The sequence below is a fragment of the Carassius carassius genome, chromosome 37, assembly GCF_963082965.1.
Source record: "Carassius carassius chromosome 37, fCarCar2.1, whole genome shotgun sequence".
Lineage (NCBI taxonomy): Eukaryota > Metazoa > Chordata > Actinopteri > Cypriniformes > Cyprinidae > Carassius > Carassius carassius.
The window spans coordinates 2,716,689-2,837,867 of NC_081791.1; the positions used below are offsets into that span (position 1 = coordinate 2,716,689).

A 121,179-nucleotide genomic window follows, 5' to 3' on the forward strand; every position below is an offset into this window, starting at 1 on the left:
CCTGACACCATTCATGTGTGGGGTTGCTTCTCATCCAAGGGAGTGGGCTCACTCACAATTCTGCCCAAAAACACAGCCATGAATAAAGAATGGTACCAAAACACCCTCCAACAGCAACTTCTTCCAACAATCCAACAACAGTTTGGTGAAGAACAATGCATTTTCCAGCACGATGGAGCACCGTGCCATAAGGCAAAAGTGATAACTAAGTGGCTCGGGGGCCAGAATGTTGAAATTTTGGGTCCATGGCCTGGAAACTCCCCAGATCTTAATCCCATTGAGAACTTGTGGTCAATCCTCAAGAGGCGGGTGGACAAACAAAAACCCACTAATTCTGACAAACTCCCAGAAGTGATTATGAAAGAATGGGTTGCTATCAGTCAGGATTTGGCCCAGAAGTTGATTGAGAGCATGCCCAGTCGAATTGCAGAGGTCCTGAAAAAGAAGGGCCAACACTGTTAATACTGACTCTTTGCATAAATGTCATGTAATTGTCGATAAAAGCCTTTGAAACGTATGAAGTGCTTGTAATTATATTTCAGTACATCACAGAAACAACTGAAACAAAGATCTAAAAGCAGTTTAGCAGCAAACTTTTTGAAAACTAATATTTATGTAATTCTCAAAACTTTTGGCCACGACTTTATATATATATATATATATATATATATATATATATATATATATATATATATGTGTGTGTGTGTGTGTGTGTGTGTGTGTGTGTGTGTGTGTGTGTGTGTGTTTAGACACGTACCTTCTGTGAAGCTGACACTGCCAGCAGTGGGTACCTAACATTGGGAATGCACTGTCCCTAAAAAAAAGAATGTCATTTTTTTTAAGCAGGAGGCGGAGTTGCAGGCAAGATAATTGAAAAAATGACAAAAAGACTGTTTCTACATTATATTGACTTTCGTTTAGAAAATTAACTAATCTTACAGTTTTAAGTTGTCTCTCACAGACTATTTACTGTAAAGAACATGTAAGCCGTCATAACATCAACTTCAAGTATATGCTTTTTACAAAATTAAAGAAAAAAAAAGTGTTTCCTTTACCTGGACACTGCTGTCGCTTTGCGGAGTGTGCTGAAAATAACAATGATGTTGCATTATTGATAAACATTTCAAAAGGGGCAAGAGGAGTAGTAATACTGACCAGGTGGCTTTTTCCTAAATGGCCTTTGAGGAATAGGATTTCCATGCCCTTCTCTCTTCCTCCAATGGACCGGAGCAGGGTTTTCTTTCCTCTGTGCCTCATTCTACTCAATTTAACAAGATGTAAAATGCAACACTCCATATAGCCTAATGTGTAAATGAATGTTTTTGCAGGCTAATATTTATCAATATTTGAATTTTGACAGTCAATGTCAATGAAATAAATAGAACATACAATCTAATCTTTATAATTCATCTTGGATTATTGTTTGCTAGTATCTTTGCTGCAGGGTAGGCTACAAGATGTGAAGATGGGATTATGGAAGTAATAAACATTCAAAGCAACTGTAGCCTATGCCTTAGAGAAATATGTAGACATCCCACCACTGAAGATTTAAATACGGCTTTAGGCCAATTTATTTAATATCTGGCCTATTAGTCCTAATGTATTACTTGTAGGCTACTGCTTAAACCGGGAGAAGCAGTGCAATGAGCGAAGTTTTGAACAGAACGCTAGTCCGAAGCACCGTTCTGTCACCTGTTTCACAGTCTTTGTTGGCTGAACGACAAATATGACACAATAGCAAAGCATATTTAACCTATTCCTTGTAGACAGAGAGCATTCAATGCTACCCAACAGTCGTACGCTGATGCCAAGCGAAGTTAGCCATGAGCGTCCAAATACTGCAGTCGAGAAGGGTTTACTTCTGAGTTGGATTGGTTGAGTTGGTCCTTTTATTTATCTGGTAGCCTAAATGTTTCGTAAATTCTGTTTGGAGTTGCATTCTGTATAGAGGTGCATAAATGCCACTTAGGAACAGGAGGCAGCCTATGCAAACATTATATAGCAATTTGCTCTGGATTTCTTTTTTTATAATTTAAATGTTCAGTTTTTATGACATTATTTCCAAAGACTTTAGGGAGTAAAAAAAAAACTACCGCCTTCCAAATGTAAACAACTTCATCAGTTAACATAATCTATGTCTACATTCACATTTCCACTTACCCGAATCAGAATAGGTCAGCAGAAAATTCAGAGAGTCGAAGAACACTTCTGGTATAGACTGTGTCAGAGAAGTGACCTGTGACCTTTAATTATGGGATTCCGCTTTCAAAATCTGTAGAAATTCTTATATTCCTCAAATCAAGGCAAGTGAAATGATGATTTGGGAATCACCAAGAAAATAATATATATATATATATATATATATATATATATATATATATATATATATATATATTCAGTTTTTATTGTTAAAATTGTTTTATATTACCAAGAAAATTATATCTTTTTCTTGGTGATTCGCAAATATATGTAAACAAGAAATAACTAACTGCATTCTACAGTACATTGAAATTCAACCAAGCCATATAATAAATATATATATAAAACATTTCAGCCTATATATATATTATAGGGATGCACCGAATATTCGGCCACCGAAAATTTTCGGCCGAAAATGGCCAAAAAGTGCATTTTCGGTTTTCGGCCGAAACACTTTTATTACCGAAACAACACGGCCGAAATGTTATGATGACGCAAACAGAAACCGCGACCTGCACGTGCACCTGCATAGCGCAGACCACGAGCTCCCCGCGTCATTCACTTCACACCAGTGGGTCTTAATAGAGAACATTCTCTCTATTCTTATTCCTTTATTCGCAGCACTAAAGCGTCTCCTAACAAAGAGATTGAGACGGACCACGAAGTGAAAACAAAGAAAAGTACAGTCTTATAGAGTCTGTTAGCACACGTCTCACTGAGATCTTTTCGGATCCTCCGCACTTCATCGCGAATGTGCTTGATCCGCGTTATAAAGACCATTACTTGGACGCGGAAATATGGCAGAGCACACGAGAAATGCTCCAGGCCGCGCTGGATGCGGAGAAGTCTCAGGATCAGGAGACTGAGATCAGAGCGCAAAAAAAAAAGACTCGTCTCTGCATATATAATACACACACATATACATATACATGCATAATATCAGATTGTAGCCATATTTCTGCTAGATTTTTTGCTAGATTTCTGCTTTAATTTGATAAAAATGTTTATTTATGCCCTGGCCCTATTTAAATACACTCTCTCAAATATTTCTCAAATGTCAGGCAGATGACAAGCTCAACTGCTCAACAGCTAGATGGTTATCTGTTTGAAGTCCCCATCCCCAGAAGTGATAACAGTCTTGCCTACTGGAGAAGTAATGCACTTTCTAGTACTACAGAGAAAAATTTCAAATGCTCTTCACCTAAATGCACTTTTTATGAGAGAACAGTTAATTTTAAAACCTTTCTGCAGGCCAGTAGGCCTGTACATTATTATTTAATATACAGATGAGTGGGATTAAATTTTAGTTTGAATTTTATTTTATACTGTGCATTGTTGCAATGTGCTTAATAAATATTTGCATAATTTGTAATTATGCATTTTTATGTTTTTTTATAATTTATGTAATTGTAATTATCTTTGAAACTTTAATATTAATTTATGCAATTGCAATGTTTTAATTTTAGTAAAGTTAGTACACGGTCATAGCAATAAATGCAATGGTACTAATAATTGGGATAATTTCTTTCGGTGTTTCGGTTTCGGTTTTCTCTTTTTCGGTTTTCGGTTTCGGCCAAGAATTTTCATTTCGGTGCATCCCTAATATATTATATTATTATATATTATGTTTTTGAAAGAAGTTTCTACTGCTCATCAAGCCTGCATTTATTTGATCAAAAATACAGAAAAAAATGTAATATTGTGATATATTATTACAATTTAAAATAATTGTTTTTAAATTTATTATACTTTAAATTATCATTTATTTCTGTGATGCAAAGCTGAATTTTTAGGATCATTATCACATGATCCTTTAGAAATCATTCTATTATGATGATTCATTATCAAAGTTGGAAACAGTTCTGCTGCTTAATATTTTTTCAGAACATGTGATACTTTTTTAGGATAATTTGATGAATAAAAAGTAAAAAAAAAAAAAAAAGAAGCTATGTTTTTAAAATATAAATATTTTGTAATAACAATATACACTACTGGTCAGTAATTTGGGGTCAGTATTTTTTTTTTCTTTTTTTTTTTTTAAATAAAATCAATACTTTTATTCAGCAATGATGTATTAGAATTTTTTTTTTTTTTTTTGAAAAAATGCAGTTAAAAAGAACTGCAGAAAAAAAGCTATATATATATATATATATATATATATATATATATATATATATACAGTACAGACCAACAGTTTGGAAACATTACTATTTTTAATGTTTTTGATCCTAAATGATCCTAAAAATTCAGCTTTGCATCACAGAAATAAATTATAATTTAAAGTATAATAAATTTAAAAACAATTATTTTAAATTGTAATAATATATCACAATATTATACTTTTTTCTGTATTTTTGATCAAATAAATGCAGGCTTGATGAGCAGAAGAAACTTCTTTCAAAAACATTAAAAATAGTAATGTTTCCAAACTTTTGGTCTGTACTGTATATATATATATATATATATATATATATATATATATATATATATATATATATATATATATATATATATAGATACAGTACAGACCAAAAGTTTGGACACACCTTCTCATTCAAAGAGTTTTCTTTATTTTCATGACTATGAAAATTGTAGAGTCACACTGAAGGCATCAAGGGCTATTTGAGCAAGAAGGAGAGTGATGGGGTGCTGCGCCAGATGACCTGGCCTCCACAGTCACCGGACCTGAACCCAATCGAGATGGTTTAGGGGAGAGCTGGACCGCAGACAGAAGGCGAAAGGGCCAACAAGTGCTAAGCATCTCTCGGGGAATGCCTTCAAGACTGTTGGAAGACCATTTCAGGTGACTACCTCTTGAAGCTCATCAAGAGAAAGCCAAGAGTGTGCAAAGCAGTAATCAAAGCAAAAGGTGGCTACTTTGAAGAACCTAGAATATGACATATTTTCCGTTGTTTCACACTTTTTTGTTATGTATATAATTCCATATATAATTCAACATGTGTTAATTCATAGTTTTGATGCCTTCAGTGTGAATCTACAATTTTCATAGTCATGAAAATAAAGAAAACTCTTTGAATGAGAAGGCGTATCCAAACTTTTGGTCGGTACTGTATATGCTATAATTTTATATTTAGTTTTTATTGTTCAAAACTTTTTAGATTACCAAGAAAATTATATATTTTATATATATTTATATATATATAAATATATATATATATATATATATATATGAATTATTATTTAAATAAAAGCCAATTACGGAACAGTGTTGTTGCTCAGAGCGCCTTGTAATACGTGGAAAGGTTTGCACTGGAGTTGCTCTAAAGTCAAGTGCGCCTCTGACACACTCCAAAGTTTTATTTATTTTTTAAAACAACAAACTCCTCTGCGGCCTATTAAGGGATGATGGAGCCTATGTCACATATTGCAGTGTTTAATTAGGCCTACCAAGCTCATATCTAGGCTTATATAAAGTAAGCTATACTACAGGTTAATATAAAATGAAACATGTTGTCTGCAGGACTCTTCACCTTGCAGTTGCTGAAAGAGTCTGGTATCTCCGCACTTGGATTCATAAGTGAAGTCCACCTGCGTTCTTTAAAACGCATGTGGGTTGCATTGGAGATGTTTGAAAGCCATGAGCGTCTCTCTCACACAATAAAGCTCAATAATCTTATTGAGCTAGCCGGACGCTACACGTTCCGGGCAGATAGAACGGCAGATGACTCCGGCAAGACAATAGGTGGTGGATTGTGCATTTATGTCAACAAAGCTTGGTGTACAAACACTGTCATTGTTGGGAGACACTGCTCAGCTAACCTAGAGTTTCTCATGGTTAAATGTAGACCTTTTTATCTGCCACGGGAGTTCACTTCCACCATAATAACCGCAGTCTATATTCCACCGGATGCTAATGCCAAGCTTGCTTTGAACGAACTTCATGCAGCCATTAGTAAACAACAGACTGCTCACCCGGAGGCTGCTTTTATTGTCGCGGGTGATTTTAATCACTGCAAATTAAAGACAGTGCTCCCCAAATTTCACCAGCATGTTTCCTGCCACACCAGAGGAGAAAAAACTTTGGATCATGTTTACACAAACATTAATGGAGCTTACATCGCGACCCATTCCCCCACCTTGTACAGTCTGATCACCTTTCTTTGTTTCTCACCCCTAAGTATTCACCCCTCATTAACCGTGGGAAGCCATCAGTGAGGACCATCAAAGTGTGGCCAACTGGAGCAGACTCTTTACTTCAAGACAGGTTTCAACACACAAACTAGAGTATGTTTGCTTCTCAGGCTGCCTGTGGCTCTCACACGGACATTGATATCTACACCTCCTCTGTACTGGATCACATCAACACCACCATTGACAGTGTTACAACAGAAAAACAGATAAGGTAGAGGAACACTTTCCGACTCTGACCCCCGACACATGTGGCAGAGCATCCAGATCATCAGTGACTACAAGTCAAGCAACTCCACTCCAACAGTCACAGACGTCTCCTTCATTAATGAGCTAAATGACTTTTATGCTCGCTTCAACAGCGACAGCAAGAAGACGGCCACCAAAATTACACACTCAGCAGACCACCAACCCCTCAAAATCACCTTCACAGATGTTCACTCTGCATTGAGCCGAATCAACACACGCAAGGCTGCTGGCCCGGATGGCATTCCTGGACGTGTGCTTAGGGCATGTGCAGAGCAGCTTGCAGGGGTCTTCACAGACATTTTCAACCTGTCCCTCACCCAAGCAACTTTGCCAACATGTTTTAAGTCCACATCCATTGTGCCAGTACCGAAACACTCCTCCCCAATGTGCCTGAATGACTATCGCCCCGTAGCACTCACACCCATCATTATGAAGTGCTTTGAGCGACTGGTCCTAGCACACCTCAAAGACTGCCTCTTACCCACACTGGACCCACACCAATTTGCCTACCGCAGAAATAGGAGCACAGAGGAAGCAGTATACACAGTGCTGCACTCTGCACTCACACACCTGGAACATAACAACACGTATGTTAGGATGTTGTATGTTGACTTCAGTTCAGCATTTAACACCGTCATTCCCTCCAAGCTGACCACAAAACTTGGAGACCTGGACATTAACACCTCCCTCTGCAACTGGATTATGGACTTTCTAAACAACAGGCCTCAGCATGTTCGGTCAGGCCACACCCACTCCACCACATCACACTTAACACTGGCGTACCACAGGGCTGTGTGCTGAGCCCATTCCTTTACTCCCTTTACACCCACGACTGCAAGCCTGTGCATGGATCCAACTCCATCATTAAGTTTGCAGACGACACCACGGTGATTGGCCTCATCACAGACAACGATGAGACTGCCTACAGGGAAGAGGTACAGCACCTGGGCACATGGTGCGCTGACAATAACCTGCTCCTTAACACCAATAAGACTAAGGAGCTCATTGTGGACTTCAGGAAGAAGAAAGGAAGCACGCATGACCCCATCCACATTAACAGGATGGTTGTTGAACGTGTCTCCAGCTTCAAGTTCCTGGGAACCACCATTTTGGAGGAACTGTCCTGGGCCACAAACACCTCCAGCCTGGTCAAGAAGGCTCACCATCGCCTTTTCTTCATCAGGACACTGAAGAAGAACCAGCTGTCTTCATCCATCCTGGTGAACTTCTACCGGTGTGCGATTGAGAGCATCCTGACCAGTTGCATCATAGTCTGGTATGGAAATTGCTCAGTGGCTGACCGCAAGGCACTGCAGAGGGTGGTGAAAACGGCCCAACCCATAACAGGGACACCACTTCCTGCTCTTGAGGACATCCAGAGGAAACACTGTCTACGACAAGCTCACAGCATTCTCAAGGACTCCTCTCACCCTGACCATGGACTGTTTAACCTCCTGCCCTCTGGGAGGCGCTTCAGGAGCCACCGGACAAGGACCACAAGATTCAGGAACAGCTTTTTCCCTAAATCTGTCTCCTTGCTGAACTCTGTCCACTGACACCCCTCAACACCCCCCACACCACACACACAGACTCCTCCCCCTCTTCAACACTACATCTGACTGATTTATTTATTTATTTACAACAAGCAAAAAAACAGTAACTTGTTATTACTTGCACTACTGTCTGTTCATCCAGGAACACTGAATAATCCATTTGCACACTGAAATATTTTCTATGCACTTTACTGTCCATTGCAATAGTGTAATTATGTTCATATGTTCATAGTTCTGCCTATAGTGCACATACACTTTTACATAATCCACCTGTATAGTATGTTCATAGCACACATATCTGTATATCATGCTAGTAGTATTTAAAATCTGTAAATTATGTCTATAATACTTATCTGTATATTTATTGTACATATTGTAGACCTTGTATATTCTATACTTAATGCTTATTGCACTTCTGGTTAGATGCTAACTGCATTTTGTTGCCTTGTACCTTACATGTGTAGTGACAATAAAGTTGAATCTAATCTAATCTAATCTAATCTAATCTAAAGGCCAAGAAACATCTCTATAGGCTATTTGTCACGTTCGGGAACACAGGAGACGAGAGATCCAAGTGCAGTGTGAGATTTATTGGGTAATCCAAATCAGAGTCAAAACAAGCCAGGGTCATAACCAAACATCAGTCCAAAACAGAAACAAACAAACAAACAAACAGGAATAGGAACAGGAACTCGAAAACTAGGAGCGCGAGGAAACCAGGTGACGGAAAGTAAGGACTCCATGAAGACAATTGGAAACAGACCGGATTATATATATTAGGCAGGGTAATGACTATCAAGTGAAGACACGTGAGTGCAATTAACAGGAGTGCAATTACTGTGATGAAGGGACAAGGCTTAGTGGGAATTGTAGTGCCTGCGGTGAGGTGCCTATGGGGAAGTGAGACCACTAGTGGACACCCAGGGAAACAGAGACCAAACACTGTGACACTATTAAGAGATGAAAAGTTTTTTTTTTTTTTTCTATCTAGAATTTATCTTACTGTCACTCTCTGTTTTTTAAAGTGATAAAATATAACTTAATTCACACCATATTTCTGATATTATCGATCAATCTTATCAGATTAATTTTGATCGTTCACTTTTATTTTATATCCGTGAGTGCAGTACACCTGCATTGCATTAGCACTCGTTAGCTTGTCATTAGCGTTTTCATTCGAACCTATCGCTGTTTTCTTTTCTCCTCTCTCTCAGTCCAGTTTTTCACAAGTTCATCAAACAACTGTGGTAAGAATATTTCATCAAGCACGGTGAGTAATGGCTTCTCCTGCTATTGTTATTTGCACCTCTTGTCACATGTACAGTTTATTTATCTCTGTCGCAGATGAGGGATTCACATGTGATAAATGCAGGGAAATAGTTAGGCTGACAGAGAAGATTTCAGAATTAGAGACACGCATCCAAACTTTAATTGAGGACAGTAAGAATGTTAGGGCTCTAGATACAGCTTTGGATGCGTCTAGCTCAGGGATTCCTGTACATTGTTCGGTTCCGGCAACAGAGCCCCTGCAGCACGGCAACTGGGTGACAGTGAGGCAGCGTAGTCGTGGGTCAAAAAAACACTCTTCTGTTCCGATCAAAACATTAAACAGGTTCTCCCCACTCAGTGATGCACCCACTGAGAAACCTGATGAAAGTGCTCTTGTTATTGGTGATTCTATTGTACGGAATGTGAATATAGAGACCGGGAGCCAGAGCGCCTGACATATTTGCAAATTGCTGGCTAATGCTAAACGTAAATACAGTAAGATTGTTATTCATGCCGGTGCTAATGATGTTCGACTTCGCCAGTGGGAGATCACTAAAAATAACATTAAAGAGGTGTGTGAACTTGCAAGCACGATGTCAGACACTGTAATATGCTCAGTCAGTTTCATTTTTGGGGGTGTCGCTGTTGGACAGTGTTTTCTCTACTTCCTGTTGGCCTTGTGTAGCATTTTGTAGCTCTGTGTAGCTGTTTTTATTTTATTTTTTTCTCTAGAATCTTTATCTTACTATCACTCTCTGTTTTTTAAAGTGGTAAAATATAACTTAATTCACACCATATTTCTGATATTATCGATCAATCTTATCAGATTAACTTTGATCGTTCACTTTTATTTTATTTCCGTGAGTGCAGTACACCTGCAAAGCGTTAGCATTCGTTAGCTTGTCATTAGCGTCTTCATTCGAACCTATCGCTGTTTTCTTTTCTCCTCTCCCTCGCTCCAGTTTTTCACAAGTTCATCAAACAACCGCAGTAAGAATTTTCATCAAGCACGGTGAGTAATGGCTTCTCCTATCATTGTTTCTTGCACCTCTTGCCACATGTACAGTTTATCTATCTCTGTCGCTGATGAGGGATTCACATGTGATAAATGCAGGGAAATAGTTAGGCTGACAGAGAAGATTTCAGAATTAGAGACACGCATCCAAACTTTAATTGAGGATAGTAAAAATGTTAGGGCTCTAGATACGGCTTTGGATGCGTCTAGCTCAGGGATTCCTGTACATTGTTCGGTTCCGGAAACAATGAAAGTGCTCTAGTTATTGGTGATTCTATTGTACGGAACGTGAATATAGAGACACCAGCCACCATAGTCAAATGTTTACCGGGAGCCAGAGCGCCTGACATCTTGGCAAATTTAAAAGTGCTGGCTAATGCTAAACGTAAATACAGTAAGATTGTTATTCATGCCGGCGCTAATGATGTTCGACTTCGCCAGTCGGAGATCACTAAAAATAACATTAAAGAGGTGTGTGAACTTGCAAGCACGATGTCAGACACTGTAATATGCTCTGGTCCCCTCCCTGCTTACCGTGGTGATGAGATGCATAGCAGATTGTCATCACTCAATGGCTGGATGTCTAAGTGGTGCCCACAGAATAACATAGGTTTCATAGACAATTGGACGAGCTTTTGGGGCAGACCTGACCTGTTTAAAAGAGATGGTCTTCATCCCTCCTGGGGTGGCGCCACTCTTCTCTCTAGAAATATGGCAAATAGTCTTAGTGTTTATACTTGACTAACTGGGGCCCAGGTCAGGAAGCAGACAGACTGGCTAAACCGACCGTCTGCTAGCTGCCTCCCGTCACAGAGGTCAGTTAATTCTCAGCACATAGAGACTTTTTCACCTAGATATCACACTATAGAGACTGTGTCTGTTCCCCGAACTAGAAAAAACAAAAAACGTCCAAACCAGGTTAAGATTAACAATTTAATTGAGGTTCAACAAATAAAAAACAGAAGCAATATGGATAAACAAATGATAAAGCTTGGCTTATTGAATATCAGATCCCTTTCTACGAAAACACTTTTTGTAAATAATATGATCACTGATCATAATATAGATGTACTCTGTTTGACAGAAACCTGGCTAAAACCTGATGATTACATTATTTTAAATGAGTCCACCCCCCAAGATTACTGTTATAAACATGAGCCACGTCTAAAAGGCAAAGGTGGAGGTGTTGCTTCAGTTTATAACAACGTTTTCAGGATTTCTCAGAGGGCAGGCTACAAGTATAACTCGTTTGAAGTAATGGTACTTCATATAACATTATCCAAAGAAACAAATGTTAATGATAAATCCCCTGTTATGTTTGTACTGGCTACTGTATACAGGCCACCAGGGCACCATACAGACTTTATTAAAGAGTTTGGTGATTTTACATCTGAGTTAGTTCGGGCTGCAGATAAAGTTTTAATAGTTGGTGATTTTAATATCCATGTTGATAATGAAAACGATGCATTGGGATCAGCATTTATAGACATTCTGAACTCTATTGGTGTTAGACAACACGTTTCAGGACCTACTCATTGTCGAAATCATACTCTAGATTTAATACTGTCACATGGAATTGATGTTGATGGTGTTGAAATTATTCAGCCAAGTGATGATATCTCAGATCATTATTTAGTTCTTTGCAAAATTCATATAGCCAAAATTGTAAATTCTACTTCTTGTTACAAGTATGGAAGAACCATCATTTCTAACACAAAAGACTGCTTTTTAAGTTATCTTCCTGATGTATCCAAATTCCTTAGCATATCCAAAACTTCAGAACAATTTGATGATGTAACAGAAACTATGGACTCTCTCTTTTCTAGCACTTTAAATAAAGTTGCTCCTTTACACTTAAGGAAGGTTAAGGAAAACAGTTTGACACCATGGTATAATGAGCATACTCGCACCCTAAAGAGAGCAGCCCGAAAAATGGAGCGCAGCTGGAGGAAAACAAAACTAGAGGTATTTCGTATTGCTTGGCGGGAAAGTAACATATCCTACAGAAAAGCATTAAAAACTGCTAGATCCGATTACTTTTCTTCTCTTTTAGAAGAAAACAAACATAACCCCAGGTATTTATTCAATACAGTGGCTAAATTAACGAAAAATAAAGCCTCAACAAGTGTTGACATTTCCCAACACCACAGCAGTAATGAGTTTATGAACTACTTTACTTCTAAAATCGATACTATTAGAGATAAAATTGCAACCATTCAGCCGTCAGCTACAGTATCACATCAGACAGTGCACTATAGACCCCCTGAGGAACAGTTCCACTCATTCTCTACCATAGGAGAGGAAGAATTGTATAAACTTGTTAAATCATCTAAACCAACAACATGTATGTTAGACCCTATACCATCTAAGCTCCTGAAAGAGGTGCTTCCAGAAGTCATAGATCCTCTTTTGACTATTATTAATTCCTCATTGTCATTAGGACATGTCCCCAAAACCTTCAAACTGGCTGTTATTAAGCCTCTCATCAAAAAACCACAACTTGACCCCAAAGAACTAGTTAATTATAGACCAATCTCGAATCTCCCTTTTCTGTGCAAGATACTAGAAAAGGTGGTATCCACACAATTATATTCCTTCTTAGAGAAAAATGGTATATGTGAGGATTTCCAGTCAGGATTTAGACCGTATCATAGTACTGAGACTGCTCTTCTTAGAGTTACAAATGATCTGCTCTTATCATCTGATCGTGGGTGTATCTCTCTATTAGTTTTATTGGATCTTAGTGCTGCGTTTGACACAATTGACCACAACATTCTTTTGCATAGACTTGAATACTTTGTTGGCATCAGTGGAAGTGCATTAGCATGGTTTAAATCGTACTTATATGACCGCCATCAGTTCGTAGCAGTGAATGAAGATGTATCCTATCGATCACAAGTGCAGTATGGAGTACCTCAAGGCTCAGTACTAGGGCCGCTACTCTTCACGCTTTATATGTTACCCTTGGGAGATATCATCAGGAAACATGGTGTTAGCTTTCACTGTTATGCTGATGATACTCAGCTCTATATTTCTTCGCAGCCCGGTGAAACACACCAATTTGAAAAACTAATGGATTGCATAGTCGATATAAAAAACTGGATGACGAGTAATTTCTTACTGCTAAATTCTGAAAAAACAGAGGTGTTAATTATAGGACCTAAAAACTCTGCTTGTAATAACCTAGAACACTGTCTAAGACTTGATGGTTGCTCTGTCAATTCTTCGTCATCAGTTAGGAACCTAGGTGTGCTACTTGATCGCAATCTTTCCTTAGAAAGCCACGTTTCTAGCATTTGTAAAACTGCATTTTTCCATCTCAAAAATATATCTAACTTACGGCCTATGCTCTCAATGTCAAATGCAGAAATGTTAATCCATGCATTTATGACCTCAAGGTTAGATTATTGTAATGCTTTATTGGGTGGTTGTTCTGCACGCTTAGTAAACAAACTACAGCTAGTCCAAAATGCAGCAGCAAGAGTTCTTACTAGAACCAGGAAGTATGACCATATTAGCCCGGTCCTGTCAACACTGCACTGGCTCCCTATCAAGCATCGCATAGATTTTAAAATATTGCTTATTACTTATAAAGCCCTGAATGGTTTAGCACCTCAGTATTTGAATGAGCTCCTTTTACATTATAATCCTCTACGTCCGCTACGTTCTCAAAACTCAGGCAATTTGATAATACCTAGAATATCAAAATCAACTGCAGGCGGCAGATCCTTTTCCTATTTGGCGCCCAAACTCTGGAATAACCTACCTAACATTGTTCGGGAGGCAGACACACTCTTGCAGTTTAAATCTAGATTAAAGACCCATCTCTTTAACCTGGCATACACATAACATACTAATATGCTTTTATTATCCAAATCCGTTAAAGGATTTTTAGGCTGCATTAATTAGGTAAACCGGAACCGGAAACACTTCCCATAACAACCTATGTACTTGCTACATCATTAGAAGAATGGCATCTACGCTAATATTTGTCTGTTTCTCTCTTGTTCCGAGGTCACCGTGGCCACCAGATCCAGTCTGTGTCCAGATCAGAGGGTCACTGCAGTCACCCGGATCCAGTACGTATCCAGACCAGATGCTGGATCAGCACCTAGAAAGGACCTCTACATCCCTGAAAGACAGCGGAGACCAGGACAACTAGAGCCCCAGATACAGATCCCCTGTAAAGACCTTGTCTCAGAGGAGCACCAGGACAAGACCACAGGAAACAGATGATTCTTCTGCACAATCTGACTTTGCTGCAGCCTGGAATTGAACTACTGGTTTCGTCTGGTCAGAGGAGAACTGGCCCCCCAACTGAGCCTGGTTTCTCCCAAGGTTTTTTTCTCCATTCTGTCACCGATAGAGTTTCGGTTCCTTGCCGCTGTCGCCTCTGGCTTGCTTAGTTGGGGACACTTCATCTACAGCGATATCGTTGACTTGATTGCAAATAAATGGACAGACACTATTTAACTGAACAGAGATGACATAACTGAATCCAATGATGAACTGCCTTTAACTATCATCTTTGCATTATTGACACTGTTTTCCTAATGAATGTTGTTCAGTTGCTTTGACGCAATGTATTTTGTTTAAAGCGCTATATAAATAAAGGTGACATTGACATTGACATATAGAGACTGTGTCTGTTCCCCGAACTAGAAAATACAAAAAACGTCGAAACCAAGTTGAGATTAGCAATTTAATTGAGGTTCAACAAATAAAAAAACAGATGCAATACAGATAAACAAATAATAAAGCTTGGCTTATTTAATATCAGATCCCTTTCTACGAAAACACTTTTTGTAAATAATATGATCACTGATCATAACCTAGATGTGCTCTGTTTGACAGAAAACTGGCTAAAACCTGATGATTACATTATTTTAAATGAGTCCACCCCCCAAGATTACTGTTATAAACATGAGCCGCGTCTGAAAGGCAAAGGTGGAGGTGTTGCTTCAATTTATAACAATGTTTTCAGGATTTCTCAGAGGGCAGGCTTCAAGTATAACTCGTTTGAAGTAATGGTGCTTCATATAACATTATCCAGAGAAACAAATGTTAATGATAAATCCCGTTATGTTTGTACTGGCTACTGTATACAGACCACTAGGGCACCATACAGACTTTATTAAAGAGTTTGGTGATTTTACATCCGAGTTAGCTCTGGCTGCAGATAAAGTTTTAACAGTTGGTGATTTTATTATCCATGTTGATAATGAAAAAGATGCATTGGGATCAGCATTTATAGACATTCTTAACTCTATTGGGGTTAGACAACAAGTTTCAGGACCTGCTCATTGTCGAAATCATACTCTAGATTTAATACTGTCACATGGAATTGATGTTGATAGTGTTGAAATTATGCAGCCAAGTGATGATATCTCAGATCATTATTTAGTTTTGTGCAAACTTCATATAGCCAAAATTGTAAATTCTACTTCTTGTTACAGGTATGGAAGAACCATCACTTCTACCACAAAAGACTGCTTTTTAAGTTATCTTCCTGCTGTATCCAAATTCCTTAGCATATCCAAAACCTCAGAACAACTTGATGATGTAACAGAAACTATGGACTCTCTCTTTTCTAGCATTTTAAATACAGTTGCTCCTTTACGCTTAAGGAAGGTTAAGGAAACCAGTATGACACCACGGTATAATGAGCATACTCGCACCCTAAAGAGAGCAGCCCGAAAAATGGAGCGCAGCTGGAGGAAAACAAAACTAGAGGTATTTCGTATTGCTTGACAGGGAAGTTACCTATCCTACAGAAAAGCATTAAAAACTGCTAGATCCGATTACTTTTCTTCTCTTTTAGAAGAAAACAAACATAACCCCAGGTATTTATTCAACACAGTGGCTAAATTAACGAAAAATAAAGCCTCAACAAGTGTTGACATTTCCCAACATCACAGCAGTAATGACTTTATGAACTACTTTACTTCTAAAATCGATACTATTAGAGATAAAATTGTAACTATTCAGCCGTCAGCTACAGTATCGCATCAGACAGTGCACTATAGACCCCCTGAGGAACAGTTCCACTCATTCTCTACTATAGAAGAGGAAGAATTGTATAAACTTGTTAAATCATCTAAACCAACATGTATGTTAGACCCTATACATCCAGAAGTCATAGATCCTCTTCTGACTATTATTAATTCCTCATTGTCATTAGGATATGTCCCCAAAACCTTCAAACTGGCTGTTATTAAGCCTCTCATCAAAAAACCACAACTTGACCCCAAAGAACTAGTTAATTATAGACCAATCTCGAATCTCCCTTTTCTGTCCAAGATACTAGAAAAGGTGGTATCCTCACAATTATATTCCTTCTTAGAGAAAAAAGGTATATGTGAGGATTTCCAGTCAGTATTTAGACCGTATCATAGTTCTGAGACTGCTCTCCTTGGAGTTACAAATGATCTACTCTTATCATCTGATCATGGGGTGTATTTCTCTGTTAGTTTTATTGGATCTTAGTGCTGCGTTTGACACAATTGACCACAACATTCTTTTGCATAGACTTGAACACTTTGTTGGCATTAATGGAAGTGCATTAGCATGGTTTAAATCGTACTTATATGACCGCCATCAGTTCATAGCAGTGAATGAAGATGTATCATATCGATCACAAGTGCAGTATGGAGTACCTCAAGGCTCAGTACTACTGACCGCTACTCTTCACGCTTTATATGTTACCCTTGGGAGATATCATCAGGAAACATGGTGTTAGCTTTCGCTGTTATGCTGATGATACTCAGCTCTATATTTCTTCACGGCCCGGTGAAACACACCAATTTGAAAAACTAATGGAATGCATTGTCGATATAAAAAACTGGATGACGAGTAATTTCTTACTGCTAAATTCTGAAAAAACAGAGGTGTTAATTATAGGACCTAAAAACTCTGCATGTAATAACCTAGAACACTGTCTAAGACTTGATGGCTGCTCTGTCAATTCTTCGTCATCAGTTAGCAACCTAGGTGTGCTATTTGGTCGCAATCTTTCCTTAGAAATCCACGTTTCTAGCATTTGTAAAACTGCATTTTTCCATCTCAAAAATATATTTAACTTACGGCCTATGCATTTATGACCTCAAGGTTAGATAATTGTAATGCTTTATTGGGTGGTTGTTCTGCACGTTTGGTAAACAAACTACAGCTAGTCCAAAATGCAGCAGCAAGAGTTCATACTAGAACCAGGAAGTATGACCATATTAGCCCGGTCCTGTCAACACTGCACTGGCTCCCTATCAAACATCGTATAGATTTTAAAATATTGCTTATTACTTATAAAGCCCTGAAAGGTTTAGGACCTCAGTATTTGAATGAGCTCCTTTTACATTATAATCCTCTACGTCCGCTACGTTCTCAAAACTCAGGCAATTTGATAATACCTAGAATATCAAAATCAACTGCGGGCGGCAGATCCTTTTCCTATTTGGAGCCTAAACTCTGGAATAACCTACCTAACCTATGTGCCTGATTACCTGTGATTGAAGTCAGCTGGCCACGCATCACTATTTAGCAGATCGAAACTGGGCAGTCCCACGATAGGCAAATGCAAAACCAAGCGCCACTTTCAGCACGTATTTACCAGGGTAAGACACACACAATTTAAACCAAAAACTTTCCTAGCAATGACGATCACACAGTAGTCTAATGAGAAAACAAGACAAAACACTTACAAGCTGCTGTCCTTCTCTGTTGCTCGGCTGTTTCTTCTGACAAGCGCTTTCAAAACAGCTAATTAAGTACTTTCACTGGCTTTGGCCATGCCTCACTATTTAGGAGATCGAAACTGGGAAGTCGCGCGATAGGCAAACGCAAAACCAAGCGCCACTTTCAGCACGTATTTACCAGGGTAAGACACACACAATTTAAACCAAAAACTTTCCTAGCAATGACGATCACACAGTAGTCTACTGAGAAAACAAGAAAAACACTTACAAGCTGCTGTCCTTCTCTGTTGCTCGGCTGTACCCGACATGACATTCATGTTTAAGTAATGCTAGTGCATAATTTAAAACAAAAGCAAATTGTCTGCACTTTGTTGCTGAAAGCGTCAGATATCACGAACTTGAATTGGCTTGCAAAGTCCAATTGCATCCTGTTAAACGCCTGTGGGTTGCTTTGATGGTTTAAAGCAATAAGTGTCTCCCACACACAATAAAGGGTGTGTGTTGAATTCGGCCAATATACTCCTGCGGGCAATTAAGGGATGATGGAACTTATATTGTCATGTTTTTAGTTAGGATATCTAACACACATTCTTGCTAAAATTGAGTAGGCTACCACAGGCTAATTTAAAACTAAACTAAATTTTAGCCTACGCAAGCTACTGTTGCTGAAAACGTCTGATATCACGCACTTGGATTGGCTGGTAAAGTCCAAATGAGTCCTGTAACAGGTTTGTTGCTGGAAACGTCTGTTACGTGTAGTCAATGATGAGGTGAATTGATGACTGGCGAAGCCCTGAGCGTGTAATAACATTGCGGATGGTTTTACATTGAAGTTGGTTGAAAGCCATGTGTGTCATCTATGCGTAAAAGGGTGCTATATGCGTGGGCAGAAAATGCAGAAGGATGTGACAAAATGGCCTTATATGATGCCCTGAGATGAGGACGGGTTGACTATTTCAGCATTAGTGTTCTCAGAAAACTGTAAACTGATGAACCTGAGCATTGAAGCTCTAACTTAAGTTTGCGTGCATAGAACTTCCAACATGTTAAAAACTCTCTTTGTGCGTTGCGGGCGGGGTGACGTAACGACCAGGAAGCCATAGTATGGCGGATCAGCCGGAAGTATGGCGATGCGACGCAGCGTCTCGTTCCCTTGAGGAACCAGGGTTACATTTGCAACCTTTGGACGTTCCTCTTCAGGAACTCAAGCTGCGTCGAATGCTTTGGGGAACGATACGCCCATGCTGCCAGACTTTCTAAATCCCTGCCTAGTGTGTATCCGAAGAGCACAGCTAAGGCGAGAGAACAGAAGAGCCAGGAGTGGCTCACATGTCAAGATCGTAAAATCTGATGAACGTAAAGGGCGTGGACCATCCCGCAGCATTGCAGATGTCCAAGAGGGACACACCTGCTGAGAAGGCCTTTGAGGCTGCCATACCCCGAGTAGACTGAGCCTTGACTCCCAAAGGAGGGGGAAGACCAGAGGACTCATAGGATACATTGATAACCTCGACTATCCAACGACTTAGTGTCTGCTTAGAGGCAGGAAAACCCTTTTTAGGGGGACCATAGCAAAACAAGCACTTGGTTTGATTTTCTCCACAGGGCAGCTATGTGAACATATGCGTCCAGCGTTCGAACTGGACACATACAATATAGCTTTTCCTGGTCTGGCTCCCAAAAGAGAGGAGGGCAGAAGGCCTGCAGTACTATGGGTTGTGGCGTGACAAAGGGAACTTTAGTAACATAACCCGCTCGAGGGTTTAAAATTCTTTGGCCATACCAAGGGCAAAGTCTAGGTAGGTAGGTGCCACTGAGAGGGCCTGAAGATCTCCAACTCTCTTTAGAGAGGTAGTAACAGGGCAGTCTTAACAGTCGGATGTCTATCTGATATATCATGTATTGGCTCGAATGGAGCTTTACAAAGAGCCTCTAAAACCACAACCAAGTCCCAAGGGGGAACACGGGACCGTACTGGAGGCCTCAGCCTCAGTGCACAACGGAGGAAACGTGTAACTAGGGGGTGTCTATCCACTGACTGATCATTGAAAAGGACATGGTAAGCAGCAATGGCCACCACGTACACCTTTAAGGTGGAGTGAGTTAACCCCGCAGAGAGCCTAGCTTAGAGAAACTCCAGAACTGTACCAACTGGGCAGTTAACAGGGTCAAACTGGCGATCTCTGCACCATGAGGTGAAGAGTTTCCACCTCAGGACATACAGTGTCCTCGTAGAGGGAGCTCTGGATTGGAGGAGGGTCTCAACAACCTCGGTTGAGAGACTGGATGCTATGAGCTGTGCCCCCTCAGGGGACACACCCACAGTTTCCACAACTCCGGGTGAGGGTGGATTATCTTGCCCTGCTCCTGAGAGAGTAAATCTGTCCTGATCGTAATCTCCCATGGAGAGCCATCGAGGAGAGAAATCAGATTTGCGAACCATACCTGGCCAGAATGGGGCTACTAATACCATCCGCTCCCATCCCACCGTACTCTCGCCAGAACTCCCGAGAGCAGAGTGATAGGGGGAAATGTGTACAGACGAAGCCTCGGCCAGGTCTGTACCATAGCATCCAGTCCCAGAGGAGCTGGATGAACTAGAGAGAACCAGAGGGGATCTTGCAGTCCTGAGTCGCAAAGAGGTCCAAAAACTCTCCATATCAGCTTCACCACCTCGGGGTAAAGCTCCATTCCCCGTGCCTAAACCCCTGTCTTGACAGTATGTCTGCTCCCACATTCAATCTTCCAGGATTATACACTGCTCTGAGCAAGAGGAGATTGCCCTGGGCCCACAGAAGGATTTGGTGTACCAACTTGTACAAGGGGCGCAAATGCAGACCCCCTGGTGATTGATATAAGAGACCACCAATGTGATGTCACTGCGCACCAACACATGGTAACCTCTCAGGTCTGGAAGGAAATGTTTTAATGATTGATACACAGCTAGCATCTTGATAACAGCTAGCATCAGACAATTGATATGCCATGTCAGATGGCAACCACTCCAAAGACCGCTGGCAGGGTGGCCACTCATTACCACACCCCAACCAGTGAGGGAAGCATCTGTCACTAGCATTACACGGCAACAAAGAGTTCCCAGCACCAGGCCCTGATTCAAGAAACAAGGTCTCTTCCACATGTGGATCCCCCCGACCTTGATAGTTCACAGTGGATCCCCCCTCGGGGAAAAACCCTTGGACTTGAGCCACCACTGTCTCATGTACAGCAGGCCAAAAGGTATCACGTTGGACGCAGCTGCCATAAGACCTAATAGTCTCTGAAACTGTTTGTCAGTGAGTGACTGGCCTTCTTTGACTCTCTTGACTGACGTGAGGATTGACTCGATCCGAGCAAGAGACAGACGTGTCTGCAATGTGGTCGAATCCCAGATACGCCTAGATAGGTGGTTTTCTGAAATGGAGAAAGTACACTCTTCTTGGCATTTAGTCTCAAACCCAGCTCCCCCATGTGTGCAAGAACGACATCTTGATGTTGAACCGCCATGTGCTCTGATTGAGCTAAAATCAACCAATCGTCAATATAATTCAGAATGTGGAAGCCCTGCATACGCAGAGGAACCAGAGCCGCATCTACACATTTTGTGAACGTGCGGGGTGAGAGTGCAAGGCCGAAGGGAAGTACTCGATATTGGTAAGCTTTGCCCCCGAAAGCAAACCTCAGAAACTTCCTGTGTTGTGGAAGGATGGATATGTGGAAGTATGCATCTTTGAGATCTATAGTGACAAACCAGTCCTCGGATTTGACTTGAGCTACAACAGGCGTGATGGTGAGCATTTTGAAATTCAGTGACATAACTGAGCAGTTCTGCTGACGTAAGTCTAAGATTGGACAGAGCCCCCCATCCTTCTTTGGAACTATGAAACACCGGCTGCAAAACCTGGATTCCCTGTCTTGAGAAGGGACCACCCTAATTGCCTCCTTCCTTACTTTACAATGAGGTGGACTCCACTCTACACCAGTAGGTGACGTCCTCTTCAGTCATGACAGACACGTGTCAGGACTTCATGGCCGAGGACTTCCCCGCCTGAATACAGCCCCCAGAGCCGGCTTAGTCTGGGAAGTCCCTGGCCCAGAGTGTTGCTTCAGCCTCCGGTCCTGAAACGGGGAGCGTGGGCGGTAATGCTCTGTTTGTACGTGGAGGGTGATGCTCTCGCCCAGCAGTCCGTCCAGTACATCTTACTTCTCAAAATTAAATGAATGTCATTATATTCCTCAGAATTTAAAGGTGCCATCTGTCATGTCTGGCAAAAAAATCAAGTCATACTCCACATTCCATACCAGATGGGGGCAGTAAGCCTCAAAAAAAGTGAATTGGTCTACTCTAGAGTAACAAACAAGAAACGGCATAGTCTCTATGCTCCGCCCCTACCTTCACAACAACCCTACAGCCATAGCCGAAGCCTAAGAGGACGTTTTGCCTCCAGGGGAACGTTGGGTGATGTCAAGTGATTTTGAAACATGACATCTTCAAGCTACTCCCCTTCACCTTTACCAGTGAATATGTTCATATTCGTTTTGTTCATATTACATTTTGAGTTGTATATACACATTATTTGAATTAAATTAATTTGACAGACAGCATTCTGTCAACATCATTGGTCAACATCAGACAGCTGATGTTGACCAAGCTAGCGCCAACCAACGTAACCAGAGCTGCCAACTCTCAAGCATTTCCCGCCACACATCAATTTTCTCACGTACAGAAAAACCACGAAGCAAAGAGGACACGGAGACCAACAGACTAGTCAGAGCAGGTTAATTATGATATAAAAAAATGGGTAAGTTATAGCTAGCTAATTATCAAACGCAGCTACGGTTAGCCATCGCTTACATTAGCACGTTTCTCGAACAGCCTTCGATACATTTCTATGTTATAACTTCCGAAAATAAATACACAAACATATAAAACAAACTTCTAGCGAAATACTAACAGCATCTAACTTACCAATCCAAAAGAAATGTTGCAAGTTTGGTGTCGAACCTAATTTCTTTCAGGTCCATCAGTTGTCTCCAGCGATTGAAAGCAGTGCCGATGTTTACTCTTAGACGGTGGGCCGAGGGTCCGTATCTGCTTTACTTTTCGAAATGGATGATCCCCATGGAGGGAGAACCTGGATTTGTAAAGTTGGGACGGTTGTTTTATTATCAACGATATGAAAAGTGTTGCCACTCCCATTTGTTGCACATTTTCCCCAAAATCATAATGCACGAACCGTAAATATGCAGGCAAACGCGGTTGCCTACTATATTAGTTGAGCCAATAGCACGGCAAGATACTGACATGGGATTATTATTAACCAATCAGATGTATCTTATTTAGAACAGCTGGTACACGCACGGATTATTTAGATATCAGACAGGAGCAGCAGCAGCGCGTCGATATCGTCAAGGACATTCTTTGTGTGATTGTAAGGATTCATTTAATTAGAATATGATATCTATATAAAATGTTTATTTTGTACACTGTGTTGTCCAAACGTGTGTAAGCGTCTCGTTAGTGTCGTTTTTTAGTAGGGTTTCAGCTGGCGAACTAGTATTAGCCAGAGCCGTTGAGAATATCATATTTAACGGCTCTGGCAGTAACTAGCATCATGTGATTACATATTTGATTTGGTGTAAACATTCCATTCTCACGGTAAAACTTCGTCCAACTCGCATAGACTGCAGCTCCACTGTATGTTGGCGGATAATTACCTCAGACCGTTTTGCAAACGTTCGACAAAAACTCAAGGCAAACATGAACACGAACCTGTTGATGTTTAAGACATATATTTAATTATCAGTTACATCTGACATAACCTTAAAGTGTCAGTAATTCTAATATTCTAACCAATATTCAAACCGGAGAGCTAAGAGCTCTAATGTTAGTTAGAACTGTATGTAATAGAAAAAAGATTATAACTATCAAAACATAAACTGCATGTAAAAGAAATAGGATAAGTATAACTATCAAAGAACATAGGCTATCAAACAGAGCAGAGTTATAATATACATAAACATGTCATGCAAATTTACTTCTGCAGGAGTAGCAAACACCACTCCCCACATGTGTACAATCTTCAAGTGACTTATTGTCAGTTTACACACTGACAGAGGTTTGTACATGGCAGCTCATTCAGTTTACATGTGCGTCTACCCTTAACACAATTCGTTTTTTACACAAGCAGTGCACAAGTTCCAGTATGGCCTCTGAAGCTGGCGGAAAAGTCATCCAGTCCACTCCGTAGAAATCTCTTACCATCTTCCAGCCATGATTTACAGGAGGAGGAATGTCATGCACTCAAGACTCCTTCTGTGTACTGCAGCCTGATAGCCTGCCCGCCGGATGTGTTTTTTCTTTTATCTATTCTTTTTTGTTTTCTTTCTTTCTACCTATCTATCGAAATGTATTGCCTTAACTTTTGGGCTAGGCTTTTTCAAGCCAACTTAAGAGTTTGCCTACAAACTTCATCTAGTTTTTTGTACTAATCTTATATTGTTACTGCACACATCTGTATATGTTGTTCATACTGTATATCTATTCTGCTCTTATATATATTTTTAATTTGTATTACTGTAAAACATACTAAACTGTATACTACTGTCCATACTGCACTGTGCAGTACAGGTCAAAAGTTTGGAAACATTACTATTTTTAATGTTTTAAAAAATAAGTCTCTTCTGCTCATCAAGCCTGCATTTATTTGATCAAAAATACAGAAAAAACAGTAATATTGTGAAATATTAATACAACTAAAAATAATAGTTTTTTAATAGTTTTTAATAGTTTTTTAATTTGAATATACTTTCAAAAATAATTTATTCCTGTGATGCAAAGCTGAGTTTTCAGCATCATTACTCCAGCCTTCAGTGTCACATGTAACATCCAGTCTATCACATGATCATTTAGAAATCATCCTAATATTCTGATTTATTATGAGTGTTGGAAACAGTTCTGCTGTCTAATATATTTGATGAATAAAAGGTTAAAAAAGAACTGCATTTATTATTAAAAAAATGTTTTTTTAAATAATATAAATCTTCATTATTATCAATTTGACACATCCTTGCTGAATAAAAGTATTGATTTTATTTAAAAAAAGAAAGAAAAAATTACTGACCAGTGTTGTATATTGTTGTTTACTTTTTATTAATCAAAGTATCTTAAAGTATCACGTTATGAAAAAATATTAAGCAGCAGAACTGTTTCCAACTTTGATAATGAATCCTCATATTAGAATGATTTCTAAAGGATCATGTGATAATGATTTAAAAAATTCAGCTTTGCATCACAGAAATAAATGATAAAGTATAATAAATTGAAAATGTAATAATATATAACAATATTACTTTTTTTCTGTATTTTAAATCAAATAAAAGCAGGCTTGATGAGCAGAAGAAACTTTTTTCAAAAACATTAAAAATAGTAATGTTTCCAAACTTTTGACCTGTACTGTATGTCTAATACTGCACCGCCTGTCTATACAATATAACACCAACCTTCCTTTGCAGTTTCTTCAACTAATACTGCCTTCTCTTGTCCTTTGTTTCGTTTTATCTTCGTGATATTTGTGAAATGGCTGTAGCACTCCCTGTGGGAGCCAGTGTTGGCTGGTTTGACTAACTGGTTTGTAGGTTCCTGACTTCGTAACTTCTATGCCTTCTACTGCCTCTTCTGCAATGATACCTTATCTGCCCTCAAGGTCTTTCCACAGAAACACTGATTTAATAAATTTCTCCCAACTTATGTCTGCGAAGGGAATGGTGGGTCCACCACTTCCCTCAAATATATGCATACAGCACTTGTACAGCAAAACAGCACATGTTTTGCCATTTCATCCAAGTAAACATGGGCGGGAAAAAGAGTATTGTCTGTCTCGTTCTTTCATGACGTTGTGCTTCCAAGTTCCAAGCAAAATGTGTTAAATCAGAAGGGTGTATTAAATATTACAAAGAAATAACAGGACATCGTATGACAAAAGGTGGTTACATAAAATAAAAACAGTACAAATGGATAACGTTACCTCTACATTCTGATTTTGTGTCAAACTGTATATGTAGCAGAATTTGGTAAAATAGTTCTTATCTTAAATAGTACAATCTTAAATCCTGGGCGCGAAGCTAACTAGTGTGTTCACAAACGCGTCACCAGCACCGACACTTTCCTCGCACGCTATTGGATGAAGGCAACAAATACGTCATGCAGGTCGGACCCCGCACGTAGCTGCTTGCTCTATTCGCCGGGAAAATAACCTGAAAAAAGTTACCGATATTACAGTAATGGACAAAGTGTGTGAGTGGCAACAATTTTTATTTGCTTTGTTAAAAAGCGTAGCGGTTACATATAAAAAACTGGGTTATCCCTCAACATAGATCGTTTGAAAACACGAAATCTCCCCTCGGCCCACCGTCTATCTGGCTCGGCTCCTTTTCTTATCGGATTTGATAGCTGGTTTATAGCGCGGTTGTTTCCCTGTAGCGGGTGGTGGTCTCTTGCCAAGGGCTTCAGTCATCCTTCCGCTCTCTTCCCTGAACTGAAATGAAGTAGTGGGCTGTACTTTCCACACGATTGACATCAGGTTCAGGTACGCCCACAAGCCGTGCGAGTTAATCGTGTATTGCAGGTTGGCTGGTGGTTATGTTGCCCGCATACCGCCTCCCATGGCCGAAACTTGGCCGGGGCTAGTAATGCTAATGCTAATTAAGGTTGATATCTCTGCAGCACTATAACTTGACATTTTTTTTATGACATCATCGCCCTTATTTCTTCTCATTCTTTTGATGCGTGTAGGTCATTTTTTGGATATTTTTACCTCAATATTTGCACATGGCACCTTTAATGCAATCAAACAATCAGACAAGTAAACACGGTCTGGTTTGTGATACAATTCACATCGAAGTAATATATATAACTCCTCACAGTCAGATAAATACTGAACTTAATTCCTCAGAAATAAATGCAGCTAAAAAACCAGACAAGGATACACGGTCTGGCATGGAAAGATATATCTAACTTCTCATAGGCAGATGAATGGACAAATCGTCCGCATGTGATATCATACACAGCACGCATTGATCCCGGGCAGAGCACGCACAGACACAATCTGAAACGGCATCTGGATTCACCCTTCAGATCCCTAGTCTTAGCTTTGCTCTTTGACATACTATAGCTACTTAAAGGAGCTAATATTGACAAACGACAATAAATAAGACTGACAAGACAGACTGGCATGCGCACACAGAGCGCTTGCTGAAAGACAAGAAGCTGAAGCCAGCTGCGCGGCATGTGCTCTTATAGCTTCCTGGTCATTACGTCACACCGCCCCCCAAAGTTTCTATATCTTAAATCTGTTTAGACTGTTTAAAATACATAATGCTAGGAGCATTTCTTAAAATTTTTACCTTAAATGCTTAATTCCCTTAAAGGGATAGTTCACCCAAATAGCAAAGTTATGTCATTAATATCTTACCCTCATGTTATTCCAAACCCGTAAGACCTCCGTTTATCTTTGGAACACAGTTTAAGATATTTTAGATTTAGTCCGAGAGCTCTCAGTCTCTCTGTTACAGTTTAACTAGTTACCGTGTTATCTGGTGACCAACTTCCTGGTTTAGGTCTCCACTGCAGATGTGCTGGAATGACGGCAGCAGATTCGGAGATTCTGAAAGCACAAACTGACGTGATATTAAGTGTCTAATAAACGCAGACTTGCTCGATGCATGATTCTGATATTCTTGTAAAGATTACAAGTTATTAGTATGATCGCCCGTTTCGCGGCTGAAGTAAGTAGGATAAACGAAACACGCGCTAAAGACGGCGCACCGCAAGACAACAATCACAAACCACCGAGCTACCGATCTACACCGAATCAGCTCCAGATCTCTGGATTCAAGACAGGACTCCAGCTGGAGGAAAACAAAACTAGAGGTATTTCGTATTGCTTGGCGGGAAAGTAACCTATCCTATAGAAAAGCATTAAAAACTGCTAGATCCGATTACTTTTCTTCTCTTTTAGAAGAAAACAAACATAACCCCAGGTATTTATTCAATACAGTGGCTAAATTAACGAAAAATAAAGCCTCAACAAGTGTTGACATTTCCCAACACCACAGCAGTAATGACTTTATGAACTACTTTACTTCTAAAATCGATACTATTAGAGATAAAATTGCAACCATTCAGCCGTCAGCTACAGTATCGCATCAGACAGTGCACTATAGACCCCCTGAGGAACAGTTCCACTCATTCTCTACTATAGGAGAGGAAGAATTGTATAAACTTGTTAAATCATCTAAACCAACAACATGTTAGACCCTATACCATCTAAGCTCCTAAAAGAGGTGCTTCCTGAAGTCATAGATCCTCTTCTGACTATTATTAATTCCTCATTGTCATTAGGATATGTCCCCAAAACCTTCAAACTGGCTTTTATTAAGCCTCTCATCAAAAAACCACAACTTGACCCCAAAGAACTAGTTAATTATAGACCAATCTCGAATCTCCCTTTTCTGTCCAAGATACTAGAAAAGGTGGTATCCTCACAATTATATTCCTTCTTAGAGAAAAATGGTATATGTGAGGATTTCCAGTCAGTATTTAGACCGTATCATAGTTCTGAGACTGCTCTCCTTGGAGTTACAAATGATCTACTCTTATCATCTGATCATGGGGTGTATTTCTCTGTTAGTTTTATTGGATCTTAGTGCTGCGTTTGACACAATTGACCACAACATTCTTTTGCATAGACTTGAACACTTTGTTGGCATTAATGGAAGTGCATTAGCATGGTTAAAATCATACTTATATGACTGCCATCAGTTCGTAGCAGTGAATGAAGATGTATCATATCGATCACAAGTGCAGAATGGAGTACCTCAAGGCTAAGTACTAGGGCCGCTACTCTTCACGCTTTATATGTTACCCTTGGGAGATATCATCAGGAAACATGGTGTTAGCTTTCACTGTTATGCTGATGATACTCAGCTCTATATTTCTTCACGGCCCGGTGAAACATACCAATTTGAAAAACTAATGGAATGCATAGTCGATATAAAAAACTGGATGACGAGTAATTTCTTACTGCTAAATTCTGAAAAAAACAGATGTGTTAATTATAGGACCTAAAAGCATCGTATAGATTTTAAAATATTGCTTATTACTTATAAAGCCTTGAATGGTTTAGCACCTCAGTATTTGAATGAGCTCCTTTTACATTATAATCCTCTACGTCCGCTACGTTCTCAAAACTCAGGCAATTTGATAATACCTAGAATATCAAAATCAACTGCGGGTGGCAGATCCTTTTCCTATTTGGCGCCTAAACTCTGGAATAACCTACCTAACATTGTTCGGGAGGCAGACACACTCTTGCAGTTTAAATCTAGATTAAAGACCCATCTCTTTAACCTGGCTTACACATGACATACTAATATGCTTTTAACATCCAAATCCGTTAAAGGATTTTTAGGCTGCATTAATTAGGTAAACCGGAACCGGGAACACTTCACATAACACCCTATGTACTTGCTACATCATTAGAAGAATGGCATCTACGCTAATATTTGTCCGTTTCTCTCTTATTCCGAGGTCACCGTAGCCACCAGATCCAGTCTGTATCCAGATCAGAGGGTCACTGCAGTCACCCGGATCCAGTACGTATCCAGACCAGACGGATCAGCATCTAGAAAGGACCTCTACTGCCCTGAAAGACAGCAGAGACCAGGACAACTAGAGCCCCAGATACAGATCCCCTGTAAAGACCTTGTCTCAGAGGACCACCAGGACAAGACCACAGGAAACAGATGATTCTTCTGCACAATCTGACTTTGCTGCAGCCTGGAATTGAACTACTGGTTTCGTCTAGTCAGAGGAGAACTGGCCCCCCAACTGAGCCTGGTTTCTCCCAAGGTTTTTTTCTCCATTCTGTCACCGATGGCGTCACATGGTGCAGCTGCTGAAACAAGGAAATGTGACTGTGTTAACTTTTAACCTGTGTTTTCCTATTATGAAAATAAACCATAGCAGAACACTGACTACATTTTATGGTTTATGATGTTAAAGAATATTTCATGACGTCTCAGACAACTGTAAATTTGTACAGGTACAATAGCGTACGATAGCGTACGATAGCGTACGATAGGTACGATAGCGTTTAATTATAAACGCTATCGTTAACTCATATTTACCATAGTAAAAACATGGTACATTTCCTTTAGACACTGTTGTTTCATTACATGAATGTAACACCTTGCCTTTATTTTCTTGTAGCATTACTTTGGAAACGTGACTTGATTTGAATGAAGTGTAAACGTATAAGATTATGTTAGCTGAAATGCTGCGTATAAACATTATAAACGTGTTAACTTGTTAAAAAAAAAAAGCACAAATGTTTAGATTCAAGAATAAGCATTTAATATAGGGGGATATGATTTTGGCAGCATACATGATTTAAGATTCAATAATATACATTAAATATAGGGAAGTATCCAATACATATGGCATTCTATTGATATGCGCGATGTATAAGCTCAGGTATAAGAAGGTCTTCAAAGCTTTTCATTGTTATCAGCATAAGGGCAGAGTAATTTAGGCAGAGTTAACAAAACTCCTCAAATAGTTCTGCTTTCTAACAAACACATTCTGTTTCATGAAAAGGAATATTACAATAGAGAAAATTAGCCGTTTTTTTATTATTATTATTGTTTTACTGCAGTAAAACACACAAACAATAGGCCTAAAAGCAGAGCTAGACAGTCCAAGTTGTAAATCATACACTTTTATTTAAATACATGATCAGAGACATATACGCAATTAAATACACGATCAAACACCAATACACAAATTGCAATGTATTACCAGAGAATGCGTAATATGGTATTACTTACGACTGTCTGTTTTCGCAACTGGCGGCATCATATGATGTCATGCGCGTGCACGCAAGGGGAGTCAGATTCTGGCAGGGAGTCAGAATTCGGCACAACACCTGTAACACTCCCTCTGAGTTAAAACAAACCAATATCCCGGAGTAATTCATTTACTCAAACAGTCAGGTACACTGGCTGAACTGCTGTGAAGAGAGAACTGAAGATGAACACCGAGCCGAGCCAGATAATGAACAAAACATTGACTCGTTCACGAGTCAAGAACCGGTTGCATCGGTTTTCGGATCACCAGTACTTCTTTCTGACAGTTCGATTCAATAAACCGGTTGAAGAAAACGGTTCACCGGTTCTTTTGCGCTCGACGTAATGGCGTCATTGGCGGTGACTGCCCTGGATTAAAGGGATAGTTCACCCAAATAGCAAAATTATGTCATTAATAACTTACACTCATGTTGTTAACCCGTAAGACCTCCGTTTATCTTTGGAACACAGTTTAAGATATTTTAGATTTAGTTCGAAAGCTTTCTGTCCCATTGAAGCTGTGTGAATGGTACTGTCCATGTCCAGAAAGGTAAGAAAAACATCATCAATGTAGTCCATGTGACATCAGAGGGTCAGTCAGAATTTTTTGAATCATCGAAAATACATTTTGGTCCAAAAATAGCAAAAGCTACAACTTTATTCAGCATTGTCTTCTCTTCCGTGTCTGTTGTGAGAGAGAGTTCAAAACAAAGCAGTTTGTGATATCCGGTTCGCGAACGAATCATTCGATGTAACCGGATCTTTTTGAACCAGTTCACCAAAGCGAACGTGTTTCTCAATACAAAGTATGCTGATTTTGGACGTGCATCCTCAGTAGTGCGGACTTTGTGCATTCGACTCGGGAGTGTGATCTCCGTGACGACGTAAGTCCGATAATTCTGCAAACAGCAGCGTACTTGATAACTTCAGTCAGCTGACCATGGCTACTGCAATTTTCCTCTCTGTATATTTACAATAAAACGAAATAGGATATCAAATACCACTGCCTCCTTTCGTTTTCATTTAAACATAATAACAGCTGCATAAATGTACTTAGTTCAGGGATATGTGTATATATACAGCCATTACAATGAAACGAAATATTATATAAATTTGCCTTTTATTTTAATTTTAACATATAGATAAATTGAATACAGACCAAAATAACCTGTTAGATTTACCCAAAACAAATTAGGCTATATTTTATGTTTGACCACTAAAGAGACATCAAAGATAGCGGCACATATCAGAAGGTCTAGCCGAGGTGAGGCTGCTCTCGGCGGATACATAAGCACTGAGCTCCCGCTGATCGCGTGGAGCTCACCGTCTCCGAGATCGGCGAAACACATTTTTAAATAGGTGCTGTCTTTATAAATAAACCACAGATTTGAGTTTTAAACAACTACATTCTCGCCTGAAATACTTTTAAAATTACATTTCATGACACAATAACAGTAATATTTTGAAAATGATCCGAATAAATGGTGGTTGAACTCAACCAATGCTGCGTGAACTCAACCAATCAGGATGTTTAGCGCCCAAGTCCCGCCCCCGAAAGTTCAGGAACTTTGAAAAAGTACTACCTCGCCAGCAGGGACTTTCTGAGGGGCATTTTTTTACCCGGAACTTTATTTAGTTCCTGGTTCCTGTGGTGGAAACACACCGAGTACCAGGCCAAAGTCCCTAGTTCCTGAGTAAAGTTCCTGCGGTGGAAACGCGGCAGAAGATGAACGGCGAGCCAGATAACCAAAAATAGACCGACTCGTTCACGAGTCAAGAACCGTTTCTGTCAGACGCGTCCGATTCGAGAACCGTGGAGCTGATGATACTGCGCATGTGCGATTCAGCGTGAAGCAGACTGACACACAGAGCATCTGAACCGAACTGATTCTTTTGGTGATTGATTCTGAACTGATTCTGTGCTAGTGTTATGAGCGCGGGTAAACCGAAGGCTTGAATCAAGGCCAATCATCGCCAATGACGCCATTACATCGAGCGCAAAAGAACCGGTGAACCGTTTTCTTCAACCGGTTTATTGAATCGAACTGTCCGAAAGAACTACTGGTGATCCGAAAACCGATGCAACCGGTTCTTGACTCGTGAACGAGTCATTATATGGCTCGGCTCTGTGTTCATCTTCAGTTCTCTCTTCACAGCAATTCAGTCAGTATACTGTTTGAGTAAATGAATTACTCCAGGATATTGGTTTGTTTGAACTCAGAGGGAGTGTCAGCCACATTAAAAAGTTAACAGCTTAAGTCATTTGTGGATTAATGCGTATTGAAGACGCAAACCGTTTAAAACGATTCAATTCGATTTGGTGAACTGGTTCAAAAAGATCTGGTTACATCGAATGATTCGTTCGCGAACCGGATATCACAAACTCTTTTGTTTTGAACTCTCTCTCACACCAGACATGGAAGAGAAGACAATGCTGAATAAAGTCGTAGTTTTTGCTATTTTTGGACCAAAATGTATTTTCGATGCTTCAAAAAATTCTAACTGACCCTCTGATGTCACATGGACTACTTTGATGATGTTTTTCTTACCTTTCTGGACATGGACAGTATACCGTTCACACAGCTTCAATGGAGGGACTGAGAGCTCTCGGACTAAATCTAAAATATCTTAAACTGTGTTAAAAAGATAAACGGAGGTCTTACGGGTTTGGAACAACATGAGGGTAAGTTATTAATGACATAATTTTGCTATTTGGGTGAACTATACCTTTAACCTTTGTTATCCAAACCATCACTTGATTCAGCAAAAGCAGTCATAATTTTTAACCACCACCAAATCTTGTAATCATCTTATACCATGCCTAATGACCTGGATGAGTAAAAACTATGATATAGACATATTAGTTCAATATCATCTCAGCCTAATAAGAAATTTTCTCTCAAAATAATGCATGCAAAATCATTACATGGTCTCAGATGGTTCTTGAAAGCCCATTGCCATTAACTCTTTATAAATAAGCTCCATTTTCTCAGGGTGTGATCCCCTGGCATAGTTGCATAAAGTTGTGGATGCTTGTCACAACAAGCCTTCAGGGAATGTGGATGCTGGTGATTAGGTCTGGAGAAGCTCACATTTTTGAGGCAGATTGCTGTACTGCCTACAATTCCCCCCTTAATGATGCTCTATGCCTATCAAGCATCCGCTCAAGTCCACTACCATCTCACATATAACACCTCCTCTCTGGGCAGGTGCCCAGTGGCAGTCACTGCCTTAGCTTGTCCCCCGCTTGGCCAAAAGAGGATCTTACCCATCATTGAGAAATCACCCCATGCACACTGGTAACCGCTCTTTCCCGTTGCAACATACTCAACAATTTTCTTCCAGAATCCAGTATTTCCTGCATTTTAGGAAAGGTGCACTCAAGAACCATGACAGCCATTGATAGCTCCTACTAGTGTTAAAACTTTGAGACAGGTTAATCACACTAATATGTAATTTTATATCTTCAAACCATCATGCTGAGATTACTCAGTAATTTTAGAGGTCACACCCATCCATTCAGTGTAATGTTCTGCTACTTTTGTAGCCGGAGCCATCAGGCCCTGTATGATGGTGAAGACTAAAAATAAGACGGATAAGTTACTGTTAATAGAACAAATAGCAATACAACTGTTTAACTATTCAAAATTACCTTGTTATGACCTGCATTTCTTGTAGTGTCGTGGTGTGTGTGTGTGTGTACTTTCTCCTCCCTCTTACTCTCTCTGGTATCTGATAGGATGCCCGCTGATGGGGTGTACGCCATTGGTGGTGAAGACAAGGCGTGGTCTTTAAAAGGATGCTGCCGGCATTCACCGGGGTAATTCATTCATTTTCAATCTTGTGTACTGAGAACGTGGAGCAAAGGGGTCCTGCCGATTTGTTTCTTGTTTGGGTTATGTTTTGTGTTAGGAAGTTAGGGAAGTAAAATGTATTTTACTTTTGTTACTCGCTTAGGTTACTTTTTATTCTCTTTTTCTTTTTAGATTTGTTTTGTTAGTTATTTTGGCCTTTGGGACTACCCTGGAGAGATGCTCTTTGGTTTTTAATAAATCTAATTACTTATTCTCATTAACATCGTGTACCTATTTGATTATCGACCAGAGTGATTCGTACTTGGGATTTCATCGCCACAACCCAGTCTTATTATGCCCTGTTAAGAGTTTTTCCCACTACCCCTAGGCACAGGGCATAATAACCTCTATAGCTCAGGGTCTATATTATTATTTTAAAGACCTCATGTGTCTTTAACAATTGCTCCTAAATTGTTATTCATTATTTTTATAATCTCTTATTTCTTAAATGCATTGGGCAGTTGAACATTTAACTACCAATTGCTCTCTTAATGCATTCAATCTGAACTCAGATCTGTATCTGTATCATGTCCTTTAACATCTCAGTGCCTATGATTTGACTGAAACACTGTGTTTTTACTATAAATAGCTTATCACTTAAAACACAGGCTCACATAACAGCATTTTAGCATGAGAGAGATAACTCAGAGGGATTCAGGACTTGTAGCAATGCACTTTCATTCATTTTTTAACATAATTTCTTCATACTATCATTTTACTCTAGACCAGTTTAAAACTTGTCAGAAATGACATGCATTTTCAAGTGAACATCTTTATATTTGTATTTTTACTTTATTTTTGCAACTCAAAGTTTTCTCAAAGTTCTTTGCAGTCCTTGTCATTACTTTTACATCAATTTGTATTTATTCATTCACTTAATTCTGGCCATGGCTTTGGAATCTCAACAATAGTTTTAAATCTGTCAGGGGTTATCTGACCCAGGTATGTTACTTTGGGTTACTTTGAAAACCCTGTTTATGTTACTTGTTTACAACTTTATCATCTCATATGCAAACAATCATTTTATTTTCTCTCTTTTTTTATGAAGCTGCATGGCTACAATTTTGCAATTCAACAGTAAAATTACTCTTTTGCCCAAACATCCTTAAATATAGCAATTACAAATTTTCCACTCAGAACATGTCTCTGGTATTTTTACAGCTTGAGCCAGAGTCATGGTGAGGGCCAGCATGAGATAAAAACAACTGCTTTATTTCAGTCAAAGTAGTCTTATCTTTTAAAGCAAAACATAAGCGTCTATGTTTTTCCAAAATGCTCCTTCCAATTTGTGTGCCTACAGTCTTTTCACCAACCCACAATTCTGTTCAATATGCCTTGTCAGGACTTTCAACAATTATATAGGAACTAGATCTACAGATCTTATGATATAATTCTTTGTCATTTAAACCTTCTATTCACAAAGAATCAGATTAAATCATAACTCAGTTATTTCTGGGATTATTTTTTATAAATCGGCACATACTGTCACGATCATTAGATGGAGTGGCCATGAGCTTCAGTAGAGGGCACTCCAGTCAGGACCATTCCACCCATTCACCACCAGTTGTCACTTGGACACTAGCACCTCTCAAACTGTTGCACCACACCCGAACTACATTACCCATGTGTCACTGCATCACAATCACCCTGCCACACCTGCACCTCATTCATCAGCCAATTTCCTTGCCACACCTGCACCTCATTTACACACACACATAAAAGCAGCACACTCACTCTCACTCACTGCGAAGTCTTGTTTAGCCAGTCTGACATTTCCGAGCGTTTTCCCAGTGTTTGTTATTCCTGTGTTTTGACCTTTGGACTGTTTATTCCGACTCTGATTCTCTGCTGCCTGTCCCGATCTCTGCTTGTTTCTGGTTACGATTCTGGTTATCCCTGACACACCTGACGCCATTTCTGATCTCTGCCTGTATTACCATTCTGTTGAATAAATGCTGCATATGGATCCGAATGCCTCCCACTCCTTGTTGCAGAAGACTTCGCCATACCAGGATCCAGCAGCCCGGTATCCCCTTGTCACTGAGCTATCGGTTCCTGTTTCAATGTCAGCATATCACCAATCCAGCCTAACCACAGATCCAGTTGACCTGCTGTTAGATCTAAAGCAAGGAGATCGACCTATTGAGGACTATGTTCAACAGTTCTGTGAATTGGTTTATAGAGTTCCTCTGGACGATGAAGTCTTGTTTAAGGATCTATTCCGTTTTGGACTCAATGAACCAGTAAAATCATGGTTACCTAGAGGGGAGTTTAATTACAGCTTAAGGGACATAATGGACTTTGCACTCTTGTTATGTGGTTCTCCTTTCACTGTGGGAGAGGCAGAGGACTTTAAAGCCCCAAAACCGCTGCACAAGATGGCCGCCAGCCCAGCGCCGCAGCACAAGATGGCCGCCAGCCCAGCGCCCCTGCACAAGATGGCCGCCAGCCCAGCACCATTGCACAGGATGGCCGAATCTACACCTGTGTTGCCAGACAAGATGGCTGACTTAACGCCTGAGTCTTCCGTCAAAGTGCCACTGGCTCGCCATCATAGAGGGCGGAGGAGGAGGAGACGTATACCATTCCTCAAATCCCGGAGGACAGTTGACCCTCCAGAGTCGAGTCAGGCTCCAGTTGACCCTCCAGAGTCGAGTCAGGCTCCAGTTGACCCTCCAGAGTCGAGTCAGGCTCCAGTTGACCCTCCAGAGTCGAGTCAGGCTCCAGTTGACCCTCCAGAGTCGAGTCAGGCTCCAGTTGACCCTCCAGAGTCGAGTCAGGCTCCAGTTGACCCTCCAGAGTCGGGTCAGGCTCCAGTTGACCCTCCAGAGTCGAGTCAGGCTCCAGTTGACCCTCCAGAGTCGAGTCAGGCTCCAGTGAACTCTCCAGAGTCGAGTCAGGCTCCAGTGAACTCTCCAGAGTCGAGTCAGGCTCCAGTGAACTCTCCAGAGTCGAGTCAGGCTCCAGTGAACTCTCCAGAGTCGAGTCAGGCTCCAGTGAACTCTCCAGAGTCGAGTCAGGCTCCAGTGAACTCTCCAGAGTCGAGTCAGGTTCCGGTTGACCCTCCAGAGTCAAGTCGAGTCACCGGTGATCGTCAAGGACAGAGTCGAGTCACCGGTGATCGTCAAGGACAGAGTCGAGTCACCGGTGATCGTCAAGGACAGAGTCGAGTCACCGGTGATCGTCAAGGACAGAGTCGAGTCACCGGTGATCTTCAAGGACCGAGTCGAGTCACCGGTGATCTTCAAGGACCGAGTCGAGTCACCGGTGGTCTTCAAGGACCGAGTCGAGTCACCGGTGGTCTTCAAGGACCGAGTCGAGTCACCGGTGGTCTTCAAGGACCGAGTCGAGTCACTGGTGGTCTTCAAGGACCGAGTCGAGTCACTGGTGGTCTTCAAGGACCGAGTCGAGTCACTGGTGGTCTTCAAGGACCGAGTCGAGTCACTGGTGGTCTTCAAGGACCGAGCCGAGTCACTGGTGATCTTCAAGGACAGAGTCGAGTCACTGGTGATCTTCAAGGACAGAGTCGAGTCACTGGTGATCTTCAAGGACAGAGTCGAGTCACTGGTGATCTTCAAGGACAGAGTCGAGTCACTGGTGATCTTCAAGGACAGAGTCGAGTCACTGGTGATTTTTCAAGGACCGAGTCGAGTCACTGGTGATCTTCAAGGACCGAGTCAAGTCACAGTTGATCCTCAGGTACCGAGTCAAGTCACCAACGATTTTCATGAGCAAAGTCAAGTCATCAATGATCTTCATGAGCAAAGTCAAGTCACCATTAACCTCCGTGAACGAAGTCAAGTCACAGTTGATCTTCAAGAGCACAGTCAAGTCACCAAAGATCTTCATGAGCACAGTCAAGTCACAGTTGATCTTCATGAACCCAATCAAATCACAACAGATCTACCAGAGCCTTGTCACATCTCAGCCGAACCTCCAAAGCCTCGTCACATCTCAGAGCTCTCGTCCTATCCTGTCACGGCCAGGGAGGCCGTCAATGAGCTCTCATTAATTCCGGTCAGGGCTACGGAGACCATCCACCAACTCTCTGTCTGTCCTGTCATGGCCACGGAGGTCCTCCATGAACTCACCGCCTGCCCTGTAATGGCCACGGAGGCCAGCTACCATCTCATCACGGCCACGGAGGCCGCTATTAACCTTTTAATTTTCTCTGTTTCAGTCCCACCTGAGCAGACTTGCTGTCCTGTGCCATCGACTCCACTGTGGTGGTCCTCTGCTCCGCCCTGGTGGGCTTCTGTCCCGTCTGCTCGGCTGTGGTGGTCCTCTGCACCGCCCTGGTGGGCTTCTGTCCCGTCTTCTCAGCTGTCGTGGTCCTCTGCTCCGCCCTGGTGGGCTTCTGTCCCATCTTCTCGGCTGTGGTGGTCCTCTACTCCTCCCTGGTGGGCTCCAGCTCCACCTGCTCCACTCTGGTGGGCTCCCACGCCACCTGCTCTGCCTTGGTGGACCCTTGTTCCCGAGTTAGGCACATGGCGGGCTCCTGTTCCTGAGTTAAGCCCATGGCGGGCCCCTGTCTCCTATGTCAGGCCCAGGAGGGGCTCCTGTTTTCCTGAGTTAGGCCCAGGAAGGGCTCCAGTTATGCCTGCTCTGCCCCGGTCCCCGACCACGGCACTTCTTCATGGACCTGGCCCTCCATCCCTCCCCCTGTTCCGCCTCCGCTCCACCGCCCTCCTAGATTGTTTTGAGCATCTGGAAGCCGCTCCTTTGGGGGGGGTCACGATCATTAGATGGAGTGCCCATGAGCTTCAGTAGAGGGCACACCAGTCAGGACCATTCCACCCATTCACCACCAGTTGTCACTTGGACACTAGCACCTCTCAAACTGTTGCACCACACCCGAACTACATTACCCATGAGTCACTGCATCACAATCACCCTGCCACACCTGCACCTCATTCATCAGCCAATTTCCTTGCCACACCTGCACCTCATTTACACACACACATAAAAGCAGCACACTCACTCTCACTCACTGCGAAGTCTTGTTTAGCCAGTCTGACATTTCCGAGCGTTTTCCCAGTGTTTGTTATTCCTGTGTTTTGACCTTTGGACTGTTTATTCCGATTCTGATTCTCCGCTGCCTGTCCCGATCTCTGCTTGTTTCTGGTTACGATTCTGGTTATCCCTGACACACCTGACGCCATTTCTGATCTCTGCCTGTATTACCATTCTGTTGAATAAATGCTGCATATGGATCCGAAAGCCTCCGACTCCTCGTTACACATACATTAAGAAATTTTTATTTCTCTGGTTCTTTCTTTGTTTAAAGCCAATCAAGTTTTTGTTTTAAATTTCCAGTCAGAATCAAAGCTCAGACTGACCATTCCTTTAATTCAGAGAATATTTTTAAGTCAGAGCTTCAGAGCCAAACTGTTTACAGCATTTGCTCTCTTCTGTTTCATTATTTCTATCAGGGCTGAGCAAGTTACCTAATTTTTCAGCCATATTTCTATCATAAACCAAAAAGATATTGAGGCGACAATCTTATCAAAAACACTTGACTTCTGCGTGATGAAACTGCAAAGTATATTCCAGAATTTCCATATACTGGTCCAATCCAATTAGGGTCATGAAAATTAAATTTTAGCTCTTTCATGACTGTTCCTGATCCATCCCAGATCAATCAATCCTTTCCCTTAACCTATATATCTATCTGTATATGCGCATAAATTCTAACTATATATTTTTAACTTTAATTTTAGAGTATTCTGTTCCCTAACCACTGACCTGACCTATTCACTAAAGCTCAGGGTGCCCCTGTCTGTAATGCTGGGTGGTCGAAAGTTGGAAGAGCGATTTACGACTAGAACTCCAGTCTAACATCTTACATTCTTCTCTGTATTTCCTATACCTTTACCACGGCTCTCCCGGCCATACATGCACTTTGCCTTGGCTCTCTGTGCCTAACCAGCACTGCCCTTTATGGCTTCACATGCCCCTTTGCTCTCTGTGCCTAACCAGCACCACTTTCCAACCAGGCTACTTTCCGTAGAATTCAAAATCAACAACAATTATACCCTGACAGAGGATACAAATTGTGTCAATGCATAAGTCAACAAAATTCTGATTGGTTCCAAAACCTAGATAAACTCTCCAAAGACGTATATCTGATACACTGGACATTGGCAGTTGAACGTTTGTCTTGGGACTGTCTGAGCTTCTCCCTGTACCGACAGATACTAACACATATACACAGAAAACTTATCAGAGCTTCAAGACCCTTGCTAGAATTTTATCAGTATGGTTTGTTACACACACACACTATGAAGTCATCATCTTATAGTAGAAATACAGCATAAAGCAGGATTCTCTAATATCGTATCGTATCGTAATATTTAATATCGAGTCTATGCCTGTGTCTCCAGACAAGATGGCCGCCAGCCCAGCACCACTGCACAAGATGGCCGCCAGCCCAGCGCCACAGCACAAGATGGCCGCCCGGCGCCACTGCACAAGATGGTCGCCAGCGCAGCGCCACTGCACAAGATGGCCGCCAGCCCGTTGACTCAGTTCCCAGTTCTCACCTCAGCAAGTCTCTCTCGATTCCCACCACGGCTCAGCCTTTTCACAGCGGTTTTCTGGCCGCAGCGCAGTTGAGGCTGCCTCCTCTACTGGCACAGACCGCGTGTCGTAAATTTTTTTTTAATAACAAGGACGTGTAATAAACGGACTGACTGCAGAGGGTTAGTGGAATGCAGAGGTTTATTGAAACAGGTAATTAAGAGACAGTGGGAGAGATGCAAGTATGTGGATTCTTTGGTGAGAGGGTATGGAGATAGGTTGCGATAGATTAACAACAGTATATCTTGACCAGTGACCAGGGCTGCCAAATAGTTGAGATGAGGAGATACTCGCTGGAGAGAAGATAAGCAAAAGAGGTAAGTTAATGGAGTCAATGCAGGTAACTAGGACAGAGGAATGTTCCGCTCTGTAGCCATGAGAACTTGCTGAATGAGGTGTGTGCTTTTTATGTGCTTGGGAATTGATGATAAAATTGTGAACAGGTGCCGGTGATCAGTATTCAGGTGAGGGGGTGCGCTGTGATGAGCCTGACCGACTTGTGACAGTACCACGTCCTCCAGGGCCCGCTCCCTGATAGATTTTCCCACGAGGCACTGGCTCACCCAGAATCAGATCAATTGTTGGCAGTTGTGAGGCTTTGTGAGGGCAGAACATGTCACTAAATTCTTGATAGCAGGAGGGAATATCCACAGATCTCTACGGGACTCTCAATGGAGGTAGTATTAACGGGCAGGACCTCCGGAGGTGTTTTCGGTGGAGATGGCAGATTAGGGAAACAAATTTGGAAACACTGGTCACTCTACCGGAGGATTTTGACTGACGACCAGGAGATGATCGGATTATGTTGCACCAGCCAGGGAAGACCCAGAATGACATCCGCTGTAGAGCCCTCGAGAAGCAGGAAATTCATAGATTCTGTATGTAACAGGCCTATAGTCATCGTATCGTACCCACACTATACAAGACATGCCACCAATTTAATGATTTTCCAGTAATGGTGATTACTTGGTAGGTGGTTTCTGTAGCGGCGGTTGGTAAATTAAGCTGGCAGCAGAGGTCACCCGAGATGAAGTTCCCGGCTGACCCAGAGTCGAGGAGGGCGGTACCTGGAAGAGTGTTGGGGCAGCAGTAAGTTGAACAGTAGTGGTGAGTGGAATCATCTTAATGGGAGAAGGTTTAATGTAACTCACCGCTGGATGTGGAGGGCGAAGGGGACAGGCCAGGATGTGATGCCCACTCGAGCCGCAGTATAGGCACGGACCCTGGATCAGCCTTCTCTCCCACTCAGTCGGAGTTAGACGGTGGGTGTCGGTCTGCATAGGTTCAGGGTCAGACTCGGAACTCTGGGGTTCGGTCCGACGGTAACGTGTGGATGGTTGGGCTGGTGAACATTCCGGGAGGCAGGACTGAAGGCGATTGGAGCATCTGATGGCGAGCTGAATAAATCTTTCCAGACCATGTGAGTCGTCGTACGCGGCCAGCTGGAGGCGAAGCTTGGGTTCCAGGCAGGGGCGGACTGGCCATCGGGATCACCGGGACATTTCCCGGTGGCCTGATGGTCATTCTGGCCTGCCGGCTGCCACTGTGCAGTCGATCAGGCTGACGTGCTATAGGCTGTTATGCAACTGCGAATTAATTGACGGTCTTATGAATCTACGAATCAGGCGATCGCGGAGTGAAAATGACACCACCACATGACCAAACATCAGCGAAGCACTGCCCAATTGGCTATATCCAGAGGCAGGCTTTATCGCGCAAAAAAAATCAGGCTGGCTTAATCGCGCAAAAAAAAAGGGAGCGTAAATGCAAAGGAGGAGCAGAGACGGAACATATAAAAATGAGAAAAGCCCTGGCCACAGACGCAGCAAGTTGCTTCAAAATCCCAGCCATGTTCGCCAGTAAGGGAGCAGGTTGGTCAGAATTACATTTATATTTACTAGGGATGGGACGGTTCACTGAAAAAAAACGAACCGTTCATTTTAGCACACACTGTTCGGCACGCGCTGGGACCGCTATTCAACTTAAATCTGACAAAGCATCTGTAATATGATTTACTATAAATAACACGTAAAACAAACAGGGTTCAGCTAATATATGTTTCTGCTGATGGAAGCGCATTCTTCATTCCCAGACATTACAACATAAGCGATGAAAAAAAAAAAAAACCTCTACAAATCATTCACTCTTGTTCAATACTAACACTGTATCAGTGCATTCTCTTAAAGTGACCGTCTTTATATTAATCGAACAGCAACAACAAAGAAATCACTCACTGCTCTTGGTTAAAAAGCTTTTTTTACTTTAATAAAGAATAATCTTTAATTTATAGTCCAAATGCAATGCTGTTTTATATTTGATTACTTTAATTTCTATACCTAAAATTAATGCAAGACCTACCTAAAAAAAAACCTGAAAGTCAGTTTATTTTAATTTGTATCTTTACTCTATTGTATTTATTTGTGCTGTTGCTTGTAGTTAGAATATTCTTAATAATATGACAATATATATATATATATATATTTCTGAAAGGATAGTTTTTCCATAAACATAGCACATACAACTATACCGAAACCGTGACTCTAAAACCGTCAAACAAACCGAACTGTGAAAAAGTTGAACTGTTCCACCCTAATATTTACATAATCATTTGGCAGACGGACACTTTCTTTCAAAGCGACTTACAATAGATAAAATCTATTGAAAAAAAAATAAAAATAAAATAGAGCATCTTAATAACAAACTAGCACACTGTTTTACATATGGGGATACAGTATTTTTTTTGTGCCAAAATTGACCAGAAATTGATTTTCCATTTCTAGCCTACAATATGTAGCATAGTGTACAATGCTTATTTATTTTGAAGGTGACGAAGGAAGCAACAGTAGCACTAGTGCTGTTAGTGCTCCTGCTGTTGAACAAGAGAGGGTGGACAGTTAAGCTTTTGAGTCAGAGCAGGAACCTTCAGGTAAAGTTTAAGCTAATAGCAAAACTAAACATGCTCGCTATACTCTTAAAAATATGTGCTTTTATGATTTATAAGGTCATCAGTAGTAGGACTGTGATCATTGGAACATACAATTGATGGCTGCATAATTAATATAGATTACTGAAAGTGCTTATTTGCATAGAAACTCATTGTGCAGAGTGAGAGAGAGGGGGATTAAGGAAAGATGATAAAGACAGTGTATGCCTTGATACTTTGATTTATTTTTTAAGTATAACCCAATTCAAACAACTGAAAGAGCCAAAGAGTTTAGCAGTCTGGAGGACACATGAATTGGGTGGTGGTGACTGCAAGCAACAGAGGATGCCTGGGGTGGAGTCAAATTCCTGGCCTGATTTACTGTCCCAGTCCGCCACTGGTTCCAGGCCTTGACGAAATGCAGTTAGGAGGGATGCCTCATTCCAGCCACTGGCCGCAGCAAGGGTTCTGAATTATAGGGAATTAAATTGAATGGTCATTTCGCCCTGTTTAAGATTTTAAAGCTGCTCACCAATCGAAGAGTCGCCCTCCGTTGTGCCAAAAACCTCCCGGAAGTGAGCGATGAAGTTTTCCATTGACTGAGTGGCCGGACCAGCTTGCTTCCATATTGTCTCTGCCTATCGAAGAACGGGACCTGTGAGGGACGATATAATAAAGGCTATTTTTGACTGTTCATTGAGGTATAACTGAGGTTATGTCTCGATGGCAAGAGAACATTGGAGGAGAAACACGTTGCATTCCTCCACCGATCCTGAGTATGGCGCTGGTCTGACAACCGGGGTAGAGTACATGATCTGAGCAGGAGAAGCAGAAGTGGGGTGTTGTGGTGGATGAGCCCTTGCCGGAGAAAAAGGGGAAGTAGTGAGAGGAGTTAAAGGGATAGTTCAAATAGCAAAATTATGTCATTAATAACTTACCCTCATGTTGTTCCAAAGCCGTAAGACCTCCGTTTATCTTTGGAACACAGTTTAAGATATTTTAGATTTAGTCCGAGAGCTCTCAGTCCCTCCATTGAAGCTGTGTGTACGGTCTACTGTCCATGTCCAGAAAGGTAAGAAAAACATCATCAAAGTAGTCCATGTGACATCAGAGGGTCAGTTAGAATTCTTTGAAGCATCGAAAATACATTTTGGTCCAAAAATAGCAAAAACTACGACTTTATTCAGCATTGTCTTCTCTTCCGTGTCTGTTGTGAGAGAGAGTTCAAAACAAAGCAGTTTGTGATATCCGGTTCGCGAACGAATAATTTGATGTAACCAGATCTTTTTGAACCAGTTCACCAAATCGAACTGAATCGTTTTAAACGGTTCGCGTCTCCAATACACATTAATCCACAAATGACTTAAGCTGTTAACTTTTTTAATGTGGCTGACACTCCCTCTGAGTTCAAACAAACCAATATCCCGGAGTAATTCATTTACTCAAACAGTATACTGACTGAACTGCTGTGAAGAGAGAACTGAAGATGAACAGAGAAAGTTGGTTTATGCAATGTTAAGACTAAAGCTTGCCAACATGAAAGATGTTGTACCATATGAAAAGAAACGTTATTTGCAATGCAGAAAGAGAGATTTGAATGTGTTAGGAGTTTTATGCTCATTAAGTTAGACTGGAGTTTCTAAACATAAGACGGTTAGTTTAGTGCTTCTCCACAGATTTTAATGTGTTCTGAGTTTTATGCTCATGAAGTTATCATTTCTAAGCCCAAGAGTGCAACTTTAGTGCTTTTTTTTTAACAGTAAATCTATGTAACAGATTTGGATATGTTTAGAGTTTTATGCTCATTAAATTATGTTAGAGCTTTTAAGCACAAGAAGCTTTGTTTAATGCTTCTTAGAACTGTAACTCCCCAGCTAGGAATGTTATTCTTCTAAGAACATTACATATTCTGGGAATGTTTTTAGTGGCAAGGTTTATTTTTGTTCCCATGTTCTGCTAAAAGGTTTATTGATAACACTATTAGAACATTATCTCCTAACATTTGAATTAATATGTAAACAATAAGCTTCCCTTTGGGTATTGGAAGTGTACTCAAATGTTGCTCAAGTGTCAAATTTTGGTTGAATGTAAAAACCCAACCTTTGCCATTTTCAATAACTCCAAAAATAGCATTTCCAGTTTCACTTGTTATAAACTAGATTTACTTTGTTGCTGTCATACATTTACAAAAGTTCTTATTAAGATTAACAGAGGTTTAGACGTTGATGTTTATTTAAAATTTATAGTTTAGTTTGCTTTAGTTGTGCAATTTTATACACAATGTTTGTTTGTAGTCATAGCGGTCTGATTACCTGATTTCTTGCACATCATTTTTTTATGGCATCTCAATGGTTCTGTAGACTGAGACCCAGCTGACTTTTAATCAGATTATTGTAACGACTGGGTGAAGGAGTGGCAGGAAGCAAGTGCGAGTTAAACACAGTTTAATGAAGACAATGATACAAGACGACAAAAAGACACAAAGATGAAGCTGAGAGGAATACACTGTCCAGGATGGTGCAGGTGGGTGAAGTATCCGGATGGCGGAGATGAGTTGGCAGCAGGAGAGGGTAACACAGGAACTGTGGGGAAGCGAGCCGAAGGTAAGTGATGTTGCTTGTTGGTGATGTGCGTAGAGTGTCACGCTGTCTAGTCTCTGTTTCCCTGGGTGTCCACTAGTGGGCTCACTTCCCCTTAGGCAATTCACCATAGGCACTAGTTTTGACCTTGGCTGTGTTTGACAACGATTTGGATTACCCTATATTAAATAAATACCTGCTATTGGATCTCTCTCTCTCCCTGTGTTTCACTGGTCATGATCGTCACATAGAGTGGACAGGGTTCCGGGGAGACACGGACATCCAACGCAGAAACACACGAGAAAGCAAACATAGGTTACAAACATGAAACAACGCTCTCACAAACACAAGACGCTAAACAATCCAATATATAGGGATGAGTAATGAGTGACAGCTGTTGCTGATGACAATTAGCGGAGACGCCCACAAACTAATCAGTGCTGACGTGTAACACACAGACTTCACCCACATAGTGCAAAACCCTGAGATCACGGTTTACCAACTGTGACAATTATTCCAAAAACTAAAAGAAAAACTGGTTGCACTTTATTGCACTTTACCAACCGTGACAGTACCCCCCCTCTAAGAACGCCTCCTGGAGTTCCCAGAAGGGCCTACCTGCTGATTGTAATCATCAATAAGGGAGTGATTCAGTATGTCCCTAGCAGGTACCCAACTCCTCTCCTCCGGACCGTAACCTTCCCAGTCCACCAAGTACTGGTATCCTCGTCCCCTCCGTCTCGAGTCCAGAATACGATTCACCGAATAAGTTGGTTTCCCATCTATGAGACGCGGCGGTGGGGGAACCGGGGTAGGTGGATTAATACTTGGTTTTGGACACATGGAAGGCGGGATGAATTCTCCTGTACGCTGGAGGTAGTTTGAGGCGGACTGTCACCGGACTAATGATCTTGGTGACAGGAAATGGGGCAATACATTTGGGAGCTAATTTGTTAGAAACGGAGCGGAGAGGAATATTGTTGGTAGAAAGCCACACTCTTTGACCCACGACGTATACGGGAGTATCCGGATGTATCCGGATGGCGGAGATGAGTTGGCAGCAGGAGAGGGTGACACAGGAACTGCGGGGAAGCGAGCCGAAGGTAAGTGATGTTGCTTGTTGGTGATGTGCATAGAGTGGACGGGGTTCCGGGGAGACACGGACATCCAACGCAGAAACACACGAGAAAGCAAACATAGGTTACAAACATGAAACAACGCTCTCACAAACACAAGACGCTAGACAAGCCAATATATAGGGATGAGTAATGAGTGACAGATGTTGCTGATGACAATTAGCGGAGACGCCCACAAACTAATCAGTGCTGACGCGTAACACACAGACTTCACCCACAAAGTGCAAAACCCTGAGATCACGGTTTACCAACTGTGACAATTATTCCAAAAACTAAAAGAAAAACTGGTTGCACTTTATTTTAAAGTAGCCTACGTGTCCTTACATGTACTTACAGTGTACTTACAGTGTATTTATCTAAGAATGTTTTGGTAATAGAAGGTAACTACATGGGGTAGGGTTAGGGGTAGGTTCAGGGTTAGTACCTAGTTATTACATAATTATTGTAATTACTATAATAAGTACATAGTATGTACATGAGGAACAGGACTGGAAAAGTGCTACCAAAAACTTTCTGTAAGAATCTGTATATGAATCTCAAAACAGAGCATAAGGGGTGAAACACACAACAAGGATCTGGTGAAAATGTAAAGATTTAAAGTTTATTAAGAACAGTGAACAGTGAGTGATCAGAATCACAATTTATTGCCAGGTATGTTTACACATACAAGGAATTTGTTTTCATGACAGAAGCTTCGGCAGTGTAACATAATAATGGTGACAAAAGAAAAACACAGATTAATAAAATTACAAAAATATAGAACAAGTAAATAAGGAATAACAATATATAAATTGACAATTGTTGACAATATTACAATAGACAGTTTTGTATGTACAGGTATATTATGTGCAAATTTGAAGTGTAGACTAAGTGTGTGTGTTAAATAAATAAGTGTATGAGTGTATTAGTAGTGTTGTGTGTTCCATAGTTATTGTCAGTGTTTGTAAGATGGATTGCCTGGGGGAAGAAACTGTCCCCGTGTCTGGTCGTTCTGGTGCTCAGTGCTCTGTTGCGTCGACCCGATGGCAACAGTTCGAAAAAGAGACTGTGCTGGATTTGAGAGGTCCAGAGTGATTTTGCTAACCCTTTTGCTCACTCTGGATGAGTACAGTTCTTGGAGAGAAGGGAGGGTTGTACCTGTGAATTGCTCAGTAGTCTGGACTACCCTGTAGTCTTCTGAGGTCAGATTTGGTAGCTGAGCTGAACCAGACAGATATAAAAGTGCAGAGGATTGATTTAATCATGGCAGAGTAGAACTGTTTCACAGAGGTGGAAAGTAACGAATTACATTTACTCGCGTTACTGTAATTGAGTAGCTTTTTTGTGTACTTCTACTTTTTTAAGTATTTTTTTTAATCTGTAATTTTACTTTTACTTAAGTATATTTTGTTTGAAGTATTGTACTTCGCTACATTTTAAAACACATTAATTACTGAGTAAAAAAAAAAGTCAGTAAATAATGGGCAGGAGGGCAAACTGGCGCTAAAATCACAAGAAAGATGCAGACGGACAAAACAGGCGTTAGTGGTGCAGACACCGCTGAAAACGAAACCCCGTCATATTCTGAAGTTGAACTCAAGGAAATGAAGTGAACCCCTGGCCATATGTATGCTCTATTATGCTGTGTATGCTGTGCTTGCCTAGGGAGACCAAACTAGCAGTTTATAAAATCTCGACAAGACATCAACCCCACGTAAGCATATAGAGGTGAGCTAAATAATTGCGTCATTGCATTGGTGGTTAAAATGATGCTTTGACATTTTAGCAAGAGGTTTTGCACAAATTAGCCAAAAAGACTGGTGCGGAGTGTGCGATATATATTGTCTGCGATAATATCATAATTGTTGTTTTAATGATGTACGCGCGCATTTAGAGTGTTCTTTCACTGTGTGATTCAGTCTGTTGAAATGCATTTAGAATGAAATCAATCAAAATCATTTAGAATCAAAATCACACAAAGAATGCTGTCTTTTCCTCTAAAAATCATAATCACACACACACACACACACACACACACACACACACACACACATATATATATATATATATATATATATATATATATATATATATATATATATATATATATATATAGATCAGTGGGGATTTCTTTAAGACTGCAAGGGAAGCTCAGCTTCCCCTCTAATGTAAAAAAAACCCAACGGTCAAATATGTACTATTGTGTATTATGTATTGTGTTAATCAGCTACATGTCGGCTGACTCGATTTTCTTCTCATACATTCCCGTAGCGTCACAGTGCATTTCCCTGTTGAAGCCGAGCGTCCATTGACTTCAATGGGGCTGCTTTGAACAGTTTTTTTCAGTGCTCCGAAGCTAGACGGTCATTGGATAAATGCTGCGATTATGTCCCGCCCACGGACGCTCAGCGTCTCTGGAGGTGAATGAAGACTGGGCTTCCGCGTGATGATTGGAGGATCTGTCGATCTCCTTTTGACTGACAGCGGTCTGCACCATAAGAAGTCGGTGAAGCTGTTTCACGCTCAGTCCCATGATCGCGGATTTCTCAAGTGTATTCGAAAGACAAACTGCGGCAATATTTCTTGATATTTGTAAAATGCAGAACCACCACAAAATTAAATTGGTAACTAAGACAGATTGAAAATGTGCGCGCGCACACACACACACACACACACACACACACACACACACACACACACTATAGCCATCTAGTGGTTAAAGTGATTTATTACAATTTTTAAACTGAATTTCCCCAAAAATGGGCAAAAATCTTACATTAAACCTTATAAAATTATCCATGGTATCCCCATGTATGAAAGTTAGAAATCTGGGTCTTTTATGAAGTGAATTTTACCTGAAATGCTTTTTTCTTTTTTTGTAAAAAAAAAAGCCTATTTAAATAAATATTTATTTATTTATAGAAATGTAAAAGATTTAAATCCTCCAAAAACTGTACAAAGTTTAGTAAAAACATAAATGAACAGAGTAAAATTATATTTGTAAAAAATGTAAATATTTTACTATTACAAAATGAAATGTTATTGTCTGGGGTCAAAAAGACCCCGAGTGTCATTACAAATGAAGACCATCAGAGGGTTATAATGTAGGCCGAAAATGAGCTTCCCCTCTTTGAAAGACCAGCAGCCGCCACTGATATATATATATATATATATATATATATATATATATATATATATATATATATTTTTTTTTTTTTTTTTTTTTTTTTTTTACAACAGGACAGTAAACTAAGAGACTTGCGTTTTAGACACCATATTGCCATTGTTTTTGCTCTATTTCTACAACAAAAATTTATTCCAAACACAGCCACCAAAGCAAAATTTTGCATCTCTGAGCAACATGACAGTGTTTCGTTTCTGAATGAATCAACTGTTTAAATGATTTGGTTCAATCGCAATGACTCACTTATTAACAGTGACTAGCTGACACATACTGGCCATTTTAATTTCACATTTAAAGTATCTTTTGATTTTTTTTTTTTTTATAATTAAGTTTTTATAATTTCAAATGAGTATTCAACATTTTATGTCTGGCATATCAAAACATTATTCATGCATTTGTAACTGCAGGTTAAATGCATTCTTGTCCTGCACTAAACAGTGTAATACATCTAAATGTCACGTCCGATGAAGCTTCTGCATTTCCTCTGTATTGAAAAGATGAGTTTGTTGATACTGATTTGCCTGGTAACAGCCCAAATGTTTTATTATTCTAAATAACTGATTCCTTTAATTAAAAACAACTAGTTTGAGATTAATAGACCTATCCCAGGGGTGTCAGACTCAGTTCCTGGAGGGCCATAGCCCTGCAGAGTTTAGTTCTAACCCTGCTCCAGCACACATATCATGTAGTTTTCAAATAAACCTAAATGATTAGACTAGCTGGATCAGGTGTGTTTAATTAGGGTTAAATCTAAACTGTGCAGGACTGTGGCCCTCCAGGAACTGAGTTTGACACCCTTGGCCTGTCCCATTTTTGACTCCCTCCCACTGGTTAAAATGTAACTAAGTAATTTTTACTCTGAGTAAATTTTAAATGAGCTACTTTTTACTTTTACTTGAGTGGATTTTTTAGACTGGTACTTTTACTTGTACTTAAGTAAAATTTCATTAATGTAATGGTACTTTTACTTGAGTAGAATATTTTTGTACTCTTTCCACCTCTGCTGTTTCAGCACTGTTTGGTAGTTCCTAGAATAGCAAAGTCCACTAAAGGAGGTAGAGCTTTTTCACATTTGGCTCCCAAACTCTGGAATAGCCTTCCTGATAATGTTCGGGGTTCAAACACACTCTCTGTTTAAATCTTGATTAAAAACACATCTCTTTTGCCAAGTATTAGAATAATGCATCTCATAATTTGCGACTGCAGTTGTATCTGATCAAATGCGAATTCTTATTCTTTAGCTTGGGTTAAACTAATTATTTTTACTTTGTTGGAACAGCAGCTACGCTAATTATGTCTCTATTAGTTTCTTTGTTTTGCCACTGGATTTACAATCCAAAAGTTGAAGAAAGAGCCTTTATTTGTAACTACTTTCCACTATTGATATAAATGAAAATTTAAAAGACTCAGAAATGTGTTGGAATCATAGAGTTTTTTTTTTATACAGAATGAAGATACTCTCATATTTCTTCAAATATATGGCATTTTATTATTATTATTTATTTGTTTACGTGTCTTAGCCCACTTAATATTAGTTCATTTGCATGTATCACCATTATAGATGTGTATTTTGTTTCATTGTTTAAAAACACATACGCTTAGACTGAAGTCACTTCACACTCCAGTACAGTAGGAGGTGGAATGCACCTAAAAAGGCGGTATGCGATCCGCCGGAAAAAAAACCCACAGAAGAAGAATACGACGACATCTCGCGATGTGTTGTGTTTAAGGAACGACTGTCGCGCGCGCTGTAGCGGGTTTCTGTCTGCTTGTTTTACTATATTTATAACGAAAACACAATTATATATTAATAGTTTCATTTTATTTTTTTCTGCTTCGAAGTGCAGGATGTTCTAGAGAAAAATTAGTTTGTCGCTGTCTGTATTCGTCGTGTTCCGACTCAAGATTAATGTTAGCCCGCTCTCTTTTTTCATGCTAACGTTAGCAGTCGGCGTTTTGGCGATTTTATTTTTATCAAACTCTCCGGAATAAACAATTCATCATGGGCTACTTAAAGTTAATAGAGATAGAAAACTTCAAGTCTTACAAAGGCAGACAGATAATCGGGCCTTTCCACAAGTTTACAGCGATTATAGGGCCGAATGGATCAGGTAAGTGTCTTGGCTTATGATAATAACAACACTTTTAACAAACAAAATCGCTTTATTAAACACATTTAACGTTAGTCAGTTATGGTACCATTTTGATAGCTATATGACATTTTAAGAAATAGTAGGAACTGTAACGTTATATCTCAAGCATTATTGTGTAATTACACGAACTAGTAATAAGAATAAAGATAAGATACATTTATCAGGTAGTCCGAATATATTATACAAGAACTAAAACATCTAAAAGTAAACGATACTTAGTAGTAGATTAACACATTAGTAGATAGCAGCAGCTGTAATGTTTAAAATCAGATGCTCGTGATATGTAGCTTGTTTTCATTAGTCCTAAAACATGAAACTTTTTAAAGCACCGCTCGTCTGGAATTCTCTGGAATAGCCTTCCTGATAATGTTTGGGGTTCAGATACACACTCTCTGTTTAAATCTTGATTAAAAACACATCTCTTTTGCCAAGTATTAGAATAATGCATCTCATAATTTGCGACTGCAGTTGTATCTGATCAAATGCGAATTCTTATTCTTTAGCTTGGGTTAAACTAATTATTTCCACTTTGTTGGAACAGCAGCTACGCTAATTACGTCTCTATTAGTTTCTCTGTTTTGCCACTGGATTTACATCCAAAAGTTGAAGAAAGAGCCTTTATTTGTAACTACTTTCCACTATTGATATAAATGAAAATTTAAAAGGCTCAGAAATGTGTTGGAATCATATAGATTTTTTTTTTGATACAGAATGAAGATACTCCCATATTTCTTCAAATATATGGCGTTTTATTATTATTATTTATTTGTTTACGTGTCTTAGCCCACTTAATATTAGTTCAATATTAGTATTAAACATGAAACTTTTTAAAGCACCGCTCGTCTCCTCTGACGCTCAAGTGGGTATAACTGCAGGCCGGGGATCTCCAAAATTGGGTAGAACCTCCAAAATGGTGTGGGGCCTCCTTTCGCAAAAACTTTCACCATTGGCTGTAGCTTCAGCCAATTGTTACTGACTTAAAAAAAAAAAAAAAAAAACGTTATAAATTAAACATTGTTTCTAGTTCATCTAAAATAAAATATGCTATATAAATAAATATTCTCCATGACAGCAGAGCATAGACTTTTTAAAAACAGGAGCAGAGCCTAAAGCTTGTGGCCAGTGGTGTTTGGTCCCAAGTTTGAAACTCTGCTTCATTATGTAAACGGGAATCACTCAGGAGTCTTCCCAGCGTAGGGGGGAGATTTTACTCTATCGCTTTATTCCAAGCAACGGGGCCGCCCCGGGGCATGAAATTCGCAGGCTAGGACACAACAAATAAAAACTTAAGAATCAGCTGTGGGCACGGAGCTTGCGCTGAAGTAGTTTTGTCATGATACCAAAATTATTATTTCGATACCGATACCTAGTCAAGAATTTCGATTTTCGATACTTTTCCTGAAAAGGGAAAATAAACTCTCAAATATCATTGCTGTGCTTTATTTTAAAACCGGGACAACATTCTAATCCTATAACACACTAATAAATGAAAATATGAACAGCATAGATGTTAAACATTTGAACAAAATATGAAATATCAAAATATAAAAAATAATTTAGAGGAATGACATTCAAGGTAAAGAAAGAATAAATTTAGCAGCATTATCTCTGTTATCATAAGAAACATAAGAGTAATAAATTTATCTTGATTCTGAACTTTGAATAAAAATATGAAGAGCGATTATATTAAACAATGTTTAAATGTCAAAAGATAAATATCAATTTAAGCAATGGCATTCAAGTAAAAAAAAAAAAAAAAGCAAATAAAATTTAGCAGCAATATCTGAGATATTGTTACTTATTCTGTCAGCTGTGCAACCTTTTCTTTCAGAGGAGAAAACTTCAGCCAGTGAGCTTTAATGAGCGTCATCTTTAGTGAGCGTCATCTTTTTCTACCAGCCATGGACCGGCGGCCACAGTATCACTTATGCTTGCACATGCAGCCTAGTGATGTGCAGGTCGGTTTTTTTTCCAACCCGCGGGTCCCGCTTTTATGAAATTATTTGGCCCGCCCCAGCCCGCAAATAAAGTAAAATTTCTTTTCCCACCCCGACCCGCTCATCGGGGACATCACGGAAGATACGTTGCTACTTAGACCTTTGTATTGTAACCTTATCAAAGACCCTAATAAAATGTGAAAATATATATTCTAAATATTTAATATAGGTTATATGAAATTGCACTAGTGATGGTTCGTCCGTGAACAAATCTTTTAGGTGAACAAATCGTTCTCGTTCAGGTAATCCACTGACTCATATTTCTCGTTCACTGAAGTACCTCCCTCCACAGCAGCGAAAGTTTAGCGAGAATTTTGAACTTACTCTTTTTAACTGCAGAAACAAGTAAACACTAAACAGGCATTTTTTTTTAGCTAAACATGTTCACAGCCAATAAAAATTAGAAATGGCTGAAATGTTTGAAAACACTTGTACCCTACCCGATCGAATAAAATCCAGTCTTCATTCTGCTTGTGTGCGTTTGAGTCTTTTCAAATTGTGTGCGAGGAAAACCAACTTGTTAACGTTGGCCGGCAGCATTGCGCTCCTGGTTTTACTGATAATAAATCCAGCCTTGGAGAAAATTCTTTCTGATAATGTGGAAGTAGACGGGATGCTGAGAAATCTCTTTGCGGCCCTGGACAGCTTTGGGTATCTCTCCTCGTTCTTTTGCCACCATTCCAGTGGTCCTGTACTGCTTTTTGTAGTGTCCTTTAAATAAGTCCTCATCTCACTGTCCCCTGGCTGCTGCTCCTCTTCATCACTGGACAATAGCATCAACATCACTTGGTCTTTCTCTTTTTCTTGTCTTGAAGGGCCTGCAGTATCACGCTCCTCCACCAATTCACTGGCATCACCTACCTCCTGTACAGGCCAGGCAGCTAATCTCTCAGCCAGATTTTCCACCATAGTATACGCCTCATTCCTTTGCTCATCATCAGTGAAAAAAGAAAGCTTCTTAAAACATGGGTAAAGAATTGCAGCCTTGATATAAATACTGGTCTCCAAAAGACGGCCGTTAAGCTCCCATCGTCTTGTCAATCTCGTCTGTCAGCATAATCTTGAGGGTCTTAGTAACAGCGCTGTCGTCTTCATGTACCACCAAGTGTCGTTTCTTAATGTTCATAAGCATTGGAACAGTGGCAGACAGAGATGTGTTCATATCTTGTGACAAAAGCTCTGTCAGTTTGATCATTGGCTTGAGCACATTGACTATGTCCTCTGCCATTCTCCACTGGGATGTTGTGAGCTCTAGATCACGGTCGGACCGTTTGCTGACACTTGAATCCGTCAGCACAGCTGAAACTGCACCCCTTTGTTCTAACAGGCGATCGAGCATAAGATGGACAGAATTCCATCGAGTGGCAATGTCTTGCACAAGTTTATGCTCTGCAATATTCAGTTTTCTTTTGCCGCATTTCCACCGAAATTACCCGGAACATTTGTACCAGGAACGTTTTTCCCCCCAGCCCTTTTGCTTTCTGCGTTTCCACCGCAGTGTAAAGTACCGGGAAGATTAGGCAAATAGATTGGTGACGTTGGTCTGCGCGCGTTTCTCAATACAAAGTATGCTGATTTTGGACGTGCATCCTCGGTAGTTCAGACTTTGTGCATTCGACTCGGCCGCAACAACGCAAATCCGGTAATTCTGCAAACAGCAGCGTACTTGATAACATCATTCAGCTTGGCTTGGCTACTGCAATTTTCCTCACTGTATATAACAAAATAAAATAGGACATCAAATACCACTGCCTCCTTTCATTTTCATTTAAACATAATAATAGCATCAGAAACGTACTTAGTTCAGGGATATGTATACAGCCATTACAGTGAAAGAAATATTATATAAATTTGCCTTTTTTTTCATTTTAACATATAGATAAATTGAATACAGACCAAAGACAACCTGTTAGATTTACCCAAAACTATCTTATAAAGAGACATCAGAGCTAGCTTCACATATCAGAAGGTCTAGCCGAGGTGAGGCTGCTCTCGGTGGATACATGAGGACTGAGCTCCCGCTGATCGCTTGGAGCTCAGCGTCTCTGAGATCGGCGAAACACATTTTTAAATAGGCGCTGTCTTCATAAACAAACCACAGATTTGAGTTTTAAACAACTACATTCTCGCCTGAAATACTTTTAAAATTACATTTCATGACACAATAACAGTAATATTTTGAAGATTATCCGAAATAAATGGTGGTAGAACCAATGCTGCGTGAACTCAACCAATCAGGATGTTTAGCGCCCAAGTCCCGCCCCCTAAAGTTCCGGAACTTTGAAAAAGTACCACCTCGCCAGCAGGGACTTTCTGAGGGGCATTTTTTTTACCCGGAACTTTTAGTTCCTGGTTCCTGCGGTGGAAACACACCAAGTACCAGCCTAAAGTCCCTAGTTCCTGGGTTAAGTTCCTGTGGTGGAAAAGTGGCATTTGTTTTTCTCCAAGTGCTGTGGTGGCCTTTGCAGCAGCAACAGTGCGACAAACGGGATCTTTCTTACATGCGCGGTTAATGCACAATTGCAGCATATGCCCCACACAACGGACTCCCTGTACAGTTCCCCACGATGGGTCTTGGGCCAGTTGATTGGTGCATGCAACCATATTCGTTGCATTGTCATGGACAACAGAAATGATCTTAGTACCTGGAATGTCCCAATTAGAAATGAATTCTTTCAGTGTTTGTGAAATATGTTCTGCTGTATGACTTTCCTCCATTTTTTTTGTTGCCAACACAAACTTTTCACAGTCACCAGGCTTCAGTAATAAAGTGGGCTGTAACTGTAACATAAATGTAAATGAGTTGGATGGAAACCTGGCTATTGTCTGCATCAAACCATGCTTCCAAACAAATGTCATTCACCGTTCTAGGCAGCTCCAGGACAGCTGTCTCTCCGAGCACGGTGCTGTCTGTTGGCGAGTAACGTAGCCCTCAATCATTCGGCAGTGTGAGAGCTGCCAACTTCTCCACCCCATTTACAGAGTGAGATACTCTGACTACCTTTATCTCCCAGGACTGTTGTTGAATCTTCCAAAAGTTTTGGCTTGGCATCCTTCACATGCCACAGCAGCACTTTCCACCACACCAATAACACGGGGCTGCCCCCTGACGTGCCTGACTTTAAATTGGCATAATGAAATGCGCAAAAAGGCTAGGACCATTACAAATTTATTGGACAGGAAAACAAGTCGATCAACATTTTCGAGGTCCAGAGCAGAGCGTTTTTTTATTCACTATATGTCCAGCTGTTGAGAAGACGCGCTCCGATCGCACTGATGTCCCAGGGACACTCAGGTACAGCTGCGCAAGGTGGGTGTATTACTGCCAATTTTCCACTACAAAAGCTGGTCGCTGTCAGCTTGCAATGGTCCTTTTCATAACTCAGAATCTCCTGTAACTAGATGCGTCTACTGCGCCGCGAGACCTCCAGGCGCGCGTAAATGCGTCTTCACATTGACTTAACATTGAAATCATTCGCGCCAGACGCTCTATTCGCGTTTGGTGTGAACTAGGGCTTAAACGATTCCTCGAGTAACTCTATTACAACAAATGATCGAGGCAAATTCCTCTGCCTCGAAGCATCTTTTAATTTATTTTAAATCTCACGTCAGCTTCTTTCGCAATGATTTTTTTTAATGTGACACAACGCGTTTACGTCACCCACAAAGCGGATGGAGACACAATCGCTGAGTCTGAAATTGCATACTGCAAGGAGTCAGCAGTGTTTTGATTTGAGGGAAAACATAAAGAGAACGTTGTGGCGTGTGTCCATTGCAAGATAAAGTCAAAAGTCAAAGTCACCTTTATTTATATAGCGCTTTAAACAAAATACATTGCGTCAAAGCAACTGAACAACATTCATTAGGAAAACAGTGTCAATAATGAAAAAATGATAAAGGCAGTTCATTATTGAATTCAGTTATGTCATCTCTGTTCAATTAAATAGTGTCTGTGCATTTATTTGCAATCAAGTCAACGATATCGCTGTAGATTAAGTGTCCCCAACTAAGCAAGCCAGAGGCGACAGCGGCAAGGAACCGAAACTCCATCGGTGACAGAATGGAGAAAAAAACCTTGGGAGAAACCAGGCTCAGTTGGGGGGCCAGTTCTCCTCTGACCAGACGAAACCAGTAGTTCAATTCCAGGCTGCAGCAAAGTCAGATTGTGCAGAAGAATCATCTGTTTCCTGTGGTCTTGTCCTGGTGCTCCTTTGAGACAAGGTCTTTACAGGGGATCTGTATCTGGGGCTCTAGTTGTCCTGGTCTCCGCTGTCTTTCAGGGATGTAGAGGTCCTTTCTAGGTGCTGATCCAGCATCTGGTCTGGATACATACTGGATCCGGGTGACTGCAGTGACCCTCTGATCTGGACACAGACTGGATCTGGTGGCCACGGTGACCTCGGAACAAAAGAGAAACAGACAAATATTAGCGTAGATGCCATTCTTCTAATGATGTAGCAAGTACATAGGGTGTTATGGGAAGTGTTTCCGGTTCCGGTTTACCTAATTAATGCAGCCTAAAAATCCTTTAACGGATTTGGATAATAAAAGCATATTAGTATGTTATGTGTATGCCAGGTTAAAGAGATGGGTCTTTAATCTAGATTTAAACTGCAAGAGTGTGTCTGCCTCCCGAACAATGTTAGGTAGGCTATTCCAGAGTTTAGGCGCCAAATAGGAAAAGGATCTGCCGCCCGCAGTTGATTTTGATATTCTAGGTATTATCAAATTGCCTGAGTTTTGAGAACGTAGCGGACGTAGAGGATTATAATGTAAAAGAAGCTCATTCAAATACTGAGGTGCTAAACCATTCAGGGCTTTATAGGTAATAAGCAATATTTTAAAATCTATACGATGCTTGATAGGGAGCCAGTGCAGTGTTGACAGGACCGGGCTAATATGGTCATACTTCCTGGTTCTAGTAAGAACTCTTGCTGCTGCATTTTGGACTAGCTGTAGTTTGTTTACTAAGCGTGCAGAACAACCACCCAATAAAGAATTACAATAATCTAACCTTGAGGTCATAAAAGCATGGATTAACATTTCTGCATTTGACATTGAGAGCATAGGCCGTAATTTAGATATATTTTTGAGATGGAAAAATAGAGTTTGCATACCACAACTAGGGCCCTATGATTTCCGCGATGCAGAAAACGCGAAGGGAATCGCGGAATCCAGTCATAAAAACAGATTTTACAGTTTAACGCGGAATGGCACGGAATTTGCTAAATTTTGAACGAATGAATAAAAAATAGGTCATTGCACTTACATCAAATCACGATATGGACTAATATCTGTAAATATTAAGCCAGAACAGTCTATTTAAATATGAATCCTGCATGTTCTGCGTGTCTCTGTTAATGAACGGAGCAGAAGTGCGTCTTCCTTTATTAACACACACTGAAGCGCGCGACGCTCCGGTGATTTCAGCATCTGCTGTCTCACTAAATAAGGACGTGAACACATGAACAACATCTCCAGAACTGCTCTGACAGTCACTTCATGAGCGTTTGACCGTTTGATTTGAGTAAAACTAGCGTCACATCACATACACAGAACTGTAAAGGTACGTCAACCCGTCAAAATAAAAGTCCGGTTAAAGATTATTGTTCAGCAGAATGTACATAGCCTACTACTAAAAAAAAAAACATTATTTAATTTTTTTAAGGTTTAATCACACAACATTTCTTCCATGTTTTATTTTTAATAGAAAATCCCCTTTGTTTACCAAAAAGTTAAGTTAATTTTCAATAATTAAAAGATAATTAAATTAATGTTTTATGTGTTTACTGTGCATCTCAGAAAATGCTTTATTTAAAACCCCAACTGAATGGCACTTAAATGCACTTAATTCATCTGTCAACTTTGTCATTGTTCACAGTACAAGTACAGACAGAAAAACAATGGGTAATAATTAAATGTTTATTTTTGATGTATGCATTGCATTCTATGCATTTAAAAAATTAAAAAATAAAAATTCTAAAAAAGGAAACCCAGGAGTCTTATTTTCTCTTGCATAATTAATATTGCACTTTAAGCAAAAACACATTTTATCCGATTAATCGATGGAATTTTTGGTAGAATACTCGATTACTAAAATATTCGATAGCTACAGCCCTAGTGTGAACGCAGCATAAGAGTTCGCTTTCGACATCACTGGGTCTTATAGGCGCATAAAATTGCTGGTATTTTCTGTCTAGCTTTCTGTGCATACTGCACTTTCGGAATTCTTTCTTTTTCTGCTTGTTTGTAAGTTTTGTTACATCTAGATTTTTTTATAATTTTAAAATTAATAGTGTACATATTTGGTTAAAATCGATTCCCTATTTTCATTTTCAAACTTTTTTTGGTTGGTCTTAGGGGTGCACCGAAATTTCGGCCGCCGAAAATTTTCGGCCGAAATGGCATTATCGGTTTCGGGCCGAAATAAAAAAAACAGCCGAAAACGTAAACCGAAAATGAATGTCACCAGCCCCTCCCATCCGTGAGCAAGCGCTTAGGTTTCACTCACGGTCGAGCTGTAATCACGCATCTGCCTATCAAAGATTAAGCATGTCAAAGGGCTGTCACAATCAAAAAAAGCTTGTCACAAAAGCTGCACAATCGATCGGACCAACCAACACAAGTTTCGAAAACGAAAACAGGGAATCGATTTTAACGGCCTTCTCTCCGAGTGCGTCCAGCTCGTCACTATACGCTCGCAGCGAACTCGCGTCACACAGCAACTGCAGGTTCTGACACACACACACACACACACACACACAAAGCCTATTAGTGCATAATATCAATGTAGCCTTCAGTAATGTTTTTCATTGATGTTATGGCAGTCCAATTGCTGACTTGTGCGCGTCTTAAGCGCCCTCTTTATGTTCGCCCTAATGCCTGTTTAGTTGTCGGTGGATTTGCCTATATTTGGCGTTGAAAAACGGATCAACGCCAAATATAGGCAATTTACTAACGATTCAATGAACACTTTGCCTATGTCTCAAAAATCGAACAGGATTTTTTTTTCACAAAAGTGACAGCCCTATACGAGAGGACACCAAAGTTGCAATATGTAACATTTGTTCTGCAAAAATCTCAAATTGTGGATTTTTTTGCACAATTTTTAAAAAACTATTTTATTTGATGGAACAAAACTTGAAGAATAATTATTATTTATATTTATTGTAAAAAATATTTTATGTTTTATGTAGGCTAACTGTTAATAAAAGTTTGATTATTATATTGTGATTTTTCAATTCAGATCCATTAAATCCAAGCAATATATATATACGTTTTTAAAAGAAGCCATTTTCGGCTTCAGTTTCGGTTTCCGGCCAAGTGCATCCTAAATTTTCGGTTTCGGCGCAGAATTTTCATTTCGGTGCATCACTAGTTGGTCTGATCGATTGTGCAATCGATTTTCGACCTAAAAATTAAAGCCCTATCATGTATATTTGCTTATCTATGGTATTGAGAGAAAATAACAGACACACCGACACGCCGTCGGTGTATAAATGAGTGAGTGAATGGGTGAATGTGAGGCAATTTGTAAAGCGCTTTGGATGACCATGGGATCTGTTTAAAGAGCTATATAAATGCAGTCCATTTACCATTACCAGAATCTCACCTGTGTCTAGGCAACAACTTTCCACCTTCAGGCCGTTCACATATTGCGCCTAAAAACGCTAGGCACACCGCTTTGATTTTTTTCCCAAAACCTTCGGCCACTTGCGCTCCTGAGGCATCTGCTGTTGCTAAGCAACCATGACCTGCTCTCTCCACGAAGACGCGGAAATTTCAGCAATGGATGAATGGATTTGCAACACTAAAAATTGCTTGCAGTAGCTCTGCTACTAAATTAATTTAAAAATGGCAGTCCATATACAGCTATGATCAGCTGTTCCTTCATCTTGGCTGAGCTTTCAACGTTGTTACGGAAAAGGTGAGGAAGCTACATGACCTGCGGTGGTCTTGCGGCATTCTGAAAGTTGAGATGTTTTAACTCGATGCTGTGCGGACACGCCTGGAAAAAACAAGCGCGTCACCGCGTCACTTCCATTATGAGCGCGCATACCGCGTGCCAACATTTGAAATAACGAACTTCAGCGTGCAAAAAGACGCGATATGTGAACGGCCCCTAACTGTTTTCTTGCTTCACCCACACGTACAGTGAAGACAACATCAGAGACAGAGGCCGTTATCTCTAATCTCTATCCCACCTCAAAATATGAGTTAAAATTGGCACTAGAATGGGAATACTTTTTGTATAGAAAAGACAAATGCTTTTTTCATTTGTCCTTGAAGGAAGACACAGTTTGCAAAAACTGTGGTCGGAGAGCGGCTGCAAAATCAGGAAATGCATCGAATATGTTTACCTATTCAGAACATTATCATCCCATGCAGATACAGCTATATCTAGACTTGTGCCGGTATTCAGTAATGCGATATATCACAATAATGAATATGCACGATGTTGTTATCGTGGGCACTTCTAAATACCGTGAATAATTATATATTACAAATTATTCAGAATTTGGAATGCATTTAAAGAATACTATTCCCATCAACTGGTCAAAATGCACAGCACCGCTGTATGCTGCTTGAAAGACTCTGTGCGCTCTGATGTAAACAAGCACGCATGAGAAGCACATGGAGGAACACGTGAGAGACGTGATGAAATGAAAGCACATTCACTCTCTGACAGCAGATGGTGCTAAACTGCAGAAAAAGCAGTCCTTACCCTTGAAACACTACAAATAAACCAGCTGGACTACTTTCTGAAACATATTTAATCATTTTAAATATCCATTCAGATTTGTGTATTTGCTATGATGTTCATCACAGTGCCAAATACTTAAGTATTAAAGGGTTAGTTCACCCAGATAGCAAATTTATGTAATTAATAACTTTATCTTTGGAACACAGTTTAAGATATTTTAGATTTAGTCCGAGAGCTCAGTCCCTCCATTGAAGCTGTGTGAACGGTATACTGTCCATGTCCAGAAAGGTAAGAAAAACATCATCAAAGTAGTCCATGTGACATCATACTCTTTATTCCAAAAATAGCAAAAACGACGACTTTATTCAGCATTGTCTTCTCTTCCGTGTCTGTTGTGAGAGAGAGTTTAAAACAAAGCAGCTGGATATCCGGTTCGCGAACGAATCATTCAGTTCACCAAATCGAACTGAATCGTTTTAAATGGTTCGCATGTCTAATAGGCATTAATCCACAAATGACTTAAGCTGTTAACTTTTTTTTAATGTGGCTGACACTCCCTCTGAGTTCAAACAAACCAATATCCCGGAGTAATGCATGCACTCAAACAGTACACTGACTGAACTGCTGTGAAGAGAGAACTGAAGATGAACACCGAGCCGAGCCAGATAACGAACAATAGACTGACTCGTTCACGAGTGAAGAACCGGTTGCATCGGTTTTCAGATCACTAGTAGTTTTATCGGACAGTTCGATTCAATAAACCGGTTGAAGAAAACGGTTCACCGGTTCTTTTGCGCTCGACGTATAATGGCGTCATTGGCGATGATTGCCCTTGATTCAAGCCTTCGGTTTACCCACGCTCATAACACTAGCACAGAATCAGTTCAGAATCAATCACCAAAAGAATCAGTTCGGTTCAGACGCTCTGTGTGTCAGTCTGCTTCACGCTGAATCACACATGCGCAGTATCATCAGCTCCTCGGTTCACGAATCAGACGCGTCTGACAGAAACGGTTCTTGACTCGTGAATGAGTCAATGTTTTGTTTGTTATCTGGCTTGGCTCGGTGTTCATCTTCAGTTCTCTCTTCACAGCAGTTCAGTCAGTATACTGTTTGAGTACATGAATTACTCCGGGATATTTGTTTGTTTGAACTCAGAGGGAGTGTCAGCCACATTAAAAAAGTTAACAGCTTAAGTCATTTGTGGATTAATGCCTATTAGAGATGCGAACCGTTTAAAACGATTCAGTTCGATTTGGTGAACTGAATGATTCGTTCGCGAACCGGATATCCAGACTGCTTTGATTTGAACTCTCTCTCACAACAGACACGGAAGAGAAGACAATGCTGAATAAAGTCGTAGTTTTTGCTATTTTTGGACCAAAATGTATTTTCGATGCTTCAAAATATTCTAACTGACCCTCTGATGTCACATGGACTACTTTGATGATGTTTTTCTTACCTTTCTGGACATGGACAGTAGACCGTTCACACAGCTTCAATGGAGGGACTGAGCTCTCGGACTAAATCTAAAATATCTTAAACTGTGTTCCAAAGATAAACGGAGGTCTTACGGGTTTGAAACAACATGAGGGTAAGTTATTAATTACATACATTTGCTATCTGGGTGAACTTACCCTTTAAGTCTTAATAGGCTATTTTAATCTGGACTACAACATGACATAGAAACTGTTTGAAAGTGTTTAGATTTTTTTTTTCTTATTTTACATTTTACATTAGGGCTTCATTTTTAACATTAGTTAATTCATTAGTTAACATAAACTGCCAATGAAAAATTATTCTGAACATTCATTAATCTTAGGTATTCCAATATTTAATAACATGTTGATAAAATCTAAAGTTGCAACTATTATTTAATGAGCTAACATGAACTAAAACTTTTATTTTTTAACAAAGATGAATAACTTCTGTAGCAAATGTAGCTATTGCTCATTGTGTATCTTAATGGTGAACTAAATAGATCTTATTGTAAAGTAATACCTATGGGTCTTTTATAGTTCTTTTGCACTTTAATCGGTGCAAAACTTTTAACTTTATATATTTTTCTTTATTGCTTTATTGTATTTAAATGTTCAGTTATTTTTGTTATAAGAAAAACTGTTTTTTTTAACCAGGAAAATTTTAAACCGGCATATCCCTATCTATGTCCCATTTATAATTAAAGTTATGATTTCTGTGATGTGGAGTGAAGCACAGAATCCAGTCATGACAATGAATTTACAGTAGCTAGCTACCCTGCAGATGTCACAAAGTTATTAAACTAATAAATAATCAATGGTAACATTTTCCATTTCCTTGTTTTTAATTAATGAAATTTAAATAAACATGCTTTCAAACATTTGTTCCACCCCCCCCCCCCCAAAAAGACCCTGTTTTGATTGTTTAATATTGTATACCATGAAACCGTGGTATTTTCTGAGACCATTATCATACCGTGAAAATCTCATACCGTTACAACCCTACTTGTATCATTACACCCCATAGGTAGTAGCAGCCACATCACAATGTTAAAAGCAATGATCTTATCTGCCTCCATTTTTATAGTTATCCAGCATGATTTGATAATTTTTCAAGTTAAGGATTGTCAAGATTTTGTTCAGTGTTTTTTTTATTCTGTGCTGAATTACATCTGTCCGTAAGTGAGTTGTATTTTGAAATTTAAGCCTTTTGAGATTTTTTTTTTTAAAATGTTTTATCTAATGCAAACTCTCCATCCTAGGCAAATCAAATCTCATGGATGCTATCAGCTTTGTTCTGGCAGAGAAGACCAGTAACTTGCGTGTAAAGACACTGAAGGATTTGATTCATGGAGCTCCAGTGGGAAAACCTGCAGCTAACCGAGCATTTGTAACCATGGTGTACCAACAGGACAATGGACAGGAGCTTTCATTCTCCAGAATCATCATAGGTACTTCACACACTTTGGAAGCATTGCTGTGCTTTTACAATAATAAAGTTAGTAATCGGAACCTGGGTTGCATTATTATAATAATGAAAATAGTTTGTTTATACAGGTCCTTCTTAAAAAATTAGCATATTGTGATAGTTCATTATTTTCCATAATGTAATGATAAAAATTCAACTTTCATATATTTTAGATTAATTGCACACCAACTGAAATATTTCAGGTCTTTTATTGTTTTAATACTGATGATTTTGGCATACAGCTCATGAAAACCCAAAATGCCCGTCTCAAAAAATTAGCATATTTCATCCGACCAATAAAATAAAAGTGTTTTTAATACAAAAAAAGTCAACCTTCAAATAATTATGTTCAGTAATGCACTCAATACTTGGTCGGAAATCCTTTTGCAGAAATGACTGCTTCAATGCGGCGTGGCATGGAGGCAATCAGCCTGTGGCACTGCTGAGGTGTTATGGAGGCCCAGGATGCTTCGATAAAGGCCTTAAGCTCATCCAGAGTGTTGGGTCTTGCGTCTCTCAACTTTCTCTTCACAATATCCCACAGATTCTCTATGGGGTTCAGGTCAGGAGAGTTGGCAGGCCAATTGAGCACAGTAATACCATGGTCAGTAAACCATTTACCAGTGGTTTTGGCACTGTGAGCAGGTGCCAGGTCGTGCTGAAAAATGAAATCTTCATCTCCATAAAGCTTTTCAGCAGATGGAAGCATGAATTGCTCCAAAATCTCCTGATAGCTAGCTGCATTGACCCTGCCCTTGATGAAACACAGTGGACCAACACCAGCAGCTGACATGGCACCCCAGACCATCACTGACTGTGGGTACTTGACACTGGACTTCAGGTATTTTGGCATTTCCTTCTCCCCAGTCTTCCTCCAGACTCTGGCACCTTGATTTCCGAATGACATGCAAAATTTGTCCAAAAGCCCAGTGCTGCTTCTCTGTAGCCCAGGTCAGGTGCTTCTGCCGCTGTTTCTGGTTCAAAAGTGGCTTGACCTGGGGAATGCGGCACCTGTAGCCCATTTCCTGCACACGCCTGTGCACGGTGGCTCTGGATGTTTCTACTCCAGACTCCACTGCTTCCGCAGGTCCCCCAAGGTCTGCAATCGGTCTTTCTCCACAATCTTCCTCAGGGTCCGGTCACCACGGTGGTCGGTTGCTACCGCGGTTGTCTACTGCCACCGGCGGTAGTGCACGTGACGTCACAAACTCTATAGCAAGCATAATACAAAGTTTTGTATATGAGTGTAATAACTGTAATAGTTGCAAATTCTAAGTCTAATTAATTCTAAGTGGTAATTAACAAATTACCTCAAACACAGCGTTTCCTTTAGATTGGCAGATTTGAGCACAGGAAAATACAGTTAATGCATTCAGCAAATTAATTTAGTGTTGGGCGATGGATCTTGTTGGGAAAGCAAATACCGCATCACCGATCTGGAGTCATCTGCATTCATGTCACCCATCTGGCTGCTCAGGTTTGGTGAGGCTTTCTCCAAACTGGCCAAATACAAACGAGACAGCGATGAATAAACGATGGTAACAAGAAATATGGCAACGATTCCTATTTCAAAGAGAGCGCGTGCAGATGAGGAGTTAGTTATTGAGCTTGCTTGGTGGCAGAAAAGTAAACCAGACGTAACACAACCGCGTTGCGACAGGTTTAGTCTGTCTAATGTCTATACAGGACATATGAAATCTGTGTCAGTAGCCTACATCACAGACCGGACGGGGATTTAGAAGTGCTCAAATAAACACGAACTGACGAGTTAAATAGGATGTGTTAGATGAGTGAGACAGTGCTGGGCTGATTTCTAGACGTGCATACATATAAATATATACTGTATATAAAATATATTGCATGCACAGTTTAAGTCAGCTTTAATCACCTTTTTTGGTAATTCCATGAATTAACTGACCACGACACTGCTTGCACATAGTTTATTTCGCAGTTTGATATGAAAGGATACGCACAAAGTGCGCGCCGCCTTTGAGCACAGGACCGTCCGCGCTCGCTTAACTTGCACCTGATAATAAAGTGATATGGAGCGCGTGTCTGAAACGTCTCCTGTATATATATAATTTATTTATTTATTTTTATTTTTTTCAAACACCGCGCCACCAGCGGTTGTTAGTCCATGACTACCGTGGTGGTAAAAATCAGCCACCGTCACAGCCTTAGGGTTGACAATTCACATAACAACTGTAGGGCTACAGTCCATAGGTTTATGAGAGATTTAAATTTATTACATATATGGAGAGAGAGAAAACCGAATATTAGAGCTTATTCCTGTCATTCAGGTACTTTTAAGACATATACACTAGAATAGATTTTTTTCTTGTCTCTTCAGAATTGCAATCTAAAATTTCTGACTGCTCTTATGATAATATTGTGATCTCGGATCATGCACCATGCTGTTTGCTCTACAGAGATGATAAATTATTAAGAGATCCACCCAGATGGCATTTCCAACATAAATAGTTACAAGATGAAGACTTGGTGAAATATTTAGAAAAACAGATAGATGAGTACTTTCAAATTAATACTACACAAACTACTGCATGCGTTAAGTGGGAAGCTTTCAAGGCTTTCCTGAGAGGGCATATCATCAGTTATACAGGTTCTTAATCAAAAAAGACAAAGGAAACTAGACTACAGTTGAAAAATAGAATAAGAGCCCTTCAAACGAAAGTAAATAATTCTGAAAATAGTAGTTCCGTATTTTTCAGACTATAAGTTGCACATTAGTATAAGTCGCATCAGTCCAAAAATACTTGCACTGGACTATAAGTCGCATTTATTTAAAACCAAGAACCAAGAGAAAACATTACCGTCTACAGCCGTGAGAGAGCGCTCCTTGTTTTCAGTGTAGACTACAGGAGCACTGAGCAGCATAGAGCGCCCTTTCGCAGCTGTAGACGATAATGTTTTCTCTTGGTTCATTTCTCTTGGTTCATGTCAAATTAATTTAGATAAATAAGTCGCACCTGACTATAAGTCGCAGGACCAGCCAAACTATGAAAAGAAGTGCGACTTATAATCCGGAAAATACGGTAATTCACAATTGGAGAAATAATTATTATTATTGAGAGCTGAATATGATAAGCAGTCTGCTTTTAGAGCTGCCTCAAGTCTTCTACGCTTGAAACAGACATTTTATGAACAAGGTGATAGGGCTGGCAAATTGTTGGCATGGCAAATAAAGAGAGACGGAGAGAGAGAGAGCGCGCGAGAGAGACGGAGAGAGAGAGAGAGCGCGCGAGAGAGACGGAGAGAGAGAGAGCGCGCGAGAGAGACTGAGAGAGTGTGCGAGAGAGACAGAGAGCGCGAGGGAGATGGAGAGAGAGAGAGAGCGAGAGAGCGGGCGCGAGAGACTGAGAGAGAGAGAGAGCGCGCGAGAGAGACAGAGAGAGAGAGAGCGCGCGAGAGAGACGGAGAGAGAGAGAGAGCGCGCGAGAGAGACGGAGAGAGAGAGAGAGCGCGCGAGAGAGACGGAGAGAGTGTGCGAGAGAGACAGAGAGCGCGAGAGAGATGGAGAGAGAGAGAGAGCGGGCGAGAGAGACGGAGAGAGAGAGAGAGAGCGCGCGAGAGAGACGGAGAGAGAGAGAGCGCGCGCGCGCGAGAGAGACAGACAGAGAGAGAGAGAGAGAGAGAGCGCGCGAGAGAGACAGACAGACAGAGAGAGAGTGCGAGAGAGACAGAGACGGAGACAGAGAGAGAGCGCGCGCGAGAGAGACGGAGACAGAGAGAGAGCGCGCGCGAGAGACGGAGAGAAAGAGAGAGAGCGCGCGAGAGAGACGGAGAGAGAGAGAGAGCGCGCGAGAGAGACGGAGAGAGAGAGAGAGCGCGCGAGAGAGACGGAGAGAGAGAGAGAGAGAGCGCGCGAGAGAGACGGAGAGAGAGAGAGAGAGAGAGAGAGCGCGCGAGAGAGACGGAGAGAGAGAGAGAGAGCGCGCGAGAGAGAGAGACAGAGAGAGAGCGTGCGCGAGAGAGACAGAGACAGAGAGAGAGCGCGCGAGAGAGACAGAGAGAGACAGAGAGAGAGCGCGAGAGAGAGAGAGAGAGAGAGAGCGCGCGAGAGAGAGAGAGAGCGCGAGAGCGACAGACAGACAGACAGACAGACAGACAGACAGAGAGTACATTAGAAGTAACATCAATGTTTATAGAAATGTATATGGATTTATTTTGCATGTGTTTTTTTTTTCTTATGAATATATATGCATTTTTGTTTTGTTTGTTTCTATTCTGCTATGTACAATGCTTTGGCAATATGTACCTTTGTATGTCATGCCAATAAAGCAATATGAATTGAATTGAGAGAGAGAAAGAGACCGAGAGAGAGCGAGCCGTTTTAAAACAACACGAGCGCTGTCTTGCTCTCTCCCTCCCGCAGATGAATCAATTGACACGATGGTGTCGATGTTTAAATCATTTAAAATGAGAATGTAAGTGCGCTCACCCCATTTTTGTTTGTAAGAAAAAATATCGCAATATATATCGCAGAAAAATAAAATATCGCAATGTCATTTTTTTCCCCAATATCGTGCAGCCCTACTGTACACTGACTGAACTGCTGTGAAGAGTGAACTGAAGATGAACACCAAGCCAAGCCAGATAACGAACAAAAGATTGACTCGTTCACGAGTCAAGAACCGGTTGCATCGGTTTTGGATCACCAGTAGTTCTTTCGGACAGTTCGATTCAATAAACCGGTTGAAGAAAACGGTTCTTTTGCGCTCGACGTAATGGCATCATTGACGATGATTGCCTTTCATTCAAGCCTTCGGTTTACCCGCGCTCATAACATTAGCACAGAATCAGAGAAGTGTAAACGATGTAGAGGAACACTGGTTCACTGTATGTGGCATTGTACAAAAATTATACTCTTTTGTGAAGAAGAGACATTATTCAAAATATTATTTCCGAACAAATAATATTAGATCCAAAATTGTTTTTATTGGGCTTATATCCAGAGAAGCATAACTATACTAAAAATGAACGTACATTTATAGACCTTAGTCTGCTTAACGCCAAAGGATGTATAGCTTTATTTTGAAAAAAACATGTAGACCAAGAGGCACTTTATGGTTACGGCAGATGTTGTCTGCTCTGCCACTAGAGAGGATTACATATGTGTTAAGAGGCAAACAGGGACTTTTTGAGAATATCTGGAATACTTTTGTTGATTATGCCAAAGATTTGGATTTAACAGATGACAATGACTGGAAGAAATTGTCACTCCATTTGCGGGGCGGTTTGGGGTGGGTCATTAAAAACAACAAAAAAATCCATATGTTGTAGTGTTGGGCGATATGGTCATTTTTTCAAATCAGATCGACGATACACGATATTATCGTGCATGGGTGGAGCAAGAGAGAGACTCTTTGTTCTTGTCATAGCATAACTATTTGGTGTTTTAAACCGTGCAGGTGCCCGAGAGAGAGCATATGGAATCACCAATAATCTAAAAAAAATACTTTAAAACATACTGATAAACTAACGTTAAATATAAAAATACTGTATATAAAACAGCTAGTTCATATATAGTTGGATGCAACGGTCATATAGTGCATCCTATGACAAATCATTCAACTGTGAAAATCAATAGTAGATTTAATTTGAAGTCCAACAGTTTAACACTAATATTGGACATAAACGAACATGTTAAATAAAAGTATTCAAAAAAGGTAGGTTGATATATTTGGAAGAGTAAAGTTCAATTGAACTGATGTATCAGTCATACAGCGCTCGGGACCGTGTGCCTCATGACGAACCCGACGCACTGCCACAGAAACAAGAATGTTTCCGGGGTGGCGCGTCAGTCCCATCATGAGGCACGTGGTCCGGAGCATGTATGACCAAGGCATCAGTTCAACCGAACTCACTCCAAATATATGAACTTGCCTGTTTTTGAATACCTTATATTTAAGGCGTTCGTTTACGTCCATATTAGGTTTAAATCGTTGGACTTTAAATGAAATATACTATTGTATTTGCACCATTGACTGATTTTGCAGAATATTTAGACTGATAACTTCTGTGTGCAGATGCAAAAAATACAAATAAAATATTTGTCACAGGACAAGCGAGATGACAGTAGTGCCGACTACACGATCTAGCTGTTTTAAATATAGTATTTTATATTTAATGCCAGTTTATCAGTACGTCCGAAGGTATATTTTTCGATTATTGGTGATTCCATAGGCTCTTTTCGTGCACCTGCATGGTTAAAATGGCAAATAGTAAGCTCAGACAAGAATAAAGAATCTTTCTCTTACTCCACCCATGTACTCCACGATAACTCCACGATATGTACCATCGATCTCACGTGCCGACAATATGACGATTTGACAATGACCACATCGCTGATTCATGGCACCTGTTCGGGGTACACTGGCACAGGAAATCCAATTTATTTTTGCACGCTTAATTTTGAATACAATGACTGCACCAACATTTTCCTGACTCGTTATCGGAAGCAGCTCATTGGATTTGCTAAACAATTATTCAAGTAAGCCTCACAGCTAGGGCTGCACGATATTGGGAAAAAATGACATTGCGATATTTTATTTTTCTGCGATATATATTGCGATATTTTTTCTTACAAACAAAAATGGGGGGAGCACACTTACATTCTCATTTTAAATGATTTAAACATCGACACCACCTTATGCGCGAGGGAGAGAGAGCAAGACAGCGCTCGTGTTGTTTGAAAACGCCTCGGTCTCTCTCTCTCTCTCTCTCTCTCTCTCTCTCTCTCTCTCTCTCTCAATTCAATTCATATTGCTTTATTGGCATGACTTACAAAGGTACATATTGCCAAAGCATTGTACATAGCAGAATAGAAACAAACAAAACAAAAATACATATATATTTATAAGAAAAAAAAATTACATGCAAAATAAATCCATATACATTTCTATAAACATTGATGGTATTTCTAATGTACTCTCTCTGTCTGTCTCTCTGTCTGGCTCTCTCGCGCGCGCTCTCTCTGTCTGTCTCTCTCGTGCGCGCTCTCTCTCCCTGTCTCTCTCGTGCGCGCTCTCTCTCCCTGTCTCTCTCGCGCGCTCTCTCTCTCTCTGTCTCTCTCGCGCTCTCTCTCTCTCTCGCTCTCTCTGTCTCTCTCGCGCGCTCTCTCGGTCTCTCTCGCGCTCCCTCTCTCTCTGCCCTGTTAAACTTGCATGTGGTTTTCAGTCCTGTCAATTATAAACTTTCACTCTATGATGGTTAAGCTGTGCAATTAATCCGCGAATCACATTCGTCAAGGGCAGGGGAGTAGCTGGCCCGTACAGTTAATGAATAACGGATCAACTATGACAGCCTACATCGCACATCCTGCGATGTGACTATCGTGGATTCGTACATCGCGATATCGATGCTTAAACGACACATCGTGCAGCCCTACTCACAGCGTCTACCCTCGTAGACAACCAAATCATCCTTAGTATTGAACTTCCTGTCAGGCACTGAAAAAATAATTATTTCAGTCAGCGACACTCACCTATTGAACACCAACGAGTACATCGCAGCTAAAACTATTTTCCCTCCGATGGCAAGACGTACCCATCCAATACCGCAAATTAAAGCTTTTGCCGAACACCAACGGGTGCTTCGCAGATAAAACAATCTCAGTTTTTCCTCTGATGGCTGGAGAGAATACCCATCCGGTGTCGCAAATTGAAAAAATAAATAAATATTAAAAAAAACACCTGATGCCGGCCATAGCCTCCCGGCCAGATAACCCTACATTTTCTATCCTATGGACGGCGAGGCTTCTCTCTTCGATGTCAGGAGCTCGAGCTCCCATCGGATGCTGACGAGAGCCTCCCGGCCAGACAACCTCACCTTTTCCATTTTGCGGCCAGCAAGACTTACTCGTTCTTTGCCAGGAGCTCACACTCCCTTCGGACGTATGTGCACCCCCCGGCTACCTTTTTTGCCATTCTGTCTTACGTACGGAGAGGTTTACCCATCCAATGCATGGAGTCGGGGCTCCCATTGGATGTAGGTGAGAGCCTCCCGGCTAGACAACCTTACCTTTTCCGTATTTTGGCCAGCGAGGCTTACTCGTTCGTTGCCAGGAGCTCACACTCCCTTCGGACGTACGTGGACCCCCCGGCTACCTTTCTTGCCATTCTGTCTTACGTACGGAGAGGTTTACCCATCCAATGCATGGAGTCGGGGCTCCCATTGGATGTAGGTGAGAGCCTCCCGGCTAGACAACCTTACCTTTTCCGTCTTTTGTCCAGCGAGGCTTAACCATTCGATGCCGGGAGCTAAGCTCCTGTCGGACGAAGGTAAGAGCCTCCCAGCTAGACAACCTTTTCCGTCCTTCAGCCAGAGAGGTTTACCCGTTCGATTCCTGGAGCTAAGCTCCTATTGGACGTCGGTCAGAGCCTCCCGGCTAGACAACCTGACCTTTTCCATCCTTTGGCCAGCGAGGCTTACCCGTTCGATGCGAGTGCTCCCATCGGACGCTGGCGAGAGCCTCCTGGCCAGACAACCACTACCATTCCATGTGGTCTAGGTCGCAAAACCGATCTACCCAATAAGCAAGCCGTCCGATGCCACAAGTACCAAACACACAAACAAACCCTCCTTCCTTCCTATGGTTGTCAAGGCTTACCCGTCTCATGCTGTGAGTAGCATACCCCCATCAGACGTTGACGAGAGCCTCACGGCCACACAAACTTATCTTTTCCATCCTATGGCCTGCGAGGCTTACCCAGTTGTTTCCGGGAACAGGAAGTCCCCGTTGGATGCTGGCGAGAGCCTCCTGGCCACTTTTAGGTAACTTAATGTTACCTCTCACATCTGGAGAGGCTTACCCGTTCGTTGCGTCTGCTCCCTTCGGATGCCGGCAAGAGCCTCCCGGTTAGACAACCTTACTTTTTCCTTTTCTATGGTCAGCGAGGCTTTCCCGTTCGATGCGCATGCTCCCTTCGGACGCCGGCGAGAGCCTCCTGGACAGACAACCTTTACCTTTCCACTCTACGGTCGGCGAGACTTAACCCGTTCAATGCGTGTGCTCCCTTCGGACGTCGGTAAGAGTCTCTCGGCCACGCAACTTACCTTTCCATTTGACGGTAGGCGAGGCTTAACCGTCCGATGCTACGAGTCTCGACCTCTCGTCAAATCCTGCAAAAAAAAAAAAAAAAAAACCCTCTCAGCTATCCTCACATCTTTTAACCCTGCCTGGCGAGGCTTACCCGTTCGATGTTCTGAGTTTAATGCCCCATCGAATGCCGCGACAGTCCTCCCAGTCGGGTTTTCCTTTCCACTCTCCCCGTCCGGCGAGGCTTACCCGTCTGATGCGTGTGCTCCCTTCAGACGTCTGGATTTAGACTTCACCGGCTACAGGATCTAATCCTCATTTGCGCGCACGATCTCGCGTGTGTGTCGAGTTTGATAGATGAATTATAATAGGCCGCCTCATAACCTGCGGGTCGGGTTGGGGCGGGTAAGGAAATTTTACTTTATTTGCGGGGTGGGCCAAATAATTTCATAAAAACCCTGACCCGCGGATCACTAGTGTGCATGTAATACTTATGAGAGTTGTAGTATCACACTGCAATATGGCTTATTTCAGATGCCTTTTATAAACACCTTAATTATTCAACCCGCCAAAGTGGCTAGTTGGAGTCACTGTTACCCGCCATGAGCAAAATCAATTAATGTTAATGTCAAGCCCTGCTACCAGTCATTGCTTTGAATCTTTTAAGATGCTTTTAATAACTCTTTTTATAATAAAGCGATGGCACACTGCTTTTAAAGGAAAGAAACGGAAAGCGGCTCAGTTTATCTCAGTTGTCGTGTTTTCATAATCATTGGAAGTCAAAATCAAAACAATAAATAAAATTAGATGATAGCATAGGCCTATGCACAGTTGACATCTGTGATTGACTGCAATGTTCAGTTGATTAAAAACATGCCACAAGTAGGTACTTTTAGACCACAGGAGTAGACTATTTTCTGATTAATTGTTAAGATTGCTCTCTCTTTAAAAATTATTCATTTTCCTGCTTTCTGTTTATGTCTTGTGTAGGTTCCTCTTCAGAGTACCGCATCAATAATAAAGTGGTGGGTCTGTCTGAATACAGTGAAGAATTGGAGAAACTGGGAATCCTTATCAAGGCCAGAAACTTCCTGGTCTTTCAGGTTATTAGAGATGCTTCTTTATTAAAGTTTAAAATTTTAAAAAGATTTAAATTTTAAAGATAAATTGTAATTTCTGTGTGCCAAACTGAATTGATTATCTGTTTGTTTGGCAATCAGTTCTGTTTGATAAGGCTAGTGAAACAGAAATGATATGCTATAAAAAAAAATTCCCATTGCTGGTCAGATAATGGTGGGAGGTTAACATTTATAGGACTTGTGATTTTATTGTAAGATTAATAGACCCCCTAAAAAAGATGCAATGCATAAGCATAGCATACAGTCAGGTTTCCACTACGTGTTACGACTGCATGTTAAAACAGTATAGACTTATTTTTAAACAATCATATGCTCTCATGGGCCACATAGAATGATGTGGTGGGCCGGAAAACAGTGTTTTATGGTGCTTTTATCCCCTCCCCCCTAGGGTGCGGTTGAGTCAATTGCCATGAAGAACCCCAAAGAGAGAACTGCTCTGTTTGAAGAAATTTCTCGTTCTGGAGAGCTTGCTCAAGAGTATGACAGATGCAAGAAAGAAATGGTAAAGGCTGAGGAAGACACGCAGTTTAACTACCATCGCAAGAAAAACATCGCTGCTGAGCGAAAGGAAGCCAAGCAAGAGAAAGAAGAGGTGGGCTCCTAATGTAGTCATCGTAAATCATTCATTCTTAAATGTAGGAATAGATTTATTTGGGTGTTAAAAACCCTGAAGACACACGTGCAGTTATAAGTACATAATCTTTGCTGGTTTCTCCATGTGTTATGCCCAGGCGGAACGTTACCAACGGCTTAAAGACGAGGTGGTGCGTGCTCATGTACAGTTACAGCTCTTTAAACTGTTCCACAATGAATCAGAGATTGAGAAACTGAACCGAGAGCTGGCCCACCGCAACAAAGAGATTGATAAGGACAGAAAACGCATGGACCGCGTGGAGGAGGAGCTGAAAGATAAGAAAAAAGAGCTGGGCAGAATGATGAGAGACCAGCAGACGATTGAGAAAGAGATCAAGTGAGTCAAAAACAGAGGATTAAATGTTTGTCAATTAAAAAAAATTTTTTACAATTTTTTGACACAATTCTTAACATTAACTGCAGCAAATGAGGAGTCTGTAATTTAAAACAACAGCTTGAAGTTGCATTTCCATTTAGGTTGTTATCTTTTGAACCATAACTGCTAGAAACAAAATCCCTTTGATTCCTTGGCTCAAGATGATTTGATTGCATTCTATCATATCAATGAACTTTGGTTATCCACCATACTACACAAGTTAATTGATACTGAATTCCTTTTTTTAATGATTATCTAGGGCTTGGTGATATGGAGCAAAAAATATATATCGATATATTTTGCTATATCTCGATATACGATATATATCTATCTTTACAGGAAAAATAACCCCCCCAAAAACTACTTCAAAAACAGATATACCAAATATTACATGTTTAGGGCCCTATGAAATGTTTTATTTTTTCTTCTCAATATGTTTTATTGTTACCTAATTCTATTACAACTTAACAATTGTAATTCTATTACAATTTAAGAACTTGATTAGTTAAAAATAAATTCTTAAAATAGCCTTATGTGAAATGTCAGAAATTCTGTGTATTTACATTTTTCTGGTTATCAAATGAAGGCATAAAACATTCATTTAATTTATCTTTTAATTATTTAAAATTAAGCAAACTTTATTTTTTGGTAAACAAAGGGGATTTACTATTAAAAATAAAACATGGAAGAAATGTTGTGTGATTATTCCTTAAAAAATTATTTTCCTTTCATTTTAATAGTAGTAGTAGTGGGCTATGTACATTCTGCTGAACAATAGCAGGGTTTTTCCTGGGTCAAAATTGGTCTTCGGTGGTGGCTGACCGACATGGTCATCCACACACAGCAAAGAGTACCCTAGTACCCACATGATCCCAATATTGACAATAAATGTTACATTTAAAATAAATACAAAGAAACAGTTAGTGATTTTTTTTTCTTATCCTATAATTAAAAAATGATCACTGTCATCCTCTCTTGCCCTCTTTGCAAAAAAAGCAGTGATTTTTCCACGACTGGCTTTCATAGTTTAGAAAGATAAAATCCTTTTTTGATAGACCTGATAATTATTTTAGTATAATCATATCAATTAAAAAGTAGCATTAAAAACGTAGCATTAAAAGGTGTAATAGTGTAAATTTTACCATATACAAGAAAATTAGCAGCTAGCTAGCAACAGCTTGCTTTGTGCTTTGATCTAGTTTCATCTCACTCCAGTCTAACTTTAAATGATTTTATAAGTTATTTACTACACATTGTCATAGGCCCATTAATCAATGCTAAATTTTACTAAACACTCTGATTCAGACACTGACGGGCAGACCAATTGCTTTAACCCAGTTGTCACCAACCATTTCAAGCCTAAGATCACATCCAAAGTCCAAATGTAAACCAAGATCTACCACTTGCAAAAAATTATTAAAAAAAAGGCCACAATGTAAGTTCTACTCTGACATTCTTGTTGCCTGTTAGTCACTAGCAAATTATTTAACTATACAAATAGTATATAACTATACAAACTGCCAACTATAATTAAACTTTTTCAACAGTAATATAACATTAAGTATTTACACATTTACATTACTCGTATATAAACACAATAATCAGTCAATTACAGGCCTAAGCCAATAATGTACTGTTTCACTTTCCCTTTTAAAACATATTTCAGACTATCACTTTAAGAGAATGCACTGATCCAGTGGCCTACGTTCAGCTGGCTATGTAGGATACTTACCAAAACAGGCATTTTGACATGATTTTTGTGTGAATTTGTCCATTTGAACACAATACTTCAGAGAGAGCTTATATTTGCTCGCATGCCGAGGCGCGCGTTTACGCGCTTCGGAAGGGCTCACGCACAAATCTTCTCACTGCGCGCGCGAGATCGTGTCCTCTGGCTCTTAAAAGGCCATGTTGCAGGTTAACCACCACTTTCAATTAATGGGTACATAAATCACTCAAGATATGTATATCATTTTTAAAATGTCTCAAAAATGGTCTTAAAGACCAGTTTTTTACGTTTTTTGGTATTAACGGTTTTTTTTACGCAACTCTGTGATGACGTCACGTTGGGGAGAAGTCGAGGAAAGGTAGCCTCAGTCTAGTATGATGCCGCGTTCCAGGCAACCCGTAACCCATGTTTTTCCAACCTTAAACCCGTGAAAGTGCACTAGAACGGCAGTCAAACCCGTGACTTCCCACCCGTGAACTCGTGTCTCGTACTAGATCGATGTACTCCGAGTACCAAGGTCACACAGCATGCGAAACAACAATGACAGCCCCTATGGATAATACTGCCTACAAATTACAGTGTTTATGCAAGTGGTACATGCTGAAAAAACGATTTTAGGTCAATGTAACTTTGCAATAAAATAAATAATCTAGCTACAATTCCTTGCGCTCAGTAAGTTTGGCGTAACTTGCCTGGAACAGTACTAAGTCGTGGTATGAAATAGTGATTACGAGCTCAAAAACCTGCCTGGAACGCAGCATCAGAACTATAGCGACTGACTGGGATGAGGAAGAGGTGGCAAGAGCCAACATGCATGATGGCCCGCAGCCGTGTAATTTCGAACCAGCCAGACGTGAGAGGTCAAATGAGTAATTGCCAAGAACTGATGTCCGTCAAAGCTAATTAAATGCATGGTCCGAGGAGAATGAGTGGAGAGTTGAAGTGTCCTGGTGAGTTGCTATCATTTAGCATCGCAGCAATGAGGACTGGAGCTAGTCTACGAGCAGCAGTGCACAATAACGACACACATATTTTTTACTGTCATTGAATTACTATAGCTTTTTTTTTCTTCACTTTTTTCACACTTTTTTAAATAGCACCGAGTGAAAAATCAACGTTTTCTTTATATCTAGTGGCAGTGATCAAGACGTTAGTTCAGATAAGTACCGGTAACCTTTGTCATAGTGTCGTAGAACTGTTAAACTTTGTCTTTGTCATCTAGAAATAGAAGGAATCATGCTAGCTTTATGGACGTTTCTAAGCGTTTATCTCTTCCTCCGGTGAAAATGTTGTTGCAAACGTAGCCGCGTGTCTGTTGCTGTGTTTGGCAGTGCTTGAGTGGGCGGTGCCGTCCCATGGAAACTGAGCTGAAAAGCTTGTGCTGTAGGGAAGTGAGTGCGTTTGGGTCGCTGTTGGTCGATATCTCTCTATTTATCTGTCTGTCTATCTATCTATACATCTAGTCTATCTATCTATATATATCTATGTATTTATCTATAATCTGCGCTATCTGAATACTCTCATCTACTACTCTTCTCTCTAGTCACTTTCAATGCTCTCAAGGCGGCTTTGGTAAATTCCCTCCCCAACGTGACGTGATGCAATGCATTGTGGGGGAAAGGAGACCGCTGTAAGATAATACCTACTTTTTCGTATTATATTCCGTTTTGTGATACCCAACAACATAAAATACAATGGATAACAGTTTAAATGTTTATTATCAACAAGCAAATTGCACAAATTCGTTATAAAATTAACCCTGCAACACGGCCTTTAAATGTTTAAACTGACAAAGCTTAAACGAGTTTAGTTTAAACACAGATATCAGCACCCATGTGATGTATAAATTACTGCTCATATAGACCGCTTAATCGCCTACGTCACTGTGACATCACCGCTCTAGCTGGAGGCAAAACATAAGGCAGAACTCATAGCAGGTGCGCTAAAAGTTTGAGGTTTTGACTTTAAAATGTCTTCTTGTTGGGTTTTTGGCTGCCAGAATAGAAGGAACAGCACTTTTGTTTCAAAACTAAAGTTTTACCGGATCCCAGCAGACATTCCTTCACAGAAATCAAGAAGACAATTGTGGTTGAATGCAATACTGCGTACAGACTGGACAGAGATTATCATAAATCATGCTCGTGTTTGCAGTGCACACTTCATATCAGGTCTATGCAATTGAACTGGTGTGTTGGTTTTATCTAGTAAATCAGCAAGTTTCTGTTTTATAGGTGAAAAGTCGCCAACCTTCAGCGCACTAGCTAGTTTAAATGTTAAACAAACATACAGCGATAGATGTGTGTGCCATCCTTTGAATGGTCTCTTAAAATAATACACATTGCTAATCATAGTTAGCCCAGCGATAGGTTACATTAGAAAATAAGCCTTGACAAATTTCCCCATACCACCCAAAAGTAATTAATATGGCCGTATGGCATACGGGTCAGGTAGCCTGCTTCAATCCGCGAGAGTAAATTAAAAAAAAAGCTGTCACGGTCCCGCAGAGTCAGGGACTGTACATATTCGGACAGTTCTGAACTTTCTTCTGCATCCATGTTTAATAAATCCCTCCTAAAACGTGCTAGCTTACGCTTGTCAACATTGCGTCCGCGCCTCTTTTTGCCTCCAGCTAAGCCCCGCCCACCCGGAGACGTTGGAATGTTTACAAACTTTTAAGGGATCTTATAGCATTCGCGTTGAACAAGAGTGAATGATTTGTCCAGGGGTTTTTTTTCTCATGTTTTTGTAATGTCTGGGAAGCCAGAATGCGCAAGTATCAACAGAAACATTTATTAGCTGAACCCTGTTTTTTACGTGCCATTTATAGCAAGCCATATTACAGATGCTTTGTCAGATTTAAGTTGAAGTGTGTGCCGAACCGTGTGTGGTTGAACCGAACATTTTTTTTTTCAGTGAACCGTGCCACCCCTATTACCACAATAATCAATCGGTTACAGACAGGCCTAAAACAATCATGCCAAAGCAGACAGATATTAGTACATATCATCACACCGGCACCCGCATCTAAATTAGTTGTATTGTCTGGTTTTCAGTCTAAAACAGTTGCGTCAAGTATAAATGCCTCGTCTGTTTTGGGAGGTGCGCGCGCAGTCAGCGGAGGCTCGTGCTGCAGTGCCAGGCGAAAGTATAAAGAAAGCGGTTGTTTTACAGACATATGTAAACTATAGGCTATTTGATTGGACAGATATACCCCTCTCCCTCCCCTAGACACAATTTACTACACACAATAGGCTCACACATGGTGCATTTTAAATTAATAAATAATAATGAATAAAAAAAGATTTTTTTTTTTTTTCAGATTTTGAAAAATCTTCGCGATCGACTTTAAATGCTTCCAAGATCGACTTGTCGACCGTGATCGACGGGTTGGTGACTCCGGCTTTAACCATTCATTATAATGAATTGGCTCAAAGGAGTCATTAGGTTGTGATAGCGGACGTGTTGTGTGGGAATCCTGGCTGTTACATTGCGAAAGATTTGTCAACACACACACTCACACACCCAGACACACACTTCATAACTCTCTCTCTATATATATATATATATATATTGTTTTTTTTTTTTTGCGTTTATTTAAAGTTATGTCAGCTGCATGTGTGGAATGCTTGTCACAAGTTGTAAGAAAAGATAAGGCAAATTTTGTTTTGACTGCAATTCACACCCAGCGGTAATTCAGCAAAAATATTTTCCGAATGCACCACGTGAAACATGTATTCGGCCTTCCGACCATTAGGATCAGTTGATTTTGATGCGAGAGAGAGAGCAAAGACAGACAAGATGGAGAGTGCGTGCGCGGGGGTGGGGCGCTGTGCTTGTTCTCTCCGTCAGTAGCCTGCTTCACTCACAAAATCCAATTACAGATCAAATATGGCTTTGGCGGAACAAAAAATCGTTTTGGCGGCTGCCAAAAACTTTTCAATGTAGGAAAAACCCTGAATAGTAATAGATTTCTGGCAAATACTTTTATTTTGACGGGTTTACCTTTACAGTTCTGTCTATGTGAAACTAGTCTATGATGTGATATGTGACGCTAGTTTTACTCAAATCAAATGGTCAAATGCTCATGAAGTGACTCTCAGTGCAGTTCTTGAGATTGTTCTTCATGTGTTTACGTCCTCATTTAGAGATGCTGAAATCACGCGCGCTTCTGCGCCATTCATGAACACAGACACTCGGAACATGCAGGATTCATATTTAAATAGACTTTTCCGACTTAATATTTGCAGATATTAGTCCATATCGCGATTTCCGTGACGTACCACGTTAAACTGTAAATTCCGTTTTTATGACCCCGTTTTCTGCATCGCGGAAATCATAGGGCCCTACAGCAGACATCTGCCTGCTGTTCGCCCAACGCCTTAAAACCGTAGTATCTCCATATAATGCAACACAAGACTTTTTTTTGAGACTAGTTCTGTACACGCGAGGGGAGGGGGGACAAAATCAAGGAGGTGGGGGGCGAGCGGGCGGGGGTGAGCCCAGCACAGAGAAGGCAAACAAGCAAAGTGGCTGAATCAGAATTAAATATAAACAATATTTCGATATATACGATATGTCAAAATCCATATCGTGTTTAAAAAATATCTCGATATATTTTAAATATCGAGATATCGCCCACCCCTATGATTATCATTATTTTACTGCATCCCTGCTTAAATTTACTATTTGATATATTTATTTTACATTGCATATTTGTCTTTGCTAAAGTCTTGAAGTAGTCCTACATCTTTTGCGTAATCAAAATGTAATTGATGTGAAATTGAGAAACCATCATCTGGGTTATAGGACGTGATTATTGGCAGATTATAGTCATTACCTGGCAAAGCAGAGCATCCTTAAAGGGTTAGTTCACCCAAAAATCAAAATTATGTCATAAATAACTCACCCTCATGTTGTTCCAAACCCGTGAGACCTCCGTTCATCTTCAGAAAAGTTTAAGATATTTTAGATTTAGTCCGAGAGCTCTCAGTCCCTCCATTGAAGCTGTGTGTACGGTATACTGTCCATGTCCAGAAAGGGAAGAAAAACATCATCAAAGTAGATTTTTTTTAAGCATCAAAAATACATTTTGGTCCAAAAACTACGACTTTATTTAGCTTTCTCTTCTCTTCCGGGTCTGTTGTGAGATTTCAAAACACTGCAGTTTAGTGATGTCCGATTTTCAAACGAATCACTCGATGTAACTGGATCTTCTTGAACCAGTTCACTAAATCGAACTGAATCGTTTGAAATGAAATTGCTATTTTTGGACCAAAATGTATTTTCGATGCTTCAAAAACTGACCCTCTGATGTCACATGGACTACTTTGATGATGTTTTTCTTACCTTTCTGGACATGGACAGTAGACCGTTCACACAGCTTCAATGGAGGGACTGAGAGCTCTCGGACTAAATCTAAAATATCTTAAACTGTGTTCCAAAGATAAACGGAGGTCTTACGGGTTTGGAACAACATGAGGGTAAGTTATTAATGACATAATTTAGATTTTTGGGTGAACTAACCCTTTAATTTCTATTATGCCCTGAAAATTATAAATAAAAATAGCTTAAACGACAAAAAGTAATGCAGAATTGATCATGGTCAATCAATTATTCTCTATTTGATCACATCTGATAATATATAAGAGCCCAGCTAATAAGTAATTAACTTTGTGACATGTTGACAGGGAGAAGGACGCAGAGCTTAATCAGAAGAGGCCTCTGTACATTAAAGCCAAGGAGAACACTTCTCACAAGATCAAGAAACTGGAGGCTGCCCGTAAATCACTACAGAACGCCCAGAAATGCTACAAAAAACGCAAGGCAGACATGGAGGAGCTAGACCGCGAACAGGGGGCGGTGGAGATGGCCAGACAGGAGTTCGAGGAGCGAATGGAGGAGGAGGCTCAAAGTCAAGGACAAGATCTACAGCTGGAAGAGAACCAGGTACAGCTGACTTGAGGGTTCTATACTGTTAAAAATGCAACATATTTATTTATTAGACAAAGTTGTATAAAGAGTGTACTGCCTTTGATTTATGTGGTATAGTTTAGGGTTGCGCCGATCACGATCGGCCGATCATTATGCGCATCTCATCAGTAAAGCCGGTTCTCTAATCAGCGCTAAATTCCATCACGTGCGTGATTTCAAATAGAGTAGCTGTTACTACACAGAGCCATTGTTTACTGAGAAGCTGCGCAAATCCACGTTTCAACAATCGTGACCGGCACACCCCTAGTATAGTTTTCGATTGTCTGCACACTTTCTGCACCTCAAGTATTGTTCAGATGTTTAATTTCAAAACTTTTATTTGGTTTTTTTTTAATGTTTTTGTTTACATGATGTGTGTATACCGTGTATATTTATGTATATATCAATACAAACACATGCATGTGTATATTTCAGAATTTTTTATTAAATATATTAAAATATAATATAAAATATAATCATTTGAATATATAAATGTATAGAGGTAAATATTTTCTAAATATATACAGTGTGTGTATTTATAAAAACATAATATACACAATACACATACATGTGTAATGTAATCTAAGTTTTTTATTTTTGATGTGATTAATCGATTGACAGCACTATTAAGAATAAAAAATTAAGTTTTAATATGACTGTTGTCTTTGTTTGTGTTTAGGTTAAGGCATATCACCGTCTGAAGGAGGAGGCAAGCAAGCGAGCTGCTACACTGGCTCAAGAGCTGGAGAAATTCAACAGAGACCAAAAAGCTGACCAGGACCGTCTGGATCTAGAGGAGAGAAAGAAAATAGAAACAGAGGTAACAAAGAGTTTCTGTGGGCTTAATTGATACGGTGAAAATAAACACTTGATTTGTTGTGATTGTTGTGTATTGATAGGCCAAGATCAAGCAGAAGATCAGAGAGATCGAGGAGAACCAGAAGCGTATTGAGAAGCTGGAGGATTACATCACCACAAGCAGGTACAAACATTTCACAGCTGTTATTGTCGTGCTATTCAGGGTTTTTATCAAATTTAAGGCCTTAAGTCTTAATGTAAAAAAGTCTTAATTATGATGTCAAGAGGTCTTAAATTTGGGCACAGAAAGACCAGAATTGTGATATGGCTGAATGTGACAATTAAGCTTCAAATTGCTATGATTTCATTGGAAAAACACGAGTGCTGCACGTTCAAAGTCCGGTGCTGTGCTGCTTTGTGTTCTGCTGTTAATGGGGAAACAGTTCTATTTCTACCATACGCTCCACCTGTTGGCAGAGAATGAATTAACATTTTCAATAAAACTTGTTTTGTTCAGAGTTCAGCATGGTTGCCAGGTTATCGCACTAAAGCCTGCCCATTTGCTACTCAAAACTAGCCCAATCACGTTTTGAGGGAGGTTCCCTGGTAAAAATCGCATTATGGGGGGTAAAATACACGTTTTTTGGCAGGGATCCTCCAGTAAAATTTGCCTTCCAGGGGTTAAATCTCACATTATTGGGGTCACTTCAACCCATGGGTATGAAAAACAACAATGCAGAAGACAATGCATTATAAATATCTAAACATGGGGGTCTGCGATAATATCGTAATTGTTGTTTTAACAATGTGCGATTTATATATCATGAGTATATCACAAAAATCAAACCCAAAACACACCTACAGAGTGCATGCATACATTATGTGATGAAGACTAGTAGGCTAGACTAGGACACATGCATTTTTTTCACTTCATGCATTTATCAGTCTATTAAAATTAATTTAGAATTATCACATAATTTAACCCTCTGGAGTCTAAGGGTATTTTTGGGGCCTGGAGAAGTTTTGTCATGCCCTGACATTTGTGCTTTTGAAGTGAAATCCATTTCTCAAATCCTCAAACACATCGCATCTTTTTGGGGTGGATTATGTCTTATTCCTCTCATCGCGAAGCAAACAGTAAAATAAAAGAACTTGAAGAACAGTCTCGCTGCGTTGTCTTCTGTTATGTGGCGTATTCAAGCCGCGCGCTTCAGTTTGAATCTGAATAGCGCGTTCAGCGCGGGGGCGAGGTCACATTAGATATAATGAAGGGAGACATGAAAAACAGACATCGTGTTGTTTTCATATGGATTACTTTATCACAGAATATCTGTTTTCGGCAGCACTTGTTTAGTTTAAAAGTAGACATGTCAAGCTTTCTATAGATATCTCTCTCACGTCTCTTCGTTGAGTATTCACTGAGTTAGTTCATTTTAATGACGTGTTTGTAAACAAATGCGCAGACAAATGCTGCAGACAGCACACCTTGTTTGTTATCTTTATTTTATGAGTGCACAAAGTTTTGTTGGTATTATATCTGTATCCAAAAAAAAGACCCTTTACAGATTCGATTAATGTATTGCTCTTATCTGTACGATTAAAACTTAAAGTGTAATTTAAGTTCTTTTCGGGGTTATCAGGAAAAAATGACTCATAACGCGTATCCGCGTTAAACGACTTCAGAGGGTTAAGATGGGGGGGGGGGGGTTTATATATTTATACCATTTCATAGGAGTGTAACGGTACGTGTATTTGTACCGGACCGTTTCGGTATAGGGCTTTCGGTACGGTGCACGTTTGTACTGAATGACTGAATGCAATATTTTGTATAGTCGTGGCCAAAAGTTTTGAGAATTACATAAATATTAGTTTTCAAAAAGTTTGCTGCTAAACTGCTTTTAGATCTTTGTTTCAGTTGTTTTTGTGATGTACTGAAATATAATTACAAGCACTTCATACGTTTCAAAGGCTTTTATCGACAATTACATGACATTTATGCAAAGAGTCAGTATTTGCAGTGTTGGCCCTTCTTTTTCAGGACCTCTGCAATTCGACTGGGCATGCTCTCAATCAACTTCTGGGCCAAATCCTGACTGATAGCAACCCATTCTTTCATAATCACTTCTTGGAGTTTGTCAGAACTGGTGGGTTTTTGTTTGTCCACCCGCCTCTTGAGGATTGACCACAAGTTCTCAATGGGATTAAGATCTGGGGAGTTTCCAGGCCATGGACCCAAAATTTCAACATTCTGGTCTCCGAGCCACTTAGTTATCACTTTTCCCTTATGGCACGGTGCTCCATCGTGCTGGAAAATGCATTGTTCTTCACCAAACTGTTGTTGGATTGTTGGAAGAAGTTGCTGTTGGAGGGTGTTTTGGTACCATTCTTTATTCATGGCTGTGTTTTCGGGCAGAATTGTGAGTGAGCCCACTCCCTTGAATGAGAAGCAACCCCACACATGAATGGTGTTAGGATGCTTTACTGTTGTCATGACACAGGACTGATGGTAGCGCTCACCTTTTCTTCTCCGGACGAGCCTTTTTCCAGATGCCCCAAACAATCGGAAAGGGGCTTCATCGGAGAATATGACTTTGCCCCAGTCCTCATCAGTCCATTCACTATACTTTCTGCAGAAGATCAATCTGTTCCTGATGTTTTTTTTGGAGAGAAGTGGCTTCTTTGCTGCCCTTCTTTACACCAGGCCATCTTCCAAAAGTCTTCGCCTCACTGTGCGTACAGATGCGCTCACACCTGCCTGCTGCCATTCCTGAGCAAGCTCTGCACTGGTGACACTCCGATCCCGCAGCTGAATTCTCTTTAGGAGACGATCCTGGCACTTGCTGGACTTTCTTGGATGCCCTGAAGCTTTCTTTACAAGAATTGAACCTCTTTCCTTGAAGTTCTTAATGATCCTATAAATTGTTGATTTAGGTGCAATCTTAGTAGCCACAATATCCTTGCCTGTGAAGCCATTTTTATGCAACGCAATGATGGCTGCAGGCGTTTCTTTGAAGGTCACCATGGTTAACAATGGAAGAACAATGATTTAAAGCATCACCCTCCTTTTAACATGTCAAGTCTGCCATTCTAACCCAATCAGCTTGACATAATGATCTCCAGCCTTGTGCTCGTCAACATTCTCACCTGAGTTAACAAGACGATTACTGAAATGATCTCAGCAGGTCCTTTAATGACAGCAATGAAATGCAGCCTTCTTTTTTCATGGCAAAGAAGGACTATGCAATTCATCTGATCACTCTTCATAACATTCTGGAGTATATGCAAATTGCTATTATAAAAACTTAAGCAGCAATTTTTCCAAATTCCAATATTTATGTAATTCTCAAAACTTTTGGCCACGACTGTATGCGGAACATATTAAGTGGCGGAAGTCTCCGCGTTCGGCGCAAATCCCGCCCTGCAGCTGATTTTAAGGTCGGTGACACACTGGTGACACACTGGCTGCGTGGCGTGAGCGTAGCGTTTCTGCTGCGTGTCAGATGCGTGATGGCTGCTTCTCATTTTCTGTGTCTTTACACACCAGAATCGTGCCTGATGCGGTGCTGGCGTGCTGCTGCTACTGTAGGTGACATAGTGGTAGGCTGCCGACAGACCAGGATCACTACAACTAGGAAAAAAACTATTGTAATTCAAACGCAGCTCCCATCGGCATTTAAACAGACCTTTGCTCTTAATTTTACACTTTGGAAAAGTTATATATATATATATTTTTTTAAAAATGAGGCCTACAAGCTGGGATTGGTAATGCTGCACTGTAATCATAGTTATTTATTTATATTTTTCATTATATTTTATTATATGATATTGGTTTGAGACTGAGAGTATTTTATTTAGTGGAGAACTTTGCAGCAGTATTTTATTTCTTATTCTTTTATTTTATATATATTTTATTAAAAAGTATTAAAAAAACAAATTGTAAACAAATTGTTAAAAAAGTTTATAGTAATAATCAACCTGCAGTTTAATGTTTGCATTTCTTTCCCTTACTGTACCGAAAATGAACCAAACCGTGACTTTAAAACCGAGGTACGTACCGAACGGTGATTTTTTTTTTGCGTACCGTTACACCCCTAACATTTCATACCATTTAACCATATTTCCTGTTTTTGTTCCATTTCTCCAACAAAAATCATTTAAAAAATGCTATGTTGCATTTCTGTGCAACAGTATGCTGTTTTGTTTCTTAATGAATCATCTGTTTAAATCTGATTCGTAAAACGCAATGACTCAACATTGACTTGCTGCCACCTAATGGCGGTTTTAATTTCACATTTAAATAACCTTTTTAAAAATTTACATTTATCAATGCATTTTGTAATTTCAGGTTAAAGTATTTAATGTCCCTCAGAGCTGCATTATACAGTGTGTAAATAAGGGCTTAAAGTTCTCCGGCACCATGTCGGATCTCCGGCATTACATTTACACTTATACTACATTTAAAAAAAATAATTTAAAAAAATAAATACGAAAAACTATTGATTATCACTTTCGAGTCCATGGGTTCATGGGTCCATAGTATGAGAGGAGCAGCTTTTACTCTCAACCAAACTAACATTACTAGCCAATCAGAATGTTTTGCTCTTATAAACTCAATTGCAGCCCTGATGAATGGAGAAGTGCAGGGCTGGGAAGGTAACTTTTAAAATGTATGTGAAATACAGAATTACAGAAATACAGATTACAGAATACAAGCTTTAAAAAGTAATCAGTAACGTATTTCGTTAGATTACTCAGGTTTAGTAACTTAATCTAAATACTTTAGAATACTTATGCTTTGTAACACAAAGGAACATAACTTGATTTCTTGTTTTTATGCTTTCTGACTTCTACCAGCTATAAGATTTGTGTTTTCTTTGCATTTTATTTTTAAGAATATAAATTTTCCACAGAATTTCTATGAACAACAAAAAAGTTAAGTCATTTAAATCTTCCATTCAATATAAATTTGATTTGAATACAATGAATGGGATTCCGTGCTGTTTCATGCTGCATTCCAAGCTTCAAACCGAATCCAAACACAACAACCACATAATAAAAGTAGCCAAAATAACTGGTAAAGTTCTCCAAGTTATACAATAGATTTATTTAATGAATGGACCAAACTTTAAGTGAAGAAGAGTCGCAAAAAATCGCTCAGTCAAAATTGATAGGGCTCATTTCCCACGGTTGCAAGCAATGTCGTTATTAACAATGCTTTTCGGAAACACAACCCAGGGCCTGCAAAATTTCAAAATCCCTGGTAGCCCTTCGGGCAGGCATTCTTCAGGTTTTGGTAGCCCAAAATGAATTTAACTAGACCAAAAAAAAAAAAAAAAATACATTACAGATTACACCATACAACCTTCTTACAATTTATTGTGTATATTTATTTATTTTTTACAAAATGAGATTTAAGACAAATTATAAATGAAAATGTGTCCTTTTATTATTAGACAAAAGACAAAATGCTGCATATTTCTTTGTGAAATTGAAATGTTAAATAATAAAACTAACTTGAAATTTTAAAACAAATCCTAAAGCAAATAAATCATACAACTAAGAGAAATATCTCAATTTAAACCAAATATGTGTCTGGTCTATTTTAAATCAGAAGAATTAATTTGAATTACTATCCAAAAAAAAAGATACCTGAAAAAAAGATTGTCTGAAACGCTGCTGTCCACGGTGCTTTGAATGAGTGCGCACAACCTCTGAATGCGCACGGATGGTTTAAAATGTTTGAATCGGCAAGAGTTAGAAACAATTGCAAACGATCAACTATGATCCGTTTCACCCTTCAAGCGAGTGAACAACGCAAATCAAGTTAAGAATTTTACACCACTATTCATGATAGCCCGTCGGTCAGGGCGGTGATATATTTTGGAGCCTGACTGCAAACCAGGACGTCGGGCTAGCGATTTTGCAAGCCCTGCCCCTCATATCTATTCAGTTTGTGAACCACTGGTTTTGTTAATCAAAATAAATTATTCGTTTAAAAGATTGACTCAAAAGAATCATCTGTTCACGAATCGGATCGTGAACTTGCATTACCGAGTCAAAGATGATCTATTATTGAACATTTCAAATGAATAAAGACTTCAAATGAATAAAGACTTCAAGTTCATCTGTAAAGAAAATCGTTTGACTTTATAAACTTTTTTAATTCATGCATGATTTGTGTGTATCTGTTAACTGAATGCAAAGTGTGAATTCTAGGAGAATGTTTGTGTCGTGATGAGCATGCATCGCTCACTAGGAGCTGCTAAATGAACAGCTGCTGCACACAGTTTTTTTTGTTTCAACAGAAAATCCATATTGGTTGAAATCCCCAAACTGTTTACTTTAATAAATGACATCAAAATAAAAGTAATCACTTTGGTAATCTAAAATACTTTTCAGATGTAACTGTAATCTGATTACCCCTATTTTAAATGTAATTATAACGAAATACAGTTACTCATATTTTGTATTTCAAATACATAACGCCGTTACATGTATTTCGTTACTCGCCAGCCCTGGAGAAGAACGACAAAAAGCTGCGAGGCGCAATGTTTAAAGATGTCCATCTAGCGCATGTTTACATTGAATAACTTATTAAAAAGCAGTGGAGCTTTGTAAACAATCAAAATAGAATATATTTCCTGGGATTTTTGAAAAATGTCCTTTTCACACATTATCTATTAAATTGTATTTTACCGGTATTTTACCAGTGAAGACTGTATGTGTGAAAAGAGCTAAACTCTTCCTCTGTATATGCTGTGAATTTGAATTGCATTCAAAAACGTTCTTCTGGGAAAAGAGTGTGCATCTCACTAGATTTGTAACGTAAATCATTTATAAACCTTGTCCAACACAGGAGGACATCAACCTATGTCTAAATATGCCATGTATTGTACATAGCAATTTCAAGATAAGTTTCTGCATTTGTCCAAATATAAAAATTAAATTTATTTAAAGAGTAACTAAACCCTAAACCAACTTTTTTTAGTTAATGATCTATAAGAATGGGGCTTTATTAGTGCTGTTCATTGATTCGAGTAACTTTTTTGACATTTCAGTATAAAGTGTTTTAATTCTACAATATATGGTGTAAAAATGTGTGAGTGCTGCCCTCTTCAGGTTGAACGGTGGCTACTGCAGTTGATTTTTCCTATTGGATGTTGCGGTGGCAAGTGACGTAAGCAGTTTCCAGCTCACCACAGCCCTTGGTACGAGCTACCACGCCCTTGGCAGTATAAAACCATCAAAATCACTGTAGTGAGTCAGGAGCTGGAATTGCGAGTATTGGTAACGACCAGGATAGACTATTATAGCATCTATTTAGCATATCAATTATATAGTTATTTAGATCTTCAAGTTAGCGTAGATTTATCTGTATTTAGTACAGTGGTCAGGATGGTACGGAGGTGTGTTTCTAGTTGCGACAGCACTGCTGGACTGCATAGTTTACCAGCAGACTTTAAAATTAAGCGCCAGTGGTTGCATGCACTTGGCCTGGAAGACCGCAAGTTCCCGCCTAGAGCTCGAGTGTGCAAACTGCATTTTACACGGGATTGCTTCTCCAACGCAATGGAGGTGGAAATGGGCTTCTCCACACAGCTCGCGCTGAAAAGCAACGTGATGCGGGAGTTAAGACCGCAGTTTGAGCCAGTTGCTCGAATTGATATGAACAGACACCTCGACACCCTCCACTTCAGGTGAAAGTGGGGGAGAAAAGTCCTCTACTTCAAATGATCGCTCTGTTGCAAAGCTACTTGCGTCACTACAGTCACTCTCCATTTTAGCGACTCTGACAGCAGCTGTCAATCAATCCGTCACTGCGGGTCTCAGGTTCACGCCGCACTCGCTCAGCCCCGCCCTAGGTTCGTCCCCTCTATCTCCGCTGTGATCTGCCCACTTTTCAGCATTTTTCAAATATTGTCAGTGGGCGGAGTCAGGCTCTGAGCAGGGGTTTAGTTACACTTTAAACATTGTTTAATCACGCTGTAAAGTGGAATGGCACCAGGCCTTTCGTGCCCTCTGCAGGTACTTGCTTTAATACATAATGTACTTGCGTTGATTGTTCATATTATGTATAGGCATATAACATTATATATTTTAAGTGTTGTTCAGTACAATATATTTTTTGGTTTTGATATTTTATTTAAGCCAATTATTATTGCCTCATCCTGGGCTCTGAACCTTCAATGAATGAAAACTGTAAACGAATGAAATTTTGACAGAAACCGTAACGAAATCAAATGTTATAGTTCCGAACAGAATCTAAAATTTGAAATGGCCATTAACTGGTTAATAACGTTATTTATTGTTCCATTTAATGTTTGAAATTTGCTGTCAACAAATCACAAATTCCAGCAGTATGGCATATGCAAATGTGACGCTGAAGCCAACGAGTGAAATGTCCGCTCAGCTGTGAACTCATCATAGGTAAGTCGCAATGGCAATCCACGGCCTTCAGGGCTGGATTAAGACCAAATTGGGCCTGATGCTGAAGCGCAAAAAAGGCCTATTTTTTTTCTCGCCGTTGGTGCATGTGCATTCGACACTCAAGCGCCAGCATGCTTAGCCTTTCCTGCCCAACTGAGGACCGCAGCTCTCCTTTGATTATTCCAAACTTTGAGAAGCTCCGCTCGCCTGGGGCATTGGACACCATCATGCACAGATAGATATGCAAAACAATTTCGACATTTGGAAACATTTGTGAAAGATTTAACGATGACAAAAGCTTGTTCAAGCTCTGCTGATTCGATCACAGTCACAGGTTTCTGAGTGCGCATGAATGCAGCAAACTGTATCAGCTCATTTTGACCGATTAATAATCAGTTAAACGGTTTAAAAAGTAATTTATTTATTTTATATTTCAAATGTATTTTAAATGTTTTTTTAGAAATAGACCTAATACAGACACAAAATGTTTACAAACATTAGGCTATAATAAACACTGTAAACATAGCTAGGCTATTTTTATAATCATTTGGCATTCAAATACATTGCGAATACGGAAACATTTGATTTTGTGTCGAATGAAAGACCCAACATTGGTTTCAGTTTCGTTTTAGCCTAAATTAATTAGTTTTGGGTTGTCGTTAATATTGCTATAGCTTCTTATAGTTATAATTCTTGTTCTTTTCTAAATACTGTTAATTGAAATGTTTTGCTGTGGAATGAGGGGAACTAAAATAGCCTAGCAGAGCTTCTCAAATTTCCCGACATCTGAACAGTTTTCATTTGCTATATTAACCTAAAATTAATTCTAAGAATGAAATTTGGAGTCAGATTTTCGGACGCATATACAGTGTTACTTATTCTACAGTAACTATTATTCTATATTCTTTGCACTGTGACTGACTAGGGATGTTAATTTCGGTTATTATTTCTAACTGATGCTCCTTAACCGATTATCAACTGTTTACCGACAAGATTATTTTAAATTATAATAATTGAAAGTACAAACACTATATAATACATAACATTTTAGCATCCAGACATGTCGTGAACATGGAAACATTTGGATTCACGCCAAATGAGAGAGGTAGGCATCAGCTTCAGCTTAAATTTAGTTTTTGGGTTGACATTTTCATAGCCTAAACTTTAGAGGATTTGTTTTGCAGAGAAACTAATAACTGTTTTTATAACCGTTAACTGTTAGACTACAGGCATTTTAGCCTTCATTATTTCGGAAAGTAATAGGGCTAATAAAATGTGACTTGTTTTTTTACTCTCAAAACGCAATCTTATACCATTTAAAAAAAAAATTTTAAACAATGCAGCAAACATTTTTAAACAACTTAAAAATACTTTGATGTCTTTAGAGTGTTGATAGATTTTTTTCTTTTTTTTTCTTTTAAAGTTGCTTACATTTGGCCTAAATCTAGAGAAGATTATGCTATATTGGGTGTGACTAAGCGTTAGATCTCTATTTTCCCTTTCTTTTTGAGTAAAGAAAACGCTTATTTATTATTATATTATTATTATTATTATTATTAGCCAAATTATAGGCAAAGAATATTGTTTTTAAATAATAACGTTATTAACTGGTATTTCTTCCACCCGACCTGTTTCGGAATGGTGGTAATATCAGAGGAACAGAGAACAGAAATGTTGAAATCGATTCTGCTCTGAGTGAACAGAGTTAATTTTTTTTTTTTTTTTCAAGCCCTGGCCTCATCGTTAGTTTATATATAAATAGTTATAGTAAAGCCTGGTTTTCATTTAGGTCTGTTAGTGTTACTAAAAATCTGATTACTCAGTTGTCCAAATAATCAATAGATTACTTGATTACCAAAATGATTAAAGCCCTAGATTAAAATATTTCTAAATACAAGTGCATTGTTTTACTTTTTGCACTTAAAAGACAGATATTTTGTTACTGAAAATTTCTTAATTTCATTCTTCAGGTCAACCATATATTCATGAAAACGATAATCAGTTGAATTAAGAAAGCAGTAACTTTGCCATAGTATTTTCAAATCCTGTCATAGTCATCCCACTCCCCCACCCCATGTCTGTAAAAAAGTTCAGGTTTTTTTTTTTTTTAAACCCCTGGTAAATGCATCAAGATGACACTTCTAATGCAGCTTCTGTGTTTCCTCTGCATTGCAAAGATAAATGTTGAAATTGTTTAAATTTGCTTGGTAATAACCCAAATGCAAATTTTGACTGAAAAGATGGTGCATGCTTTTAGAAAAAATGACTTAAAGGAAAAAATGCTCATAAACCTTTTATGAAATAAATTATTCCTGTTATTGCTGTGAACAACTGACCACATAGACCACAAAGATTTGCAAAACGCCACCCAAATGTTCATGCAAAGAAAGATGTACCTTTTATTCTCTCTTGCTCTCTGTCGGTGCCATTTCGTGGAGAAGCTGTGTGTTTCTAAAGTGAAGTGAAGTAAAGTGAAACTACTTTGTTTGGCCTTCCGAAAGAGCACGATATCCGCTTCGTCTTGCCTAGAGCTGATCCACGCTGGTCGCTGAGGAAATGCATCAACTCTGTGATGTGGATCGCTGGTTTGGCTTTTATTGTAGACCAAGCGTAGTCCAGTCCTTCGTCAAATCTGCCGGCCATTCCTGGTTATAGCCGCTAGCTGCTGCTCACTCAAGCCACGGGCCATTCCTCACTCAAGCCCCCGGCTGTTCCTCGCTCTAGCCGCTAGCTGCTGCTCACTCAAGCCACGGGCCATTCCTCACTCAAGTCCCGGGCTGTTCCTCGCTCTAGCCGCTAACTGCTGCTCACTCAAGCCACGGGCCATTCCTCACTCAAGCCCCCGGCTGTTCCTCGCTCTAGCCGCTAGCTGCTGCTCACTCAAGCCACAGGCCATTCCTCACTCATGTCCCGGGCTGTTCCTCACTCTAGCCGCTAACTGCTGCTCACTCAAGCCACGTGCCATTCCTCACTCAAGCCCCCAGCTGTTCCTCGCTCTAGCCGCTAGCTGCTACTCACTCAAGCCACGGGCCATTCCTCACTCAAGTCCCGGGCTGTTCCTCGCTCTAGCTGCTAAGGGCCGTTACATAGTCAACGCGAGAAACGCGAGCAAGCAACGCGAGCGACGCGCTCCCTTTCAGTCTAAACAGTGGACGCAAGTGTCACGGGCAATGCGTGTATGCAATACACCGCTCACGCAACGGGGTAGTAGAGTCAGGGTGATATTAGTAGATTCGGGTCGCGTGATATTCAGATCACAATGGCAACTGAAGAGGAGTGTATTCTGTTGCTGATTTTACATCGGCGGCAACAAAGGAAACGTAGAGATAGGGCCTTTAAGTTCGCATAATTTTTCCTCTTCGCCTGCCATTGTATTCAAACCTTCTTCTTCACCCCCACCGACAACGCATAGTATTGCGTGCAACGGCGCGTCGCTTATCAAAAACTAGGACAACACATTTGGCTACGCACCGATGCATAATGGCGGCCGAAGCGTAACGATGCGTAGCCTCGGGGATGCGTATGTGTACAGATGCGTTGACTATGAAACGGCCCTAACTGCTGCTCACTCAAGCCATGGGCCATTCCTCACTCAAGTCCCGGGCTGTTCCTCGCTCTAGCCGCTAGCTGCTGCTCACTCAAGCCCCAGGCTGTTCCTCGCTCTAGCCACTAGCTGCTGCTCACTCAAGCCATGGGCCATTCCTCACTCAAGTCCCGGGCTGTTCCTCGCTCTAGCCGCTAGCTGCTGCTCACTCAAGCCCCAGGCTGTTCCTCGCTCTAGCCACTAGCTGCTGCTCACTCAAGCCATGGGCCATTCCTCACTCAAGCCATGGGCCTTTCCTCACTCAAGTCCCGGGCTGTTCCTCGCTCTAGCCGCTAGCTGCTGCTCACTCAAGCCCCCGTCTGTTCCTCGCTCAAGTCCCGGGCTGTTCCTCGCTCAAGCCCCAGGCTGTTCCTCGCTCTAGCCGCTAGCTGCTGCTCACTCAAGCCCCAGGCTGTTCCTCGCTCTAGCCACTAGCTGCTGCTTACTCAAGCCATGGGCCATTCCTCACTCAAGTCCCGGGCTGTTCCTCGCTCTAGCCGCTAGCTGCTGCTCACTCAAGCCCCCGCCTGTTCCTCACTCAAGTCCCGGGCTGTTCCTCGCTCTAGCCGCTAACTGCTGCTCACTCAAGCCCCCACCTGTTCCTCACTCAAGTCCCGGGCTGTTCCTCGCTCTAGCCGCTAGCTGCTGCTCACTCAAGCCCCCGCCTGTTCCTCACTCAAGTCCCGGGCTGTTCCTCGCTCTAGCCGCTAGCTGCTGCTCACTCAAGCCCCCGCCTGTTCCTCACTCTAGCCGCTAGCTGCTGCTCACTCAAGCCACGGGCCATTCCTCACTCAAGGAACATTCTAGCGCTTCTGACTCACATTATATTAAATTTTTAATGAATTGATGTGAAAACGTATTTGTTTCCTGATTTTAATTCACATGCTTTTTGATTTAATAAAATTACATTTATCCATTTAAAAAAAGTCAAAATAGGAATCCAGAAAAATTCAAACGGTCAAAACGGAATTTTGAAAAATAATTAAACAGAATTTGGGAAAAAATAAAACGGATTTCATAGGGCCCTAGTTATGTTCCCACGGGATGCAACAACTGCCTCATTTGTGATGGGTTTTATTGTTTTTGTCTTGTCATGTCATGGTTCTGATCGGGACACACCATAACAGTATATGTTGAGGGGCGTAACATTTCCGTCAGAGGCTTGAAACATTCGGTCAATCATAACACACTGGTAACCTGGACAATCAGAGCACACCTTGCTTTTCAGAGCGACCAGCCTTGTAAAAACTGATGCGTTTCAGAAGACGGGGCATAGAGGAGAAACAATAATGTACATTTAGGAAAATAATGTGGTTTTTGAATCTTAAACCACATAAACCTATTTCATTGCACCAAATACACAAAATAATGTTCTTGCAAAGAAAGATGTTCATGCAAAGAAAGATGTACCTTTTATTCTCTCTTGCTCTCTGTCGGTGCCATTTCGTGGAGAAGCTGTGTGTTTCTAAAGTGAAGTGAAGTAAAGTGAAACTACTTTGTTTGGCCTTCCGAAAGAGCACGATATCCGCTTCGTCTTGCCTAGAGCTGATCCACGCTGGTCGCTGAGGAAATGCATCAACTCTGTGATGTGGATCGCTGGTTTGGCTTTTATTGTAGACCAAGCGTAGTCCAGTCCTTCGTCAAATCTGCCGGCCATTCCTGGTTATAGCCGCTAGCTGCTGCTCACTCAAGCCACGGGCCATTCCTCACTCAAGCCCCCGGCTGTTCCTCGCTCTAGCCGCTAGCTGCTGCTCACTCAAGCCACGGGCCATTCCTCACTCAAGTCCCGGGCTGTTCCTCGCTCTAGCCGCTAACTGCTGCTCACTCAAGCCACGGGCCATTCCTCACTCAAGCCCCCGGCTGTTCCTCGCTCTAGCCGCTAGCTGCTGCTCACTCAAGCCACAGGCCATTCCTCACTCATGTCCCGGGCTGTTCCTCACTCTAGCCGCTAACTGCTGCTCACTCAAGCCACGTGCCATTCCTCACTCAAGCCCCCAGCTGTTCCTCGCTCTAGCCGCTAGCTGCTACTCACTCAAGCCACGGGCCATTCCTCACTCAAGTCCCGGGCTGTTCCTCGCTCTAGCTGCTAAGGGCCGTTACATAGTCAACGCGAGAAACGCGAGCAAGCAACGCGAGCGACGCGCTCCCTTTCAGTCTAAACAGTGGACGCAAGTGTCACGGGCAATGCGTGTATGCAATACACCGCTCACGCAACGGGGTAGTAGAGTCAGGGTGATATTAGTAGATTCGGGTCGCGTGATATTCAGATCACAATGGCAACTGAAGAGGAGTGTATTCTGTTGCTGATTTTACATCGGCGGCAACAAAGGAAACGTAGAGATAGGGCCTTTAAGTTCGCATAATTTTTCCTCTTCGCCTGCCATTGTATTCAAACCTTCTTCTTCACCCCCACCGACAACGCATAGTATTGCGTGCAACGGCGCGTCGCTTATCAAAAACTAGGACAACACATTTGGCTACGCACCGATGCATAATGGCGGCCGAAGCGTAACGATGCGTAGCCTCGGGGATGCGTATGTGTACAGATGCGTTGACTATGAAACGGCCCTAACTGCTGCTCACTCAAGCCATGGGCCATTCCTCACTCAAGTCCCGGGCTGTTCCTCGCTCTAGCCGCTAGCTGCTGCTCACTCAAGCCCCAGGCTGTTCCTCGCTCTAGCCACTAGCTGCTGCTCACTCAAGCCATGGGCCATTCCTCACTCAAGTCCCGGGCTGTTCCTCGCTCTAGCCGCTAGCTGCTGCTCACTCAAGCCCCAGGCTGTTCCTCGCTCTAGCCACTAGCTGCTGCTCACTCAAGCCATGGGCCATTCCTCACTCAAGCCATGGGCCTTTCCTCACTCAAGTCCCGGGCTGTTCCTCGCTCTAGCCGCTAGCTGCTGCTCACTCAAGCCCCCGTCTGTTCCTCGCTCAAGTCCCGGGCTGTTCCTCGCTCAAGCCCCAGGCTGTTCCTCGCTCTAGCCGCTAGCTGCTGCTCACTCAAGCCCCAGGCTGTTCCTCGCTCTAGCCACTAGCTGCTGCTTACTCAAGCCATGGGCCATTCCTCACTCAAGTCCCGGGCTGTTCCTCGCTCTAGCCGCTAGCTGCTGCTCACTCAAGCCCCCGCCTGTTCCTCACTCAAGTCCCGGGCTGTTCCTCGCTCTAGCCGCTAACTGCTGCTCACTCAAGCCCCCACCTGTTCCTCACTCAAGTCCCGGGCTGTTCCTCGCTCTAGCCGCTAGCTGCTGCTCACTCAAGCCCCCGCCTGTTCCTCACTCAAGTCCCGGGCTGTTCCTCGCTCTAGCCGCTAGCTGCTGCTCACTCAAGCCCCCGCCTGTTCCTCACTCTAGCCGCTAGCTGCTGCTCACTCAAGCCACGGGCCATTCCTCACTCAAGGAACATTCTAGCGCTTCTGACTCACATTATATTAAATTTTTAATGAATTGATGTGAAAACGTATTTGTTTCCTGATTTTAATTCACATGCTTTTTGATTTAATAAAATTACATTTATCCATTTAAAAAAAGTCAAAATAGGAATCCAGAAAAATTCAAACGGTCAAAACGGAATTTTGAAAAATAATTAAACAGAATTTGGGAAAAAATAAAACGGATTTCATAGGGCCCTAGTTATGTTCCCACGGGATGCAACAACTGCCTCATTTGTGATGGGTTTTATTGTTTTTGTCTTGTCATGTCATGGTTCTGATCGGGACACACCATAACAGTATATGTTGAGGGGCGTAACATTTCCGTCAGAGGCTTGAAACATTCGGTCAATCATAACACACTGGTAACCTGGACAATCAGAGCACACCTTGCTTTTCAGAGCGACCAGCCTTGTAAAAACTGATGCGTTTCAGAAGACGGGGCATAGAGGAGAAACAATAATGTACATTTAGGAAAATAATGTGGTTTTTGAATCTTAAACCACATAAACCTATTTCATTGCACCAAATACACAAAATAATGTTCTTTTTAGCAACATCATATGACCCCTTTAACAGTGGTTTAAAGGCTGAAATCTAAAGTTCATCATTTTAAAATACTTTGTTTTTGTGAAAACTGAGCTGTTAATTATGCTTTTTATAGTAATTTTAAAGTTTAATATGGTACTATAGACATTGCCATATACTCTGCTCATATGGTATTCATTTTATTTGCGTAGGTCTTAAAAAAGGTCTTAAAGTCTTACATTTTAGCTTCAAAATCATGCAGAAACCCTGGTCATTGCTCCTTTTTTCTTTCCGTTTCCAGACAGTCTCTGGATGAGCAGAAGAGGATGGAGGAGGAGCTCACAGAAGAGGTGGAACAGGCCAAACGAAGAATAGATGAGATCAACATGGAGCTGAACCAGGTAAGATTTCCGAAAGTTAAGCGCTTGAAACAGAAGGTCAAAGTAGGTACACCACAGAAAGGCAAGCGCTAAACTTCATCATACACGTTGACAAGTATGCAGTCCTATCAATTTGAGACTGTGGTTTAGTTCACAGTCTCCAAGGTAAACCATATGGCCTGCCTCTGGGGTGTTTTAAATGGAAGTAGTGAATTATTATTTTTTTTTCATCAAATACTTTGTACAACAACAAAAAAAAAAAGCTGTCACAATGGACAAAATAAACTGTACTTTAATAAATCCTGCCTATATCAAAAATGTGGTTTGGGTGGAAGCGGAGGAGGTCTCTTTAACCTTTTCAGTGGTGAATTTAAAATATTCTAGCGGAGATGGGCGCCGGCGTGTTTGGTTGCAATGCAGTCAGATTTACTGCACTTGAATTCATCAGTTTCTCCCGAAATACAAGTAATAAGTGGCTGGTGAACTGGAAGAAGAATAAAGTGAACTTTATAGTTACTTACACTAGGGTTCATTATCGAAGGTGATTCATCTGGGATAATGAAAGAGATATTGTGTAGCTTGTCAGAAATCTATGGCTCTGTCTATTAAATGCCGCTCCATTTAAAAGCAGGTGATGGCAATTTAGTGGTAATCATTGAACCAGATTTACGGACTAGATGCGCATGATCATATCATTTGATATATTGCCTAGCCCTAGAACCACAACCTTTTGCACTGCTAACGCAATGCTCTACCACTGAGCCACAGGAACACTGTTACAGGAACATTAGACTTTTTTTTCTTTTACATAACTCCTGGCATAAATTAAGAAATGAATATTTTTGGTTTAAATATCTCGTAATGTATAAACAAACCCGCGTGGCCATATCAACCTGGGATTATTAGTATTTATTAATATTTTCTTTTAAGTTAAGAGACGTTATATAAAAAATGATTATATTATTATACACTAGAACTGCTATGGGCTAATTTTACCCATGGCGGTTTTACAAATAGGCTACATAATAATATATTCAAATACATAATATATTCAATAATAATAATAAAAAAATAGGCTATCCAAGTCTCACAGTCATTGACTTTTACTAAAATTGTGTTATTTACAATCCCATTTTGTTAAAGTGTTTAGATAAAAACCATAAAAACTGTCCATTATACTCTAGTCCTCTAATTCCTTTGTGTCGCTGTCATTGAGCAACGTGTTAGCTCACTGCAAACAGTCACACAGCTGCACTTTCAAATTAAGATTTTTAGCCCACTCATAAATGTCAAAACTTTAGATTAATTCTTTCTTTTTTTTTGTTCATTTATTGTTTGCTACTGTTGCTTAATGCTAGTGAATAAAAGGAAACAATCCACTCGCAAGCCTTTGCTCATGACAGTACCTGGATCAGTGCAGCTGCGCCTCGGGCCGATGACGTCACTTCCAGTGAGGCATGTTGTACACTAGGGCTATGCGATTTGGGGAAAATATCTAATTGCGAATTATTATTATTATTATTATTTTTTTTTTTCCAGATATTGGGATTTGATTTGCGATTTTTTTTAAATTTGCTGAATCAAGCTTCAGCTCACTATTGTCAATGTGCAGCACTGTATGAGTATCATTACCCTGCTGAAAAAAAGGAAGAAAAAAAAAGAAATTTGTACAGTTTGCATTAAAGCATGTTTTATGCATTATTCCAATAGGAATTAAGGCGGGCGTACACGGTGCGAGTTTGCAAGCGATTTCTTAAAATCGTGTGGAAATCGCTTATGGTCGCGGCTCGTATCATTTGCGATGAATTACGAGCCGAGCAGAGTGGCTTAGTCGAAGTCGAACGCGTCTATCAACTTCGTGCGATTGCTTCTGGAATTCGCAGGTTGTAAAATCGTGTCGTATATCATCTCGTCCATACGATTTTCAGATAAACTCACTCGTGCCGTGTGCGTGGACATACGATCTTCCGACCATCCGAATTCGCACCGTGTACGCCCGCCTTTACTGTTGTTCTATTGGTTGCCATCTGCCATATTACATCCCACCAATAGAATCCATCAAATAGACACCATTATAGTTTACATTAAAACCAATACAATTCCCATTATAACCCTGAAATCCATTCAATTTTCAATTGTGTTTTTGGGAGGGGTTCTATATATTTGTTTATTTTATTTTTCAGCAGGCAAGACTATAACGGTATAACTACTTTTACAGAATTTACTTAATTGCTGAATTCCGCTGATAAGATTAGTTTTTCTATAAATAAAGAACTGTGTATTTCTTCAGTCAATTATTAAAGTATTACATATGTTACATTGGGATTTTAAGAACAAGTGGAAAATGTGCTGAATGTTTAATTTAATCCAAGTGATATAAGTAAGCAGTTAGACTGAATTAACATATGTTTTAAATGCGGAGCCAGGTGCGAGTCGGCGCAGGATGTGTGCGTGCATCAAGCCTTATCCATACTGCCAGAATATAACTGAGCATTAAAAAACATGCTGCGTGAGTGCGGCAAGTGTTAACGGCTTGTCCGTGACATGGGATGTATCTTTTATTCTCCAGTACTGAAAACAGAACCGATGAGGGAGCTCTTGATCGTTAATTCTTGCATTGTGATGCAGCTCTTGCAAATTACCTTTTTTGATTATTGTCTGTCGTTTCAAAGCTTAAGTTACATAACGTTTTTCTTTAGTTTTAATTTGCCTAACTATTGATCTGACCCTGTAGATGCCATAATACCACTCTGTCTCTCTCCTGCTTTTCTTTTTTGTTTTTTTGTTTTTAAGGTGGGTGTTTACGTAGTTGGTTAGAGCAGTGCTGATTGGGGAGAATGGAGGTGCGCTCACTCTATTAGTTAGTAAGACTGCCACTTATATGCTCTGGAACAGTGTAATATCGCATCCACATCGCAGCCTTTTGCGATAAGCAAATCATAATGTCTCAAATCACAATTGTGATTCGATTTCGATTAGTCGCACTGCCCTATTATACACTGCCCTGTCCCTCGACTCCACCCCCATTGTGTGGGGTGGGGGGGGGGGGGTGGGTTGTGTTAGCTATATATGAATGTATCCCTCAAAGGAACTGATTGTCTTCTGAAAAGTTCTATTCATCCTACCTTTTCTGTAACTCTGAATAAAGTAGTTTTGCTTAATGTACAGGGATAAAGCAGGGTAACTTCTCTATTTCTCCTTCTGTCAGAGAATGAATTGTATAAACTGAATAATCTCTTAACCTAACCGATAGTCTATGGAGTGTCCACAACCATGCCAAGAAATAGATTTTTGATGAGATGTGCATTAATCACTTTGTAACTGTAACGGGTGCAACAAAGCTTTTAAGGGAAAGAATTAAAGGTTATTCAGTGGGGGAAAAAATACATTATTTGCTCAACTGCTTCATACAGGTGATGGAGCAGCTGGGTGATGCTCGTATCGACAGACAGGAAAACAGCAGACAACAGCGTAAGGCTGAGATTCTGGAGAGTATCAAGAGGCTGTATCCTGGATCAGTGGTGAGAAGCAACTTATTGTTCACAGTGTTATTGCATATATGTGTCTTTATATAGCTGGATGCTCACATATGGTCATCTCATTTTCCAGTACGGGAGACTGATTGACCTGTGCCAGCCCACACAAAAGAAATTTCAGATTGCTGTTACTAAAGTTCTGGGCAAAAACATGGATGCCATCATTGTGGATTCTGAGAAGACAGGTCGTGACTGTATCCAGTACATAAAAGAGCAGCGTGGAGAACCCGAGACCTTCCTCCCCCTAGACTACCTGGAGGTGATGTCACTGGATATTTATCTCACTCAATGTGTTGTGCTTGAGCAAGTTGGCTTATGTATTGTAATGTCCTCAACAGGTCAGGCCAACAGATGAGAAACTGCGTGAGCTGCGCGGTGCTAAGTTGGTGATTGATGTAATTCGATACGAGCCACCGCAGATAAAGAAAGCCCTGCAATATGCCTGTGGAAATGCCCTGGTCTGTGAAAACGTGGAGGATGCTCGCAGGATTGCCTTTGGAGGACCATACAGACACAAGGTACAAAGGGGAAAAAATCATGTCACAAAAAAAAATCCAGCCATTGGATAGGTTTTGAGATCACCGTAATTCAGTAGAAATTAATATAAATGTTATTCTGTATAAAGAAAGTGATAATAAATCCATTCTAAAATACCAATAACAAGAACTCTGCATTCACTCTCTTCTCTTTTCCGGGCAACTCTTCTTCGGTGTTTGTTTACATTGGTTTTTGAAACAGCGCCACCTCTCTTAGCCTTTTGTGCAACATGTAATCCTAGCACAAATCTTATTGAAAGGCCCATGGTTTCGCTTTGCGAAACTGAAAAGATTCGTCGGACTGGTTCCGAAAAAAAATCATGCACATTTTTGGTGTGTGAATATTTGCGCTCTGTGTGGAAGCATCCATAGGAATCTATTGTTTTATTCCAGTGCGTCATTGCATCCAATATTCGTTTCTCTTTTTTGCACTCCTTGTGAAAAGTTTGGACATTACTCATTTTCGGTAGGAAATGTAAAAAAAAAAAGTTTTTTTTGGTTTGTATTTGGTAGTTTATTACATGTGTTGTTTTTTAGACTGTGGCTCTAGATGGGACATTATTCCAGAAGTCCGGAGTGATCTCCGGAGGTGCCAGTGATCTGAAGGCCAAAGCTCGGCGCTGGGATGAGAAAGCTGTTGATAAACTGAAAGACAGAAAGGAAAAGCTCACAGATGAGCTCAAAGTAAGTAATTCTGAGTCTGAAGGATGTTAAATGAAATGTGGTTAAGGAGATTTGCCGTTGACTGATTGGATTGAGTGTTTGTGAATATCAGGAGCAAATGAAGGCAAAGAGAAAGGAGGCAGAGCTGCGTCAGGTTCAGTCTCAAGCTCATGGTTTGCAGATGAGACTCAAATACTCTCAGAGTGATCTGGAGCAAACAAAGACAAGACACCTGTCCCTTAACATGCAGGTACCCACTGCTTTTTCAGCTTGTTGTTCCAGACTGCTGGCAGAAAAATGCTGCTTATTGCTTTTATAAAAAGTCTTTTGTCATGTAACAGTTTATTTGCCTTATTACAGACCATCAGAAGTGACTTACTACAGTAGTGATATTTGTCTCCTTTTCTTATTGGGGTGATTTCAGGAAAAGTCAAAGCTGGAGAGTGAACTTGCTAACTTTGCTCCACGCATTAATGACATTAAGAGAATCATCCAGTCACGAGAGAGAGATATGAAAGACCTGAAAGACCGCATGAACCTGGTAGGACACAGTACAGTTATGTAAAAACAACTTTATCTTGGTTAATTTATCACCTGTCTTCAGTCTTGTTGGTCTTTGTCTTTCATTCCAGGTGGAGGATGAGGTGTTTGTAGAGTTCTGTAAAGAGATAGGAGTTCGTAACATTCGTGAATTTGAAGAAGAAAAAGTCAAGAGACAGAATGAGATTGCAAAGAAACGGTGAGAATATTTAAAAAACTTTGATCTTTGAAAAGGTTTTTTTTTTTTTTTTTTTGCAATCCAAAAATATATATTTTGCATATTTTCTTAACAAAATTCCCTTCACTGCAATGTAGCTGAATGTTTTATTTTATTTATATATTTATTTTAATATCCATTCGAATTTGTGGGCAGTACTTAACATTTACTGTAACAGTACTTACAACTTTCATCAGATGCAAATAGTTGATGTAGCTTCTGATTAATCCTTTCCTCAAACTCTCTGGTAGCTTGGAGTTTGAGACTCAGAAGACACGTCTGGCTATCCAGCTGGACTATGAGAAGAACCAGCTGAAGGAAGACCAGGAGAAGGTGATCATGTGGGAACAGACGGTCAAGAAAGATGAGAATGAGATAGAGAGACTCAAGAAGGTAGAGAACATTCACATACTTGCATAATGATACTCCTTTTAACCTGGAAATTATGTTTGATCTAATTGAATCTAAATTCATTTAATATTTCCCAACAGGAAGAGCAAAGGAACATGAAGATCATTGATGAAACCATGGCACAGCTTCAGGATCTGAAAAACCAGCACCTGGCCAAAAAATCTGAGGTTAATGATAAAAATCATGAGATGGAGGAGATCCGCAAGAAACTGGGGGGTGCCAACAAGTGAGCCCTTTCAATGTTTTATTCTATATATATATATATATATATATATATATATATATATATATATATATATATATATATATATATATATATATATATATATATATATATATATATATATATATATATATATATATATATATATATATATATATATATATATATATATATATATATATATATATATATATATATATATATATATATATAAAAACATGATATAATTCAGCCATAATATTTCTCGCCATGAAAACAGCCAAAGCTGGAATGGCATTGAACAAAAAGAAACAAACATGCATAGATGTTTTCAAGAAAGTTGGTATGATGATGTAAGGAAAATGTTTTGTGTTTGAATAGGGAGTTGACACAGCTGCAGAAGGAGGTGACAGCCATTGAGACCAAGCTGGAGCAAAAACGCAGTGACAGACACAATCTTCTGCAGGCTTGTAAGATGCAGGACATCAGACTTCCCCTCCGATCAGGAACTATGGATGACATCAGCCAGGAAGAGGTATGTGCCAGAGTAACCCATGACAAAATAAAATCTCAAAGTTATGAACTACCAATCAGAAGTTTGGACACTTAATCAATTTGTTTTTTTCTAATATTAAAATAATTTGGATCTAGAAGTGTATGCTTGAAATTAGTGGTGTAGATAAGATAGATAGTCTCTGTGTGATTTATCTAAAAAGTTAACTTTAAACCTTATGTTTTTTGCCTTATGTGGAGTAGAATAAAAAGAAAAGAAGTCAATAAATGTCCAGAATTAATTGGAACTTCAATACTGTTTGAAAATGTAACCAAGATACAAAATATAAAATATAAAAGATTCATATTTTTTCCCCCTACATAATTTTCATTCTTGTAGTGTTCCATATTTTCATGGTAAGATATATGTTAAGAATTTTTTTTATTATTATTATTAAAATATCCCAAAATCACTAGAACAGTGTTATATATATTTTGCTGACTTGTGTACTTGCATTATCCCAAATGTTTCAAATAATTTTTAAATTCAGAGCAATTTATAATAGTGGCTCGTCCCTGGTCATTGCATTGCCTGCCAATGACGCCATGCACCCTCGATTTCCGTTGTTTTATAGAAAACACGGAAAGACAAAAGACATTTTAATATGTTATGGGTTTTATTAGACCGATGACAACCACAGAGTAGCATTATAACAGAACTTTCAAATGTATCTAGTATGACAAAACAGCGCTGTTTTACCCCACATGCGCACGACCGGAAGGAGCTGATGCCACCGACTGTGTCATAATAATAGTGTGTCATGCTCGTTCAGTGGCCTCGTTTTGTTTCGACTGCTTTCAAGTTAAGTCACCTTTATTTATATAGCGCTTTGATCAATACAGAACAATATATATAATACAAAAACAGTGTGTCGATAATGCAAAAGGCAGTTTATCATTGAATTCAGTTGTCATCAATCAGCTCAGTTCTGTTTAAATAGTATCTGTGTAATCAAGGCGACGATATTGCTGGAAATTAAGTGTCCCCAACTAAGCAAGCCAGAGGCGACAGCAGCAAGGAACCAAAACTCCATCGGTGACAGAATGCAGAAAAACCTTGGGAAAAAACAGGCTCAGTTGGGCCTTTAATCTAGATTTAAACTGACAAGAGTGTGTCTGCCTCCCGAACAGTGTTAGGTAGGTTATTCCAGAGTTTAGGCGCCAAATAGGAAAAGGATCTGCCGCCCGCAGTTGATTTTAATATTCTAGGTATTATCAAATTGCTAAGGAAAGCTGAATAGCACACCTAGTTTCCTAACTGATGACGAAGAATTGACAGTGCAGCAATCAAGTCTTAGAAAGTGTTCTAGGTTATTGCATGCAGAGTTTTTAGGTCCTATAATTAACCACTTTTTTTTTTTTCAGAATTTAGCAGTAAGAAATTACTCATCCAGTTTTTTATATTGACTATGCAAACTGTTAGTTTTTCAAATTGGTGTTTTTCGCTGGGTCACGAAGGAATATAGAGCTGAGAATCATCAGCATAACAGTGAAAGCTAACATTGTGTTTCCTGATGATATTTCCCAAGGGTGTATCATGTAAACCGTGAAAAGTAACAGCCCTAGAACTGAGCCTTGATGTACTTCATACTGCACTTGTGATCGATATGATACATCTTCATTCACTGCTACGAATGGATGGCGGTCATATAAGTATGATTTGAACCATGCTGATGCACTTCCATTAATGCCAACAAAGTTTTCTAGTCTATTGAAAAGAATCAAGTCAAGTTGAGCTTTATTGTCATTCCCCTACGTGTTGACATACAGTGGAACGAAATGTTGTGCCTCACAGGACCACAGTGCTACATAAATACAGACATACAACAATAAAGTAAAACAGTATAAACCTATACACAACTAACCTACTGACAGATTTTGATCATAAATATACTATATATAAATGTTTACCCATACATAAACAAAAAAATCTCACAGCCTGGGGGACAAAGCTGTTGAGCAGTCTGTATCATGTAAGGAAAATGTCCAGGATAGAGGGTAGAGGGGCACTGATGATCTTTGCAGCTGTGTTCGCTGTCTGCTGGTGCCCCTGTAGAATGTGGTCAGACTTGGTGGAGGGAGAATCACTCTTTTCTGACGTTGGAGAAAGTGTAGGCGCTGTTGTGGCTTCTTGGAGAATGTTGTGGTCAATAGTGTCAAACGCAGCACTAAGATCCAATAGCACTATTAGAGAGATATACCCATGATCAGATGGTCAAGACTTTCAGCCTCACCCTTTTTCATACTACGATGTTAATAAATCTTTAATACATTTGCTCTTCCATGAACAAGATTTCTGCTCCCGTCGGATTGCATCTGCTGTGGGGATGAAGACGACAACTTCCATGATTCCACACTCGCACTACGTCTTTGTTACTTTATGTGTTTTAAATACACACCATCTAGTGGCAAAAACGTACATGTTGTTCCTTTAAACCTTTTTACTAGTGTAAGTACAACATAAGCCTACCTAACATCTTGCTTGTGTTTGTGCTGTAGGGCAGTTCTCAGGCTGAGGAGAGCCTCAGCAGCAGTCAGAAGACATCTAGCACTGTCCTAGCCAAGGAAGCTCTTATCGAGATTGACTACAGCAGCTTGTCAGAGGACCTAAAAGTACATCAGTGCTTGCAGCTTTACACTATCATGCTTACATTACTGTTTTTACACTATGATGACTGCTATGGTGTGTTGAGATTGTGATGTGACTGATGCGTTGCAGGACTCCCTGTCAGATGAGGAGATCAAGGCAGAGATGAACACATTACAACAGAGACTCAATGAGCAGCAGAGCATCCTGCAGAGGATCAGTGCTCCCAACATGAAAGCCATGGAGAAACTAGAGAGTGTTAGAGACAAATTCCAGGAGACCAGTGACGGTCAGTCATTCCAAGCCTATCCTGTAAAATGAATTCAAATAAAAGTAAAATTGCAGTTGCTTTGACAAAGCACAAAAGACTGCAATTCTGTTTGTCATTGTGAATGCCGGTCTCACTGACCTTGAAGGAACAAACATATAAACACTGGAGAATTTAAAATGCATCCGTTGGAATTTTTAGATTTCTTCTGAAATCTCTTGTAGCAAAACTTACCATCCCATCAATGCCAACACTGGTAGCATATCTACTGTTAGTTAGCCTGTTACATGATTTTGCTCACAATCACCAACCTAGGATGTGATATAGTCTCCCCTCCCACAACATAAATTCTTATGAAATGATTTCTATAAATTATTTCAGATTTAAACAGTATGTGTATGTTTCCAGTTAAACCTGATTTAGTATAGAGTAAATGATGGCACAGTTTTCATTTTCTGGTATCCCTTTAAAAGGTTTAGGCTTGCAGATTGGGACCGAGTCGATCAGCATGTCTGTGGTTTGCAGCATTCCTAACAATTACGTGTTTTTATTTTTTATTTTATTTTTTCGTATGTTTGAACATCATAGAGTTTGAAGCTGCCAGGAAGAGGGCGAAGAAAGCCAAGCAGGCATTTGAACAGATAAAGAAGGAGAGATTTGACCGTTTCAACGCGTGCTTCGAGTCTGTGGCCACCAACATTGATGAGATATATAAAGCCCTGTCCCGCAACAGCAGTGCCCAGGTACTTAAACAATGACACATCAACAAACAATCACAACTTAAAAAAGGCAGCTAAGGACACACTTCTTCCACAAGCACTTAACCACTACACAGTCTTTAACCAATGCCTTTGCACATGCAAAAAAAAAAAAAGATCTTTTAAATTTCTCCTTTGTTTACTATATGATTGTTATTATATAGTCTACTAAATTATGTATAGCTGCAAACAAAGTATTCAATTCTAATGTCGGCACCTTGCCTGTTAGGACAGGCTGTATGCAAAATCAAAATACTTGCCTTGACATTGAGGTGATACCTTTTGGAGTTATATTTTTACCTGTAAATTATTTGCAAGTTATTTGCTTTGGGGAAAAACATCGCTTTAGTGCATTGATAAGCACAAGCACTCTGTCATTGGTGGCCAGCCTAAGGCACACCTGTGCAATAATCATGCTGTCTAAATCAGAATCTTGATATGCCACACCTTTGAGGTGGATAGATTATCTCGGCAAAGGCAAAGTATATACAGAAATGTGACGTGACACTCATTTTTTACTGTTCTTATTAGTAGGAATCAGATTATTATTATTATCAGTATTGTTTGGTTTTTCCCCTTTTTTTTTTTTAATACAGAAACACTGAATGTAAAAACAAATTACCCACCACCAGTCCTAAATTCAGTTGAAATATCTATGCATTCATAAATGGTTACCAAGTTCATTATAATTACTAAAGTTCTATCATTAAATAGTACTTGATTATCCAGATATCATATAATAATGCTTGACTGACTGATGTTAAGAGTGTACTTTCAGGTATTTAAAAAGATGTGCCAATTTAAAAACATATACAGTATTATAAAGTATGTGTGTGTGTATATATATCTGTCTGGTGAGTAAACCAAAATATTGACTAGCCAGTGGCGATTCAATTGCCAAGGTGTCCGTAGAGTGTTGCCTGATTGCAGAGATTGCTTTGATCAGATACTTTCTGAACTTCTGTTTTGTCAGCGGCTGTTAAAGTTATTTATTTATTATTATCATTAGGAATGTGAGCAGCACATATTTACATATTCCTCTAAACATCGCTCGCAGTAGTATTAGGATGTCTGCTAAAAGTAAACCTCTGCTTGTGGTTATCAAACTTTATCAAGTTAGACATTGCTAACCTAATCATTTAATTTACACTAAGACAGGTAATTTTTATCACTGGTGGTGTTCATATGTGTGTGTATTTTTTGCCAGGCGTTTCTAGGGCCTGAGAATCCAGAGGAGCCATATCTGGATGGTATCAACTATAACTGTGTGGCCCCAGGTAAACGTTTCAGGCCCATGGACAACCTGTCTGGAGGAGAAAAGACTGTGGCAGCTCTAGCATTACTGTTTGCCATTCACAGGTATGTACAACACACATTTACCTTCATGTGAAACCACATCTTTCACCAGTACCTGACACAATGTCTTTACCTCTGCAGCTATAAGCCTGCTCCCTTCTTTGTGCTGGACGAGATTGACGCAGCCCTGGACAATACCAACATTGGCAAGGTTTGTTTCACACCAGGGTTTATACAAGAAACTGAGGTGTATATTTGTCATATATTGCAATTGCAATATAATGAGTATTTAAGATATTTTATTCCTGCTATGGCACGTCAAAATCCTAAAAATTTACCTAAAAATAAAAATTGTAAATCATACTCAGATTTGCAGGATTTAGTTTTTTCGTTAGAATTTGTTAATGTCTTAAGAATTACATTTGATTAAAAAAATTGTGCAGCAGCCCTTTAACCCTCAAAGACCGAGACAGACACCCGCGGCTAAAAATAACTGTTGTGCTTAAATGTTTAATAACTTTTGAACCGCTAATCCTATCTGAATGCTTTAAAAAGTGCTGTAAAGTGGAGATTCTCCGAGTTTCGGAAATTTCCTATCCTATTTCCTATTTCTAAGGCTCTTACGTGATTACATCATATTTTGACAACATTGATTCATCAGAAGAAACCAATGCATTTCACTCCTCTGCGCCAAACAGAAATGATTGTTGACGCTTAGTCCCACCCCCTTGCCCAGATTGGTTCAAACGGTCCCATATTCAACCAATAAACATAGGTTTTGGTCTTTTGATAAACATATTTATTTGTAAATATGAATGAACGCAAAGTAAAGTCTGTCATGTGTGCATGAAAACAAACACAAAATAACACAAACGCATGAGAAAACTCTGAAAAAGCACAGAAAAACACGACAGAGTACTTTGACAAAACAAGGAAGAAACAGTGGCACATATCTGATAAAGAACTGGAACTAGACTTCACGTCACTAGGCAATGCCCCAGTAAAATCTATTCTGACGCAGATTACAGAAAGCGGATCTATATTTATATTATGTGTATTATGTATATTAAGTAAATAATTCTTATATAGTTCATAAAGATTTCTGTTGCACTCTGAATATTTCTCACTCTGGCTTTTGTGTGTAGTTTGTGAATTATTTGCATCGTGTTGTTGTAGAAGACAATTTGTGCAATGGTTTTTACTACTTGCTGCATGGTTTGTTTAATGTTCATACTCCGATTGAAAATATATTTATCTTAAAAAAATATATATATATATAATATATTATTATTATAATATACATTTTCTTTACTCCCTAAACATTTTTGGACACATCTCTATTGTCAGTAAATGAAATAGGCCTGTTTTTCACTTAAAAGCGCCAATAACGATATTGTAATAAATGGCTATAACTTGCTTGGGGAATGTTATATGTAAACAACATTTTATTTGGAAGTGTAAAACACCCAGATACAACAAGATCCGATATCCAAACTTTAGGAGTTTGTTTGTGTACACAGTAAAAAAAAAAACACCCAATTGCGTTTTTCTTAAAATCCTGTAATTTCATTCATTCATTAGAGAAAAAAAAGGACAGTTGGGACTTTAAATTAGTTAGACTTAAATTTCAAGTTCTCCTGTTTATAATGATATATGACACTGTTGATTCTGACTGTTAAAAAAAAACAAAGAAAAGTGCAGGTGTGTCAGGCACCCCAAAAATGTTCTAGGTCTTTAAGGGTTAAAAGAGCAAACTCTGGCCTCTTTCAGTGACCAATTGAGCTAAAAACAAACAAAAGTTTATTGGGTTCACATTGACCTGGTGCAACCAAAATAGACTTTTAGTCCACTTTTAATCCATGTGAATAATTTTTATAGAATTATGAATAATTACAATAGCTACAATATTACAATAAATCAGTACAGAAATTCTAATTATAAATAATATCAATGAATACCTTTCTGTTGTAATTACTATTGTTAAATTATATGGTATGCAGATGTGGCATAAAATACAGTTTTACAGGCAATTACGCTGTGCTTCACACTATATCCAGGTGGAACCGGGACCATGAGTGTAATGTGGTAGATATTTGTTTTATGTGCTTTCTAAATGTGCACTTCATTATGCTTTCACTTATTTGAGATTTCTTTTTTTTTTTTTTTTTTACATTTTATTTATGAGTGTTTTTTTTACATTACTCAAATCAGTCCAAGTAGTACCTGATAATTCAATTGCATTGATTTGGGTGAACCTTTGTCTTATTTCTTGAAAATTTCTAATCGTTTGCAGTTGTAAGTTGTAAACATTTGAACTGAGCATTCTTTTCAGTTGAATTTTTAATACCCTTAAAATTACCTTTTTAATAATGAGATGGTTATTCAGGTTTGTAAAATCAAGTTGTCTTTGGACAAGTTATTGTCAGACATTTTTCAAATTGCAGTTGTCTTAATTTTACTTTTTAAGTGATTATGTTGGCATTAATATTGAAAAAGATACAGTAATGGGAAATGCAGCAGTCGTAATAAATAGTATGTCAGTTGTGTGTACGGAGTTGTAATCTCATTTTCTTTTTCTTTACTTTCTTTTTTTCTTTTTAATTTTTATATACATAACGTTTGTATACTCTGTAAATGTCGTAAATTAAAATGTATCTGCATATTTCCATTTCCTAAAAATAATTTTTGGGGAAATGGAAATATTTATATACATTTTAATTTGACATTTACATATTAAACCTTTATGGTGCAGTGTAGATTGAAATATGGCTGATAGGAATTCATGGATGACCCTAATTTTTATATTAAACCAGATAAGTAGACAAAAACATATGATTAAAATGCTATACAGTTGTTATAGATACTGTAATATTGTATCTTATAACCCAGAAATTTCTAAACTGTCATCTTTCACTAATCCTTATCTGTGTTGTGTAAGGTTGCAAACTACATCAAGGATCAGTCAGTGCAGAACTTTCAGGCTGTAGTGATCTCCCTCAAAGAGGAGTTTTACACAAAAGCAGACTCCCTGATCGGAGTCTATCCAGAGGTAAGATTCTCACTTACATCATGTGTTAATTACTGTGCTATATATATATATATATATATATATATATATATATATATTACTTTAAATCAACATCTCAATGAAACAGTGATACACATCACTTAATAATTCTAGATTAAATATATTTGTGACTACGCAAAGTTGCAATTGAGAAACTACATACAGATTTCATAATACTCAAATTGACAACATAATGGCTAACTTCAGATGACAACTATTTTACATAAATTCAACTTTGCATTGTATTTTATACAATACATATTGTCAAAGCAGCTTTACAGTATTAGCAAATGAGCCAACGGTGTAGAGTTACATTCAAGCTATTTTAGGGTAAGAACATTTTCACAAAAAAAAAAAAAAATCATATGTAATTTTGATGATCAGAGATTGTGCCCTTGGGGGACCAGGGTTGCATACGTAACCTTGAGGCGTTCTTAGAATCCTAGTTCTAAAATGGAACCGGATTTCAATATCCAAACCTAACTATCACCCACTTCAAGGCTGCTTAATGTGAACTAAAAGGTATATGAAGAAGTTATAAACATGAGCAGTATGGAATTCTGTAAAGCTGTTTATGAAACCATATGTATTGTTAAAGTCCTGTATGAATAAAAGTGACTTGACTTACTATGCATGTCACTGATTGTCTGCCCTTCCCCGACAGCAAGGAGACTGCGTCATCAGTAAAGTCCTGACCTTTGACCTCTCCCAGTATCCTGATGCCAACCCCAATCCCAATGAATGAGACATTACTCACATACCTAGAAATATTTGTCTGTTTTGTAGTTTTCAACGATCAGCTTGGCTTTTTTGTTTTTAGTGCTTATACATCACAGTCTCTTGCTAGATTTGAATATAGTTCATTATGATTTGTGCTTTTTTTTTGTGGTTGCTTGGGTCAAAATGTATTTTTGTTTTGTGCTTTTTGGCAATCATGTGATTTTGATTAATACATTGAAACTAGATTAGTCTGACTTTTCTAATATTTTTAACTCTGCATAATTAGCTTTAAAGCTTCATAATGTAAAACTTCACAATAGAGGTTATGTAATGACGAAGACCTGCAGTTTAACTGATTTTGTTAATTGGTAAAAGTTTGATCTCCACTTTTGTATTGACTGTATTTGTCCTTTTTAGTATGTTAAGTTTTAAGTAATTTTCTCTTGGAAAATAAACTTTGCTTCCCAGTAATATTTGATTACGCATGAATGTCTTGTTTGAATTTTGTTTGGTTTTTTAGTTTGTAATGGCTTTCTGTAACTTAAAATTTTTACTTTGGTTGTAATGGATCCATGCAGCAACTTACTGAGTATATGTAGAAGGTCACACCTAAACATGCTATATCTATCTATCTATATATATATATATATATATATATATATATAAAATCAAAGGTCAGACTCCAAGCTTTCAAATGACGCCTATTTTGTGTTAAGGCAGATATTTTGAGGTTATATAATGGACAAAAACTTTCTAGATTTTACATTCTGCTTGCTAAGTGTTCAATAGAGCTCTCCAACTAATTCATGGGTTTAGTTATTGTTTACACGCTAAGAAGCAATGGATTGTTTTGATTTTGGACTAATTTCAATCATGAGAATTTGCTGTAAATAATATGCCATTTTCCACGATCAGAGAATGTTTCATGAAATTATAAGCGTAAAAAACATGAATATTGCAACGTGTGCATTTGGAGTTTTATGTGTTCTAATTCAATGACGAATATCTTTGGTTCTTGTAGAAGGATAGATAACAGAGGATAACTCTGGGCTTCATATTAATCAGGAGAATTTTCTGAAAATAATGACATGCGGGTTTTCAAGTCTTTCAATCTATGCATGTTTCGTGAATTTATGAATAAAAACTCAACGTGAAGCATAGAGCAGTTTTTCTTTGCACCGCACCTATCTGCTTTCATGACGGATTATAGTAAATTTTGACTTTTTTTTAATTTATTTTTTTTAATCTGGGATTAAAAAATTAGTGCCTGTGCAGTTTTATGTGTTATAAATTCATGAGAAAAAACATTTTTTAATCAGGAGAATCTGCTCTTAATAATGCTCTGCTCTTATGATGTGTAAGTAGCTTTTACAGTATAATTTTTTTTAGTGCCAATTTTTTAAATCACCCCTGCTCTAGCAAAGGTCTTTGCAGTGTTCAAGCCTCTGCCTCCAGGCTTTAGCATGTCACACTCATAGAGCAACCCCGTTTGTAATTCTGGTTCAAATATAATTTCTGTGTGTCTGATCCAGAGACTTTTCTTTCGATGGTCTTTTTCATTGTTTTATTTGCCTTTTCCTACTTTGTGTTTCAATTCTGTTGTCCTTGGTTGTCATCAGTGTTGAAGAAAGTAACTTTTAAAAGTAATGCATTACAATAATCCATTATTTCTTAAAACTAATTAGTTACATTTTATGAAAAGTAGGCTAATGCGTTATTTTATGCATTACTTTTTCTTCTCTGGACTGGGTGTGCTTGTTTTGTTTTTAATATAAAAAGTACTCTTTCTGGCAAATGTAAAATCCCTTTCACACCTAAAATGAAATGAATTAGCCTCAGGCTAAAGGAAATTTTACCTGCTTTTACTAATTTTGAGGAATTTTGTGCAAGTGAGATGAGTAATAATCATTTAGTCTAGAAATGCAGTAACATCATGTTCACAGCACACACAAAGCCTCTGCATTTAGGCTACTCCTAATTTCTATCAAACATTGAAACACCAGAGCTCTCAGTCTTCAGTAATTTGGAAACCAATAACTTATTTGAAAACGTACTCAGATACTTTATATTAAAATAAAAAGTAATGCATTATTTTACTAGCTTAAAAAAAATTAATCGGATTAAACAACTCGTGTCACTTGTAATGCATTATACCCAACACAGGTTGCCACAGTGGCTGATTTATGTTCACCCATCTGCTTATGAGTACATTAGAGGCAGGCGTGTACCATTCATTCGCACACGCAGAACATACAGATTTCATATCGTTTTCGCTGTTTAATATTCATAGTAGGATCATTTTGATAACATGAAATTCCGTGGCGTCCAGACAGTCCGTTTCTTAGAATCGATTCCGCGATTCATTCTGGAACTTATGTTTTAGAATTGTGTTACAATTTAATTTCATAATTACATTGGCTCCCATTTAGTTTTAGGGTTGATTTAAAAATTTTGATGCTTACTTACTAGGCTTTGCATGGGTTGGCACCTCAATATTTGTCTGAGCTTTTAATTCCTTATACTCCAACACGTGACCTCATCTGAAACTGGGCTTTTAACTTTTAACTCCATTAACCCGTTTAAGATTGATGGGCGATAGGGCTTTTTCTTCAATATCGCCAAAACTGTGGAATTCTTTACCGATTGAGATAAAACTCTCAACTCGCCTTAAAACCCTTTTTTATGGTAGCTTTTAATTAAACATTTGTATTATTTATTTTTA

The 121,179-nt window shown here is 39.8% G+C and overlaps 1 protein-coding gene across 1 annotated transcript; it reads left to right on the forward strand.

The window, feature by feature from the left end:
- The first annotated feature begins 52,956 nt into the window (after nucleotides 1-52,956).
- smc1al (structural maintenance of chromosomes 1A, like) lies at nucleotides 52,957-118,928 on the forward strand. The gene is made up of 26 exons (XM_059527161.1): nucleotides 52,957-53,370; nucleotides 66,854-67,042; nucleotides 77,108-77,220; nucleotides 77,645-77,848; nucleotides 77,988-78,226; nucleotides 85,682-85,940; nucleotides 86,644-86,784; nucleotides 86,864-86,946; nucleotides 103,026-103,125; nucleotides 106,518-106,625; nucleotides 106,714-106,899; nucleotides 106,979-107,158; nucleotides 107,714-107,860; nucleotides 107,952-108,089; nucleotides 108,264-108,380; nucleotides 108,472-108,578; nucleotides 108,848-108,989; nucleotides 109,088-109,233; nucleotides 109,591-109,744; nucleotides 112,261-112,374; nucleotides 112,481-112,637; nucleotides 113,205-113,359; nucleotides 114,582-114,733; nucleotides 114,812-114,881; nucleotides 117,609-117,719; nucleotides 118,402-118,928. The coding sequence occupies exons 1-26, from the start codon at nucleotides 53,262-53,264 to the stop codon at nucleotides 118,480-118,482; spliced, it is 3,702 nt and encodes a 1,233-aa protein (XP_059383144.1). The 5' UTR covers nucleotides 52,957-53,261; the 3' UTR covers nucleotides 118,483-118,928.
- Nucleotides 118,929-121,179: the final 2,251 nt, after the last annotated feature.

What these genes read in the sequence shown, in the direction of transcription:
- smc1al (XM_059527161.1), top strand. Translation starts at nt 53,262, where the DNA reads ATGGGCTACTTAAAGTTAATAGAGATAGAAAACTTCAAGTCTTACAAA. An exon ending in TCAACATGGAGCTGAACCAG is followed by an intron (nt 103,126 to 106,517) that starts GTAAGATTTCCG and finishes TGCTTCATACAG; the next exon opens with GTGATGGAGCAGCTGGGTGA. An exon ending in AATGAGATTGCAAAGAAACG is followed by an intron (nt 108,579 to 108,847) that starts GTGAGAATATTT and finishes ACTCTCTGGTAG; the next exon opens with CTTGGAGTTTGAGACTCAGA.